We start from the raw sequence: 123,303 nt of genomic DNA, 5'->3' as shown, positions 1-123,303 counted from the left end.
TATGAGTCTCTGTGTGAGTCTGTGGGTCTCTGTGTGAGTCTGTGGGTCTCTGTGTGAGTCTGTGGGTCTCTGTGTGAGTCTGTGGGTCTCTGTGTGAGTCTGTGGGTCTCTGTGCGAGTCTATGGGTCTCTGTGCGAGCATATTGGTCTCTGTGTGAGACTGTGGGTCTCTATGTGAGCCTATGGGTCTCTGTGTGAGTCTATGGGTCTCTGTGTGAGACTGTGGGTCTCTGTGTGAGTTTGTGGGTCTCTGTGTGAGTCTATGGGTCTCTGTGTGAGTCTATGAGTCTCTGTGTGAGTCTGTGGGTCTCTGTGTGAGTCTGTGGGTCTCTGTGTGAGTCTGTGGGTCTCTGTGCGAGTCTATGGGTCTCTGTGTGAGCATATTGGTCTCTGTGTGAGACTGTGGGTCTCTATGTGAGCCTATGGGTCTCTGTGTGAGTCTATGGGTCTCTGTGTGAGCATATTGGACTCTGTGTGAGAATGTGGGTCTCTCTGTGAGCCTATGGGTCTCTGTGTGAGTCTGTGGGTATCTGTGTAAGTCTGTGGGTCTTTGTGTGAGTCTATGTATCTCTGTGTGAGTCTGTGGGTCTCTGTGTGAGTCTATGTATGTACGTATGTCTGTTGAACTTATTTTTAACCGTACGTAGCGAACCGTGCTACATCGAAGGTTACGTTACGGTGACTTTTTGGCAATCCACTGCTGGATGACGGCCTTCCCCACAGACACTTCACCGCGCTGGTCATTGCGGGTTGGTCAAGGTTGGTGGGGAGCCCTGCATCGGCTCAGGTGCCACGGATGTTAGCCGTGCAGGTACACCGCCCGCATGCTCCATAGCCGTGCCGCTGACTGAACCCCAGGGTAGCTTTAGTCCGGCTCTGCGAGCCTCTTGATTTAAATCGAGACCCTTTGGTCGCCTGAGTCGAGCTCTGTGAGCTCTGTTGAATTAGCACTGAACCCTAAAAGGAGGGCTTTGTCTGGCCCCCGTGAGCCAAAGTGATTAACACTGAATCCTTTCGTAATCTCAGTCTGGCTCTGTGAGCCGCAGTAATTATCCTTAGTCTGGCTCTGTGAGCCACGGTGATTAACACTGAACTCGGGGGGGGGGGGGGCGTGGTGCGGCTGGCATTTGGCCCTGGTGCAAGGAATTAATTTGGGCCCCCCCCCTCCCGTCCCGCCCCCCACCGTCTCCATGTGGCCTCTCTTGGCTCGTGGGCCCAGGTTGCAGTTGCACCGCCTGCACACCCGACTTCCACGCAGCCGTGCGGTTTTTTTTAAGACCGCGCGGAGGGGGGGGGTTCATCCGAATTGCTGGCTCGCTTGCTTGGCACGCTCTGCCTCTCACAATGCCCGCGTCTCACGCTTTGTCTCCACCGCATGAAAGTTTAATAACTCATAAATGTTTCACGTCCAAGGAGGCTCCCGGCTCTCTCGCTCGCTCGCTCGCGCCCCGCCGCCTCCCCCATCGCTCTTTACTTTTATCGAAATTTCTCGTCGTTTCCCTCCGGCTTTTATATTTTTTTCGTCTCGGTTTGCACGCACGCACGCGCGCGCGTCCTGGGCGCGTGGACCAGAGGGTGGGCGCCACGGTGGCTAGGAGATGTTAACTACCTCGCCTGGTACACAGGAGGTCGTGGGTTCGATCCCGACCCTGACGCCTGCTGCTGTGTATTTGGAGTTTGTGGGTTTCTCTCTCTCCCCGTGGCCGCGTGGAATTTTTAACCCGGGTCCTCCGGCTTTTCCCTCGACATTTAGAATTAATATTCCTTGGGTCTTTTGGTAAAGTCACGTAGATAGGTTCAAACAAAATAACCAAACAATTTACAAAAAGCGTTCGTCATTCTGATGACGAACACTTGTGTTGCGATCGAAACGTCGTAGTTTATTGTTAGTTTTTGTTATTTACTTTGAACCTATCTACGTGACTTTACCGAAAGACCCAAGGAATATGAATTCCTGCAGTCACGAAAGCTTAAAGTCAAGATGTAGAATCAACGTCCGCGCGTTTAGAGTATTTGGCTGCTATACATTTCCACGTGATGATGATAAACCATTTTGTTGAGCTATCATTTGTGGCGAGGTCGCTTCTGAAAAAGAGCTGTATATAGCTCAGTGGGCCTTACCTGGTAAAATCTATAAACTAAATATGAATTCTAGTTAGTTAAATAGTAACTCGGCACGCTTAGGAACCTGGTTTAATCACCTATGGATGCTGACACCTGGATTTGAACCCAGGGTCTCAGCGGTGCTGGCTTCGCGCTCTGACCTCTGACCTCTGAGCCATCCGCCCGCCTATCACCGTAACGGGTTCATTGCTCGCTTGTTTGGCCACAGATCTCCCTTGAAAACACGGCTTGCATCAAAGGGCTCGTAAGAACGAACAATAATGTACAGCCCCCCCCCCCCCTTGTTATAAGACACTATGCTCTGAAGGCCTTCCCACACCTGCTTGACCATACTTCACCACACACACTCCGGTCGGTGCAAGTTTGACGAATACGGAGGCGCCTGGGACCATTTCAGACATCGCCATTCGCCGCTTTATGCCAGGACCCTTGGCCCGGGAATCCAACTCAGGTAGCTGGGTTCCTTGCGCAGTGTGCACTATTGCACCCCTACCGGCCCTTTGCTCGAGTCACTACCTGGTCTCTTACCTGGCCCCTTACCTGGCCATACTGGGTGCCTACCCGTATGTACGGTGAACTTCTTTCGCACCGTACGTAGCCAGCCGTGCACTTCGGAGGTAGCGTTAAACGTATGGGGGGTGGACGGTCTCTGGTTCTCGCACCGCGCACGTGTGCGGCAACCCGTTTGTCACTCCACTGCTGGATGAGCGCCTCCCCACGCTGAATGGGGCTGTGTGACCATACTTCACCGCGGCTCGCGTAGGCGATGGAGCACAGAAGTACGGTACAACACCGGACTGCTCTCGTAGCTTCTGCAGCAGCAGCCTATAGCAGCCCTGTTTGTGTGCGTGGTGGTGGTTGCCCATCCATGAACTGGCCAGGTTCAAACCTGCTTAGCTTCACGAGATCCGACCAGTTCTGCTACCTTACTCGTGGTCTCGTGTCTGACCGGTTCTTGCCATGGGCACGTGGAATGCCCACCGCTGGTATCAGTGCCGTGCGAGCCATGATACTCGGGTCGTGTCAGAAGCAAGAATCGTGACGTTTCATTTCGAGTGCGGGAGGAGTGCGATGAGCTATGAAGCTTTTTCTTTCACAGATCTCCGGTAAGGGGCACACGGGGTAAGAACGTTACCAGAACAGCGCCAACACACGATCGGAGTGCAGTGTATAGGGAAGGTAAACCTAATCACTTAAATTTTTATTTACATTTTCTTGTTGTGGATTTCACACCTGATGATGATTGCTTGTGTTGCAGTCGAAACGTCGTGAGAATTTTTATTGTTTTATATTTATATAATTTTATTATTTCCCTTCTACGTGACTTTACCGAAAGAACCAAGAATATAAATCACTTAAAAAATATACTAAACTTTATATATATTTTACATCTTACCAGGTAAAGCTCGCTGAGCTATTAGCTTATTTTTAAATCCTTTATATTAAGTTAACTTGCTTGCTTGCTTGCGCGCTTACGACCGTGCAAATCTTTCGGTCGTTTTTTTAACCCACTTCCCGTGATCCAATCGAGCTGACATTTTGCACACAGACTCGTTGTGTGTGACAATTTATTTTCGTGAAAACATTTTTCCCATAACTTTACACTTTTTAGGATTTTTATTTATATTTAATTACCAATTGCTTAATGGTGGCAGGCAATCATCTGACCCATAGGTGGCAGCCATCTCAAGCCAGAGGACGAGAGGACTCTAGCCGCCACGCATATAAAGGATTTATAGTGAAAAACTTTGTTTTTACGGGTAAATTTTTATTTTTCAAAAGCCACCTGACCACAAATGACAGCTCGACGAAGCGGCTTACTGCGTGGACACGTGGAGCAGCATGACACTGTCGTGATCGGTGCGAGGTGCATTATGGTCGCAGCAGTGCGGAGGAGGAGGCCTTCATCCAGCAGCGGATAGAGACCGGCCGATGAGAGGCCGCGGCAACAGTCGTAGCAGTAGGGGCCTCGAAGCAGTCCCAGTATGTCGACTCAGCCTTAAACGGGTGCCTGGGTGCGATGGGGAGACAAAGGCGGTCGGGCGTGGTGTTGGTCACCTGATAACTTCGTGCGCCGTGGCGGCCTTCATTGGCACCCGCTCACAGCCACGTGCCCCAACAGTCTGTTAGAAGGCCATATATTGGGGGGTAGGAGAGGGGGGTGATCTTTGGCTTTGTCATTGAATGTGCGTCTAGGTGTGTGTGCGTGCGTAAAGAGAGAGGGCGTGAGGGGGCAGGAGAGCGAGAGTGGAGGCGGGAAGGGTGGTCGGGGCGGGGATGTGCGGGTGACGTGGTGGGGGTGGTGAGTGGGGGGGGGTAGAGGGAGAGAGAGAGAGGCAGGGAGGGAGAGAGTGAGAGGCAGGGGAGGGGGAGAGAGGCAGAGGAGGGAGAGAGAGACAGGGAGAGGCAGGGGAGGGAGGGAGAGAGAGACAGGGGAGGGAGAGAGAGGCAGGCAGGGAGGGAGAGGAATTGGCTGTGTGTGGAGAGAGAGAGACGTGAGACGACACACAGAGGAGGAGGCAGAGACAGATGGTAGTGGCTACGGAGCCGGGAAACCTCTTCCCGTCACCCTCACCGCACCAGCACACGCACACACACAGACGCACACACACACACAGACACGCACACACACACAGCGGGCAGCCGTAGTTAGGGGGCAGTGGTAGGGATTTCGACGCGCTCCGGATGGAATAACTCTCGACTCTTCCTCCCACGGCGGCGGCAGCAGCAGGCGAGCGCACGGCTCAGGTAACCCCCGTCCTGGAGCAGCATCGCATCGGTCAACTTCGTTCGTCACTTGACGATGGCTCGTTCGTTCGTTCGTCGTTCATCAATGCGTTGCGTTCGTTCGTCGTTCATCAATGCGTTGCGTTGCGTTCGTTCGCGCGCTGGTCCATTCGCCGTTCGATTCGAACGAACGCGCGCACGCACAGAGCCCGGCCGGTCCATCCTGAGTTGGAGCCCACCACTCGCACGACTCACATCAGTAGCGAGAGGAATCCTACCCCACCCCCCTCTTCCTCCTCCCCCCCACACACAATCCTCACTGACCCGGCGTGGTGAAGTATGGCCCACGGTCCGCCGCCGTGACTTTGGAACACTACGGGACAGGCATTATCATCCAGCAGTGGATCGATCAAGGGCTGGTACATTGTTGTTGTTGTTGTTGTGTTGCTGTGCGATGGGTTCGTTGTACGTCGCAAATGGCTTAATGTGCGCAATTGAATGAACGCTGACGGCGCCTTTGGGTTCGTATCGCCTTAGTCTGGCTCTGTGAGCCTCGCTGAATGAACAGGGAACACCCCCGGGTTCGCCTTTGGCTGCTACGCGGTGGTTACTGTATGCCCGTTGAACTTCTTTCGCACCGTACGTAGCCATGCGTGCTTATAATCGGAGGTTGCTGATTTTTTTTCGAAATCAAGGACTTAGATTGTGGGACGGGGGGTGGGGGAGACGACGACGTTTGGAGACGTTTCCATTTCGAACCGCGAGAGAGAGAGGGGAGTTTGGTCATATTGCGCGAAAGATGCCCACGAGAGAAAGAGCCCGCCGAGAAACACTCCACGCGGATGGATTCAAGAATCCATCGCCGGGTAACCGATTCGGTTCTTCACGAAACACCTGGAGGGGTTTGTACCCCAGTGCAGGTCTCACGGCCCCGGCACACAAATCGGTCACCGCGCACACAAAATCCTGCTGAGCTGCATCAGAGATTGGATGCGTTCGGGCTGTTGTGGTCTTGCGTAGGTGTCGTTGATAAATCAATCACATTAGATGTCGTTTTGTTGGTGTTATGCTCATCATCATCATCGCTGCTATACAGAGAAATGTCTTGTAGTCCGTCGACCTAGCAGACTTCCAGACTAATGCTAGCCCGGCCGCATCTATGTACGTTGTGTTGAACTTATTTCGCACCGTATGTATCAGACCCTGCTCAAACAGGCTTCGAGCGCTCTTCCCCCTCCAACCCAGCTTAAATATACGCTCCAAGCCTGGGGTGTTTCATTCAGACGCTGTCTTCCCGACAGACCTGTTATTCACCTGAGGACGGCTGCTTGCGTTGTGGCCGAAACGTCGTGAGAATTATTTTATTATGTTTTTATTTTATTATTTCATTATTTCCCTTCTACGTGACTTTACCGAAAGAACCAAGAAGATGAATCCCTGCAGTCACGAAATCTTTCAATCGAAATCATCAGCATAGCCCACGCGTGCTAAGCCGACACGTGCAGTTGGTTGGACGTTAATGATTGGGGGGAGGGGTGTTAGTGCTTACACTCGCTGCCTTATCTGTGCATATACCTGTAACGTTATACCTCTGCTCTGTTTCAACAAATAACGTCGCTGCTGCGTTCGCAGTGGCGCACAGGCACAGCCTAACAACTCGACCACGTTACAGATGTATAACGAGGCGACGTTTCGGGCAATGGGCCTCCTTCATAAGCACGCGAATAGAGAGCGGGCGAGAGAGAGAGATGTGGAGCGGATGGCAAGAGTCACTGATACTTTTTTTTGTTGGACACCCCTTAATTAAACACGCGTTCCTCTGCATCGATTAAGATCGAATCGTACCGAAGGTACAAACAAAAACAACAACAACAACAGCTTCGATTCGCGAGGTGGTCGTTCTTACGATATCCACCGTTTGTTGCGATTGGTGCAGATTTCATCGGGGCCAGGTGAATCTGCGGTTTTGCAGCGAGCGGTTTGCGATCTGCGGAATGCCCTCTCGAGTTCGAATCGTGGGCGATTGCTTGTCTCAGCTCATCATCACTTGCCATAGAGTGCTTGCTCTGTGGCAAGTGGTTCATCTTCTTCTTAACTGGGGGTGCACGATGCCCTTTCTGGGGGGAGGGGGGCGGGTAGCGAGACATGGACAGATTTTGTTTAAGAAGCTAAATTATCGCAAACACAAATTAAGCACGTCAGTAACAACTTTACTTTGTCTCATAAAACCCGACGTGTGTTTATTAACATTCTACATTTTTTTTACAATTGAGAACCAAAGGGGGACAATGCTCTGTGGGATAAACTCCGCCACCGCCATAGGAATGTGGAATTTCCACCTCTGAAGTGGGCTCATCATCATCACGTGGACATTGTATAGCGGCCAAAGACTCTAAAACGCGTGATGTTGATTCTAAACTTGGAGAGAAAAACCCGAGGACGCGGAGAGAAATCCACGCGAACACGGGGAGAGAGAGAGACGCAGACTCCAAATATACAGCAGCAGGCATCGTCAGGGTGGGGATCGAACCCACGACCTCCTGTACACCAGGCGAGGTAGTTAACATCTCCTAGCCATCGCGATGATGATGAGAGAGAGAGACACGCAGACTCCAAATATACAACAGCAGGCATCGTCAGGGTCGGGATCGAACCCACGACCTCCTGTACACCAGGCGAGGTAGTTAACATCTCCTAGCCACCGCGATGATGATGAGAGAGAGACACGCAGACTCCAAATATACAGCAGCAGCAGGCGTCAGGGTCGGGATCGAACCCACGACCTCCCGCGTACCAAGCGAGGCCATTAACATCTCATCACAGTGGCGGCCCCTGACACCAACATTAAAGGTTGCTTTTCTGTGACAGGGTTGCCTGCAACACCGTGACAGAACGCCTGGGGCAAGTGATCAGCCCCGACCGGGCGTCTGTGAAAAAGAGCTTCATAGCTCATCGGATTCCTCCTCCGGTCCGAAATAAAGATTCCGAATTCCCTACAGGGCGCGGGAGGTGTGGGGGTGGTGTTGTCAGCATCACTCCCTTGCCGCCTTTGTCTTTCCCAGCGCTAATGCTGAACAAGCACCGCACCGAGTCCTTATTCTTGAGGCTAAGTTAGCCTACAGGAGGCCCAGGGCCGATGCAGGTGATCGTGTGACCGATGTTAGCTACGCTAACCACTGTGCCACCGCTCCCCACGCATACACAAGACAAAGACCCCCCCGGGGTAGCCTGAACAGACTGTTGGGGCAAGTGCAGTTAGCGAGCTAAACGCACGTTTGGCTATGTTACCGGGATTGGTCGAATTTATCCCAAGTCTGAAAAATCGGCTGCAAATTGCTCGTTTGAGATCGCATATCAGCGGCAGCAGCAGCAGCATCGCTCCCTCCTACTGCAGAAGCCTGGCAGGACCCTCCTGAATACGAGTCTTGAGACTCGGTGAGGCTTTCCTCGGTGACCGATCACAACAACAACAACAACAATTATAACAAGTGGGTCCAGAAAAGCCTGAGTCCGGCCTGTTCTCGTTTTCAAGAGGATGTTTTCAAGAGGACATTAGCGACGATTTGGCCAATTGCAGTGAAGTGTTTGTGCCTTGATGTGGGAGGGTAAACGGATGGCTCCGAGAAACCCCACCGAGCATACCGATGACACACAGACAACACCCCTATTTGGGATGAGATGGGGGATCTTGGGGGATTGATCCTATTTGGGATGAGATGGGGGATCTTGGGGGATTGATCCTATTTGGGATGAGAGGGATATTGGGGGATTGATCCCATTTGGGATGAGAGGGATCTTGGGGGATTGATCCTATTTGTGGTGAGAGGGATCTTGGGGGATTGATCCTATTTGTGGTGAGAGGGATCTTGGGGGATTGATCCTATTTGGGATGAGAGGGATCTTGGGGGATTGATCCTATTTGTGGTGAGATGGAACCTGGTGGGATGGATCCTATTTGGGATGCGATGGATCTTGGAGGATTGATCCTATTTGGGATGAGATGGATATTGGGGGATGGATCCTATTTGGGATGAGAGGGATCTTGGGGGATGGATCCTATTTGGGATGAGATGGATCTTGGGGGATTGATCCTATTTGGGATGAGATGGATCTTGGGGGATTGATCCTATTTGGGATGAGAGGGATCTTGGGGGATTGATCCTATTTGGGATGAGATGGATCTTGGGGGATTGATCCTATCTGGGATGAGAGGGATCTTGGGGGATGGATCCTATTTGGGATGAGATGGATCTTGGGGGATTGATCCTATTCGGGATGAGAGGGATCTTGGGGGATTGATCCTATTTGGGATGAGATGGATCTTGGGGGATTGATCCTATTTGGGATGAGAGGGATCTTGGGGGATTGATCCTATTTGGGATGAGAGGGATCTTGGGGGATTGATCCTATTTGGGATGAGAGGGATCTTGGGGGATTGATCCTATTTGGGATGAGAGGGATCTTGGGGGATTGATCCTATTTGGGATGAGATGGATCTTGGGGGATTGATCCTATTTGGGATGAGAGGGATCTTGGGGGATTGATCCTATTCGGGGTGAGAGAGACCCTGGGGGGTGGATCCTATTAGGGATCAGATGAATCCTTGGGGGCAGAGTGAGACTCTATAGCGAGTGAGCGAGTGGGTTTTTGTTGGCCGGACGCGCTGCTAGAACGGACGACGGACTTTTGGTCGGGCACCTCACGAGAGGAGATGGAGCGGTGAAACTCCATCCAGAAGGCTTTGGGGAGGGAGGGGAGGCGGAGGGCTCCACCTAGCAGTGGGTAGACCCTGGCTGGTGTTGCTTGCTTGCTTGCTGCTGCTCCTGCTGATGATGATGATGATGCAAGTTTGACCGAGTGCCTTGATAATTCGTACAAGGTGGCGATGAGAGCGGCCGTGTAGATTTCTGCAATAAAAAAAATGTTTATAACAAAACGCGCCCAGCAATTAGATCGGAGCCAGAGGCACGCGCTAACTGCCTCCAGTCACCCGAAATTGTTTTCACGTTTTGTAAACACAGCATCACGCAACGCACGACGTGCCAAGCACAAACACGGGCATCTTCCATCAGCAGCACGCAGACTCGCCAAACGCGGTCCCACGGACTCACCCACGCACACACAGATTCACCAACACACACACACAGACTCACCAACACACCCACACAGACTCACCAACACACCCACACAGACTCACCAACACACCCACACAGACTCACCAACACACACATACAGACTCACCAACACACACACACACAGACTCACCAACACACACACACAGGCTCACCAACACACACACACAGACTCACCAACACACACACACACAGACTCACCAACACACTCACACAAACTCACCAACACACACAAAGACTCACCAACATACCCACACAGACTGACCAACACACACACAGACTAACCGACACACACTCACACACACAGACTCACCAACACACTCACACACACAGACTCACCAACACACCCACACAAGACTCACCAACACACTCACACACACAGACTCACCAACACACACACACAGACTCACCAACACACCCACACAGACTCACCAACACACTCACACACACAGACTCACAACACACTCACACACACAGACTCACCAACACACCCACACACACACAGACTCACCAACACACACACATATACTCACCAACACACCCACACAGACTCACCAACACACACGCACAGACTCACCAATACACACACACAGACGCGCACAGACAGACTGACCAACACACACGCACTGACTCGCCAACACACAGACAAAGATCCCCCCAAAAGTCTCAACAGACTGTTGGGGCAAGTGCTGCTAGCTGTAGCACCTATGAAGTCCGGCCACACGAGGGGGTGGGGTGGCCAGCACCACGCCCGGCCGCCTTTGTCTCCCCAGTGGCGATGTTTACACACCGCACCAGGTACTCATTTGAGGCTGAGTCAACCTCGGGGAGGCCCAGGACCGGTTCAGATAATCGTCACCAGTGTTGGCCGTGGGCGGGAATTGAATTCGGCACGCCGAGTTCAGAGTGCAGCGCACAGACACGCACACACACACACGCACACACACGTACACACACTCGCACACACACGCACACACACACACGCACACACACGTACACACACACGCACACACACGCACACACACTCGCACACACACTCGCACACACACGCACACACACGCACACAGACACACACACACACTCACACACGCACACACACTCACACACACGCACACACACTCACACACACACGCACACACGCACACACACGCACACACACGTACACACACTCACACACACTCGCACACACACGCACACACACACGCACACACACGCACACACACGCACACACACACGCACACACACGCACACACACGTACACACACTCACACACACTCGCACACACACGCACACACACACGCACACACACGTACACACACTCACACACACACACACGTACACACACTCACACGCACGCACACACACGTACACACACTCACACACGCACACACACACGCACGCACACACACTCACACACACTCACACACGCACACACACACTCACACACACACACACACGCACACGCACGCACGCACACACACACACAGACACGCACGCACGCACACACACACGTACACACATACACACGTACACACACTCACACACACACACACGCACACACACACGCACACACACACGCCAACACACACACACACACGCCAACACACGCACGCACACACACACGCACACACGCACGCGAACACACGCACAACAACACACGCACGCCAACACACATACCCAAACACGCCAACACATGCACAGACACGCCAACACACACGCGCAAACACGCACACACACAGACTCGCCAACACACACGCACGGACTCACCAACACCCACGCACACACACACACGCACACACACGCACAGACACGCCAACACACACGCACACGTACAGAGACGCACACGTACAGACACGCACACACACGTACAGACACGCGCACACACACGCACAGACACGTGCACACACGCACAGACTCACCAACACACACGCACGTGCGCAAATACAGTTCTGCGAATCGTTGAGACCGTGAATTTGCGATTCCACGCAACCCTGAATCGATGAATGGACCTGTGGATGCATGAATCTGTGAACAATCCTTGAATCTGTGGATCCGGGCTCCTCCGGGCTCTCTCCTAGAGAGGAGGAGGGGGAGGAGGTGGGAGAGGAGGGGGAGGGGGTGGAGGAGGGGGAGGTGGGAGAGGAGGGGGAGGAGGAGGGAGAGGGGAGGGGGTGGGAGAGGAGGGGTAGGGGGTGGGAGAGGAGGGGGAGGAGGTGGGAGAGGAGGGGGAGGAGTGGGACAGGAGGGGGAGGAGGTGGGACAGGAGGGGGAGGGGGTGGAGGGGGTGGGACAGGAGGAGGAGGGGGTGGAGGTGGGAGAGGAGGGGGAGGAGGTGGGAGAGGAGGGAGACGAGGGGGTGGGAGACGAGGGGGACGAGGTGGGGGGCTGTTGCTTTAGGGAAGAGGAGGAAGCGGAGCGTTTCCGAGTCGTGGCGGCGGGGAATGACAAAGCTGAGAAACTGCAGCGTCCGTCCGTGTCATGCGGCCAGCCTCGCTGTGCGACCCAGAGGGTTCACGGGGGGGGTGGGGGGTGAGGAAGGTGCCCCCCCCCGACCCTCCTCCCCCCCCCACCGCGACCCTCCTGCCCAGAAGTTTAAAAAATTGTCACGCTGTGTGTCATAACAAAATCAAGAGCTCCAACAAATTGATAACGCTGCTGCTGCTGCTGCTTCTCCTTGTTCGTGCGCGGGCTCTGGGAGTATTGTTACAGTGCGGGATCGCCAGAGCTGGCAGCGGCGGGTCTGGGGGAGAGAGAGAGGCTTGGAGGTGATGATGGTGGTGGTGGGGGAGCGGTGGTGAAGCGGTTAGCGCTACGCCGCGCTATGAACCCGGCGCAACGCCGGTGGCGATTATTTGAACAGGTTCTGGGCCTCCCATAGGTCGACTCGGCCTCAAATGAGTAGCTGGTGCGGTGTGTAAACATCGCCACTGGGGAGACAAAGGCGGTCGGGCGTGGTGCTGGCCACCCATCGCCTCGTGTGCCACAGTGCCGGCCTTCATAGGTGCTGCTCGCTACTCACAGCACTTGCCCCGACAGTCTGTTCAGGGCGACCTTTGCCCCGTGTATGTGTGGGCAGTGGTGGTTAGCAGTCGTTAGAAGTGGTTAGCAGTGGTGGTTAGCAGTGGTTAGCAGTGGTTAGCGGCGGTTAGTGGCGGTTAGAAGTGGTTAGTGGCGGTTAGAAGTGGTTAGTGGCGGTTAGCAGTGGTTAGTGGCGGTTAGAAGTGGTTAGTGGCGGTTAGAAGTGGTTAGCAGCGGTTAGAAGTGGTTAGTGGCGGTTAGAAGTGGTTAGTGGCGGTTAGAAGTGGTTAGCAGCGGTTAGAAGTGGTTAGTGGCGGTTAGAAGTGGTTAGTGGCGGTTAGCAGTGGTTAGTGGCGGTTAGAAGTGGTTAGCAGCGGTTAGAAGTGGTTAGTGGCGGTTAGAAGTGGTTAGCAGCGGTTAGAAGTGGTTAGTGGCGGTTAGAAGTGGTTAGCAGCGGTTAGCAGTGGTTAGTGGCGGTTAGCAGTGGTTAGTGGCGGTTAGAAGTGGTTAGTGGCGGTTAGAAGTGGTTAGCAGCGGTTAGCAGTGGTTAGTGGCGGTTAGAAGTGGTTAGTGGCGGTTAGCAGTGGTTAGTGGCGGTTAGAAGTGGTTAGCAGCGGTTAGAAGTGGTTAGTGGCGGTTAGCAGTGGTTAGTGGCGGTTAGCAGTGGTTAGCAGCGGTTAGAAGTGGTTAGTGGCGGTTAGAAGTGGTTAGTGGCGGTTAGCAGTGGTTAGTGGCGGTTAGAAGTGGTTAGCAGCGGTTAGCAGTGGTTAGTGGCGGTTAGAAGTGGTTAGTGGCGGTTAGCAGTGGTTAGTGGCGGTTAGAAGTGGTTAGTGGCGGTTAGAAGTGGTTAGTGGCGGTTAGAAGTGGTTAGTGGCGGTTAGAAGTGGTTAGTGGCGGTTAGAAGTGGTTAGTGGCGGTTAGAAGTGGTTAGTGGCGGTTAGCAGTGGTTAGCAGCGGTTAGCGCGCCGAACATCCGAATCGGTCCCGTGCCTTCCCTAGGTCGACCCAGGCTTAAATGGTCGTAGCGGCGTGTAAGCGTCAGCACTCGGGGGAGACTAAGGCGGAGCCGGGGCGTGGGTGTTGGCCACCCGACCCCGTTCGTGTCCTCCCGGCTCGCGTAACAGCACTTGCCCTCGACAGCCCGTGATGGGTGTGGGTGAGGTGGAGGGGGGGGTGAGGTGGGGAGGTGAGGTGGGGGTGTGGGTGAGGTGGGGGGGGTGGAACCTTTGTCTCCAGGTGCGGCGCTGCACATTCGTTTGTTTGCGTGCCTCGCGGCAGCTGTCGGGGCAGGTCACGTGCGGCAGGGCCCAGGTGTAACCACTACCACGTGGGTCGTTGCCGGCCTCGCGGACAGCGCACCTGTGCGGGGGTGGGGGAGGGGGGTTATTTGCAGGTTGGCCCAAAATAAAGGGGGGCGCACACCTAGCTTGGGGGGAGGGGTAGAGGGGGGAAGGAATCTCTGACACGAAGTCGTGGATGTCCAGTGGTGCGACCCTTAGGTGGGTGAGTGGGTGGGTGAGTGGGTGGGTGGGAGGGTGAGTGGGTGGGTGGGTGGGTGAGAGGGTGGGTGGGTGAGAGGGTGGGTGAGAGGGTGAGTGGATGGGTGAGGGAGAGGATGAGTGGGTGAGTGAGAGGGTGAGTGGGTGGGTGGGTGAGAGGGTGGGTGAGAGGGTGAGAGGGTGAGTGGGTCAGTGGGTGAGAAGGTGAGAGGGTGATTTGGTCAGTGAGAGGGTGAGTGGCTGGGTGAGAGTGTGGGTGAGAGTGTGGGTGAGAGGGTGAGTGGGTGAGTGAGTGGGTGAGAGGGTGAGTGGGTGGCTGAGTGAGTGGCTGAGTGAGTGGCTGAGTGAGTGGCTGAGTGAGTGGCTGAGTGGGTGGGTGGATGAGTGTTGTTGTGACCTGCAGTATGGTGAGTAGGTGAGTGGCTAACACGCTGCGCTACGAACCCGGCGACCCGAATTTTTTTTCACAATCCTCTTGCTGTCAGCTGCACAAGAAATAGTCAATTAGGTAAATGACCTGCAAAAAGGCGGGGGTCGTATAGTCACCGTGCCTTCACCTACTCTGAAAAAAAACCCATTTTGCAAGGCACTAGGCTAATGGATTATATATACAGGGACACCTCTACTTACGAACATTCGACTTACGAACTTTCAGAGATACGAACAAACCTGGTCTGTGTGTTCAATTGCCCGTTCAGACCGAGAGTCGTAAGTTCAACCTCCATGCAGTGGATTGCGGCGGTGGCATCTCCATCTGAAGAACGTGAAGAACCAGTGGCATCTACATCTATAGAACGTGAAGAACCAGTGGCATCTACATCTGTAGAACGTGAAGAACCAGTGGCATCTACATCTGCGGAATGTGAAGAACCAGTGGCATCTACATCTATAGGACGTGAAGAACAAGTGGCATCTACATCTGTAGAACGTGAAGAACCAGTGGCATCTACATCTGCAGAACGTGAAGAACCAGTGGCATCTACATCTGTAGAACGTGAAGAACCAGTGGCATCTACATCTGCAGAACGTGAAGGACCAGTGGCATCTACATCTGTAGAACGTGAAGAACCAGTGGCATCTACATCTGTAGAACGTGAAGAACCAGTGGCATCTACATCTGCGGAACGCAAAGAACCAGTGGCATCTACATCTGCGGAACGTGAAGAACCAGTGGCATCTACATCTATAGAACGTGAAAAACCAGTGGCATCTACATCTGTAGAACGTGAAGAACCAGTGGCATCTACATCTGCGGAACATGAAGAACCAGTGGCATCTACATCTGTAGAACGTGAAGAACCAGTGGCATCTACATCTGCAGAACGAGAAGAACCAGTGGCATCTACATCTGCAGAACGTGAAGAACTAGTGGCATCTACATCTGCGGAACGTGAAGAACCAGTGGCATCTACATCTGTAGAACGTGAAGAACCAGTGGCATCTACATCTGTAGAACGTGAAGAACCAGTGGCACCGACATCTGCAGAACGAGAAGAACCAGTGGCATCTACATCTGTGGATCGTGAAGAACCAGTGGCACCTACATCTGTAGAACGTGAAGCACCAGTGGCATCTACATATACAGAACGTGAAGCACCAGTGGCATCTACATCTGCAGAACGAGAAGAACCAGTGATATCTACATCTGTAGAACGTGAAGAACCAGTGGCATCTACATCTGCGGAACGTGAAGAACCAGTGGCATCTACATCTGCGGAACGTGAAGAACCAGTGGCATCTACATCTGCAGAACGTGAAGAACCAGTGGTATCTACATCTGTAGAACGTGAAGAACCAGTGGCACCGACATCTGCAGAACGAGAAGAACCAGTGGCATCTACATCTGCAGAACGTGAAGAACCAATGGCATCTACATCTGCAGAACGTGAAGGACCAGTGGCATCTACATCTGTAGAACGTGAAGAACCAGTGGCACCGACATCTGTAGAACGTGAAGAACCAGTGGCACCGACATCTGTAGAACGTGAAGAACCAGTGGCATCTACATCTGTAGAACGTGAAGAACCAGTGGCATCTACATCTGTAGAACGTGAAGCACCAGTGGCATCTACATCTGCAGAACGAGAAGAACCAGTGATATCTACATCTGTGAATCGTGAAGAACCAGTGGCATCTACATCTGCAGAACGTGAAGAACCAGTGGTATCTACATCTGTAGAACGTGAAGAAACAGTGGCATCTACATCTGTGGAACGTGAAGAACCAGTGGCATCTACATCTGCGGAACGTGAAGAACCAGTGGCATCTACATCTGCAGAACGTGAAGAACCAGTGGTATCTACATCTGTAGAACGTGAAGAACCAGTGGCACCGACATCTGCAGAACGAGAAGAACCAGTGGCATCTACATCTGCAGAACGTGAAGAACCAATGGCATCTACATCTGCAGAACGTGAAGGACCAGTGGCATCTACATCTGTAGAACGTGAAGAACCAGTGGCACCGACATCTGTAGAACGTGAAGAACCAGTGGCATCTACATCTGTAGAACGTGAAGAACCAGTGGCATCTACATCTGTAGAACGTGAAGAACCAGTGGCATCTACATCTGCAGAACGTGAAGGACCAGTGGCATCTACATCTGTAGAACGTGAAGAACCAGTGGCATCTACATCTGTAGAACGTGAAGAACCAGTGGCATCTACATCTGCGGAACGCAAAGAACCAGTGGCATCTACATCTGCGGAACGTGAAGAACCAGTGGCATCTACATCTATAGAACGTGAAAAACCAGTGGCATCTACATCTGTAGAACGTGAAGAACCAGTGGCATCTACATCTGCGGAACATGAAGAACCAGTGGCATCTACATCTGTAGAACGTGAAGAACCAGTGGCATCTACATCTGCAGAACGAGAAGAACCAGTGGCATCTACATCTGCAGAACGTGAAGAACTAGTGGCATCTACATCTGCGGAACGTGAAGAACCAGTGGCATCTACATCTGTAGAACGTGAAGAACCAGTGGCATCTACATCTGTAGAACGTGAAGAACCAGTGGCACCGACATCTGCAGAACGAGAAGAACCAGTGGCATCTACATCTGTGGATCGTGAAGAACCAGTGGCACCTACATCTGTAGAACGTGAAGCACCAGTGGCATCTACATCTACAGAACGTGAAGCACCAGTGGCATCTACATCTGCAGAACGAGAAGAACCAGTGATATCTACATCTGTGAATCGTGAAGAACCAGTGGCATCTACATCTGCAGAACGTGAAGAACCAGTGGTATCTACATCTGTAGAACGTGAAGAACCAGTGGCATCTACATCTGCGGAACGTGAAGAACCAGTGGCATCTACATCTGCGGAACGTGAAGAACCAGTGGCATCTACATCTGCAGAACGTGAAGAACCAGTGTTATCTACATCTGTAGAACGTGAAGAACCAGTGGCACCGACATCTGCAGAACGAGAAGAACCAGTGGCATCTACATCTGCAGAACGTGAAGAACCAATGGCATCTACATCTGCAGAACGTGAAGGACCAGTGGCATCTACATCTGTAGAACGTGAAGAACCAGTGGCACCGACATCTGTAGAACGTGAAGAACCAGTGGCATCTACATCTGTAGAACGTGAAGAACCAGTGGCATCTACATCTGTAGAACGTGAAGAACCAGTGGCATCTACATCTGCAGAACGTGAAGGACCAGTGGCATCTACATCTGTAGAACGTGAAGAACCAGTGGCATCTACATCTGTAGAACGTGAAGAACCAGTGGCATCTACATCTGCGGAACGCAAAGAACCAGTGGCATCTACATCTGCGGAACGTGAAGAACCAGTGGCATCTACATCTATAGAACGTGAAAAACCAGTGGCATCTACATCTGTAGAACGTGAAGAACCAGTGGCATCTACATCTGCGGAACATGAAGAACCAGTGGCATCTACATCTGTAGAACGTGAAGAACCAGTGGCATCTACATCTGCAGAACGAGAAGAACCATTGGCATCTACATCTGTAGAACGAGAAGAACCAGTGGCATCTACATCTGCAGAACGTGAAGAACTAGTGGCATCTACATCTGCGGAACGTGAAGAACCAGTGGCATCTACATCTGTAGAACGTGAAGAACCAGTGGCATCTACATCTGTAGAACGTGAAGAACCAGTGGCACCGACATCTGCAGAACGAGAAGAACCAGTGGCATCTACATCTGTAGAACGTGAAGAACCAGTGGCATCTACATCTGTAGAACGTGAAGAACCAGTGGCATCTACATCTGCGGAACGCAAAGAACCAGTGGCATCTACATCTGCGGAACGTGAAGAACCAGTGGCATCTACATCTATAGAACGTGAAAAACCAGTGGCATCTACATCTGTAGAACGTGAAGAACCAGTGGCATCTACATCTGCGGAACATGAAGAACCAGTGGCATCTACATCTGTAGAACGTGAAGAACCAGTGGCATCTACATCTGCAGAACGAGAAGAACCATTGGCATCTACATCTGTAGAACGAGAAGAACCAGTGGCATCTACATCTGCAGAACGTGAATAACTAGTGGCATCTACATCTGCGGAACGTGAAGAACCAGTGGCATCTACATCTGTAGAACGTGAAGAACCAGTGGCATCTACATCTGTAGAACGTGAAGAACCAGTGGCACCGACATCTGCAGAACGAGAAGAACCAGTGGCATCTACATCTGTAGAACGTGAAGAACCAGTGGCATCTACATCTGTAGAACGTGAAGAACCAGTGGCATCTACATCTGCGGAACGCAAAGAACCAGTGGCATCTACATCTGCGGAACGTGAAGAACCAGTGGCATCTACATCTATAGAACGTGAAAAACCAGTGGCATCTACATCTGTAGAACGTGAAGAACCAGTGGCATCTACATCTGCGGAACATGAAGAACCAGTGGCATCTACATCTGCAGAACGTGAAGAACTAGTGGCATCTACATCTGCGGAACGTGAAGAACCAGTGGCATCTACATCTGTAGAACGTGAAGAACCAGTGGCATCTACATCTGTAGAACGTGAAGAACCAGTGGCACCGACATCTGCAGAACGAGAAGAACCAGTGGCATCTACATCTGTAGAACGTGAAGAACCAGTGGCATCTACATCTGTAGAACGTGAAGAACCAGTGGCATCTACATCTGCGGAACGCAAAGAACCAGTGGCATCTACATCTGCGGAACGTGAAGAACCAGTGGCATCTACATCTGTAGAACGTGAAGAACCAGTGGCATCTACATCTGCGGAACATGAAGAACCAGTGGCATCTACATCTGTAGAACGTGAAGAACCAGTGGCATCTACATCTGCAGAACGAGAAGAACCATTGGCATCTACATCTGTAGAACGAGAAGAACCAGTGGCATCTACATCTGCAGAACGTGAATAACTAGTGGCATCTACATCTATAGAACGTGAAAAACCAGTGGCATCTACATCTGTAGAACGTGAAGAACCAGTGGCATCTACATCTGCGGAACATGAAGAACCAGTGGCATCTACATCTGTAGAACGTGAAGAACCAGTGGCATCTACATCTGCAGAACGAGAAGAACCATTGGCATCTACATCTGTAGAACGAGAAGAACCAGTGGCATCTACATCTGCAGAACGTGAATAACTAGTGGCATCTACATCTGCGGAACGTGAAGAACCAGTGGCATCTACATCTGTAGAACGTGAAGAACCAGTGGCATCTACATCTGTAGAACGTGAAGAACCAGTGGCACCGACATCTGCAGAACGAGAAGAACCAGTGGCATCTACATCTGTGGATCGTGAAGAACCAGTGGCATCTACATCTGCAGAACGTGAAGCACCAGTGGCATCTACATCTACAGAACGTGAAGCACCAGTGGCATCTACATCTGCAGAACGTGAAAACCAGTGGCATCCTCATCTACAGGAGATTATACAACTTTTAAAGCCATTCCCCGTGTTTAGTGTTTCCCTGTGCAACGTGTTTGGAATCGACAGGGCGGTCTCGCCGAAGCCACTCCGGTGCCCGAATATTCCTCGATCCATCGTTTCCTCCGGAGCCGCTGTTTTAGCCAAAGGTTGCTTTCGAGACCGGTCGGCCAGTTTGCCTCCGTTCTCCCGTTACCGCCAGCTGCCTTTTCGTGATGCGGAAGACTCGGCGTGGAATCAGCTGCGAGGTGTCTGGATTCTGGTGCAACAAACAAAAAAAGAAACCTCGTCGCTTTATTGCTTCCGTGTAATTCTTTTTTCGCGGTTGTCACGAGTGAGTTTTGTTGAACCTATCTGTGTGGATCTCTTGAGTGGTTCATTCCCTCCCCCCAATGTATTGTGGGGGTTTTCCCTGGGAATTGCGGTTTCCTCCCAAGATGAAAAAAAAACACTCCCGGAGTGATGGGCGTTGTTATTATTATAATACATTTTACGTTAATAGAACCAGGTGGACACACAGACACACTCATAATCAACGTTTTTGGGTTTAGATTGCGTTATTTATAAATGTGTCGTAACCCTCCACCACCCGACACGGCCAATCAGTAAAAAAGTGTCACGTTGACAAAAGACAAAATAGTTCACTGCTTTAGCCCACCGGTGTGTTGAAGCGTGAAACCACAACATTTACAATTTTTGAGTAGCACGACGTTTCGCTGGTAATTGCATCCAGCATCATCGGGCAATTCGCCAGAATGGTGAGGCTCTGCTCTGGCTCCCAGTCTTAAATAGAGCAGCAGTATAAATAACGCGATCTAAACCCCAAAAACGTTGATTATGAATAATATTGGTCGCGAAAGCCTACGTGTTAAACTGCCACAGATACACGCGCACGCACGCACACCTCTGCACGACGTTAGATGTGTCCACGGGGAATCAAACCACCTTGGTTAGTTAGCCAGGCGATGATAAATATAGTCGTCCGTGCGTCGGAATCAAGTCGAGGCTCGCGTGCTAGCAAGCGGGGAAGAGACGCACGTTGAAAATTGTGAACGCGGCTCGCGTATAATCACGCGACGTTTGCCCTGCGGGCAGAGGGGGAGAGAAAGAGGGCCTCACGGTGGCTGGGCTCGTCGTGCCCAAGCAAGCCCACGGCCGATCTACGCCACCGTCAAAGCCGTCGTCCGCCCATTGTGACCGACCGCATCCACACGGAATGCGCCGCCTGGCCTCGTCCCCGTCTCGGAAGGCAAAAATCGCGCCCAGGGGCTGTTGAGCCCGGAGCGGTGAAAACATTTTTTTGGGTACTTTTCTTTATTTAGGATATTATTAAACGACAACGTAGGCATTGCCCACCCCCCCCCCCCCCCCGTAGCAATGGACGGGAACAAACTTGGGTGGCCCCTAGACTCGACGCGACCGGTCTACATAAGACGGGGGGATTTAACCGTGGGTTTTAGGGAGGCGTTTGGGGGGGAGGTGGACGGGGGTGTTACATTTGAAAATATCACAGCATGCCCGGACCACCACATCCAGTATACACGTCTCTGTCTCTCGCTGTCTCTCTCGCTGTGGCTACTGAAGAGTCGTGTGTGTCACGTGTGTGTCGCCTGTGTGTCACGTGTGTCACGTGTGTCACCTGTGTGTCACGTGTGTTCACCTGTGTGTCACGTGTGTTCACCTGTGTGTCACCTGTGTGTCACGTGTGTGCCACCTGTGTGTCACGTGTGAGTCACGTGTGTGTCACCTGCTCCAGTCGCCTACCACGGGCCCGGGAAATACTGAGCGAGAAATTAGGCCTTGACTTGGAAGTATATAAATATCAATAAATGTCAGTTCAACACACGATCAATATCATCCGTAACAGAGGTTTTTTTCGGGTTAGATCGTGTAAATATATAAATGTGTCGTTAAACCCGCCACAGCCAACTAGTAAGGTTTGTCACGTAAACAGAACGTGGCCAATTCGTCACTAGTGCAGCATCACCGGTGTGTTGGAGAGCCAAAAAACCTCTATTATGGATGATATAAGTCACAACAGTGGCGGGTATAACAACACATTTATATATTTACGCGATCTAACCCAACGAACTGGGGTTGCAAAATATAAGTGTGGGCAGCAGATATCAATTGTTGTACTGAACTATGCTCGAACACTCCGATGTCTTATGTCCCCACCCGCACCGACCGGCGTGGTGAAGTATGGTCAAAGCGAACTTGCCGCGGCCCGCACGGCATGGGTGTCATCCAGCAGTGGATTTGTGACCGTGCACGTGACCTCTCGCAGCAGCAGAGGCGAGCGCTGGCGGAGGTTTGAGGGCGAAGGCGCAGGCCTGCAATTTCTCCGCGGTAGCCTCCGTCAGGATTTGTTTGGCTTTACACAACGCTGATCGCTCGCCGGGTGCGAATTAAATCGTCGATTCTTCCTGCACGCTGGTGGTGAGGCTGGTGGTGGAGGAGGAGGCTCGTCAAGGATGCTACTGGTCAGTTGGAGGCAGTCGCCCTCCAACAACAACAACAACAGCAGCAACAACGGAGGGAAGAGGAGCGACGCTCACAACAACGAGCGGAGGCGTCGGGCGGGTAAAATACAGCAAGTTGGCATAGTCGGGGGGCACACGTGGTGCATCTGACAGTTATATCTCAAGTCCGTCAACCCACGACACCTGGGTCTGTCCCGTGACCTCCTGCCAGCAGCGAGCCTTTGACACTTTCACGTGACAGCCTCAAAGTGCACCTGGCCTGGCACGGGTGCCGCGGTGACGTCACCGTCACTTCGAGGTGAATGGCGGGCATTGGTGCGGGTGAGCAGAGTGAGTGCCTCGTGGTGAGAGAGGGCTTGCCAAACCCGACGGTTCGTTCCCCGCCAGCAAAGCGGCGCAGCAGTTGATAGTCGCACATCGATGGAACCAACGCTGGGGGCTCCTGTGGAGATCCTGTGACATCGTTCGCAGGAGGAGGAGGAGGAGGTTGGTGTGCTCAAATGTCTCAACGTAGCAGGATCCCCCTTTCAAAACGAGTCTTGGCGAGGATCTCCTTTGCTGGATAAAGACGGTAACAAATACAAAAAATAAAAAAGAAACATTAAAAGCTGAAGGCGCAGCCCTGCAATTGCTCGCTCACGCCTCTGCTGCCGGAAACGGGGGGGGGGGGGGGGAGGGGCTCCGCCACTGACAGGAGGAGAGAGCCGCCATCATTGTAGGGGCGGTGTTTTTGGCCTACTCTTTCACGCTGGACAAACACGCCCTGGGAGAGATGGGAGTACCCACGCTTTAACCCCGCCGAACGCCACGACCTGCCGATTGACTAAACTGCGACGTTCCCAGCTCAAGCCGCTGGGAGCACGGAGGCGTGGGGCCAGAGGGGAGGGGGGGGGGTTCGGAATTTAAGAAAGTGACCCATCGCAAGGGATAATGATTACGTGAATATTGTGTGTGTGTGTGTTTTTACGATAGAGGAAACTGGAGTCCCCAGAGAAACCCCACTCACAGAGAGGTGTGTGGGGAGGGGAGGGAGGTGGGGGGGCAGATTACATTCACAGACGTGTGTATGTGTGTGTGTAACTTCTTTCGCCCCGTACGTAGCCAACCGTGCTAAATCGGAGGTGCGGGGGGGGGAATAGACAACAAAGAGCAGTTCTAAAGGAATGAGTTTGTCAATCTGGATGATGATTTAAAAGTGCACAGCTCCAGTGGCTTCCGAATATCGGATGGGAAGAGCGTTCCAGACGGCCGCAGAAGCGCAATCTGAAAGCGTCGCGCGATGACGCGATGACCACCACCGCCGACTTTGTTCGATGGCCAGCAGCCAAAAGCCGCTGCTGCTGCTGCTGCGGCTGCTGCGGCTGCGGCTGCTGCTGCTGCTGCAAGGATGACCACCGGAGTTTGCGTGATGATGGTTTTCATGCTCGGCGAGGTTCGTGTGCGATGAGTGCGACCTTGGAACGTATTCGGACACTCTCTGCACAGAGAGGCCAACAGGCAACCTAGCTGCTGTACTGCCCCCGCCACCGCAAGCAACTTGGCAGTCCATTGCAGGCAAGATCAATAAAACAAGAGATTAGGGTGCTGCTGCTGCTGCTGTGATGGGGACGGTGGTGGTGGTGGTGGCTGCACGTTTGCCACTCGCCCATAAATCCTGGAGAGAAAATGAACTCACCGGGCCGGTCAATCGCCAAACAAGAAGAGGCCGTCATTAAACAAACCCACATTTGAATAGCGATTGTGACCCGTTCACGAGCAGTCATCGTAATTATAACAACGGGCGCTCCAGTCTGGTGTGGGTGGCGGTGGGTGGGTGGAGAAGTGGCTTCGCAATGCTGGCACGATGCATGCGTAGCCGCCCTCCTCTTCCTCGCCGACCCCTAGTGACCGGCAGGGTCAAGTACGGCCGGACGACAACCCCGTGTGACCCCGTGACGGGCACGCCGCGGGCGAGCCTTCACTCAGCGGTGGCTTGGCGAGAGGGCCGCACGTTGTCGCGACGGCGGTCACAGTCCAGCCGCACACGCCGACGCGAGCAGGAGAACGGAGCGCGGTGCGAGAGGGAACGCCGCAACCCGCGGAGATGGAGCGGCGAATTTGGCTCGCTGGGGGGGGAGGGGGGGGGTCATTGACATCGCGAGAGATGGTGGCAGCTTGCGGGGTTAGGCTTTCATCCAGCGGTGGAGTGACCGTGGCTGATGACTGCCGAGCAAGCGCGCTCTCTCTCTCTCTCTCGTCTGTCTCCCTCCCCCAGTCTAGCCCAGCGCTTCCTCCAACTCGGCGCTCACCCCCCCCCTTCTCCCACCCGCCCCCCAACCCCCCATCAGTTTGTTTTGTGCTGCTGGTCCATCTGCGTGGCGTTGATAGTGCAATCTCTCCTGTACACGCGGCGAACATCACAATGGCACATTGTGATGCTCGGAGCTCCGTTATTCTGTCGGCTCCCGGGCTCTCCGCTCTCCCCCCTCCCCCCCCCCCCAACATCCCCCCCCCGGCCCCAACACCCACACACCCCGCCCTCATCACCCCCCGCGGCATGTCCCGTCCTCGCCATCGCCATCGTCATCGCGGATTTCACCACCGTGGTGGCCTCTGCCGCCCACAGCGATGTCAGTGGCATCAACCTGACCGCAGCATCACCACCAACGTCGCCGCGGCTACCGCCACCACTACCACCACCACTACCACCACCACCACTACCACCACCACCACTACCACCACCACTACCACCACCACTACCACCACCACCACCACTACCACGACCACTACCACCACCACCACTACCACGACCACTACCACCACCACCACTACCACCACCACTACCACCACTACCACCACCACCACTACCACCACCACCGCCACCACCACCACTACCACCACCACCACCACTACCACCACCACTACCACCACTACCACCACCACCACTACCACCACCACTACCACCACTACCACCACCACCACTACCACCACCACTACCACCACTACCACCACCACTACCACCACTACCACCACCACCACTACCACCACCACTACCACCACCACTACCACCACCACTACCACCACTACCACCACCACCACTACCACCACCACCACCACCACTACCACCACTACCACCACTACCACCACTACTACCACCACCACTACCACCACTACCACCACCACAACTACCACCACCACCACTACCACCACCACTACCACCACCACTACCACCACCACCACCACCACTTCTACCACCGCCACCACTACCGCGGTCACCCCTCTCAGCAGTGTTCAAGGCCTAAATCCTCACGGAATATTTGTTTCAGGATCGCTGGTAGGCTGGCGGGGTGGTGTGGCACGTGACTTAGCAGCAGCAGCAGCAACGGCGGCGGACACACCCCGTTGCGAGTGATATACTGGACGTTGTGTGCCGGGCACGGAAATATTTTTTTCCGGCTGAAATAAAAAAATTAATCCGTCTGATCCAGGCTCAACCTCTGCTGGGGCTTCCGCGATGAGACTAAAACTACTTTTATTTTACCAGGTAAAGCCCACTGGGCTATATAGTTCCTTTCTATAAGCGAAGTGGCTTATCAACGCGTGGACATGTAGCAAGCCAAATAATGAAAACGCGCGTTGTCTCTAAAAATCGGAGTGAAAAACCGGAGGGCAACCGGAGAAAAATCCACGCGACCACGGGGAGAGAGAGCGAGCGAGCGAGAGACGGAGACACATGCAAGCTCCAAATATACGATATTTGGGGGGGGTGGTGGTGGTGGTGTTGGTGGCGTCGGCGGTGGGGGCTTATTCTGGCCGATCTGTTTAGCGGCGCGAGAGATAACGCGTCTTCGTATCGACGCCGCGTCCGTCCTTACGGAATCCGCCGCCGCGTTATCGGCCCGCCAGTCCGGGTCCCTGCGACGGAGATAGCGAGATGCGGCCCAGCGATAGGCGGCTTGGCCGGAGGAGAGTTGAGATTCTTTTTTTTTATTTTATTTTTCTACGCCACGCCACGCCAAGCCACGCTCGTGGCGAGATAGCGGGCGGCAGAGATTGCAGAACCGCGATTCATCGACGGCGGAGGAGAGAAAACAACAAAACGAGAATCCTGACCGCTTATTTATTTACTCATTTTTTTATTTACTTCAACCCCCCACATACCCTCCGCTGTTGCTGGTTGCCTAACAGCAACGGGGCCTCCCTGAGCGCTCCCCCCTCGCTAGCCACAACAGCAGCGTTCACCCCCCCTATCCTCCCTCCCGCACACCAACCCACCGCCCACCAAGGGATGCCGGTCAATGCCACTCAACCCTCCACCGCAGTCGCCCGTGGGCTGGAGAAGGTGGCGCGCAGCCACAGTCATCGCGAGAGGTTACGATGGATGTGGTGTGCCGGGTGGCGGTGGTGGGGTGGAGGGAGGGGGGGTGTGGGGATATAGTTGAATAGTTTTCTCCGGGGTTCGCCGCACCTCCGATGAACACCGGATTGGCTACGTACGGTGCGAAAGAAGTTCAGCGCCCAGAGCTTCTCTAAGGTGTTGATGGAGCCAATTTCGAGACGTTTCAGGCAACGCTTCGTTTAGACCGGGGGGGGGGGGGGGGGGGGGAACTCGGGGGACCGGCGGTCTCGTCGCACTTTGCGAGGGCGACCCCGGGGGTCACCGACCACCACTGACCACCACCACCAACAAAGACAAAGATCCCCCATATAGCCTTAGCAAAGTGTTGGGGCAAGTGCTGTTAGCGAGCACCTATGAAGGAGGCCAGCACGGCACACGAGAGGGTGGGTGACTCCCCAGTGGCGATGTTTGCTACACACCGCACCAGGTACTCATTTGAGGCTGAGTCGACCTAGGGGGGAGGCTCAGGACCGGTTCAGATAATTGTCACCGGCGTTGTTGGCCTGAGCCCTGAATCGAACTCGGGTCGCCGGATTCGTAGCGTGGGGCAAACTGTAATCGCTGCACCACTGCGCCCCAACCACCAACACCACCACCACTACGTTTGTTGCAATGTGCCTGAAGGAGCCTGTTGTACTTATTCTCTGCGATACGGCGGCACGGATCTCCGGCGTGACAATATCCGCGGGCAAGCCGGCGACACGGGAACAAGTCGTCCGTCGCGCGTCCGTGTGACGAATTAAAAAAAGAAAAAAAAAGACTGGACGCTCAAAAATTGAAAGCTCGCCGCCACCGCTAACCACCACCGCTAATGTCAACGCGCAAGGCCACTGGTGAACATTCAGATGGGTTTAACCCGCAGGGACAAGGTTTACGCGCGTGCTTACGCGAGACAAGAGCGGGCGTAGGAATTCGGTGGCCGTGGCAAAAGCCGGGATCGGTGGTGGCCCCTGTACCTGTTGAAATAAAATAAATAGTTTTGTATTTATTTGTATATATATATTTTTGTAAGTTACTTCCTTACCTTTTCAACACTTGTTGCAACATTCTGACCCCGTGCCCCTACCGGGACATCTGTGGAAAAAGCGCTTCATAGCTCATCGGATTCTCTCCAGTATAAATAAATAATTCAAATTTTTGGGGGTGGAATGTGGGGGGGGGGGGGGCGTCAATAAAGCGACCTCCCCCACCCACCGAATGACAATACCGGGCGCGGCGCAGTGCAGCGCTGTCGGGAGTTGTCGATGCCTGTTGGTCTAAAATTTGTGAGATATGTTTTTGTTGTCTCTAACTTCTGTTCACCGCTGTGCTTGCGTCCTCGGCAACGAACGAGCAGCGGCGCGGGCGGGCGGTGCGGTGCGAGAAGCGGACGGAGAGCGCGGGATCACGGCGAGGCCCCCGGCTACGGCTTGCGGCGCTCGCTACGAGCAGGCAGGGATGAAGGGAAATGGAAAAGCGAGAGAGGGGAGGGAGGGAGGGACGGATGGAGAGAGTGAGCGAGAGAGTGGGCGAGAGAGTGAGCGAGAGAGTGGGCGAGAGAGTGGGCGAGAGAGTGAGCGAGAGAGTGAGCGAGAGAGTGAGCGAGAGAGTGACTGAGAGAGTGGGCGAGAGAGTGGGCGAGAGAGTTAGCGAGAGAGTGAGCGAGAGAGTGGGCGAGAGAGTGAGCGAGAGAGTGGGCGAGAGAGTGGGCGAGAGAGTGGGCGAGAGAGTGGGCGAGAGAGTGGGCGAGAGAGTGGGCGAGAGAGTGAGCGAGAGAGTTGGCGAGAGAGTGAGCGAGAGAGTTGGCGAGAGAGTGAGCGAGAGAGTGAGCGAGAGAGTGGGCGAGAGAGTTGGCGAGAAAGTGGGCGAGAGAGTGGGCGAGAGAGTGAGCGAGAGAGTGAGCGAGAGAGTGGGCGAGAGAGTGGGCGAGAGAGTGAGCGAGAGAGTGAGCGAGAGAGTGGGCGAGAGAGTGAGCGAGAGAGTGACTGAGAGAGTGGGCGAGAGAGTGGGCGAGAGAGTGGGCGAGAGAGTGGGCGAGAGAGTGAGCGAGAGAGTGGGCGAGAGAGTGAGCGAGAGAGTGGGCGAGAGAGTGGGCGAGAGAGTGGGCGAGAGAGTGAGCGAGAGAGTGGGCGAGAGAGTGAGCGAGAGAGTGGGCGAGAGAGTGGGCGAGAGAGTGAGCGAGAGAGTTGGCGAGAGAGTGAGCGAGAGAGTGGGCGAGAGTGTGAGCGAGAGAGTGGGCGAGAGAGTGAGCGAGAGAGTGGGCGAGAGAGTGGGCGAGAGAGTGAGCGAGAGAGTGAGCGAGAGAGTGGGCGAGAGAGTGGGCGAGAGAGTGGGCGAGAGAGTGAGCGAGAGAGTTGGCGAGAGAGTGAGCGAGAGAGTGGGCGAGAGAGTGGGCGAGAGAGTGAGCGAGAGAGTGGGCGAGAGAGTGGGCGAGAGTGTGAGCGAGAGAGTTGGCGAGAGAGTTGGCGAGAGAGTGAGCGAGAGAGTGGGCGAGAGTGTGAGCGAGAGAGTGAGCGAGAGAGTGGGCGAGAGAGTGGGCGAGAGAGTGGGCGAGAGAGTGGGCGAGAGAGTGGGCGAGAGTGTGGGCGAGAGAGTGGGCGAGAGAGTGGGCGAGAGAGTGGGCGAGAGAGAGGGCGAGAGAGTGGGCGAGAGAGTGGGCGAGAGAGTGGGCGAGAGGGGGGGGGTTACATAAAGCCAAGTTTTAAAAATGTAAATAAAAAAAATTACGAAATGATGAACGAAGCAAAGTGCCGAATACACCGAGCATCTTCTTGTTTCCACTGATCGTAAAAAAGAGAGGGACGGAGGGAGAAGGAAAGAGAGAGGGAAGAGCAATACGGGGAAAGGGAATCAAAACATTTTGTAACCACAAAATATTCACAAAACGTTGTTAACATTCTCTTTTGAGAAGGGCTACGCCGTTTCTCTGTTTCTGTCTCTCTCGCGCGTGGCATTTGGGCGCCGCGGTGGCTAGGAGATGTTAACTACCTCGCCTGGTATACAGGAGGTCATGGGTACGATTCCGACCCTGACGCCTGCTGCTGTATATTTGTAGTTTGCGTGTCTCTCTCTCTCTCATCATCATCACGGTGGCTAGGAGATGTTAGCTACCTCGCCTGGTATACAGGAGGTCATGGGTACGATTCCGACCCTGACGCCTGCTGCTGTATATTTGTAGTTTGCGTGTCTCTCTCTCTCTCATCATCATCACGGTGGCTAGGAGATGTTAGCTACCTCGCCTGGTATACAGGAGGTCATGGGTACGATTCCGACCCTGACGCCTGCTGCTGTATATTTGTAGTTTGCGGTGTCTCTCTCCCCTTGGTCGCGTGGATTTTTTTCTCCGTGTCTTCATCTTTTTCCCTCCACATTTATAATCAACGCCCACGCGTTCAGAGTATTTGGCTGCTACAAATTCCCACGTTATAAGTCACTTTGTTGAGCTATCATTTGCGTGTCCACGTGGCTTCTGATAAAAAGCTATACAGCTCAGTGGGCCTTACCTGGTAAAATAAAATAAAAAATTATTTTAATAGGAACCTGCTCGGCCGCTACAGCTGATGTACTATCTGGTGCGGGGGGACTTGTAGACTTATCGTCCGAGTGCAGTTCATGGTCCTGTCATTGAAAGCTGAGTGGACCTTAGGAGAGGCACTGGCCAGCACTTGCTGGCTTGCTTGCGTCGTGAAGGGCTGGAGCTGGGAGCTTGCGTACACGCGGGGAGCACAGAAGACCCGCTGCTACGATACAGCAGGGAGGCACCGTATCCAAGCTCAAACCCTGCTTAGCTTCCGAGGTCTGACCAGATCAGGTGCATCCTGAGTGATTTGGGCATCGGCGTGTCATACGTTTAGCGATAATATAATGTTCTTAGGTTTTTTCGGTAAAGTCACGTAGGTAAAACATCAAAATTAATGAAAATAAAATAAAAACAAAAATATTTTCATTAATTTTGATGTTTTACCTACGTGACTTTACCGAAAAAACCTAAGAATATGATTCCTTGCAGTCACGAAAGCTTCAAATCTAGCGATAATATAATGGTTATTATTTCAATTGCACGTACGCGCGCGTGTTTTTAATATAGTTTTTATTTTATTTAGCCGCGTGTGTGTTTTTTTTTTTGCCGGCGGGAAGGAATAGGGTGGTGGCGACTACGTCCGTTAAGGTTTTATCAGCGGCTCTGCAAACTCCGGAGAGCTCTTCCTTTCCCAACCTCGCAAAAAAACACCACGGGGAAGGGGGGAGGGCGGTGATGTGGGGGGCGCTGTCAGTGGTGGGAGGAGGTGGGGTGGGGGGTGAGAAAGTCATTACAAGCACGCCGTGCTACGCATTGCAGAGCGTACGTACGTTCCACACGTACAAACAGTGCGATGTTTGAATCGCACTTGCGCTCTGAACTCGGCCTGCGGTCGGCAGCGCATCGCTCCGCGCGCTGTGCCACATCGCCGCTCAGCCGCGCGGCTCAAGAAAGTAGTCCGTCGTCTAGATTTGAAGCTTTCGTGACTGCAAGGATTCATACTCTTAGTTCGTTCGGTAAAGTCACGTAGGAAAAAATGAAATTAAAATTAATAAAAATGAAACACGTTTCGGAGGCATCATATCTTGATGCAGCAAATCTGGCTGTGACGGTCCCACCTGATGACGGAGACTTGTGTTGCCCCCGGAAACGTCGTGATTTTATTGTTTTATTTTTATTAATTTTAATTTCATTTTTTTACCTACGTGACTTTACCGAAAGAACTAAGAGTATATAGTCCGTCGTCGACCCGCTCAGAATCCGCGTTATAGCAACGGTGCTCGTACCGCGTTATAACGGTGCGCGTTCCGCGTCGAGCGGAAAGTGTTCCCTCTTAGAAGAAGAACCGCGTTGGAGCGTGAACACCGCACGTGAAGCGACACCGTATTTTTGGGTCGCACCGCTCGCTACGGTCTGCCCGGCTCGATGTCCGACGTTTCGCCCCCAGGCTCTGGGAGCTTATTCAGCAGCCCAGTTACGTGCAGCAGGCTATGGGAACTGGCAGGGGGAAGGGACAGATGCCGAGATCCGGTGGCATCAATGGCATTGGTCGGAGTAGCCCCTTGACCTTTGATTGAGGTCAAAGATTTTGCGTTGAGAGGTCGGCAGAGAAGAGAGCGAGAGAGGAGGTCTGACGTCGTATTTTTTGTTTGGACGTGAACTGCAACGCTCGGTCTCTGAACCTGCTACGAGCCTCCACTAGGTCGACTCAGCCTGAAATTGGTATCAACTGGGAGCTTCTTGCCGGCCGTCTGTCCATCCGTCAAAATTAGCATGGCCCTTCCTCCCTGCCTGCCTCCCTCCCTCCTCCCCCTCCCCTCCCTGCCTCCCTCCCTCCTTCCCTCCTCCCCCTCCCCTCCCTGCCTCCCTCCCTCCTCCCCTCCCTGCGTCCCTCCCTCCTTCCCCTCCCCTCCCTGCCTCCCTCCCTCCTCCCCTCCCTCCTTCCCCTCCCCTCCCTGCCTCCCTCCCTCCTCCCCTCCCTGCGTCCCTCCCTCCTTCCCCTCCCCTCCCTGCCTCCCTCCCTCCTCCCCTCCCTGCGTCCCTCCCTCCTTCCCCTCCCCTCCCTGCCTCCCTCCCTCCTCCCCTCCCTCCTTCCCCTCCCCTCCCTGCCTCCCTCCCGCTGCGCTCAGCCACAAGGGATGACAACGTTCGATAGGCGCTGGGGTCGTGGATCGTAGCTGCTTGCGAGCGGAGAGAATGTCTACGATAAATCGAAAGCAAAACGCCGCGAATAATTTGGGGGAGCTTTAAACGAGGGGAGGAGAGGATGCAACGGTGCCGGTTTCAACAACAACAGCAGCTGTGCAACGTCTACTCGGAGGTCAGAGGTCAAGAGTTAGAGTCCCGATCTCTGGCACTGACTGTGATCAAACCGAGGTTTGCCCACGTGGAGCGATCGTTGGATGATGGCCTCAGGCCAGGAACCAACGAACGACTGGACCGCGCGCACGCGCACGCATACGTGAAAGGAACAAACAAAAAAACCCCATCGCGGTCATTAAAATTCTGAGTTCCGCTCGGAGAATTGAAATTGATTCAACATCGATTTACGTTTGCAATGTTTTGATGCTTTTGATTTCCTCGTGGAAGCGAACTGTTATACGTGTGCCGACCCATGCGCTGTGCGCGTGTGTGGGATCTTAGTGGTAGCTCTGGGATATCCGCTTTTTTCTGAGAGCTTGAACTCGGGGAAGATTTGCATTCCGTGGTCAGCAGGGAGAGAGGGAGAGAAGGTGAGAAAATTATCTGGCTGTTGCCTGATGATGTTGGTTGTAATTACAGGCGAAACGTCGTGCTCGATTCGTAATTGATGTGGGTTTGCGCTCCCAACACACCGGTGCACTGTACTAGTGACGAATTGGCATGTTTTGTCTTCGTGACGAAACTTGCTTATTGGCTGCGTCGGGTGATGGCGGGTTTAACGATACATTTATATTTACGCGATCTAACCCGAAAGCCTCCATTATGGATAATATTGGTCGCGAAAAGCCGACTACTACTACTACTACTACGTGTTAAACTGATTTTTAGTTTGTTTAGACAACAACTTGTGCCCTCATGTACTCAATCAGGTTTACACACAGCCAGCAATCGTAGCTTCGCTACCGTGCAAACTTGGCAGGACCCTCCCGAAAAACAATCCTGAGACTCGACGAGGCTTTCCCGGTTCAAAGGGGCTTCACGGTGGCTAGGATATGTTAACTACCTCGCCTGGTATACAGGAGGTCGTGGGTTTGATCCCGACCGTGATGCCTGCTTCTGTATATTTGGAGATTGCGCGTCTCTCCCTCATCATCATTACGGTGGCTAGGAGATGTTAACTACCTCGCCGGGTGTACAGGAGGTCGTTGGTTCAATCCCGACCGTGACGCCTGCTGCTGTATATTTGGAGTCTGCGTGTCTCTCCCTCATCATCATCACGGCGGCTAGGAGATGTTCACTACCTCGCCTCGTGTACAGGAGGTCGTGGGTTTGATCCCAACCCTGACCGCCTGCTGCTGCGTATTTGGAGTTTGCGTGTCTCTCTCTCATTATCATTACGGTGGCTAGGAGATGTTAACTACCTCACCTGGTATACAGGAGGTCGTGGGTTCGATCTCGACCGTGACGCCTGCTGCTGTATATTTGGAGTTTGCGTGTCTCTCTCTCCCCGTGGTCGTGTAAATTTTCTCCTCGTCCTCCTGTGTTGCCCTCCACATTTGGAAACACGCGTTTAGAGTATTTGGCTGCTGTACATTTCCACGTGATGATAAGCCACTTTGTTGAGCTATCATTTGTGGACAGGTCGCTTCTGAATAAGAGCTGCATATAGCTGAGTGTGGGCTTACTCGGTAAAATAATTAAAAAAAAGTTACGTTTTTGTTTAGTTTCAAACGAGCGGAATCATCATCACAACAATAATTATAAAATCCCGCTTCATGCCAAATGCAGTGAGTTGATGCTCTGAGCCCTGTCACCATTGACTTACAGTGACGACAACAATCAGAGGGCGTCAAACGAGATTTGCTTTTATTTCATTTGGTCAAAATCTCAGCAGTGTTCGTAAAAAAATAAACCAAGCAAATATGATGATAGGGTTTTCCCCTTTTATCTGGCAACAAAACAGCTGTGTTAAGATGTTAAAACAGCAAACTGAAACCTTTTACAAGCAAGCATGTCTACAAGGCCAGAGGATGCCTAACACCGTTAGAGACGAGGCTCAAAAGAAAGCTGTCTCTGGTGTGGACCAATCAGTTTCAAGGACAATGCAAATATTATCAGAGTATGTTTTTGTTTGCATTCTGACCACAAGCATTGTGGTTAATGCAGACATGATTCCTTGTAGAAGGTTTCAGTTTGGTGTTTAAACATCTTAACACAACTGTTTTGTTGCCAGAAAAAATTAACCCGTAAAAACAAAGTTTTTCACTATAAATCCTTTATATGCGTAGCGGCTAGAGTCCTCTCGTCCTCTGGCTTGAGATGGCTGCCACCTATGGGTCAGATGATTGCATGGCAGCATTAAGCAATTGGTAATTAAATATAATATTTTTGTCCTAAAAAGTGTAAAATTTTGGAAACAAAATTTCACGAACATTAATTGTCACGCACAACGAGTCTGTGTGCAAAATGTCAGCTCGATTGGATCACGGGAAGTGGGTTAAAAAACGACCGAAAGATTTGCACGGTCGTAAGCGCGCAAGCAAGCAAGCAAGTGAACTTAATATAAAGGATTTAATAAAAGGGGAAAAGCTGTCATCATATTTTGGGTACTGGCAAAGGAAGGGTCCCATGATGTAGATATCGGTCCATCTGCCCAGTGAGGAACATTTCTCCGTAGCAGAGGCGCGCGTGGGAGTGTCACGAAGGGCCCCTCGTGTGGATAAGCTGTCACCTGAAGGAGCTTGGGGTGGGGGGGGGGGGCGACGTCTCAGAAGTAGTTCTCTGATATCTGCTTCCTCCACGTGGGGGGGGAGGGGGGTGGGGGGGGGGCCCGTCGGTTTGTAACAAAACGGCGGGCGGCGTGCCTGCCGTGTGGGAATTCTGGACGCATCGTCGCCTCCGTGACGTGAGGACGAAGAGAACGACGGCGATCGCAACTTCTTGGAATGGAATCGAGGAAGAAGGCAAAAAATAAAGCCGAAAGGATGATCGTTTATTTTTGTTTAATAATCGCGCTTTTCGTCGTTTACCATCTGTGCTCCCATCCAGGTGGGTCCAAGGCGAGGAGGTCGCGAGGAGGTGACGAGGAGGTGACGAGAGATCATTGCGGACAGCTCAACATGTTCTCAGGTAAGCTTCACGGCACCCGGGCTGCGCTGCGCGCGCGTTGTCGCGGGACAAAGGCGCAGCCCTGCAATTGCTCGCTAGCGCCCCTGCCGACGGAAGGAGCCTGCAGCAGAGAAGACGCCCCAGAGAGCTGCCTGCGGCCGGACATTCTGGCCGACTCGCTCCTCGCTGGCCACCACCAAAGATAAAGATCCCCCGTATAGCCTTGACAGACTGTCGGGGCAAGTGCTGTTAGCGAGTAGCACCTATAAAGGCCCGGCACGACACCACGAGTGGGTGGGTGGCCAACACCACGCCCGGCCGCCTTTGTCTCCCTCGTGGCGATGTTTTACACATCGCACCTGGTACTCGTGTTGACGCTGAGTCGACCTAGGGGAGGCCCTGGACCGGTTCAGATAATCGTCACTGGTGTTGGCCGTGAGCGGGAATCGAACCCGGGCCCCCAGGTTCATAGCGCAGCGTGGCGCTAACCGCTACAAAGACAAAGATCCCCCGTATAGCCTTAACAGACTGTAGGGGCAAGTGCTGTTAACGAGCACCTATGAAGGCCGCTACACTACCTCTCCCACACACACACACACGTTCTGTTTACGTGACAAACCTTCCTAATTGGCTGTGTCGGGTGGTGGAGGGTTTAACGACACATTTATATTCACGCGATCTAACCCGAAAAAAACCCTTTATTATGGATCTCTTATTGTGGATAACATTGGTCAGGAAAGTCCACGTGTTAACCAACAACAACAACAACCGCCATTCGCCACTAAGTGGCGGTGACGTCACCACGACGCTTGTGCCAGGCCAAGTGCACCTTGAGGCCACGTGAAGTGTCGAACGCCCGCTGGCAGGAGGTCACAGGGCAGACCCTGCAGGTGCCACGGGTCGACTGACTGAGATGACCGAGATGACTGGCTGAGATGACTGTTAAACACACGCACACACACACACGTGTGTGCCGAGGCCTGTCCTTCAGGGCCTGGGGACAACCAACATGGTCGTCGGAGTCGAGGCTTAAATCTACGTCACCATCAGGCGTGGTCTATCTACTGCTGGATGAAAGTCCCCCCCCTCAACCCCCCCACCGAAGCCGCCCCGAGCTCTCGCCATCCCAGCCGCGTAGCGATCCGCCCAGCATGCGCTGGGATTTATGATTTCCTCGCTCCGTCTCCGTGGCGGACGGTTCCACCTCGGGGCGCCGTTTCCGTTTCGTCGGCTGTGACGCGTCGCTGCCCAAGGACCACACTTGCATCTGCTCGACAGGCGATGGGGTGGCGCGATGACGAAATAATTGAACGCTTTTTAAAAAGCGCTCGGCACCCAAGTGGAGATGCTCAAACACCACGTAGGCGGCTCTGACGAGGCATTGCGTCTGCGTTCACCATGCGAGCAAGTGCGCTTTGATGATGCACGCACTGTCCTTGGAACTGATTGACCTGCACCGGCGACAACCTTGCGGCGAGCACAATAAGGCGGACGGGACAAGGACAATGCCAGGGTGATTAGCTCTCGTCAGGCAGTTGTGTGCACGCGGTGCCGTAGGTGCGCGGCGATGGCTCTCGATTCGCTTTTGTCCTCTGATCCGCGCTGTTCTCCCTTTCTGTCCGTGACGACGCGATCCGCTCCGTCGTAAAACCGCCGCCGCCGTCGTGGCTTCTCGTGGCGCTGGTGAAATTTTAAATGAAATAAAAATAAAATAAAATAAACCTCTCGTTTCCCAGGGAGGCGCCCACTACGTGGCGACGGCAAGCGGCGGTCACCTTTGGGCCCCTTTTGTCCAAACGGGGAGAAACTTGGGCTGGCGACTTAACCTGCGAAAGTTGAACAAAGGGCTCATTTGAAATGTAAGAGACCCGGGCGATTCCAGGAATGTCTTTTGTGCCTCGGCTGGGAAGGCCCCCCTACAACATCTGTGGCGCAGGAGTTGCAGTCATGCTGAGCACGAATTTCAAAGGGCTCTTAATTGATTGGGGTTTAGGGAAAGCGTTTTTTTTGTCCATTCATTTATTCATTCGCTAATTCGCAACGAAGCATTCGGACTTCCCCCAACGCTTTCTCTCACCCCCCCCCTCCTCCACCCCTTGAAGGGGTTCCGTTTCAGGTTTTGCAAGCGCTTGGTCGGTACGGCACCGCTGCCTCCGTACAATGAGCCGAACTTTCCAGGTCGTGCTGCTGTGAAAGTGCAAGGGGCCCGGTCGCCTTCTTTCTTTCTTCCGTACGGCCGATGTAGACGCAGAGCAACAATCGTGGTACTAAGTCGAGGTGGTGGAGCCGGCTGATTGCGTCGGGAGAAGTGGAGCGGTGCATCGCTTCGCTGCGATGACGCCTCCTTTCGTATAGATCTCCGTGTGAGTCTGTGGGTCTCAGTAGGTCTCAGTCGGTCTCAGTGTTAAGCTATAGATCTTCGTATGGCAAGCGTTGTTGGATTGTAACAACTGTAATACTACATGGAGGTAGCGAGCTGGTTGCGTCCCGGAGAAGTTGAGCGGTGAATCGCCAGGATCGTGCCTCCTCCTCCGTATTTGTCAATGGGGGGGGAGGAGGGGGGGGCATTGAGTCGTTCGCTGTACGCCCAGCGGTGTGTTCTGAGTCTTCTTGTGTCGCTCGGCTGATGTAGACGCAGAGCGTCATCGACAATTTAACATTCCGGTGGATCAGGCCAGACAAGCCGCAGTGTCTCCTTCGCGTTTGTGGGTCGGTTATCGGATCGTTGTACGTAGGTGCGGTCCGTTCTGGATGTCAAAGGTCGCACGCTCCTGGAGAGATTTTAATTTTCCATTTGTGCATCAGGTAACCATGGTTTGTGCAGGGGCCATGAGCTCCGTGAAAGATCAAACCCCAGGCATCTACTGCGTTGGGTCTTTCACGCCAAGGCGTCTGTTTGAGAGATTCTTCGAACTCGCGTTCAGCTCTCCCAAGTTTCAGCGTCACCTGAAACGTTGCCGATTATCTTTCTTTCTCAAGGCAACGGCCCAGTGGTATTGTTGATGGACGTGTTAAGTTGTCGTCGTTGTTGTTGTTGTTGTCGTTGGTTGTGCTTGTGCACCACCGGCAGTGCGAGAACGGCAGCGGCGTCGCCAGGTGGATTTTCTCGGTGATGCGACCCGAGGGTTGGGTCCCTGTGGCTCACGGGGGGGGTCGGACACGCGGTGAGGCAGGCACCGCTCGGAGCCTGGGTTCGAAATCCGAGCTCGGCCACCAAAACGACGGCGACTGAACTGGGTCCTCGGGTGCAGCCGGTCGATCGTCTCGGCCCGTCACCGATGGCTGAAAGAAAACGGTTCCAATTCTCGGATTTACTACGTTCCACAATTTGCCCCGAATTTTCGTTCAATATTTCACCTGGGAATTCGCTCGAGATGGAACATCTCAGTTGCGAGGGTGCCCATTGTGTTTATTTTACACACGCATAGCAAAGACAAAGATCCCCCGTATTGCCCGAGCAGATCGTTGGGGCAAGTGCTGTTAACGAGCCCCTCTGAAGGCCGGCACGGCACACGAGGGGGTGGGTGGCCAGCGCCACGCCCGGCCGCCTTTGTCTCCCGAACGGCGACGTTCACACGTCGCACCGGGTACTCATTTGAGGCCGAGTCGACCTACGGAGAGGCCCGTGACCGGTTCCAACAATCGTCACCGACGTTGGCCGTGGGTTGTACTCGGGCCGCCGGGTTTGTGGTGCGATGCGCTAACCACCCCCCCACTCACTCAGAGAGACACGTAGCAAACCAGTAACGACGTTCGTACGGATGGTTTAAAGCCATCAAATTGTCCAGTGAATCTCGCAGCCGGTCAACACGTATCGTCCTGTGAGACGTGGTGGCGGCTTTCGGGGGTGGCCTTCGTCCAGCAGTGGATTGATCACGGCTGATGAAGGCTGGAACCGTCCGACCACAGCACCATACGGGCGGATGTATGGTGGTGAATATGAAAAAACTGTTTTCATTTAGAAAATCTCCAGTTATTTATTACGTAATATAAAAACAAATGTTTGCCTTTCTGGCGGAGTGGGGGTAGGTTTTGACTTGTTTGCAATTCAGCCAGACGAAGTGTGAGTGGTGTGCGTGGGTGTTCTTGTGCGCCTGTGTGAGCACACAATGAGTGTGTGTGTGAGCGGTAGTGTAGCGGGTACCGCGTCGCGCTAGGAACCCGGCAATCCCGAGTTCGATCCCCGCTCACGTTCACCACCAGTGACGATTATTTGAACCGGTACTGGTGTGTAAACATCGCTGCGAGGGAGACAAAGGCGGCCGGGCGTGGTGCTGGGCACCCACCCCCTTGTGTGCCGTGCCGGACTTCATAGGTGCTCGCTAACAGCACTTGCCCCAACAGTCTGTTAAGGCTGTACAGGGGGGATCTTTGTGTGTGTGTAGGGAGTGGTTGTGTAGTGGTTAGCACACTGACTGGAATTGTTTAGCGCACACCCTCTGCGCTCACCAATTCCCTCCTCACGATTAAAATCGGTACTGAATATCTGAACCGGTCCTGGGCCTCCACTAGGTCAACTCAGCATGATGCCGGTGTGTAAAACATCGCCACTGGGCAGATAACGGGGGCCGGGCAGGCGTGGTGGGGCTGGCCACCACGCCCTCTCGTATGCCAGGCCAGCCTTGACAGGTGCTTGCTGACAGAACTTGCGCCGGGCAGCCTGTTGAAGTATATATTCTTGTTTCTTTCGGTAAAGTCACGTGGATAGAAAACTTTACCGAAAGAACCAAGAATATTAATTCCTGCAGTCACGAAAGTTTTAAGTCCAAAGCCTGTCGAAGGCTATACGGGGGGAGGTGGGTGAGAAATCTTGGTCTGTGTGTGCACGTGCACAATTGCGAACGATTCGAATGTCGTTTCAGATGAATTCCGAATACAGGACGGTGACGTCACCCACACGACATCACCTTCCTCGCTTGCTTCCGTCAGGCGTGGAGTCACTTGAGATCGGCTGACGCCGTTATTGTCAGCATGCCCAATGGGTGGGCTCACCCCCTGCCATAGGAATGAGGAATTTCCACCGCAGACTCAAGGCCGTAGATGGGAGAGTAGCAACCACCGCTCCTTTGAGCGTAAAATCGCGTCGACTTTTTTGACCCGGTGTAAGTCGTACGTGAAACATCCGAAATCGCCCTTCAAACAATAAACGCGCAACTATCCCCCCCCCCCCCCGCAATGTTTAAAATTAAAAAAACTCCATCGCGAGCTCACGGCCATCGCTCCTCAATCCTCACTCAGCCTTCATGCCGCTTGAACGTCCGACCAAAGCACGCTTGCGCACGCTTTCCCTGTGCGATGTCAACGCCGTTTGTGGGGGGTGTCTCTCGGCACGACGCGACGCTGGGGCTTCGGCGCTCGGGGCCCCATCGACCCGTCGCCGCTTGGCGCGGGGTTTTTTTCTTTCGACTTCTTCTTGTTTTTGACGGAGAAATGACCGGGCCGTGTGCGTCGTGCGTGGCGGCGGCGACGCGCCGAGCTGCCACGGGAAAGAAAAAAAACAACCCCATTGTTCGCGGGACGCCGCGCCACCACGGACGGTGCCGCTTGCTGGCCCACTAGGGGAGGGTGGGGGGGGCCTTATTATTTTTGTTCAACGTATAAAAGCCTCGCGAGATGACGGAAGAGAAAATCCGCGGAGATGTGGGTTTGCGGTGAGCTCAGGGATCTGTCAACCAAAGTCCGGTCGGATTCAAAGGTGTGCTTCCTGTACGCGATTTATTTTACAGGCAGTGGTGGATTTGAGAACGAACGATGTCGTTTGTAGGGAGTTGACCCAGCCCATCCATCGCTCCGTCCGGGAGCCAGTAAAATCAGTACCGAAATTTAGTGTTTTTACCTTTCCACCGAGCAAAAAATGCTCAAGCAACAAACGTCTCCCGGCGTTTGTTTTGATTTGCGAGCAAAAGCGACGTTCCACCCCGGAGGCCCCTTCCGTGCGCGCGTGGCCGCTCACTCCGCTCTCGGCCAGGGGGCTTGGCGATTTTGCCGGCGTTTAAATTTTGCGGTCGGTGCAAACGTGCCGCTCGGTGCCGTCCCGCGTTTGCGCGGGGCGCTGGCGTCGGTAACGAGAGGCATCGTCATCTTCATTATCACACGACGACGGGGGGGGGAGTTGAGAGCAAATTCGCTCTTAATTTTCAAGGGCAGTGTGTCGACAGCGGGCAGTGTCCACAGCGGGCAGTGTCCACAGCGAGCAGTGTCCACAGCGGGCAGTGTCCACAGCGGGCAGTGTCCACAGCGGGCAGTGTCCACAGCGGGCAGTGGACACAGCGGGCAGTGGACACAGCGGGCAGTGTCCACAGCGGGCAGTGTCCACAGCGGGCAGTGTCCACAGCGGGCAGTGTCCACAGCGGGCAGTGTGTCCACAGCGAGCAGTGTCCACAGCGGGCAGTGTCCACAGCGGCAGTGTCCACAGCGAGCAGTGTCCACAGCGGGCAGTGTCCACAGCGGGCAGTGTCCACAGCGAGCAGTGGAGATGTTTCATGTCGCAGTCGTCTCTGTGACTCGGCCGTGGCGGTTACACGGGCCAGCGGTAGCGCGTTGACCACGCTCGTCGCAGCGGCTCGCGGTTCGTGCCCACTGGCCGACCCTGGTTAATGCTGTGGGTGTAACGACCAATCAAATGCCACGCGCCGTCTGCTTCCCAGTGGACGTTAAAAGATCCTGTGACGTCATTCGCAAGGAGCAGGCCATCGCCTCACGCCCCCCCGCCCCCTGTCAAGGTCCAAATTTTGCAATCATAGATATTCGTGATCTAGAGATACCGCCCTTTTGTAAAATGCTTGTGAGCATTTGCCACTCTGGCTGGTACCGTTCAACAACATTTTTTTTGGGCCGAGTAATTTTCTTTGCCTTCGGCACCCCGCGGCCTCCTCCGAAGTATCAAAGCCTTCGCCCTGAAGCGCGTCGCCTGCACTCCGCCCTCTGCTTTCAAGGCACCGTTATTGTGCCCGACCGCGCTGACCAGAGCGGCGAAGTACGGCCACTTGTCGCCAGCGGTGAAATCAGCCGCGCGGGACCCAGCCGGACGGATCGTCGACGGCTGATGGGTTGGAGGCCTTCATCCAGCAGTGGATAGATTGTGGCCGGACGATCCTTTTTATGATGTAACTGGGGGGGGGGGGGGGGGCCCTCTTGCACCGCGGTTAATTTCGCCATCTGGACGACCAAAACCGCCGGCGATATCTCCCCGAAACGCACGAGCCAGAAAACGCCGCCACCACCACCACCACCACCGCCGTCGTTACATTTGGCCAACGGCGCGAACATTATAAACACACGCACGCACAAACTCAAACATACACTACACACGTTCGTCGCCACGCAGGTACGGTTCTCGAGGGATCGGCTGCAGCTGCTGCCCGTGGTCAAACCGGCTTCCCAAGTGCGGCGAGTAGAAGGCCGCGTAACCGTGCAGGTCATGGCTTCTTTATTTTGAGAAGCAGAGGAAAGGAATTCAGTTTTTGTTGGAGGACAGGCAGGAGGAGGAGGAGGCCACTCGGGTTCGAAACCAGAAACACATGAATCATCGCAAGTATGCGTGTACGTATGTTGAACTTCTTTTCGCATCGTACGTAGCCAACCGTGCTCATCGGAGGTGCGGACAACAATCTCAATTCTAAAGAAACTCGTCTTCAATCTGGATGATTTAAAAGTGGCTTCCTAATATCGGAAGGAAGAGCGTTCCAGACGGCCGCAGCAGCGCACCTGAAAACGCCGCGATGCAGCGACCGTCTTTGTTCGATGGCTGAGCCAAAATGCCACTGGTGGGGAAAAATAACCCCCCCCCTCCCAATCTCGCACTGGACTCCCTAACGCAGTGGGGGGGCCCGGCCTGGCATGAAGGCTCCGACTCGCCCCCCTCTCTCAGGCTTCGGCCTGGTGCTGCTCACTTAACGTCGTCGCGCTGCGCGATGCGCGGCCGTACCCGTCCTGGAGGAAGAATCCCTGGCCCGGGGAGGGGAGAGGCAGCGGGGGATGATGCTGGCGACACCTGGAGGGGGGTACATTCGAAACGGCCACATTGACGGCATTGCTAGCGAGCGCCGCTGCTCACTACTACGACTAAGCACTGCTCGTTGTGGACATTGGCCGCGAGCGGACCGAGTTCAAGGTCGGCACGGCGGGAGGGCGCGGGATCACCGATCGCGTGCCCTGCTCGTGACGGCCTTTGCACCCCCCCCCCCACCTCGCCTGCCCACCCCCTCGTTTTTGGAGATTCGTCTAAGACTCTTAAGTGAACGAAACTGAACGAATCTGCCGATGGCTACGGCCTTCTCCCGAGCCCTGTATTGCCGCAAGCGACCTTGGCGTTTCTAATTTCTAGAGATGAATCGTGTCATCGTCATCGCCATCGGCCACGCTCACTCCACTGCTGTGCTAAGAAGGCCTTCCCAAACTGCTGCCACTTCTCGCGATCCTTTTTTTGTTTGTTTTTATTATTTTCAAATAAATTTTCTTTTTTTTTTCCCAAGAGCCCGGTGGAAAGCACGAACCGTAACAAAGGAAGGGGGCACAGAAATTCCGCGGAAGCCCGAACCTCGGTGCTTCCTGGCTTCGGGGAAGGGGAAAAGGTTGGGCTCGCTCGCTGCCCCACTCCTGCGTGATTTGTATTAATCGAATGTAGCGGCTTCAGCGAGAGTCCCGACTAGGAGAGAGGTTAAATTTCGATTTAAAGCTTTCGTGACTGCAGGGATTCATCTTCTTGGTTCTTTCGGTAAAGTCACGTAGAAGGGAAATAATAAAATAATAAACGGTGTATGAATGACTGTCTTTCCGACAGACCTGTTCTTCACCTGAGGACGGCTGCTTGTGTTGTGGCCGAAACGTCGTGAGAAATATTTAGTACGTTTTATTTGTATTATTTTATTATTTCCCTTCTACGTGACTTTACCGAAAGAACCAAGAAGATAGGAGAGAGGTGTTTTTGTTTTGCTGGTGAGGTAGCGCTTGAATTATAAAGCAAGCATGTAAAAAATTGCTTTCGGGGTGCCGCTTAGGGGGTGGAAAGGGGGGCTTGGACCTTGGCTAGGCCGAGGCTGGCGGGCCCCCTTAATCGTTCCGATCGGATTCCATCTCCGCGTCCACGTCCGTCTTTTTGCCGAGTTGCGGATACTTGCAGTGCTGAAGAGTTTGTGGCGAGCGCGTGAACTCTTGACTCGTGCGTGCGTGCGCGCAGTCTTGGCAAGGGACGCTCCCGGAGATTTCATGTCGCCGCTTTAATTGAACGCTCCGCTCAGACAGGATGCCCTAACACAATTCACATGCGGATTCGAACCAGCGACCAGCTCGCACGCCCACCCACCGATCTAGCCGCCGCAGCCACCAACGCGCCACCATCCGTGCCAACGAAATTTGTTGTTGTTGTTGTCCCTGTAAGTTTAAAAAAGGAAAATGCTAAAGTTTGACGTTTTTGTTGGGGGGGGGGGGGGGGTTTTGTTTCGTAAGCCGCAGCGCTGTGACCGTCGGCACGGTGAACTTGCAACCCCCGGCAGAGCGGGCGTTTTGTAATTTACCCCCCTCACTCTACGCCTCGGTCCACCACGCAGCAGAAATAGGTCCACTCGGCAGTTCGTCAATCGCCAGGTCGCCGTGTGGTGGCGGCGGCGGTGGGGTACATTTTTTGTCCTCTGCGCTGTCCTCCAAGACGTCTTGGCCAACGTGGCAGAGTAGGCCAAAATCTCGCGGGTGCTGCAACTTTACATTTCTTTGTCGTATCTTGATTAAGGCGCCACGGTGGCTAGGAGATGTGAACTACCTCGCCTCGTATGCAGGAGGTCGTGGGTTCAGTCCTGATCCTGACGCCTGCTGCTACATTTGGAGTTTGCGTGTTTTTCTCTCCCCGTGGTCGCGTGCAATTTTCTCGCCGGTTCTTCCGGCCTTTCCCTCCACATGTAGAAATCAACATCACATTTCCAAGCGAAAAGCCACATCGTTGAGCTATCAATTTTTGTGGCCAGGTCGCTTAAAAAAAAAAATAGCAATTTAAAACAAAGATAGTTTATGAAACATAAGAATAGATTATACCCTTTCTGGCAATAAAACAGGTGTTAAGATGTTCAAACACCAATTAGATATTTTTTTTTAATCAGGGAATGAAGTTTGCATCAGCCACACCTATTTGTGCTGAACATGCAAGTAAACGTGCTCTGATAATAATTGCACCGTCTTTGGAACTAATTGACAGGCTTTTTTTATGGCCTAGTCTCACCAGTGTCAGACCAGAGAACGCGCAAAAGCGAACAGCACCAAGACAATGCCACACATATCAGAGCATTTTATAGCTCGGGCTGAACAGCTACATCGTGGGATACATTTTTGGCAGTATCAAAGCATGAAAAATAGCTTGATTTGAAGCTTTCGTGGCTGCAGGAATCCATACTCTTTGGTTCTTTCGGTAAAGTCACGTGGGTATAAAATTAAATAAATCACGACGTTTCGGGCGCAACACAAGTGTGTGACTTTACCGAGAGAACCCAAGACTCTAAGAATAGCTTTCGATTTAAAGCTTTCGTGACTGCAGGGATTCATCTTCTTGGTTCTTTCGGTAAAGTCACGTAGAATGGAAATAATAAAATAATAAGAAAAAATAAAAATTATTTTATTTTATTACGTTTTTTATTTTATTTTATTATTTCCATTCTACGTGACTTTACCGAAAGAACCCAAGACTCAAAGAATAGCTTTTTATTTTTTCTGGTCCCATGATTACAAAAATAGTTTAGTAAAAATTTTTTTTTTTAAACATCGCGGAGTTTCTGGCGTCACTCGCAAACGCCGACTGCCGGACACGACGAATCAATTTCCACCGGACAGAGAGGAGGCGGAGAGAGAGAGGGGGGGGGGCAGAGGTCGTCTCGCGGACGCGCAAAACGGGAAATTGAAGATCGTGGAAACTTTCAGACGTCTGGTGGCAGGAATCGAACCTAAGTCTTGCCCGGACGTCTTGGCTTTGCCAGGGCTTTGGGTATTTAAAAAAAAAAATTGCTGCCGGTGGCGTTCACAGGTGGCGTCCAGGTGTCCGCTAGCGCTCGCTCGTTCGTTGGTTCTCGCACGTCGAGCTCGACTTCACGCGGTGCCGCAACGCCTCTGGCTCGCTGGCGACGGCCTCGCGAGCCCCTTCTCACGTGGCTGTGTCAACAAAGCGCGCACGTCGAGGGAGAGGGCCCCGGTGGCTCGGAGGTCAAGAGGGGGCGGTGAGCCGAGCGCCCGGGTTCGAGTCCGGGTTCCGGCCTGCGATTAAGACCGGCTTCTCGAGTACGGCGAGTTGGTGGTCTCAGCCGCGTCACCGATGACTGGACACACACGCGCACAGAAACAACCAACCATGTAGAATTAGTCTTCTTGGTTCTTTCGGTAAAGTCACGTAGAATGGAAATAATAAAAGAATAAAAATAAAACATAAAAAAAAATATTTTTATTATTTTATTATTTCCATTCTACGTGACTTTACCGAAAGAACCAAGAAGTTGAATCCCTGCAGTCACGAAAGCTTTAAATCGAAACATGTAGAATTAGATTTTGCACTTTATTTGGATCCACGTCTCCTCTGAGAATTCAGGTACGCTCGGTTCGTTGTCACGTGATGAGCGTTACTCGGAGCGGCACGGTGAGTGGTAAGGTGCTGCTCCCGCGGTGTTGATGAAAGGTGCTGCTCCCGCGGTGTTGATGAAAGGGTCAACCAGCAGTGGATAGATCGAGGCTCACGCTGGTGATGATTACGAAGGTTTGTGACGCATGGCAGCGGGCGGGGGCTATGACGGCCGCCGTAGTGGCCGTGCGAATTCCAGGGTACACTTTGAGAATCTGCGAAGATCCTGGGTGCCGATTGGGTACCCACCGTGAATGGGGAAAATGTGGAGGAGTTGGGGGGGGGGATGGGTGGGGGGGGCTGTGTGATTTCTTTAGGCAGAGTGGAGCACAGAGTGAGCCTGGACATCTCGTGGAATCGCAGCCAATGGCTTCCAGATGGTGGCACGGCAGGAAATAGCACACAACCGGGTCTGTGTGCGTGTGCGTGCGCGCGCGTGTGTGTGTTTGTGCGTGCGTGCGTGCGTGTGTGTGCGTTCGAGTTCCTGGTGCGGTGTGTAAAACATCGTCACGAGAGAGACACAGAAGGCCGGGCGTGTGGTGCTGGCCACCCGTGCCGGCCTTCACAGGTGCCACTCGCAAAACAGCACTTGCCCCAACAGTCTGTTCAGGCTACACGGGGGATCTTTGTACCTCTGTGTGCGTGCGTAGGTTTTGTTTTTAATTCGTCTCTCTCTCCACACTCGGGGTGGTGGTGGGGGGCTAAGCACCCCCCTCCCGTCCCCCCCCCCCCGCCCCTTCCAGCCCCCCCCCCCCCCGCTGCTAAATTATTGTAGTCAAGTAAAAGATGGTGATAGCGATGATGATGATGTGTTGATGATGATGTGATGATGAGGGGCGGGTATTTCGATTTAAAGCTTTCGTGACTGCAGGGATTCATCTTCTTGGTTCTTTCGGTAAAGTCACGTAGTAGGGAAATAATAAAATAATAAAAATTAAACATAATAAAATACAATTCTCACGACGTTTCGGCCACAACGCAAGCAGCAAATTCCTTTGTCAAGGCGCTCTCCTCCTCTAACCCAGCTTAAATATACGCTGCCAAGCTTGGTGGTGTTCATTCAGACGCTGTCTTTCCGACAGACCTGTTCTTCACCTGAGGACGGCTGCTTGCGTTGTGGCCGAAACGTCGTGAGAATTGTATTTTCTTTTTTTTCTTTTATTATTTCCCTTCTACGTGACTTTACCGAAAGCACCAAGAAAAAGGGGCGGGTATCTTGATGGTGACGGTTGTGATGTCCACCGATACGAGTCCGGCCTCGCGCGCCTTCACACGGGCCGATGTCACCGCCGGCAGCCCTCGCGAGCCAGACTCTTCATTCGTCCTCGGGGAATCCGATGTGCCACGAAGCTCTTTCTCGACCCAGACGCTCCTGCGACGCGATAATCCACATCGGCGCCGGCACGCGAGCCGGTTTCACCGCTCCGTCTCCGCGGTGGCGGATCCGTTCCTTCTCTCTGCCGGACGCGTTACACGCCCCCTCGCTAGCCTGGACCGCCGTCCACCATCCCTCCTGGCCGTGGACGCGGCTCGCCAGAGCCCCGCTCGCTTTCCTTCGTCGTCGGAGCGACGGCCGTTGACCTGCGTGTGCCCTCTCTCGTCCACGGTCTTCCGTTCCCCCTCTTGTCTCGCAGCGCGCGTCGCGCTGTGCTTGTTCGAGCGCTCTCCCGGTGTTTGTTCCGTTTTTTTGTTCGTCGTCATCGTCGTCGCGGTCGTCCATGTTTTTCGGGTCACGTCGTAGCGGGTCGCGCGCGCGTGCCGCTCGAACACCGTGCTGCTGCTGCTGCTGCTGCTGCTTCGCGTGGACAAGTTCAGTTTTGCCAGAGCACTCCACAGCCCACTCCGATCCGCGTCTTTATTCCATCGCTTTGAGCTCGGCCCTCGAGGTACACGTCCTCGTTCTTCATGAGCACCCCCAGAACGTTGGGCCGTCGGCTCCAACCACACGCCAACGCTGGGCCAACGTTGACTCAATGTTGGCCCAACGTTGGTCCAACAGCTCCAACCACATGCCAACATTTGGCCAACGTTGGCGTGTTCACTGTAACTATGATAACGCTGCCTTTGATTTACCCGCAAGAGCTGCCCATCCCCAAGTCTCTTTCAAGGGGGGGGGGGTCCTGCCACGCTCGGATATTTGGCCAATTCCATTCATCTGCTCGTTTGGCTTTCCTAGTGAGACGAAACTGGAGTGTAGCGGCGCGCTGTTTTAAACATTTCATAAATTCAGGAAATGATCCCCCGAGCCTCAACGGCCGTTTCCACGAGGACGTCCGCTCGCGTTGTTCGTCCCAAATTCCTGTTCGCAGTTCCGTAAAAAAAAAAAATTTGGGCCGAAAGATTTGACGCGGGAATTGCGCCCACGATCTCGTCAGGCGGTCCGTGGTCGCCCACTTTATCTGTTCTGTTTGTTTTACGCTCCCCCGCAGCAATGCCGGTGATTACGTCACGATAATAACAGTGATGTCACGCTCGTACAACCACCGCGGCGCGGTGTTCCCTCCCCGCTGTCGTAGAGAGAGATGGTGATTCAGAGGCGCCAGCAGCAACATCAGCAGGAGGAGGAACCGCGGACAAGGCGGTGAGCCGGCACCAACAATTGCCCAAGCTCTCAAGGTCCCTCTGCGAGGTGTTTCCGGTCAATTTGTTTCACGCGAGAGAGGACAGCTGAGCTGCTGCCATAGACAACGCACGCGAGCGTGCGATGGGGAAACGCGCTATCCCACATAGATGGAACAGATGGAGTCGGCGGTGTTGCCATGCTGCCTTTTTTCTGGCGAGCCACGGTATTTATCGGCAAAGGAGCAGCCCTTAAATTTCTATTGTTCGTGCCACTGCTGGTGGAAGGGGCCCTCCGCTGGAGGGAGCTCTAGAGAACCCCACCGGTGAAGGATTTGGGTTTTTTTGGGCCTAATCTTCCACGCTGGCTCAGACGTCTTGGAACAGGTGTGAGTCACCCACACTTTGCCCCACCGCACTTAGAACGCGCCACCAACCATCACATGGAGTTTCTCGATTGTGTTCATCGTTGTACGTTATTGTCAAGTCGGTCGGTCGGTTTATCTCGCGTAACATCTGCTGGCGACACGGCCAAGACGGTTCGCACGTGCGGCGAACCAACTCCGGTACTTTAGTAACCGTTTTTCTTTCTTTCTACCAACGTGCGTAGCGGCAATGTTAACGACGACCCTGCAGCCCCGTCCACGTCCCATCAGCGACGACAGCAGCCGTCGCCTGACGCGCACAAATCAAACTGTGCATGTGACTCGTCGTTTGGTTATTTGTTTCTTTGCTCCCGAATTTCGCCGTTGGTTCGATGGCTGTGCAGGATCGCCCGCTCCCCCCTCCCACGCTCCCCCCACCACGCTCCCCCCCCCATCACCGCCCGCATCTGCGAGCCATTTAGACGCAAACATCTCAATTGCCGGGCGCTACAGCAGCGGATCTGTGTGGCCCAGGGGAGCCTGGTGGTGTTTCCAGTTTAGGTTTCCTGGTAGTCGGGGAAAGAAACACAAAATCTTCCTTTTTTTTTCTCTCGAAATCCTCCTCCTCCTCCTCTCGCATTTTTTGTTTTTTTTTAGGGGTCTCGTTGCGCCCAAAAAATGTTGCCGTGAGACTTCGTCGCAAGTTTCAGTTTTTTTCAGTTTCATTCATGAGGTGTATAGCCCTGTGAACTATGCGGCTCTTGACTCGGGTGCAACCGCAACAAACACAAACATTGACAGAGAAACATCTTAAAGTGACTACGCGCAACAGAAAAATCCAGGAAAAAACTGCAAAGTCTTCCAGCGCCAATACACCGCATCTCAACGCTGTGTGCAGAAATCCCAGTGGGATGCAAGTCCGCGTGGGCTACGACGGGCGGGTCCGTCGAAGCGCCGATGTCGTAGCTTGCTCGTTTGCTCCGAGTTAAGAATCTCCGCAACAAGCCGGAGACCTGCGCCGTTTTCTTAGGACGTCGCTCCCGCCCCGGGGCCCCCGAGGGAATGTCCGTGCAACCCTCCCTCTCTGTCTCTCATTCCATCGTTCAGGGGAGGCGCTCAGCTGGATTGTCACCGGTCCCGGGAAACGTCGTTGCGTCTTACGGCGTCGTGATTTTCACGCTCTGCTGCTTAGCCTCATCGATCGATTGATTGATTTGACATTGAAAATCTCTGCGCGTATTCGACACGACTTGGAGCACGTGACGCAGGTTCGCCCTTGCAATGGAGGCCGTCCCATAGCAACCCGGCGCACGTGGCCAACCGTCCCATCCATGCGCCGTCCAAGCTCGACCCCTGCTTAGCTTAACCGCTCGATAATGGGGCGACGCCCGACCTTGACGGGTGCTCGCGAACAGCGGTTGCCCCGTGCGGCCCGCGTGGGCTAATAGGGGATTCTTTGTGAGCGCGCGTGCTCGCGTGCGCGTGCCCGCGTGCGCGTGCTCAGTGGCGACGCTGTGTCACGAGAGAGCGGCGGTGGGAGAGGGAGCGGTGTGGCCGACCCCGGCGTTAATGACGCGCCTCGCACACAGTCCCTCGCTCTGTGCCCGCGCGGCACTAATGAAGGCGCCGCGCGTACACACAACTGTGGGTTTATGCGCGGCGAGCGATTACGAGCGAGAAAAGCGTGTCGCGAGCGCGTGTGTGTGTGTGTTCGTGAGTGCGTGTGTCTCTGCGCGTGCGAGTGCGTGTCCCTTGTGTGGTGGGGAGCGGTGGTGCACCGGTTAGCGCGCCGCGCTACAAACCTGGCGACCGATTCCGGCTCACGGCCAACACCGGTGACGATGATGTTAACCGGTCCTGGGCCTCTCCTCGGTCGACTCACCCTAAAATGAGTACCTGGTGCGGTGTGTAAACTTCGCCACTGGGGAGACAAAGGCGGCCGGACGTGGTGCTGGCCACCCACCCCCTCGTGTGCCGTGCCGTCGTTCATAGGTGCTGCTCGCTGTTTGCCCCAGCTGTGGCGTTACTCCCTCTGTTCTGGAATGTAACTGCTCGCTCAGTTTCAGCGGAAGCGTCGGGAGATCTAATGTAACTGGTGAACAGCGTCAGTGGTGGAAGTTCCACGGTGGCGAGATGTTAACTACCTCGCCTGGTGTACGGGAGGTCGTGGGTTCGATCCGGACCCTGACGCCTGCTGCTGTATATTTGGAGTTTGCGTGTCTCTCTCTCATCATCATCACGGTGGCTAGGAGATGTTAACTGCCTCGCCTGGTATACGTGGGTTCGTGGGTTCGATCCCGACCCTGACGCCTGCTGCTGTATATTTTGAGTTTGCGTCTCTCTCTCTCTCTCTCCCCGTGGTCGCGTGGTGTTTTTCTCCGTGTCCTGCGGTTTTTCCCTCCCACATTTCGAATCAACGTGCGTTTAGAGTATTTGGCTGCAATGCATTTCCACGTAATAATACGGAACTTCGTTGAGCTATCATTTGTGTGGCCAGGTAGCTTCTGAGAAAGAGCCACATAGCTTCAGTGGACCTTACCTGGTAAAATTAAAATTGTAAAAAAAAAATAGTTTTAATAGGAACCCGCTGGACGACGAGAGTCGATGCCACCTTGGTCGGTGTCGACGATTGATGCACAATCTGGTGTGGGGGTTGGTGTACTCACCAGCCAAGGAGCAGTCATTGTTTTACTTTAATCCCAGTATTTCATCGAGGGCCGAGTGGACCTAGGAGAGGCGGTGCCCAGGACCGGCGGTGCTCTCCCACGGCGTGAGGCTTACTTGACCTGCGCCTGCTGGCAGGTCAAGTAAGCCACTTCGCCCGGGCGATCATTTGTGGCCGGGTCGCTTCCGATATTTAAGATTCGTGCAGCAGCTTCAGTGGGGGTTGTTACCTGGTGGAATGAGATGAGTCGTTTCGGTCGAATTAGCTCGGTGGCGTTGTTGGCCAGTCTCGCCGCGACAGCACAACCGCTCGCAACTCACGGTCCCGGAATGAAGCCCGCGACCTCGCGACCTCGTGAGGGTGCCGACGGGAGATTTCTACGTCGGTGACTTCCCCGGGAAACTCTCCTCGCTCGCAAACCCAACGTCGGGTCGGGGTCCACGCACGCGAAAGGCACGTGAGCTCGACGAACAATTGTCAACGCGACGCGTGGACCCGATTTGTGCAGAGGGGTATGCCCTCGCGGTGTCAGCATGGATCCGTGTGTGCCTGAAAATTGCGAACGTGAAGTGTCGCTTCCAGGTCAAAGATGTTGCCCTCTGATGCTCAATTAGTGCCCGCCAAGGTGCTGGGCTGTAATGGATGAATATTGATTCGGGGATATTTCAAAGTGGTGGAGAGATGTTGACTACCTCGCCTGGTATGCAGGAGGTCGTGGGTTCGATCACACCACTGACTCCTGCTGTATATTTGGAATTTGCGTGTCTCTCTCATCATCATCATCACGGTGGCTCGGAGATGTTAACTACCTCGCCTGGTATGCAGAAGGTCGTGGGTTCGATCCCACCACTGACTCCTGCTGTATATTTGGAGTTTGCGTGCCTCTCATCATCATCACCACGGTGGCTAGGAGATGTTAACTACCTCACCTGGTATGCAGGAGGTCGTGGGTTTGATCCCGACCCTGACGCCTGCTGCTGTATTTTTGGAGTTTGCGTGCGTCTCTCTCACCATCATCACGGTGGCTAGGAGATGTTAACTACCTCGCCTGGTGTACAGGAGGTCGTGGGTTCGATCTCACCACTGACTCTTGCTGTATATTTGGAGGGTTCTCCCCGTGGTCACGTGGGTATCTCTCCAGGTGCTCCGGTCCCCCCCCCACTCCACATTTAGAATCAACGTGCGGTTTCGAGAATGTGGCCGCTATTAATTTTCCACGCGGCAATCCACTTCGTTGAGCTATCGTTTGTGATGGCCAGGTGGCTTCTGGGAAAAAAAGACCTGGCTAGCTCAGTGGGGCCTTACCTGGTAAGAAATAATATTGATAAATAGTTTATTGTTTAAATGAAGTGGAGGGCAACTTGATATTAAATCGCGGGCCGGAGGTTCCTCACCTCTCTGCTTGAAACCAAACACGAAAGAATCGAATCGAGTGGCTTGCCGAAGGATTTTTTATTTTGTTTCATTTAAGCAAGAAGCGTTAAGCAACCAAGAAAAAAATCCCCCGTCGGCGAGTTGAACGATGGGGGAAATAAGTTTGACAGGAAATATTTTGGCTTTTGCGAGGGAGCTCGCACACCCGGGGCATTCCCCAAATCCCAGGCCGCAGCAGAATTCCAGCGCCGCTTGGCATTCCACTCCACCGTGGCGGCGGTGGCGGCGGTGGTGGCGGTGTTGTTGTTATCGCTCTCTTGCTCTCTCGCTCGCTCGCTCGTTCTCTCGCTCTCTCGCTCTCTCTTTTTTTTACGATCAGTGGAAACAAGAAGATGCTCGGTGTATTCGGCACTTTGTTTCGTTCATCATTTCGTAATTTTTTTTTTAACTGGGCTTTATGTCACCCTCGCTCGCTCGCTCTCTCTCTCACTCGCTCGCTCTCTCGCTCTCTCTCTCGCTCGCTCGCTCTCTCGTTCTCTCGCTCGCTCTTTTTTTTACGATCAGTGGAAACAAGAAGATGCTCGGTGTATTCGGCACTTTGTTTCGTTCATCATTTCGTAAAAATTTTTTTTTTAAACGGGGCTTTATGTAACCCTCGCTCGCTCGCTCTCTCTCTCGCTCGCTCTCTCGCTCTTGCTCTCTCGTTCTCTCGCTCTCTATCGTTCTCTCTGGAGCTGTCGAGAGAAATCAATCTTGTCGATGAAAACGTCGACCGGACGGAAACGGGTCGACGTGGATCGGCGAGTAACGCGAGCTCGCGGAACGCAGCAGATGGCGCCGCTCACCCGATAGAGAACCCTCGTCTCATCCCATACAGAACCCTCATCCCATACAGAACCCTCATCCCATACAGAACCCTCGTCCCATCCCATACAGAACCCTCGTGGTGATTGCGGTGGTCATGGTGGTGGTCGTGGTGGTGGTCGTGGTGGTGGTCATGGTGGTGGTCGTGGTGGTGGTCCTGGTGGCGACGGTGGTCGTGGTGGTGGTTGTGGTCGTGGTGGCAGTGGTCGTGGTCATAGTTTTACGCCAAAAATCTTGTCACAGCCCACAAGATTGTCACACGTCCACAAACACACAGATCGCACGCGTGTGCCGATGGATCCATCAAGTTCAGAGTTGCTCCCGCGGCGACGTTTCGCTACCACCACTCGGAGGAGATGGAGTGAGTTCTGCTGCGTCAGCAGATGAGCCTCCCTGACCAGTGACATACATCACTACAGCCTCCCTACTTGTGTCAACGCAGCACGCTGGGTGACTTGTCAGGCTTAAGGCACCGGTGTGTACGTGCGTGTACGTGTGTACGTGCGTGTACGTGTGTGCGTGCGCATGTGCGTGCGTTTAAAAGGCGTGTTTACTCGGCTGTCAGCGGCGGTAGCAGTGGCAGCAGCAGCAGTAGCAGTAGCGGCAGCAGCAGCTGTAGCAGCAGCTGTGTTTGGCGACGCGTGCGTCCGTGCGTGCGCGCCGACCCGCCAGGCGCCGTCTCCAGGATGGGAGCAAGCAACCGCCTGTTGTCGGCAAACACGAGCGGACAGAGCAATTAGCACGCGTGTGTGTACCTGTGTGTGTGTGTACCTGTGTGTGTGTGTACCTGTGTGTGTGTGTACCTGTGTACCTGTGTGTGTGTACCTGTGTGTGTGTGTGTACCTGTGTGTGTGTGTGTACCTGTGTGTGTGTACCTGTGTGTTTGTGTACCTGTGTACCTGTGTGTGTGTGTACCTGTGTGTGTGTGTACCTGTGTGTCTGTGTACCTGTGTGTGTGTGTGTACCTGTGTGTGTGTGTACGTGTGTGTACCTGTGTGTGTGTACGTGTGTGTGTGTGTGTACCTGTGTGTGTGTACCTGTGTGTGTGTACCTGTGTGTGTGTACCTGTGTGTGTGTGTACCTGTGTGTGTGTACCTGTGTGTGTGTGTGTGTAGCTGTGTGTGTGTGTACCTGTGTGTGTGTGTACCTGTGTGTGTGTGTACCTGTGTGTGTGTGTACCTGTGTGTGTGTGTACCTGTGTGTGTGTGTACCTGTGTGTGTGTACCTGTGTGTGTGTACCTGTGTGTGTGTACCTGTGTGTGTGTGTACCTGTGTGTGTGTGTACCTGTGTGTGTGTACCTGTGTGTGTGTGTACCTGTGTGTATGTACCTGTGTGTGTGTGTACCTGTGTGTATGTGTACCTGTGTGTGTGTGTACCTGTGTGTGTACCTGTGTGTGTGTGTACCTGTGTGTGTGTACCTGTGTGTGTGTGTACCTGTGTGTGTGTACCTGTGTGTGTGTACCTGTGTGTATGTACCTGTGTGTGTGTGTACCTGTGTGTGTGTGTACCTGTGTGTGTGTACCTGTGTGTGTTGTGGGAAGCGGTAGTGTAGTGGTTAGCGCGCTGCGCTACGAACCTGGCGACCCTGGTTCGATTCCCGCTCACGGTCAACATCCAGTGACGATTATCTGATACCGGTCCTGGGCCTTCCCTAGGTCGATTCAGCCTCAAATGAGTACCCGGTGCGGTGGGTAAACATCGCCACTGGGGAGACAAAGGCGGTCGGGCGTGGTGCTGGCCACCCATCCCCTCGTGTACCGTTCCGGATTTCATAGGTGCTCGCTAACAGCACTTGATGGAGAGGGGTCAAGCCTTGACGGATCTTTGCGTTCCTACTCGATGGGTGGCCCCTAAGGGTGCTTTGCCGACTGTGTTTGGCCTACTCTTCCACAGCAGCCACACGGAGACGAATGTGCCCGCGGCACGCGCCGTCAACCCCAGCCACACCCCGCCCCCCCCAAAAGACACAAAGACACGGCGGTTGTCTTTGTGTCTTTGTCTCCACGCCTCTCATTGTCCACCCCCCCTCCTCCTCCTCTCCCGCAGCCGCGAGCGTCGCCCCGGATGGACGCCGTGGAGGCCGCTCCACCCCGGCCTCGCCCGTCGACGTGAAGCCCTCCGCCCGGCTCGCCTCGCCGCCCCCCCCCGCCCTGCACGCGCCGCCCCCCACCACCGCGGCCCCCCAAACGGCGCTCGCAGCTCCCACGCCGGCGGCCGCCGCCCGCGCCTCCGCGGCCTTCCTGCCTCCTCCGGGTGCGGTGGTGCCGGCGGTGCTGATGATGATGTGCTGATGATGATGATGATGGTGTGGTGATGCTGATGTGGTGGTGCTGATGATGATATGGTGATGATTATGATGTGGTGATGCTGATGATGGCGGTGATGATGATGGCGGTGCCGATGATGATGTGGTGACGCTGATGATATGGTGATGATGATGATGTGGTGATGATGATGATGTGGTGATGATGATGATGATATGGTGATGATGATGATGATGTGGTGATGCTGATGATGATATGGTGATGATGATGTGGTGATGATGATGTGGTGATGCTGATGATGATATGGTGATGCTGATGATAATGTGGTGATGCTGATGATGATATGGTGATGCTGATGATGATATGGTGATGATGATGATGATATGGTGATGATGATGATATGGTGATGATGATGATGATGATGATATAGTGATGCTGCTGATGAAATGGTGATGATGATGATGTGGTGATGCTGATGATGATATGGTGATGCTGATTATGATGTGGTGATGCTGATGATGATATGGTGATGCTGATGATGATGTGGTGATGCTGATGATGAAATGGTGATGCTGATGATGATATGGTGATGATGATGTGGTGATGCTGATGATGATATGGTGATGATGATGATGATATGGTGATGATTATGATGATGATATGGTGATGATGATGATATGACCATGCTGATGATGATGATGATATGGTGATGCTGATGATGATGTGGTGATGCTGATGATGATATGATGATATGGTGATGCTGATGATGATATGGTGATACAGTGTTGCCGATGATGGTGATAACATGGCAATGGTAATGATGATGCTGATGATATGGTGATGCTGTTGATGCTGATTATATAGTGATGCTGATGATGATGTGGTGATGCCGATGATAATTGTGATGATATGGTGATGATGATGATGCTGATGGTGAAGATCGTGCTGATGACATTGGTGGTGTTAACGGGGTGGCTGCTGTAGTGTAACGGTCAGCACCGCTGGACTTGCAATCCGGGGGTCACCGGTTCAATCCGATCTCCCCCGGCGCTGCGGTTGAAACGACGCTGCAAGTTTCTGAAATCGTTCCACGGCCTCCGTCCACCCAGCGGGCATAAAGGGGCGAATCGATTGGCAGGTCGAGTGTGGTGGCGTGCGGTGTTGGGTCCTCCCAAATCTCACGAGGTGTATGGCCATCGTGCGGGGAGGGGTAGACGGGGCAGCCTGTATTGCGACAGAGCGATGATAAAATCATCAAATGGTCTTGATCAAGTCACGGCAACGATGATGACCACAATGATGACGACGATGAGAATTATGAAGAACGTCATTGATGACGATGGCAACGATGATGACCATCATAATCATCATCATCAAAATGACGACGACGACGATTGGCATCACAATGACGGCGATGACGACACGAATGATGACGATGATCATCACAATGACGATGACGATGACGTGGATGATGATGACGATGATCATCACAATGACGATGACGATGACGTGGATGATGACGATGATGTGGATGATGACGATGATCATCACAATGACGATGACAACGACGATGACGACACGGATGATGACGATGATCATCACAATGACGATGACAACGATGATGACGACACGGATGATGACGATGATCATCACAATGACGATGACAACGACGATGACGACACGGATGATGACGATGATCATCACAATGACGATGACAACGACGATGACGTGGATGATGACGATGATGTGGATGATGACGATGATCATCACAATGACGATGACAACGACGATGACGACACGGATGATGACGATGATCATCACAATGACGATGACGATGACGATGACGACGCGAATGATGACGATGATCATCACAATGACGATGACAACGACGATGACGACACGGATGATGACGATGATCATCACAATGACGATGACGACGACGATGACGACGCTGATGATGACGATGATCGTCACAATGACGACGACGACGACGACGACACGGATGATGACGATGATCATCACAATCACGATGACGACGACGATGACGACGCGGATGATGACGACGATGACGACGACTGCCATCGTTCAACAGGCCTGCTCCTGAACGGATCACGACACTCCCCGTCCGGCCCCAACGGAGCTTCGCCTTCAGCGGCGGCCGCCAGCGGCTCCTCCTCGCTCGTCCCCACGTCCCCGCTGGCGCCCGCCTTCATCACGGCCGGCCTCTCCTCCGCGTCGTCGCTCTCCTCCTCCTCCTCCTCGTCCTCCTCCTCCTCCTCCTCGTTGTCCACCTCTTCCTTCCCGTCGTCGCCGCCGCTCCACGCGCCGCAGCCAGGAGCAGCGTCGGTGCCGCCGCCGCCTGCGCCGCTGCTGCTGCCGGCGCCTCCGCAGCTGCCGGCAGCGTGCGGCGCGCGTCAGCTGAGCAAGCTGAAGCGCTTCCTCACGACGCTGCAGCAGTTCGGCTCGGACATCTCGGCCGAGATCGGGGAGCGCGTGCGAGCGCTCGTCCTGGCACTCGTGGTAACCGCAAACCTCGCCGCCCACCCGCCGCTCACCATGGCGCCGACGCTACCGCTTGCAACCGCTTGCAACCGCTTGCAACCGCCGCAACCGCTTGCAACCGCTGCAACCGCTTGCAACCGCCGCAACCGCTTGCAACCGCTTGCAACCGCTTGCAACCGCTGCAACCGCTTGCAACCGCTTGCAACCGCTGCAACCGCTTGCAACCGCTGCAACCGCTTGCAACCCCAACACTGCTGGCCACCGTCTCACTGCCTGCCACCTCACCAGCCCCACAGCCACCGCTCACCACGTCGCCTGCACACTATCCCACCCATCACTCACAACACAGCTCACCACATCACACCACAGCTCACCACCCACCAAACCACGTGCTACTGCCCGCCCCCCCCACCAAAATGCCCCCCCCCCCACTAACACCCCCCCCCCCCCCCCGTCGCGATAGACAGCGTTGTGGGTCCTTGCGCGCGAGCACGTTGGAAGGGCCGCTTATTGGGAGGAGGACGAGCGGGGGTCGGTTGAAAGTCGCTGCTGCTACTGCAGTCGAGGCACGGGGTCACAACAATAAACAAAACAAAAATCACGATAGGAGTGCAAAGTCCGGGGAAGGTAAAACAAATCGCTTTTTAAAACATATACACAAATAAAACTAAACTATTTTTTTTTATCTGACCACAAATTATAGCTCAGCAAAGTGGCTCATCACGTGGACATTTATAGCAGCCAAATAATCTAAACCAGGGGCCTGCAATCAAAATAACAAGAAGTGCCTTTTAAAAAAAAAAAAAATTGAGGTGTCGGTCCGGCCACCGCCGGTCCACATCTCTCCAACGCCGCAATAAAGAGCTTTGCACCTCATCGGATTCCTCCGGTCTAAGTCTAAGTCACTCTGATTCTGGTTAACCACGACCACCGCCTCTTGCGGCACAGGAGCCGATTTCGTCACTCCGTTTGCTCCCCATGAGTGTCCCCCCTTGGACACTCTCCATCCCTGTGGCGGCTGCCACTCCCCGCCCGGCCCTAGCGGAGCTTCGCCTTTTAGCGGCATGATCGATGGTCATTGCCCATCGTCATCATTGACCCTTTTGATCTTTTTCACCGTTGTCATCGTTGTAGTCGTCATTGTTTTATCGTAACCTGACCATCGTCTCGTCCGGCCGCAACGCGTCCCCTGGCCAACCCCACCGCCCCCCCCTCCCCACCCCACCCCCCACCACTTTTAACTTTTTTTAACTCTTTGAACGTCGGCACCATCAGCCCACGCGTGCGCGCTCTCTCATCATCGTCCTGTCTCGCAATCGTTCGTTTAACTTCTTCATTTGAACTTGGCTCTCGTTTCCGTGCGTTTGGCAGAACTCCACGATATCCATCGAAGACTTCCACTCGAAGCTGCAGGAGGCGACGAACTTTCCACTCAGACCGTTCGTGATTCCGTTCCTCAAAGTGAGTAGTTCCCTTTTTCCGCATTTTTTTGCAATTTTGCCGTTTTAGTTTTTTTTCAGCGCCAAAACTTTAAACTCTCTCTGTTTTTTTGTTTTTGTTCGTTCGTTGCGGCGGCGTTCGCCGCTCGTCGCAGAGCCTCGAGGTTTACGAAACCGGCGGCCGCACCGTGTTCACCGTTTAAGAAACAAAGAAATACCGCGGACAAATAATCGGCGACGTGGCGATCCACGTGCGCGCGACCGTCGTTAGAGGCGGCGACGGCTTGGGGGGGGGGGGAAAGGAGGCCTTCATCCAGCAGTGGATAGATCGTGGCCGATGATGACGACGATGACGACATCACGATGTGCTGCCCCGTTCGTGATGGACCGACGCTCGCGCGGAAAAGCGTAGAAAGGTCCCCGTCTCTTCGTGGGCGCTCGTTTGGCGAAATAATTTGACATCTGGTTTTTGTTTTTTTCGCCGAGGCCGCCGCCGCCACCGCTGCCGCCACCGCACTGCCCGGCTTGTAACTTCATTACGCAGGATTTGGGGGGGGGGGGGGGCTGCGGCTAGGGGGGAAGGGGTGGGGAAGAGGTAGAGATGGGGGCGACTCGCTACCGCTGATATTCCCAGCTCGCCGCCCCTAGCGTCTTTACGTACCCTCTGCTGTCTCCCACGACCTCATCGTGCATCCAGGCTCGCGCGTTTCTCATCTCCTCCACGACGCCGATGATCGCCTTTGTGTTGTGTTTCACGGAGTTTCGCGTTGAACTAGAGCCCGTGTCTAACGAACACATCATCATGAGGTCATGCTCGCTGCGCACAAGGAGTATATCGACCATCACGTGATCTCTGGTCAACCTCGCAGCAGCGGTTTTTGGCTACTGAACAAAGGCGGTGGTCACCGCAACGTCGCGCGGCGCTTTCAGATGCGCTTCTGCGGCCGTCTGGAACGCTCTTCCCTTCCGATATCAGGAAGCCACTGGAGCTGTGCACTTTTAAATCAAATTGATTGAAAACTAATTTGTTTAGGAACTACTTTTTGTGTGCTAGTTTGTTGTCCTTCCCCCGCACCTCCGATTAGCGCGGTTGACTACGTACGGTGCGAAAGAAGTTCAGCAAACATACTAACCGAGCGGGTCCTGGCAGTTCACCAGCAATGATTGAGTCCCCTGCTGACGAGACTCTGAATGTCGAGGCGGGCCCAGACTTTGGCTTGTGCTCAACCTCATGCTGCTGAAATCACGCACTCCCCCATGACGGCCGTGCAACTGATGTGATGTTTGTTTAAAAAAAAAAAGCCCCGACAACAATAACCTCGAATCACTCACGTGGAGGGATGGACTCGTGCAGGAAGACGTATCGCCTACCGATTACATGTTTGAACCACGTGTTTTTATTATTTACTTTAAGCCAATCGAATCGCGTTTAGGACGGTGCTCGCACGGCGACGCATTCCATCGCAAAAGCCAGACGTTGGGGAGGTGGGGGGGGGGTGATGTGGAGTGGGGGGGGCAAGTAGGTGGGGGTAATATGAGAGTGGTGCTCCACACAAGACCGGTTATTTGAGTTCAGTTATTTAAGGAAACCTTTTTACTCGTGTGGCTCACAAAGGCAGAGACGCTGCGGCGGCACCGCTGAGGACCCTGGGCGAGAATCCGTTGTTTCAGCCGTCGCGTGGAGATTTAGAGCAGCCGGTTTCTCCTAAAAGCGTGGCGTTGATTCCTAAATGCGCAAGGGGAAAAACCTAAAAACCCGGAGAAAAAGCCACGCCACCACCAGAAGAGTGACACACAAACTCAAAATATACAGCAGCAGGCGTCAGGGTCGGAGTCGAACCCACGACCTCCTGTATACCAGGCGAGGGAGTTAACATCTCTCCACTGCGGTGCTCAAATGCCACGCGCGAGAGACGGAGGGAGGGAGAAACGGTGCAGCCCGTTCTCGGGTTCTCAAGAGTAGCGGGTTGATGGTCCTTGACCGGTCACCAATGACTTACACAGAGACCCACAGACTTGCACAGAGACTCATAGAATCTCATAGAGATCCACAAACTCCCAAAGAGATCCCCAGACTCGCCTCGAATGAGTTGCGGTTAAGCCGAGTTCTCAGCGAGTGTATGGCCTCAGCCCGGTCACCAACGAGTACACAAAAAGACACACGCGTCGCATTACTTGGGAAACTCTTCAAGATAAAAATAAAAAAGTCTGAAGTGGTTTCCTGGCTCAAACGAGCATCGAGTGGGGGGGGAGTGGGATGGCAAAAGGTGCAACCTCCCCCTGGGGCTTCACACAGAAAGAGAAACCCTCACAAACAGAGGCTGTGTTTTTTGTTGCTATCGAATAACGGGGGGGGGGAGGGGGGGCGTGGGGGTGGGGGTGGGCCCTCAGGGAATTGTCCTCCATGCCTCCCTCCAGGAACCTCTGGGTGGCTCCGCTCCCAGAATTCGAGGTTGATGATGGACAACGGAGGCCTTTCCCGGAAAATGGTATCTTAGTCTGCTCGGCCAAGAGTTCTGACGTGGAATTCCGGGCCGCAGCCCGAGGAGGCGAAATCGTCTGGGATGAATTTGGGACACGTGCCGGAAGAACTTTTACCTTTAAACTTACGGTTTGCTGAGCCACGCCAGGCGGCCAGCGACAAACGGCGCCGTTGAAGAGTTGCGGTCGGAAATCGGCTGCCGACTTCGGGTTGGCCAAGTACGCCGCGGAAACGATGGGGGGGTGGGGGGGTGGAGGGGGGGGAGAGGACGACTACGGGTCGCGACGGTGGGTAGCGTCGGGGCGACGCCACGTGCGGGCAGGAGTTTGACAGATCGAGACAATTTTAGACGTCGCGTGGCCAGATTTGCGTCTCTCTGGAATCGATCGGTCTGGGGGGGGGGGGGGGCGGGGGGGGGGCTGGGGAGGGGTGAGAGGGAGTGGCGCTTGTCCCGATCCTTCATCAAGAAGAGACGGCGGGGGTGGCGGTAGAGGAGAAACGGCGATGTCTGTCGTCCGCTGCGGATGGCCGTCATCTGGTTTGAATGACGACAACGAAAATCGTCGGCGGAGCAAGGGCCCGGGCGGCCACCGCCGCCGCCACCGCCGCCATCTGCTTCTCATTCCGCCGCACAGCTCTCTCCGCCGGTGCCTCGCGCCCGACCGGCGTTGAGCGGCGGCCGCATCGGAGGGGAGACGCGGGAGAGCGAGCGCGGGGAGATGGGAGTTGGGGTTGTGGGCGGGGGGGGTGAGTGGGGGTGTCGGGTGGAATGGATTTGAGGGGGGCGCGCGCGGAGGATTGGGGCAAAGGGGACGAGGGTTACGTGGGGGTACGCGGCGGTACGCGGCGGTACGCGGGGGTACGCGGGGATACGTGGGGGTTCGCGAGGGTTCACTAGACAGGAAAGATGGTGTCGGCTCGGATGTCCCCTGTACCGTCCGAGTGTTTCTGCTCCTGAAATTGATCGTTGCGTTTTTTTTTAAGAATAGCTACAGGGTAAAAGCGCGGCCCTGCAATAGCTCGCTTGCCTCACTGCCGGCGGAAGGGCCGACCACCGGAGGGAGCTCTAGAGAACCCATCAGTGGCGGGGGAGGGGGGGGGTTGGGGGGGGAGGGGTAATTTGGTCTACTTTTCCACGCTGGCCGCACATCTTTTTTAAGAGGTGACGTGCCAACCGACTTACTGCGGCGCGCCCGGTTGATGACTCCGGACTAGACACAGCGGGCTCACCGTCGTTTGAACTGCCGCTCCGGGAGATAGCGCCGACCACCTCTCACCGTGTTACTCCGCGGCAATGGCAGCGGCAGCGGCATCCCATTCTTCAGGAGGGCTGAACAACGTTACAGGCGCCGACTTGACCAATGGAAATGGTTTTAAAGTGGGCATGCTGATGACGGTGCAAAGACAAAGGTCCTCCCCCGCCGCGTAGCCTGAACAGACTGTTGGGGCAAGTGCCGTTAGCGAGTGGCAGCACCTACGAAGGCCGGCACGTCACACGATGGGGTGGGTGACCAGCACCGTGCCCAGGGCCGCCTTTGTCTCCCCAGTGGCGATGTTTACTACACACCACACCACGTGCTCATTTGAGGCTGAGTCGACCGAGGGGATGACCCAGGACCCGTTCGGATATTTCTTAATGCACTCGTTAGAGCCGTCGTGGGGAATATAACACTTTAACCTATACATGTCATTGTTTGTCTGTGTGTCTGTCTGTGTACGGACGAAACTTGCGAAGGATTTGACTCTCGAACCGTGGGGTTTACATAAAAAAAAAATAGTCAGGTACCACGCCATAAGCCCCGTGCTGAGCCAGCGCTGTTCTGATTTCGCGTCCATCACATTTGAGGTAGTTTAATTAGCGATATAGTGCTAATTAATGTATTAGCTAGCGCGCGCTCCACCATACCAACTCACGCGTTCGGTGGGGGTGAGCGGTAAAATTTTCTTTCGCGTTAAAAATGCTATAAAAGTACACAAAACACTGAGGTAAATTCTTCACAGTGTGATGTCCCCCCCCCCCACCCCGATGCGTGCAGTTACTACTATAGAGTCGGTAGATGCTACGACTATAGGCCGAATATATTACTGCAGAGCGGGCGGGGGGGATCGTGGGTGGGGGGGGGTAGCAGCCCAGCCCCAGCCTGCCAAGGTGCCACCTCGGCTGGCTGGGAAATCAAGGCGAGGCGAGTTAGATTATCAGTTTATTTACATTTGACACCTTCGCTCGCCGCTATCTTTTTAAACAACAGGTTTGATTACAGCAGATGTACACTGCGTAACACGCTTTTGTCCCCTGCTGACAAAATTGCAAGGGTCTTCAAACTCAAAGTTAATGAACTCATTCAGCTTATTGCAACTAAGGAAGGCAGCATCTTTGGAAAGTCAAGATGTAACTTGCACACCATTGAGTGGCAAAAACGTGCTCTTCCTCATGCTCAAATTTTGCTATGAATGAGGGAAACAGTTCATGCAAGTGACATTGACACATTTGTCAGAGCTGAGCTACCTGACCCCCATCAAGACCCTGCCCTTGTTGATGTGGTCTGCAAGCAAATGGTCCATGGCCCATGTGTGCAGTTCAAACCCAAATTCGCGATGTATTTAAGACCGCAGGTGTACCAAGAAGTATCCATAAAACTTCTTGAAAGACACTCAGTCATGCCTATCATGGCTATCCTCTATATTGTCGCAGAAATACTGAGCATGGTGGATTTTGAACAACGCTCAGACCTGGCAACTAACTCTGAAATGAAGGTTGACAACCGGTGGATCGTTCCCTACTGCCCTCTTCTGTGCAAGATCTTCGAGGCCCACATTAATGTGGAAATCTGCAATTCTGTGAAAGCCATCAAATATGTTTGCAAATACATCAACAAAGGCTCTGACATGGCTGTCTTTGCCTTACCAAAAGAGGGCCAAAGTGTGGATGAGGTTAAACTTCTTGTCCAAGGAAGATACATCAGCAGCAATGAGGCCATTTGGAGAATTCTTGGCTTCCCCATCCATGACCGTTCCCCCACAGTCGTCCATTTGGCAGTTCACCTCGAAAATGCTCAACGCATCTACTTCATCATGGGACCTCCTTTGCCAGTACCAAAATATACTAATAGGGTTTTTCCCCTTTTTTTTGGCAACAAAACTGACACCTTTTGCAAGGAATCATGTTTACATTACTTGCAGTCAAATGCAAACAAAAAAACAATACTCTGATAATTTATGCATTGTCTTTGAAACTGATTGGTCCACACCAGAGACAGCTTTCTTTAGAGCCTAGTCTCATATGGTGTTCGACCAGATGACGCATCTACTTCACCGGCTCCACAAGATACCACCCTGATGGCGTTCTTTGTTTTGTGCCAAAGTGACCCATGTGCTGCTAACCTGCTCGGCCATTAAGTTCCCTCTTACTATACATGGACTGGTAAAAATAAATGGAAGCGACGTGCTGGTCACGATGAATCTGATGCCTTAGGAGGAGTCTACACAGTTCATCCCAACAATCAGGAGTGCTACTTTCTCCGAATGCTTCTCCATGTTGTCAAAGGGCCCAAATCTTTCATAGACCTTAAAACAGTGGAAGGAGTTGTCTGTCAAACATACAGAGAGGCTTGCAATGTTCAAGGACTTATTGAGGATTATCAGCATCTTGATAAAGCTATGACAGAAGCTTATGTTAGGGGACTGACTCCCCTTCTCAGCTGAGGTTGCTCTTCTGCATGATTCTTTAAGTTTGCAGCCCATCCAACCCCATGGGACTGGCGACAATACAAAGAGGGACATGCGTGAAGACATCCTCCACAGAGCTCTACGAGAAAATGCAAACTCCGACGCCACCTTTTCTGATGTCATCTTTAACCAGGACCTCATCCTCCTTGAAGACAAACTTCACTCCATTGGTGGAAAAGACCTCATGTCTATTGGACTACCAACGCCCTACAGAGACAACCTGCATGCCCTTGCTCAAGGACAATCTTTTGCAGTGGTGTGACTGATTTTGTAATCTCCGTGCTTTTCTCATGGCCAACTTTATGTTGGATGCTCTCGTGTAGACAATGACAAATATTTACATTACTTTGCACCAGCAGACAAGACCAGGAACATTGTTTACAAAGAGGCTCTTTGATAGAGGGGTGCGACTCAGCAATAAGTGGTAGTTTCGTTATTTTCGAGAGGCCCTATTTTGTGTTTCATTTCTTTGGAGAGGCTCTTTGCTTTGGTTGGGGGCACGACTCCCCTCCCAGGTGTGCTGCTTTACCCCACGCCTTACTGGGGGTCAGTTCGGCTGTCGGCGGGTGCTCGCTGAGCCGCGCTCACACCTCGCCGCCCTGTGCGGCCTTCACATCGCTTCCTTCCCGGGTCTCCTGCCTGCACCCGCGCCTGCCGGCCACCATTTTGGCGGCCTGGCTGCCAGCGACTGTTCGTGACAGCGCTCATGCAGCGCGGCTTCCTCGCCGTCGCACATCTCATCGCTCCATCCCCAAGTCTCCTGCCTGCCTCCTTGCCTGCCGAATGTCCTGTCGGCGGTCTGGGTGTCAGCGGTTGTTTGCTGCACCATCCACACACTGCTCTTATTTCGCTTTGGCCATTACCTTCCCTCCTTCCCTTCTCCCCATTCACCCCATTTATGCATTACAAATTATAAACCGTCTGTGCTTCCTCAAGCGCCTTACGACAGTACTATTTAAAACAACAGTAATAAAGACTACGGTACAAATACTTACGTTTTTTGATACCATTAACCATTTACTTATGACTCATAGCATCCAATACAAGACAAAGGCATATCATACAAGTTACGTATGACCTTCACCTTCGATTACAGTGTGCTGATTCTCAAAGGTGCATTAACAATTGTTTGCATTTTCCCTCTTCCTTGGTTATTTCCCTAACATGACATACAAAACGAATCTTTAAAAACTGAGTTAGCAAAGAGAAAAGTTCAAATATGTGTGTAAGTCGATGTCTGTGTAAGTCCATGTGTGTGTGTTAGTCAATATGTGTGTGTGTGTAAGGCCATATGCGTGTGCGTGTAGGTCAATGTGTGTGTGAGTCTATGTATGTGTGTGTGAGTCGATGTGTGTGTGTGTGTGGGTCGATGTGTTTGTGTGTGTGTGGGGCGGACAATACATCTCCTTCGCGTATCCGTCTCTCCGGATAAAAAACAATTAAAAGTATATTTATATCACAACCCAAAGGCCCTCTCCTGCGAAGTGCACGATTTTAGCAGCGTTGATTCAGAACGGAGAACACTCTGGACCGGTTTTCACACGCGGCGTCTCGCGAGCATCGTCAGGCTTGTTTGCGGCATCGATGCGGGTGAACTGCCAGGGGTTACGGGCAAGAGGCCACCCCGCTCTCTCTCTCAAATACGGGTCCTTGAGATACAGAGAGACACAGACGGCGCACGAATGGCCGTGGAAAGCGAGAGGTGCAGACAAGAGAGGGAGGTGCGGTGAGACGAGAGATGCAGATGACCTACTCCGGCATTGGCGATCGCTATCTCGGCCACGAGCCCCCACCACCCTCTCCCTGCCGGGGAACGTTTCCGGCACACGGTGTATCATCATCAGCGGCGGCGGCGGCGGCGGATTCTCGGCAAGCGATGCATCACCAACGTCGCCTTTTCCCGGCATGACGTCCGTCGCGTTTGCTCGGTTGCGTGCGCGTGTGCAGGCCAACCTGCCGCTGTTGCAGCGGGAGCTGATGCTCTGTGCACGCCTGGCCAAGCAAAGTCCGTCGCAGTACCTGGCGCAGCATGAGCGGCTGCTGCTGGAGGGGGTCCCGCACGGAGGCGGCGGCGGCGGCGGCGGGGAGAGCCACTCGCCGGTCGGCGCCGAGGCCACCGATGTCGCCGTCGGGGAGGTCAACCAGAACGGGAAGCGGCGCGCGATGGACAAGTATGAGCGGCGTGTCCGTGCGTCTGTCTGCGCGTCGTCCAGCGTGTGTGTTCTGTGCGCTGCGGTGGTGCAGCGGTTAGCGCACCACCGTGACGGGGAATCGACCCGAGTTCGATTCCCCGTCACGGCCAACGCCAGTGACGATTTTACGAACCGGTCCTGGGCCTCCCCTAGGTCAATTGAGCCTCAAATGAGTACCTGGTGCGGTGTGTAGTAAACATCGCCACTGGGGAGACAAAGGCGCTCGGGCGTGGTGCTGGCCCACCCACCCCCTCGTGTGCCACAGTGCCGCCTTCATAGGTGCTCGCTAACAGCACTTGCCCCCACAGTCCGTTACAAACTATACGGGGCATCTTTGTTTTGCTGCACTAGGAAACCAGCAACCCGAGTTCAATTCCCGCTCATAGTCACCAACAGCAGCAGTGACGATTATCTGAACCGGTTCTGGGCCTCCTCTAAGTCAGCACAGCCTCAAATGAGTGCCTGATGCGGTGTGTAAACATTGACACTGGGGAGACAAAGGCGGCCGGGCGTGGTGCTGGTCACCCACCCCCTCGTGTGCCGGTGCCGGCCTTCAGACGTGCTACTCGTTGACAGCACTTGCTCCGAAAGTCTATTAAGGCTTTACGGGGGATCTTTGTCTCGTGATGAAACCTGTCTTGTGTGAATGTGTTGTCTGTGATCAACTGTGTGTGTGAGTGATCAAACGTGTGAGTGTCTGTGCGTCTGTGGGCGAGCGGGTATTGGAATCGTAATGAGAAATGCAGGGGCGTAAAATGTGTGACACTTCGTGGAGATGCGTGTGACACTCGCTCGCTGCCACATGCTAACAGCAGCTATTGTCGTGAGTGTGCGCGTGTGTGTATGTGGGGAGCGGTGGTGCAGCGGTTAGCGCGCTGCGCTACGAACCTGGCGACCCGAGTTCGATTCCAGCTCACGGCCAACACCCAGTGGCGATTATCTGAACATGTCCTGGGCCTCCCCTAGGTTGACTCGGCCTCAAATGAGTAACTGGTGCGCTGTGTAAACATCGCCACTGGGGAGACAAAGGCGGCCGGGCGTGGTGTTGGCCACCCATCCCCCTCGTGTGCCGCGTCGGCCTTCATAGGTGCTCGCTAACAGCACTTGCCCCAACAGCCTGCTACAGGCTACACGGGGGGATCTTTGTCTTTGTTTACACGCTCACACGTGCGTGTGCTCCAAGCAAAGATTGTTGTTGTCTTTGTCATCGACATGCACACACACACGTGCACAGTATGGGTACAATCACGCACAGACACGCTCGCATGCATGCATACACATTGCGTCCGCACACTGACGCACACACGCACAAATGCGGACTTACACGCACGCACACGCACGCACACCGCACGCACACATCCAGCAGTGGATTTGACGAAGGGCTGTACATTTACACTATTCTCATTACGATATCACCCTGTTATCCGCGTATTCTTGCGGATAAGAGGAGCGACAGCAAATTCACCATTTTCTACTGCATTCATCTTCAGTGGCTGATAACAGGGCCCACCAATTGCGCAACCATCCCGATTATACACGATAAATCATCATCGTCACGTAATATTAAACCGCGCCTCCCTTGAAGTAGGGCCCCCCCCCTGGTGGCAGCTGCCCCTGTGCGGCACAAGACGACTGCAGCACAGGTCAGCATGTCGGCGTTCGGGCTGCCGGTAGTGGGGGGGGGGGGATGTTGCCCATGCAGCGTTCCAGTTCCCCAAAACGGTCATTTGCGAGCGTCCCCAAAAAATTTGAACCGAACGACCCGCGGGAGACGCGCGCGCAATCCCGCACGTCCCGCCCGCCCTTTGTCGAAATGACGTCACGTGACCATCCGACGCCTGCCGTGAAGCCGACGGCGCGGAGCGTATCCGTCCCGACCGGGGGCCGGCCGCGGGGTTTAGACCGCGACGAACCTCGGCGACGGGACGGCGAGCGCGCGACCGCCGGGCCCGTCGCTGCCGCCCTCACCGCCGCCCTCCCCACCGCCCTCCAGGATGAAGGGGGCGGCCCTGGAGGGGATCGTCGCTTCTCCTCCTGACGCGGCGGTGGCGGCGGTGGCGGCGAAGCGTGCCCGCGTGCTGAGCCCCATACTTCACCGATTCAGCCCCGGGGCCAACGGCCTCCCCGCCGGCGTCCGTACGCCGACCGGTGGGCTAGAGACGCCGGGCAGCGGCGGTGGCATCGGCGGCGGTAATCTCCTTCACCTGGGACACGTCTCAACGACCACCAATGGGGTTGCAGCTCCGAGCCACCACCACCACCACCAGCAGCAACAGCATCAGCATCATCATCATCCGCAGCAGCATTTGCAACAACAACAACAACAACAACTTCATCATCATCAGCAGCAGCAGCAGCATCAGCAGCAGCAGCATCACGTGACCTCGCCGGGCGTACCGGGGTCGCCGGCGACGGTGGGCCTGCGGTACGCGGCGGACGATGCGACGAGGGAGGGCTACGGCGCGCGGCATCACCACGTCGCCGACGGGAGGGAGAGCGGCTCCGAGAGACGGAGAGCGCTGATGGGTAAGGAGGAGGAGGAGGAGACCCCGGCAGCAGCAGCAACGTCAACGTTCGTAGCAGCGGCAGTTGCAGTAACGGGAGTAGCGGCAGGAGTAGTAGCAGTAACAGCAGCATCAGAACAATGTTATCACTTCCGTCATCATCATCATGATTGTCTGCCAGCCAAGTCGCCCTTGAAAAAGGGGTTCTAAAATAAACATTTGATTCTGATTACCATCATGACCACCACCATCATCGCTACCAATAGCATCATCACCCCCCACCACCATCATCATCACCAATACCACCACCATCCTCTCCCTGCTGTGGAAGGGCAGCACCGTGAACCCCGTGTGACCCCCATGTGACCCCCGTGTGACCCCGTGTGACCCCGTGTGACCCCCGTGTGAACCCCGTGTGACCCCGTGTGGCCCCCGTGTGACCCCGTGTGACCCCTGTGTGACCCCGTGTGACCCCCGTGTGACCCCGTGTGACCCCCGTGTGACTCCGTGTGTCCCCGTGTGACCCCCGTGTGACCCCCGTGTGACCCCCGTGTGACCCAGGTCTCCACGGAGCTAGGCCTCAGGACGTGGTCGACCACCGGCTGACGGATCGCGAGTGGTCCGAGGAGTGGAAACACCTGGACAATGTGAGAGCCTCTCTTCGTCGCGGACACCACCACCACAATTACAACCTTCATCACCACCACCACCACAATTACAACCTTCGTCACCACCACCACAATTACAACCTTCATCACCACCACCACAATTACAACCTTCGTCACCACCACCACAATTACAACCTTTGACACCGGCACCACAATTACAACCTTTGTCACCAGCACCACAATTACAACCTTCATCACCACCACCACAATTACAACCTTCATCACCACCAGCACCACAATTACAACCTTCGTCACCACCACCACAATTACAACCTTTGTCACCACCACCACAATTACAACCTTTGTCACCACCACCACAATTACAACCTTCGTCACCACCACCACAATTACAACCTTCATCACCACCAGCACCACAATTACAACCTTCATCACCACCACCACAATTACAACCTTCATCACCACCAGCACCACAATTACAACCTTCGTCACCACCAGCACCACAATTACAACCTTCGTCACCAGCACCACAATTACAACCTTCATCACCACCACCACCACAATTACAACCTTCATCACCACCACCACCACAATTACAACCTTCGTCACCAGCACCACAATTACAACCTTCATCACCACCACCACCACAATTACAACCTTCATCACCAGCACCACAATTACAACCTTCATCACCACCAGCACCACAATTACAACCTTCATCACCACCAGCACCACAATTACAACCTTCATCACCACCAGCACCACAATTACAACCTTCGTCACCACCAGCACAATTACAACCTTCATCACCACCACCACAATTACAACCTTCGTCACCACCAGCACAATTACAACCTTCATCACCACCACCACAATTACAACCTTCGTCACCACCAGCACCACAATTACAACCTTCGTCACCACCACCACCACAATTACAACCTTCATCACCACCAGCACCACAATTACAACCTTCGTCACCACCAGCACCACAATTACAACCTTCGTCACCACCAGCACAATTACAACCTTCATCACCACCACCACAATTACAACCTTCATCACCACCAGCACCACAATTACAACCTTCGTCACCACCACCACCACAATTACAACCTTCGTCACCACCACCACCACAATTACAACCTTCGTCACCACCAGCACCACAATTACAACCTTCGTCACCACCACCACCACAATTACAACCTTCGTCACCAGCACCACAATTACAACCTTCGTCACCAGCACCACAATTACAACCTTCATCACCACCACCACCACAATTACAACCTTCGTCACCAGCACCACAATTACAACCTTCGTCACCAGCACCACAATTACAACCTTCATCACCACCAGCACCACAATTACAACCTTCGTCACCAGCACCACAATTACAACCTTCATCACCACCACCACAATTACAACCTTCATCACCACCACCACCACAATTACAACCTTCGTCACCAGCACCACAATTACAACCTTCATCACCACCAGCACCACAATTACAACCTTCGTCACCAGCACCACAATTACAACCTTCGTCACCACCAGCACCACAATTACAACCTTCATCACCACCAGCACCACAATTACAACCTTCTTCACCGGCACCACAATTACAACCTTCATCACCACCAGCACCACAATTACAACCTTCTTCACCGGCACCACAATTACAACCTTCTTCACCAGCACCACAATTACAACCTTCGTCACCACCAGCACCACAATTACAACCTTCCTCACCACCACCACAATTACAACCTTCGTCACCACCAGCACCACAATTACAACCTTCATCACCAGCACCACAATTACAACCTTCGTCACCACCAGCACCACAATTACAACCTTCATCACCACCACTACAATTACAACCTTCATCACCACCACCACCACAATTACAACCTTCATCACCACCACCACAATTACAACCTTCGTCACCACCAGCACCACAATTACAACCTTCATCACCACCACCACCACAATTACAACCTTCATCACCACCAGCACCACAATTACAACCTTCGTCACCACCACCACCACCACAATTACAACCTTCATCACCAGCACCACAATTACAACCTTCGTCACCACCACCACAATTACAACCTTCGTCACCACCACCACCACCACAATTACAACCTTCGTCACCACCACCACCACAATTACAACCTTCATCACCACCAGCACCACAATTACAACCTTCGTCACCACCACCACCACAATTACAACCTTCGTCACCAGCACCACAATTACAACCTTCGTCACCACCACCACCACCACCACAATTACAACCTTCATCACCAGCACCACAATTACAACCTTCGTCACCAGCACCACAATTACAACCTTCGTCACCACCACCACCACAATTACAACCTTCATCACCAGCACCACAATTACAACCTTCATCACCACCACCACCACAATTACAACCTTCATCACCACCAGCACCACAATTACAACCTTCATCACCACCACCACAATTACAACCTTCTTGACCGGCACCACAATTACAACCTTCGTCACCACCAGCACCACAATTACAACCTTCGTCACCACCACCACAATTACAACCTTCTTCACCGGCACCACAATTACAACCTTCATCACCACCAGCACCACAATTACAACCTTCGTCACCACCACCACAATTACAACCTTCTTGACCGGCACCACAATTACAACCTTCATCACCACCAGCACCACAATTACAACCTTCTTCACCGGCACCACAATTACAACCTTCGTCACCACCACCACCACAATTACAACCTTCTTGACCGGCACCACAATTACAACCTTCATCACCACCAGCACCACAATTACAACCTTCATCACCACCACCACAATTACAACCTTCGTCACCACCAGCACCACAATTACAACCTTCTTCACCGGCACCACAATTACAACCTTCGTCACCACCACCACCACAATTACAACCTTCGTCACCAGCACCACAATTACAACCTTCATCACCACCAGCACCACAATTACAACCTTCTTGACCGGCACCACAATTACAACCTTCGTCACCACCAGCACCACAATTACAACCTTCGTCACCACCACCACAATTACAACCTTCTTCACCGGCACCACAATTACAACCTTCATCACCACCAGCACCACAATTACAACCTTCTTCACCGGCACCACAATTACAACCTTCGTCACCACCACCACCACAATTACAACCTTCGTCACCAGCACCACAATTACAACCTTCATCACCACCAGCACCACAATTACAACCTTCTTGACCGGCACCACAATTACAACCTTCGTCACCACCAGCACCACAATTACAACCTTCTTCACCGGCACCACAATTACAACCTTCGTCACCACCACCACAATTACAACCTTCGTCACCGGCACCACCAGCACAATTACAACCGTTGTCACGAGCACCACCGCGTCTACCCAAAGCACCACCACCACCACCACCACCATGGTGGCGAGATGTTGACTACCTCGCCTGGTATACAGGAGGTCGTGGGTTCGATTCCGACCCTGACGCCTGTTGCTGTATATTTAAAGTTTGCATGTCTCTCTCTCTCTCCCGTGGTCGTGTGGATTTTTCTCCGGGTCCTGCAGTTTCGCCCCACCGCATTTAGAATCAACATCACACGATTAGAGTATTTGTCTGCTATAAATTTCCACGTGATAAGCCACTTCGTTGGGCTATCACTTATGGCCAGGTCGCTTACAAAAAAGAGATATACAGCTCGATGGGTCTTACCTGGTAAAATAAAATAGTTTATAGTTTAGTTTAATTACAACCCTTATCACCCGCACCACTGCCTCCACCTCCACTACCACAATCACCACCATAATCACAATCACAACCACCACGCTCTTAACCACCGCCAGTACCACAATCACAACCTCCGTCGCCACTGGTACCACCGCTGCAATCGCTACAGGCCATTGTTTTATGGATGGGGCCTTCTCACGGCAGTTGTCACAGGTGCTCGCTAACGGAACTTGCCCCAACAACCTGATAGAGGCTACACTGGGTTGTTTATCTCTGTTTGTGCACGTGTGTGTGTGTGTCCTGGTGCGGTGTGTAAACATCGCCACTCAGGAGACAAAGTCGGTCGGGCGTGGTGCTGGCCACTCACCCCCTCGTGTGCCGTGCCGGCCTTCATAGGTGCTACTCGCTAACAGCACTTGCCGCAACAGTCTGTTACAGGCTATACGGGGGATCTTTTTATTTTTGTGTGTGTCCACCTACGCCTGTGTGTGTAAGCATCTCTTTGGGGAGCGGTAGTATCGTGGTTATCGCACCGCATGACAAACCTGGCGCGACCCGAGCCCGATTCCCGCTCATCGTCAACATCGGCGACGAATGTCTGAACCAGTCCTGACCCTGCCCTAGGTCGACTCGGCCTTAAATAAGTACCTGGTGCGGTGTGCAAACATCACCCCCCGTGCGCGAAGTGTCGTAGGCCTTCGTAGGCGCTACTCTCGCTGAGAGCACTTGCCCAGACAGTCTGTTGAGGCTACACGGGGGATCTCTGTCTCTGTCTGCGCATGTGCCGCAGCTGCTGAACTGCCTGCTGGACATGGTGGAGAAGACGCGGCGAGCGCTCACCGTCATGCGCCGCTGCCAGGAGTCGGACCGCGAGGAGTTGGCGCACTGGGCCCGGCGGTACGGGGACAGCGAGGAACTCCGCAAGGGTGAGCCGCCCGCCCGCTCGCTCGCCCGCCCGCCCGCTCGCTCGCCCGCTCGCCCGCCCGCTCGCCCGCTCGCCCGCCCGCTCGCTCGCCGGATCGCCTGATCGCTCGCTCATTCACTCACCGTCTCGCTCATCCATTCGCTCGCTCAACGCCCTCGTCCATTCTTTTACTCACTCATACCATTGCCCGCTCGCTCACTCAGTCACTCACCGTCTCGCTCATCCATTTACTCCCTCCACACGCTCGTCCATACCCTTACTCACTCATACCATTGCCCGCTCGCTCACTCATTCACTCACCGTCTCGCTCATCCATTCGCTCCGTCCACACGCTCGTTCATTCCCTTACTCATATCAGTGCTCGCTCGCTCACCCCTTCACTCAGTCACCCATTCACTCAGTCACCCATTCACTCACTCACTCGCCTGCTCACCGTTCTATTCACGCGCTCGCCTCGCTCGCCGAGGTTAGCCATGGCTGAGAATCGTACCCGGGTGGTTGGGCTTACAGCGCAGTGCGCTAACCACTGCGCCACCGCTCCACGGAACAAGCAACACCGATCGAACGTGACCAAAAACCACACACGCAAGCGATTTGGCACAAACGTCGCCATGGAGAATCGAGCCTTGGGTTCCATACGAGAGGGCGGCGGTCGGTGTCGGTTCCCCGGGGATCCTGGGAAATTGTTGCGCTTGCGAGGTTCGTTGTTCCGGCCCCGCGGCCATCCCGGTTACAACCTTGCGGTGCGATGCACCGCGCGGCGTTGCCACAGTCTCGTTTAAACGTAAGAGGGCAGCCAACGTGTGAGCCGGAGTCACGGCGCCCAAGTCCACCAGATGTGCAAATCTTAACGCCGCAAGATGCGCTCGGTTGGGAACAACCCCAGATGGTAATTTCGCGCCCCTCCCGTGAAAACCACTGCAGACCGTCGTGCGTGTGTGTGTGTGCGGAAACACAGCGGCTCCCTTCGCGATGACCGCCTTTGAGTGTCGCGAATAATAATACTACTACCAATGGTGATGATGATGATGAACAAATAATATATATAATTATTATTTGTTTTTCGATCGAACTTTGTACCCGGGGCTCCACGCCGCGGGAAGGGGAGTGGAGTGCGTTGAGGCAAGAGGGCAGCAGACAACGGGGGGGGGGGGGGGGGGGGGCTCATGGTGAGGAGCGGTGGGAGAGAGAAAGGAGCGGGGAGGGGAGACGGAGAAGGGATGACTGGGCCAAGATGTCGGGATGAAGAGTGGTGGTGACGATGGTGAGAGGGTGGTGGTGATGATGAGATGGGTGGTAGTAATCATAAGAGGGTGGTGATGATAATGATGATGAGAGGGTGGTGATGATGATGAGAGGGTGGTGGTGGTGATGATGATGAGAGGGTGGTGATGACGATGAGAGGGTGGTGATGATGATGAGAGGGTGGTGGTGGTGATGATGATGAGAGGGTGGTGGTGATGATGAGAGGGTGGTGATGGTGATGATGATGAGAGGGTGGTGATGATGATGATGATGAGAGGGTGGTGATGATGATAGGGTGGTGATGGTGATGATGATGATGATGGTGAGAGGGTGGTGATGATGATGAGAGGGTGGTGATGGTGATGATGATGAGAGGGTGGTGATGATGATGAGAGGGTGGTGGTGGTGATGATGATGAGAGGGTGGTGGTGATGATGAGAGGGTGGTGATGGTGATGATGATGAGAGGGTGGTGATGATGATGATGATGAGAGGGTGGTGATGACGATGAGAGGGTGGTGATGGTGATGATGATGTGGTGATGGTGATGATGAGAGGGTGGTGGTGATGATGATGATGAGAGGGTGGTGGTGATGATGAGAGGGTGGTGATGGTGATGATGATGAGAGGGTGGTGATGATGATGAGAGGGTGGTGGTGGTGATGATGATGAGAGGGTGGTGGTGATGATGAGAGGGTGGTGATGGTGATGATGATGAGAGGGTGGTGATGATGATGATGATGATGAGAGGGTGGTGATGATGATAGGGTGGTGATGGTGATGATGATGATGATGGTGAGAGGGTGGTGATGATGATGAGAGGGTGGTGATCATAATGACAGGGTGGTGATGATGATGATGATGATGAGAGGGTGGTGGCGACGATGAGAGGGAAAGAGGAGAGGGAGAAGAGACAAGGAAGGATGAGCGAGCAGCGAGTGAGCTGCACGGAGGAGCGGAGTCTGTTTTCGCAGGGGGCGGCGGTGGGGAGAGGGGGGAGGGGTTCAGAGTGGGAGTGGCCACACAGAAGCCACGTGGTTTACGGGAGGCTTGGGCCACTTTGGAGATAGAGCTCCTGTCACAAGAAGAGCAGATGTGCTGCTCACGATGCGACCGCTCGATTTGACCCCGACCTCATTATCTATTATATTACTCAGTCTTCGGTTTGCATCGTCATCGTTTTTCAACTTTTCAATCAAAAACCCACTCGCTGATTCGATCCACCGCGGGCCAGTTCGTTCGCGTGTTCGTTCATTCAACTGAAGCGATTCGCCCGCGCGTTCATTTGCTTGCTCGGTCACCAACAAGTTTGACGCTGACGTTCATCTCCGTCACTTCGTTTTGTCGGCCCAACAACGAACTCACGCCGTGAATTCGTTCGTTGGTCGACTCTGCCCCCCCCTCCCTCCCACATCCACCCCTCCCCACCCCCTCCCACCTCCACCCCTCCCCACCCCCCCGCGCATCGCCATCGCAGACGCGGGACGCGAACTCGGGGCCCCCCGGTCATCTCCCGCGTTCGTTCCGGACGAGATCTGGAGGAAAGCCGGTGAGCGAGACCTCCACCCCACCAAATCCCTCCCCCCACCCCCCATCCCCCCCAAAATTCCCCATCCCCCCCCACTCCCCCATCCCCCCCCATCCCCCCCCATCCCCCCCACCCCGGTGCCCCCTGCGACAGAGCCCCCCATGACAGAGCCTCCCACGATGGAGCCCCCCACAACAGAGCCCCCCCCACGATAGAGCCCCTCGCGATAGAGCCCCCCGCGACAGAGCCCCCCGCGACAGAGCCCTCCGCAGTCCCCTGCCATCCTCTTGTTTGTCCCCCATTCGATGGCAGCCCCTGTGAGCGGCTGCAGAGACTTTGAACCCCGTGACCCCTTGACTCCTTGACCCGTTCCGAGACGTCTGCAAGTCGCCGGGTGTGGGGGTCCCGGTCACCGCCGAATCTCGGAACGCGCGAGCGCTTCGGCGTTAATTCTGTTCAGGAAGGCGCATGTCGCGCCGCTGTTTGTGATGACGTTGCTGCACGGCACTCGCCGCAGAGAATCGTAGCGACGCGGCCACACTCCACGATAGCTGCCGCCAAACTGTGCCACACGCCTGCCCCCCCGCATGGCCTTGTGGGAGCCTCGGTACCGGTAACGTTATTTTATTTTATTCTTCAGATTACGTTCCGGTGACGTACACGGACCTCATCGGAATGGGAAAGGGTTAAGGTCAGAGTTGAAGAGGAGATCACGGATGATGGTGGTGATGTTCACGCCATCACATACCGACATTGCTTCCTTCCATCTGCCAGACCCACCCCCCCCCCCAATAGTTGGATATGGATGCCCCTCCCACCCATAAATATGCCGCCCCCCCTTCCTCCATACAAATTAATTTAGTAGATTCGCCACCATCTGGCCAAGGAGCTTTCCCTGGTTTGATAAAGTTGCACGCACGCTTGGGCTCACGCTGAGAGAGGCAGGGACAGGAGCGCACGCAGGCGTGTACGTACGTTGAACCTCTTTCGCACCATACGTAGCCAACCGGAGATGCGGGAAACGCGCGGAGAAGAGAGAGCGCGCGCGCGCGCGTCGACGCTCTCTCGCTCGCGACGTCGTGTGGACGTCATGTGGACGTCGTGTTGACTGTCAGGCGCGGTGAGTGGGGTCTCAGGCAGGATGCGCCGCGAGCTCCCGAGTGGATGGTCAACGATGGAGGTGCGGCGACTAAATCGACGGCTGTGCAGGCGCTGGAGATGGATGGTTGCATCACAAGACCGCGAGGGATAGTGACAATTCTAGATTTGAAGCTTTCGTGACTGCAAGGATTCATATTCTTTTTTTCGGTAAAGTCACGTAGGTAAAAAAAATTAAATTAATAAAAGTAAAATAAAAATAAAATAAAAATCACGACGTTTCGGAGGCAACACAAGCTTTATAGTGACAACTTGGATATCCGATAATTTGGGGCAATGTTAAGCGAACGTTAAGCTAACGTTACACGTTTACTGGGTAGGTCAAGGTGAACGACGATGATGATGACGTCGACTCAGTACAGTGGCAAATAATTTCAACGTTAAGAACCATTTCGGTCGGCATGTGTTCGACATCCAGAATTTTAGACGATGAATTAAAAAACACAATTGTCTGTTATTTTCTGACGGCGACGGTGGAAATCTCTGCCATCTTTTAACTGCGACAAAATAAATGGCAAACGAAACTCAAAACGATTTTTTTAAAATCTCTCCGACCGCCCAGAAAAGAGAAAAAACGAAAACAGCCCCCCCCCCACTGCCCCAGATGTCCGCGCCATCTGATGCGGGCGCTGTAATTTCAGCGCAATTGATTTAAAGTCGTTTGCGCCCACGTGTCTTTAATTGAGTCTGCGCGCGCGTAATGGGATTGCATTTGGGTTGGATTGTTAGTGGAGAGGGGGGGGGGTGGATAGTGGGGTGGTGGCGGGGGGGAAGTGTCTGGGGGGAAGGGGGGGAGGCACGGGCGGGGGGCACGCATCTGTCAACAACAACAGCTTACGCTTATAATTTACCCGTAACGTAAACAAACGCGTGAGAGCGCAGACAATACGGAGGAGGAAACGGGCCCGGGTAGGAGCGACGGAGAGTGAGCGAGAGAGTGAGCGAGAGAGTGACCGAGAGAGTGAGCGAGAGAGTGAGCGAGAAAGTGAGCGAGAGAGTGAGCGAGCGAGAGAGTGAGCGAGAGGTGGCGGTTTTACATAAAGCTTAGTTTAAAAATGTAAAAAAAAAATTACGAAATGATGAACGAAGCAAAGTGCCGAATACACCGAGCATCTTGTTTCCACTGATCGTAAAAAACAAGAGCAATCGTCCACCTCGCACCAGAGCGGAGAGTGGACGACTGACCCCGACCCCCCCCCCCCCCAGGCCCCCACCCCTGCTGGGCATCCGTGAAAAATAGAGCTTCATAGCTCATCGGATTCCTCCTGTGGTCCAAAATAAAAAATAAACGAATCTGATTCTGACCTGTGGGAAACGTGTTAAACTCGGCCACCATCGTGGCGAAGTACGGCAAAATACCCCGGCTCACGGCGGGTGCGGTAGGGCTGGGTGGTGCGTTCCTGAACGGTGCGACGGTGAACATCGAAACGACGGCGATGGATCGAAGCGATTTAACATGGGTAGTAGTAGCAGTAGTGGGTGGGTGGTGGTGGTAGTGGTGGTGGGTGGTGATGGTAGTGGTGGGTGGTGGTGGTGGTAGTAGTGGGTGGGTGGTGGTGGTAGTGGTGGGTGGTGGTGGTAGTGGGGTGGGTGGTGGTGGTAGTGGGTGGTGGTGGTGGTAGTGGTGGGTGGTGGTGGTGGTGGTAGTGGGTGGTGGTGGTGGTAGTAGTGGTGGTGGTAGTAGTGGGTGGTGGTGGTGGTAGTAGTGGGTGGTGGTGGTAGTAGTGGGTGGTGGTGGTGGTAGTAGTAGTAGTGGGTGGTGGTGGTGGTAGTAGTAGTAGTGGTAGTAGTAGTAGTGGGTGGTGGTGGTAGTGGTGGGTGGTGGTAGTAGTAGTGGTGGGTGGTGATGGTGGTGGCAGTAGTGGTGGTAGTAGTAGTGGTGGTGGTAGTGGTGATGATGGTGGTGGTAGTCGTGATGGGTGGTAGTGAAGGCTGAAAGTCGACGGAGAGCGAGTGGGGAACGGACGACGCTGCCGTCAGCGTCGTGAGCGTGTGCGGGTTGAGGCGACGCAGCTCAAGGCAGCGGAGGCGTTGGTAATAAAGCGACGACGAACTTGCGAAAACGACCTCAAAGGGGGAGACGTAAAATCGGGGTTATCAGTGTACGACTGGCAATGGCAACCAATCACTAGTCGCACCGTTGTACGTTCCTGTATGTGTGCGGCCAATGAGAGCGGGTCGCTTGATTAACCCCACTCATTTCTCACGGTTATCACGTAACCCACTGTGTTTTAAACTGACTAACGTGGCACAGTAGAATCTTTCTTCTTGGTTCTTTCGGTAAAGTCACGTAGAAGGGAAGTAATAAAATAATAAAAATAAAACATAATAAAATAAAATAATTCTCACGACGTTTTGGCCACAACGCAAGCAGCCGTCTTTCACCTGAAGACGGCTGCTTACGTTGTGGCCGAAACGTCGTGAGAATTATTTTATTTTATTATGTTTTATTTTTATTATTTTATTACTTCCCTTCTACGTGACTTTACCGAAAGAACCAAGAAGATGAATCCCTGCAGTCACGAAAGCTTTAAATCGAAGTAGAATCTTTGTCAATGTTTGTCTTTGTGTAGGGGAGTGTGCATGTGATGGGTATCCGTGGCGGGAGGAGGTCATCTGCATCTCTCGTCTCTCCACACCTCCCTCTCTTGACGACACCTCTCGCATTCCACGACCACTCCTGCGCCGTCTTTGTCTCTCTGTAGCTCAAAGGACACATATCTGAGAGAGAAAGAGGGGTGGCCTCTTGCCCGCTGAAGGCCACGGGGATGATGGGTTGTGAACGGAATTGGACATCTGCGAAACACTGGACACGCGTGAAAAAGAGCTTCAATGGCTCATCGGATTCCTCCAGTATAAATATTCTGATTCTGCAGGAACGCTTTTTTTTTAAATATATATTTCAACGCGGCGTGACGGATTTGTGAAAGGGACATTGCCCGCTCATCTGTTTAGTAGCCCTCTTCTCTCATCTCGTCTTCACACGGCTCTCGCTTCCTTTCTCTCTCTCTGTCTCTTTTGTGGTCGTACACCACTTCGCTCGGTCATCTCACTCAGGAGTTTAGAAATTGGCCGAGGGATTACTCAGCTACAGGGCAACCCCCCCCCCCCCCCAGCAGTTGATTCGGTGAGGTTGTGGGTAGTGGGGGGATGGGGGGGTAATGTGGTGCAGTGTAGCTAATTATGTAGATGTTTCTGTGTGTGTGTGTACTGGACAGTGGGGAGCGGTAGTGTAGCGGTTAGCGCGCTGCACTACGAACCTGGCGACCCGGGTTCGATTCTCGCTCACGGCAAACACCAGTGACGATTATCTGAACCGGTCCCGGGCCTCCCCTAGGTCGACTCAGCCTCAAATGACTACCTGGTGCGGTGTGTAAACATCACCGCTAGGGAGACAAAGGCGGTCGGGCGTGGTGCTGGCCACCCACCACCTCGTGTACCGTTCCGGCCTTCATAGGTGCTCGCTAACAGCACTTGCCCCTACAGTCTGTTAAGGCTATACGGGGGATCTTTATCTTTATGTACTGGACAATGCAGTTGTGGGGAGCGGTGGTGCGCTCCGAACCCGGCGACCCGGGTTCGATTCCCGCTCACGGCCAAACACCAGTGCCGATTATTTGAACCGGTCATGTGCCTCGCCCTAGGTCGACTCAGCCTCACATGAGTACCCGGTGTGTCAACATCGCCACTGGGGAGACAAAGGCGGCCGGGCGTGGTGTTGGCTACCCACCCCCTTCGTGTGTGCCGTGCCGGCCTTCATAGGTGCTGCACTCTAACAGCACTTGCCCCAACAGACTGTTAAGGCTACACGGGGGATCTTTGTGCACTGCAGTTCAGTCGAAGGCGGCGGTGGGGCGGGGGATCTATTGCCACCCCCCTCCCTCCCCCCCAGCTTGGCAGACCGGCGCAGCGGCACAGCCGGCGGCTCGCGAGCGAATTTCATGATACAGGTTGAGGGATGACTCGGCCCATCATCCCTTCGGGGTCGATAAAGTGAGTAGTGTACCACATTGGTGGGGAAGTCGACAGGGGGGTGGTCTTACGGATAGACTCACGCCCCGCCATGGAGATGTGGAATTTCCACCGCTGGCTTTTGCCTCAATGCTCATTTGAGGCAGGAAATCACTTTGTTGGTTTTTAGCTGCCTGGAGGCAAACAGAATTCAAACCTTGACTGCTCTTTCTGTTTGTTCCTCGCCCATCGTCAACATCATCACCATCGTCCTCACCATTGTCATCATCGTTACCGGCGTTAATCATTGTCACCGTCATCTTCGTCGCCATGGCCACCACCATCGTCACCATCGTCGTCGTCGTCGTCGTCATCGCGTGAAGAGGAGGCTGTGAACGAGGTAAAGCGCCAGGCGGTGACGGAGCTGCAGAGAGCCATGGCGGACTCGGAGCGCAAGGCGCACGAGCTGATCGTGACGGAGCGCGCCAAGATGGAGCGGGTGCTCGCCGACGCCAAGAGGCAGGCGCTTGAGGACGCCGCCATGATTGTCCTGCAACAGGACGACTCGACCGAGGTGCGGCGCTCGCTCGCCCGTTCGTTCGCCCGTTCGTTCGCTCGCCCGGATGCTCGCTTGTCCACTCGGCCGCTTGCTCACCCATTTGGCTCGCTCACTAGCCGGCTCGCCCACCCGCTCACCCACTTGCCCGCTCCCTCTCGTGCTGAGCTAAGTCACCTTGTGCCTTATCGCTCAACCGCTCGCTCGCTCGCTTACCCGCTCGCCCACCCGCTCGCGTGCTCACCCACTTGCCCGCTCACCCACTTGCCCACTCCCTCGTGTGCTGAACTAAGCCACCTTGTCCCTTATCCCCTGGGCTACAGCTCCCTGCGAGCATCCCCTCTGCCCCTCTTAATTCATTTGTTCATTCTCGTTATTTCACGTTTCAATCCGCTCATTCAACCAAGTCGATATTTCGTTGGCTTGTTTGTTCACGCGTTCATTCATTCACGAATTAAATCCCTTGTTGGTCCATTCACGAATGCATTAATTTGCTCGTTCGCTTATTCGTCCATTCACTCATCTCTTCGTGAGAATGTCTCGCTCCGATTTCCTCCCACATGTCAACACTCGTTAAATTGGCCGAAAACTTCTCGGTATGTATGCTACCGTAGAGCTTGGGCAATTGGTGGCACCAGCTCACGCGCCAGTCTGCCTTCTCGCTTGTCTGTGGCTCCTCGCCTCTCCGTGTCGTTCTCTCTCTCCGAGAGTGAGCGAATGCCGTTGTGCGCATTACAAGTTGAAATAATGATTATTATTATTACAGAGCCCATGCATGTACGTGATTAGTTTCTTTATTCCCCCGTTTTTTGCCCCCGCCGTTTGTTTCGCCGCAGAGCTGCTGGAACTGCGGGCGCAAGGCGAGCGAGACCTGCAGCGGCTGCAACTCGGCGCGCTACTGCGGCGCGTTCTGCCAGCACAAGGACTGGGAGCGCCACCACCACGTGTGCGGTATGGCGCAGCACAAGAAGCTGTCCCAACAGCAGCAGCACCACCAGCAGCAGCAGCAACAGCCGCAGCAGCATATTCCCGAGGCGATGTCTGCGGAACCGCCATCCCCAAGTATCTCGCCAGGCCCTGGAGGAGGGTCACCTGCAAGCGTGGTCAAGATTCAGTCGGGCACCCCGAGACCAGCCACTCCGGACGGCTCGGTCGTGGTCGAGCCAGGGTCCTGCTAAGTTGCCCATGGAAACTGTTGCCTTCTTTTAAGGCCTTGCATTTTTTTTTGTCAAATTTTTTTTTGTCAATTTTTTTTTTTAGTTTTACGACGGTGGATCGAATGTTACAGAAGCTTTGCAGTTTTACCCGCTCGCCCTCCCGTCCCTTTGGCGGTTCGCGATTACTTTACAAACTGATCATTTTATAATCTGATTCTTTTATACATTTGATGAGGCTCACATCCGCTAAACGCTACGCAGTAAAACAACAATGACACGTGCGTGATTCGAGCCGTCGCCCGCCGCTTATAAAGTATGCGCGACACTCGATTGAAATCGATGAAAAGCATTTTTTTTTAATTAAAGCAAATTTTTTTTGTTACATTTATTGTGGCGTCCAACGGATTTCTGATTTTTAAAAAAAGGGGGATGGCTGGGGAAGTATTATTTTGATATTCATAACAAAAATTAATTCGTGCAGAAATCCACCAACCAGGTGGGGGAGGGGTTCAGAAAAAAAACTGAAAGATTTCTGCTGTTTCCGTTTGGACGTCTTCCACAAAACGGTGGTGAAATGGTGACAACAGCAGCAACAACAACAACAACGACAAAACCCCAACGTCGAAAGCAACGAAGGTGTTAATGGTGGGTTTTTTTTTACTTAAAAAATATACGAACGAACGAGATGGCTTCACCGCAGGGACGCGCGTTTTGCGTTCAATGGGAGCGGGGGCTTGATGGCTTATTTCAACCTTTCTACCCGTGGGACGGCAGCAAAGCGATGGAGACGGGGGGGGGAGGGGGAAGCATTGAACTGGACCGACGATCGATGGTCGCTTCAGATTGTGGAACTGGCGGAAACAATTTGGATTTTGGTCAAGAGCACAAAAGATCAGACGTGGGGAGGAGGTGGCGGGCGGGCGGGCGGGCGGGTGGGTGGCATTGACCGCTCGGATGACTCTCCGGCCATTCTCTTCGTACAAAAGCCGACGGGAAATCGTTTCCTCGCGTTATTACTTTTTAAACGGCATCTTAATTTCGCGAGTTATTTGTAAGAAGCGCGATGTTCTGCTGGTCGCGGTGGAATTTAAGTGTGGCGGCGGAGGTGCTCGTGTTTATTTAAAGGCCGGCGATGAGCGGTTTTTGCCGAGGTTTGCTTTCCATAAATGTATATTCGGTTATGTTTTAAAACACGTTTCGACGAACTGCACGTTCACGTGAATGGTATTGATGGCGCGTGATTTCACGCGTCGTTTTATCTTTAAGCTTTGTTCACTTGGAGCGCGCGGCTTTTGATTTTTTTGGTTTTCCGTTGTCAACGGCAAAAGCAAGAGACAAACAACGGACGATGATGGATGTCGTTCAAATGTTCTAAATGCACGCACACGCGAAAATCTTACGGGTTTTTACTCCCGAACAGCTCGACGGGACAGACATTACAATGTGCTACCTGCTCGATTGTTGCAAGACTGCTCTCGGACTTTCCTCAATCTGCTTGTTGGAAGGACGCGAACCTCTGTCCCGGACGTGCGCTGCTGGATGCCTCGGAAGGAAGGCAACTGATGTTTTCGGCGTTCTCTCCGGTGCGTTGTCGTGGGGTTGTACTGCGAGCGATGTTTGGCGCGGTGTCCGAATCGAGTTTGCCGAACAGGCTCCCGCCGGCATGCGCCGCGAAATGTCAAGACAGCGGTGCCGAACAGCGCGTAGCGGTACAACCCGAAAGCACGTCGCGAAAGAGATCTGCAGCACAAGACGCGAAAACCTACGTCGGTCATGCGTCGTTTGAGCATTTTCCCACGGACCTACACCTAATAAGGCCATCCTCTCAACATGCACAACTTACGAATGCTATCTGACATCTAAACTGAACGTTTTTATTTTACCAGGTAAGGCCCGATGATAGCTCTTTGTCAGAAGTGACCTGGCAACAAATGATAGCTCGAGGAAGTGGCTTATCAGGTGCAAATTTATAGCAGCGAAATACTCTAAATGCGCGATTCCAAATGTGAAGGGAAAACCCGGAGGACGAGGAGAAAAATCCACGCGACCACAGGGAGAGAGACGTACAAACTCCGAAGATGCAGGCGTCACGGTTGGGATCGAACCCACGACCTCCTGTACACCAGGCGATGTAATCAACATCTCGCCACCGACATGCAAGGAAGACGCTTCTTGCCTGAGCGAAATAACTTGGAAGAAGTGATGTCTATGTTACTGCACTGCTGTGAACTTGCTACATTGTGAAGGAAAAAAACATTTTCAGTGGGAACCTGTTACATCTAGATATTTTTGCTTTCATTTTACCCTCGTAACCGGGACGACGACGGCAGCGGCGGCGGTGGACGTGCATGATCGTTTGGACAATGATGTTTTATTCCAGGCGATAAAAATAAAAAAAACACATCAAGCGGTAGTCAGCACAGATTTCACAGGTTCAATCTCGACCTCAAAATCCATTCCGACCTCACCGTGGGGCTGTTACGCTCTGCGTTTAGGCTCGAGACCCCAAACGTCCCGGCGTTGGGAAAGTGCGGCGCCAATTCCAGAGGGCCTCGCTGCGGCGTTCCCGCGCGTGGCTCCTCCGTTTGCGATGAATTACGTCGGCCGTATTTAGCCCGAGTGCTCTTTGACGATCGCGGACCTCAGTATACGAGCAGGGTTGATCCGTGTGCCAAACATGGCAAATCGACGACGATGAATTCAGAATCTTGGCCTATGAGCAGCTTTTTTCGATTTAAAGCTTTCGTGACCGCAGGGATTCATCTTCTTGGTTCTTTCGGTAAAGTCACGTAGAAGGAAAATAATAAAATAATAAAAATAAAACATAATAAAATAATTCTCAGACTCTGCCTTCTTGACAGACCTGTTCTCCACCTGAAGACGGCTGCTTGCGTTGTGGCCGAAACGTCGTGAGAATTATTTTATTATGTTTTATTTTTATTATTTTATTATTTTCCTTCTACGTGACTTTACCGAAAGAACCAAGAAGATGAACTATGAGCAGCTGTTTATTTTTCTTTTAACTGGTGATGTTACCTATTCGGTGTTCTATCATTTTCTGTATGTGTGTGCGTGTGCGTGCGTGACTGCTTGTAAATTGGAGGGAGAAAAAAATAATCTGGAAAGCTGGCCACAACTAAGTAAAGGTGTCTACTGTCGACTAAACGCAGGTAAAGGCCGTGAATGTGGGCAGATGGTGAGAAACAAAATGTCAAGAAGATTGAATTACAGTAAAATTCACGGGTGAACTTTTGTTGTTGTTGTTGATAGTTGCAGAGGTGAAATGCACAACCAATAATTTTGAAGAACTCTCTGAAAGATAACAGTACCTCTTCTTCAGCTGCCGTGCAGATTTTCGCGAAACGCTCTTGGCTCTGGTTTTATATGGTGACCGTTCAGTGCTGTGTTACGTGATTGTGTGTGCGTGTGTTACCGGGTGTAAGTCCAATGCTATTTTACGTGTGCGATAACATAAAGTACCTCCTGGAAGAGACGGAATTTTAAAAACAAACTTTGCATTTCCGGTAGGCCGCCAGTTTTCGATCTGGTCATAATCGTCCGCAGATTTTTTTGACGCAGGTTTTTTTTTTACCTTTCAGAATCGCGAAGTAATCTTCAGTTTTTAAATAGTTGCGGAAATTCCTTTACGCCTCAACACACGCGCGTGGCCCGATTGTCTTGTTGGGGAAATGTTAGTTTCCCGGCTGATTTTAGGTGGGAATGTGCCCCAATGTCTCCGCGATTATCGCCTACGATGAGGCAGTTGCCAAAGCGAGCCGATGTGTATTTTTTATTGCTAATTTCGGCAAATATTTGAAAATGGTCAATCTGTAAAAAAAAAATAACTAAACATTCTAACTCTACTTAGCTGTGTAAATGTACGTTTTTTTCTATGTCAACCGAAGATACGGACAAGAAGAATAATATGTAAACGTCTATAAGTCCTCATTAGGGATACTGTTTACCATTAATTGGCCATGATTGAATATCTGCCTAGTTTCTAATTAAGATATTGGCATTAATGTTGTCGGCTAGATTGCGCTCAAGATTGTTTTACGAAGGAAATTGATTATTGCGTCGTACAAACGTGTACTCGTGGTTGATTTCAGTTTTTCAATTCTGGGCCACTGATTTACCTCGATGGGGCGTACATCGGCACCTGTCCACACAGATAGGTAGCGAGAGAGAGGGGGGGGGCTTTAATTCCAACCGGTTCTGCCCGAGGTCGGTAACCCTTTCAACGCTCAGCACACAACGTGGCCCCTATTTCCTCTTGCTATGACCGTGGCCAGCAGATAAGGGGCCGTCCATAAATGACGTCACGCACCTAGGGGGGGGAGGGGTCAGACATTTGTGACGATGTGTGACGAGCGGGGGGGGGGGTTTGAGAAAGGTGACGTCACATCAAAATGCGCAACTTTAAATAAATATAGACAACACGTTCTACTTAATTAAATATACTTTTTGATAAATGTTTTCTCCTACAACATCAGAGTGCAGCGCCACATTAAATACGCACTACAACGACGATAGTTTAAAGCGATTTGAAGCATGTTTTATTTTCAAAATGGAAATATGGTTGGGGGGGGGGGCAAGGCTTTGTGACGTCATATTTGAGGGGGGGGTCTGACTTTTTGTGACGCCGTGTGACGAGGGGGGGGGGGTCAAAAATCGTCCAAAATCGCGTGACGTCATTTATGGCCGGCCCCTACAAGGCGACTACAATCCACCAGCATGGCCCAGAAAATACTTGCCGAGAAATTCCTCCATGGGCGTAGACTTCGTTCTGAAGTTCCCTGCGTGTCAGAGTTGACCGTGACCTGCACCACAATCGGTATGCTAAGTAGCCTAAGTGGTTGATAAACAACCCACCGAACATGCCAGCATCGGGCCGAGCTAAGTGATCTTACACCGTAGCGTTTGTGCCAGGCTAGGTGCACTTCAAGGCCACGTTGTTTTAAAATTAAAAAACATACAAACGCACAGGCAGGGAAACGTTCCTGTACAAATAGAGCAACTACAATCGTCCAAGTTTGTGAGAATGTCGGTGAACTCTCACATGGTTAAATAAAGGACACGAATCATAACCTTGGTGCTGGATGTTAAACCTGCGACGAACATTCCCCAGTAAACGTGCAAACCGTTGGCCTAATGTTCCATGTTTTCTGGCAGGGACGTGCGGTCAGGGGAGGCAGGGGAGGCAGAGTCTTACCTGTCATACTCCAATGAAAATAGCTTGTTACTAAAAAAATAAAATAAAATCAAATAAATATAAAGATTTTTCCACTGATCTGTGTTAGAAATGTCAATTCTGTACGATTCCAATAATTTTTATCGTGAAAATCGCCAAATTTTCGGAGCTCCGCTTCAAATACAGGAAGAGACGAGAGGTGAGGCAGCGACGAGCTCAGCCTCCCCTCTGATTGCGCAACCCCTCAGTAACTGGATGGAGCGCGGGCAATAAGCGCGTGCCTGTTACTATCTCAGTATGTCACCAATGTAATATTTGTAGAGCCCTTCATTTCATGTCCTCGCCTTCCATACTCCAGGTAACTTATTTCACGGAGGTGTATAAAGATCGAGTTAAAGTTTTCGTGACTGCAGGGATTCATCTTCTTGGTTATTTCGGTAAAGTCACGTAGAAGGGAAATAATAAAATAATAAAAAATAAAACATAATAAAATAATTCTCTGAGGACGGCTGCTTGCGTTGTGGTCGAAACGTCGTGAGAATTATTTTATAATGTTTTATTTTTATTATTTTATCATTTCCCTTCTACGTGACTTTACCGAAAGAACCAAGAAGGTGTATAAAGATTTGTAGGCTCGCTGGTCTCGTTATAAAACTGCAATGAAAAAGCACCAGGGGAGGCAACTATCACATCTGCCTCACCGAGGGGGGCGTGTCAGACACGTGTAAGACATGCCCCTCCCCCTTAGTGAGGACACGCCCCCCTCAGTGTGTGAATCTGGCTCTGATAATAGCCAGTGCCTCCCCAGCCAATGACCTCACCTCACTGTTTTCTGGGTATAGTTAAAGTATGCCTACCTCTGACAGTTCGCGTTTCTGCTAAATTGGTTAACTGAAAACAATTAACTTTAGTCGCCTGTAAACATACACACGCAGTTTTTAGTCGTACACAATACAAAAAAATACTGTCACTTGCTTAGCTTTAAGACGTAATGCGTTATCGGCGTTGGGACCCCCTCCCCCCCCACAAGAAAATAAGCTGGTATTAATTCTAGATTTGAAGCTTTCTTGACTGCAAGGATTCATATTCTTAGGTTTTTTCGGTAAAGTCACGTAGGTAATTATTTAAAAATAAAAGTAAAATAAAAATGAAATAAAAATCACGACGTTTCGGAGGCAACACAAGCTTCCGTCTTCAGGTGGAACCGTCACAGCACGATAAGCTGTATCAAGTGATACGTCGTGATTTTTATTTTATTTCTTATTTTACTTTTATTAATTTTTATTTTTTTACCTACGTGACTTTACCGAAAAAACCTAAGAATATAAGCTGGTATAATAAACACAAATGAGGTTATCAAATGCCACTTTTCACGGAATGATTCATTTACAGAATCGTTCGTGAAGTGAAACCAGCCTCGGTCCAAGAGGGTTCTAATAATCGTGATAGCTTTGACAGGCGTTTGTCGATCCACTACTGGTTGACACCCGTGTAGGTCCGTCGTGGGGGGTTCACCGACCATACTTCACCACGCCAGTCACGGTGCGCTTTGGCGAAGTGGTGCAGGGAAAACCCCGAGGCTGAGAATCGAACTTAGTTTTTCGCAGTGCGCTAACCGCGGCGCCACCGCTCCCCCCCCCCCACTCACCGCAAAAACCCCACCCCCCGCCCAAAATTGGACCAATAATAATGTTTTTACTGTTAATAAAATATTGATTATTTCAATTCATGTTGTGATTGTATATACTATGAGATAAAAGACCGCACGACTGAGCATATGTATACATACATTGAGAGAGAGTGCAATACAGAGTTTGCGTTTTTCGGAGCGTTCATTATACACATCCGAGGTATTTTGCTTCACGTTTGTTATTTGTTGACGTGCTTTTGCAACTGCGTTTGAATTGTCCTCCGCGTTTTGAGGGAAAACGTCGGCGGGAGGGAGTTTGTTTGTTTTTTTTGCGTCGAAATTTTGCGGAATAAAACGACCGGATCACGCATTTTTGTTTTAAAAACTTTTCCCGTTTTGCCGTCAAACCTTCGACGGAAACGGCCTTTCCCGCCAACCATAAACACGCCGTGAGGAGTGCGCCGCCAAGTTTTCACACTAACGCCCTCATTGGCGGGTTGTTTTCATTAAAAAAATCAATTAGTTCTTCAATCATTTGTGTTCGGCACTGAGTTCATCTAATTGTCTAACCCCCCCTCCCTGGCGGCTCTATAGTGAGAGATGGTTTGGTCCAAGCCCCTCCCCCTTCTCACCTCCCCCGTCCAGGTTGATGCACGTTTCGGGGTGTACCATTACGTCACTTGGAGTGGGGGGGGGCGGAATTGCATAACATCCCAATGATTCCAGATTTGAAGCTTTCGTGACTGCAAGGATTTCATACTCTATGGTTTTTTTCTTCGGTAAAGTCATGTACGTGACTTTACCGAAGGAAAAAAACACATAGAGTGACGTCCCAATGGTTTGTAATTATAACGGCCGCTCTCTGCATTATAAATGAACGCAACACATATCCTCGCGAAGATTGTTCAGGTATTGATCGATTAATTGTACAGGGGGTTCTAACTGTTAATGAAATAAAACGTTCTAAAAAGGAGTATGGTCCAGGCGTCGACTTTATTGCAACGGTGTGGAATGGACGTTATCTCTTTAATCCGTGTGTATCGGGTCTATTTGTTCAAGTTTTATGGTGTTTATATGTTTCGATTTAAAGCTTTCGTGACTGCAGGGATTCATATTCTTGTTTCTTTGGGTAAAGTCACGTAGAATGGAAATAATAAAATAATAAAACATAATAAAATATTTCTCACGACGTTTCGGCCACAACGCAGGAAGAGCGCCTTGACAAAAGAATTTGCATATCAAGAGGAATTTTAGCATATTTATGTAATATTACACTATGTAATATTCTACCCACCCTACTGCACACCACACTGCTGCGTTGTGGCCGAAACGTCGTGAGAATTATTTTATTATGTTTTATTTTTATTATTTTATTATTTCCATTCTACGTGACTTTACCGAAAGAACCAAGAAGATGTTTATATGTTATATGTAACCTCGTGAGGCTTCAAGCCACCATCATTGACGATATCACGGCTAACATGAGTGGCGACTGACAACATAAACCACTCCTGGGGCATCTACATCGACTCAGCCCTCAAGTCGTCAATGCTTCAGAATCCGAACATTTATACTTTGGAAGAATCCGATGAGCTATGAAGCTCTTTTTTAACAAATATATTTTTTGTTGTCACAACAACAACGAAGAATACAAAAACGCGAAAGTACAAGAAAGGTTAACAAATCACCCAAACACACAAAATAAAACTAAACCATCCCAAATCCGACCAGGCAAAGGCCCCTCTGAGCTATTGACTTATTGTTCAGAAGCCACCTGGCCGCCACAAATGATTGTAGCTCAACAGAGTGACCCATCACTTGAATATTTATAACACCAAAATACTCTAAATAGTCTAAACGCACGTTTCTAAACGTGGAGGTGAAAAACTGGAGGACCTTTGAGAGAAAAAATTCACACGACCACGGGGAGAGAGACATACAAACTCCAAATATACAGCAGCAGGCGTCAGGGTCGGGATCGAACTCACGACCTCCTGTATACCAGGAAAGGTAGTTAACATCTCCTAGCCACCGTGATGATGATGAGAGAGAGACACGCAAACTTCAAATATACAGCAGCAGGCGTCAGTATCGGTTTCGAACTCACGACCTCCTGTATACCGGGCGAGGTAGTTAACATCTCCTAGCCACCGTGATGATGATGATGAGAGAGAGAGACACGCAAACTTCAAATATACAGCAGCAGGCGTCAGTATCGGTATCCAACCCACGACCTCCTGTATATCAGGCGAGGTAGTTAACATCACGCACCACCGCGTGATGTGTTGGATGTGTGCACATCGGCCTTTGGGGAGACAAAGGTGGTCGGGCGTGGTAATACCTGTCACCCCCTTATCGGTGCCCACCTTATTACAGACCGATTCAGACCTCATCGGTCACCGTCTGCCCCTTAAACATCTCAACGTTCATCCCACAAAGTCCCATCGCATCGCAAGGGAGAAACACACACAAACAAAAATCATTGATTCGTGTTGTCCGTATCGAAACAGCTGCACGCCGTATGGACCTGAAAACGCAATGTCCCTGTACGTGAACACGGGGTGAACCGTGATGGGCTGTGACAAAGATGCCGTGGTGTTGGCCATGTGCCGTGCCGTTCCTCGTTAGGTGCCACTCGCGCGCAGCATTTGCCCCCCACCCCCGACCGCCCAACGGTGTTGTTAAAGGCTATACGGGGGGTCTTTGTCTTTGTGTGTGTGTGTGCACGCCACGTGTTGTTCCGTGGGAGGCCCCATCACCTGCGGGACCCGGAGCCGTGCCACCTGCGGCACCTGTGTGGCGCAGATGTGAAAACAAAGCAGCTGTGTTTGGGGTGGCGGGCGTGGTGGTGGGGGTGGAGACGCGGGCTGCGTGGAGGGAGATCGTGAGTGTGTGAGTGTGTGTGAGTTGTGGGTGTGTGTGTGTGAGTGTGTGCGTGAGTGAGTGTGTGTGTGAGTGTGTGAGTGTGTGTTTGGGGTGGCGGGCGTGGTGGTGGTGGTGGAGACGCGGGCTGCGTGGGGGGAGATCGTGAGTGTGTGAGTGTGTGTGAGTTGTGGGTGTGTGTGTGTGAGTGAGTGTGTGTGTGAGTGAGTGTGTGTTTGGGGTGGCGGGCGTGGTGGTGGGGGTGGAGACGCGGGCTGCGTGGGGGGAGATCGTGAGTGTGTGAGTGTGTGTGAGTTGTGGGTGTGTGTGAGTGAGTTTGTGTGAGTGTGTGTGAGGGTGTGTGTGAGTGAGTGTGTGTTTGGGGTGGCAGGCTGTGTGGTGGGGGTGGAGACGCGGGATGCGTGGAGGGAGATCGTGAGTGTGTGAGTGTGTGTGAGTTGTGGGTGTGTGAGTGTGTGATTGTGTGTGAGAGTGTGTGAGTGTGTGTGTGAGAGTGAGTGTGTGTGTGAGAGTGTGTGAGTGTGTGTGTGAGTGTGTGAGTGAGTGTGTGTGAGGGTGTGTGTGTGAGTGTGTGTGTGAGTGTGTGTGAGTGTGTTTGTGAGTGTGTGTGTGAGTGTGTGAGTGAGTGTGTGTGTGAGTGAGTGTGAGTTGTGTGTGTGAGTTGTGAGTGTGTGTGAGGGTGTGTGTGTGAGTGTGCGAGTGAGTGTGTGAGTGTGCGAGTGAGTGTGTGAGAGTGTGTGTGAGTGTGTGTGAGTGAGTGTGTGAGTGTGTGTGAGTGTGTGAGAGTGTGTGAGTGTGTGTGAGTGAGTGTGTGTGTGAGATTGTGTGTGTGAGTTGTGAGTGTGTGAGTGTGTGTGAGTTGTGAGTGTGTGAGTGTGTGTGAATGTGTGAGTGAGTGAGTGTGTGAGTGAGTGTGTGTGTGAGTGAGAGTGTGTGAGTGAGTGTGTGTGTATGAGTGTGTGTGAGTGAGTGTGTGTGTGAGTGTGTGTGAGTTGTGAGTGTGTGTGAGTGTGAGGGTGTGTGTGAGTGTGTGTGTGTGAGTGAGTCTGTGAGTGTGTGAGTGAATGTGTGAGTGTGTGAGAGTGTGTGAGTGTGTGAGTGAGTGTGTGAGAGTGTGTGAGTGTGTGTGAGTGAGTGTGTGTGAGATTGTGTGTGTGAGTGTGTGTGAGTTGTGAGTGTGTGTGAGTGTGTGAGTGAGTGTGTGTGTGAGTGAGAGTGTGTGAGTGTGCGTGTGAGTGTGTGTGAGTGTGTGTGTGAGAGTGTGTGTGACGATTATCTGAACCGGTCCTGGGCCTCCCCTAGTTCGACTCAGCCTCGAATAAGTACTTGGCGCGGTGTGTAAACATCGCCACTGGGAAGACAAAGGCGGCCGGGCGTGGTATTGGCAACCCACCTCCTCGTGTGCCGTGCCGGCCTTCATAGGCGCTCGCTAACAGCACTTGCCCCAACAGTCTGTTAAGGCTATATGGGGGGCTTGTCTTTGTGGGGAGCGGTGGTGTAGCGGTTAGCGCACTGCCCTACGAATCCGGCCACCCGAGTTCGATTCCCGCTCGCTGCCATCAACACCGGTGACGATTATCTGAACCAGTCCTGGACCTCCCCTAGGTCGTCTCGGCCTCAAAATGAGTACCTGGTGTGGTGTGTAAACATCGCCACTTAAGGCGGTGCTCGCCCACACATGCCCACGCGTGGCCAAGCCAGCCCAAATACAGTAGTATGTCTAGGCTATACGGGCATCTTTGTCTTTGTATGTAAGTGGGATGGAGAAGGCTATTACCGAACACAGTTGCGTTAAGTAATCAATTTAGTAGGCGACTCACCTGCATACAGAGTCGCCAGGTGCCGTTTTTTTTAACAAGCAGGTGGCTTCCCCGTATAAAAGACAATCTTTGTCTCGATATTAAACAAATTATCCGATGACACTCCATCGGGCATTGGCACACGTGCTCCAATAAAACTACCGTACGTTAAAGTCGTTCGTCAATAACACCGTTGTCTTGAGAGGAAAACAAATATATAGCGGCCAACGTTTCGGACGACGGCCCTTCTTCATAGCACACGTGCTGAGGGCCCTGGAAGCGGGACGCTTGATCTCGGAACCTGGGGCATGAGGCCTAAACAGAGCACGAGCCCTCCGGATCTGCCCCGTGGGGGTGAGGCTCAGTACGCTGTACGTAGAATAAAAAAAGTGAAAAATACCACAGACGTTGTTTTTATTCACGCGAAGAAGAAAAACAACGTCGACGTGTGAACCGATGTCGTTATTGGCCCGAAAGAGTTGGCCATATTTTCATGGTTTTATTTTGAAATGTCACGGGTAAAATGTACCCTTAAACAGTTGTGACCAAACTACGGAGGCAGATTTCTGACAGGTACATTTTGCCGGACCAACTCTTGATGCCTGACTGAGGCAAGCAGGCTGGTTTCAACCAGATCTGGCCAGAATGATCTACACCTGTGCGAACAACGGGCTGGGGGAGGAAGGGCCGTGGCACCGAATTGGTGAAATACATTTCTGAAGGTGGTTCACAGCAGAGGTCGCAACCGGGTACCCGATACCCGTACCCTACCCGATACCCGGCTAACCGTACCAGGCCGGGTACGGGTACCCGTTTGCGACCCTGGTGCGGCCGGGTACGGGTAAGGAATCAAAACCCGTTTGCGACCTCTGGTTCACAGCTAGAGAGCCAGCAAGCAACAACTTCTCCCAGCTCATCCAACGACACCATCAGCAGCAGTGAACTGAACAGCCGACCTCGCTCGCTCCAGGAGAGCAAAGACAACGCCTAGAGCAGTGGATTGTGGGGGCCGAATGGAGCAGGCGAGAGCACGGAGGATCCCGGCCCAGGCCTTTCAACCCCCATCCTCGTGGTGACTGCCAACCTGACGGACTCGGTGCTGAGTTCCCAGCTAAATCCGTGCGACGCTCAATCTGATGTCTGTGGCTGCGATGCTGAGGTTGTGCAGGCTGTAATGTGCAATGCAAGTCGTGGCCACTTCTCACTGCACTTCAGTCTCGATGAGAGGAGCTCGTGGGTTCGATCCCCGACAATGAAGACACAAAGAGTATGAATAAATATGGAGTTTGCATATTTTCCCCGTGGTCGCGTGGATTTTTTTTAAATCCAGGGTCCTCCGGTTTCCCCCTCCACATTTCAGAATCAACATGCGTTGAGAGTATTTGGCTGTAAAAAAAAATGTGCACCAGATAAGCCGCTTCGTTGAGTTATACTTTGTGGCCAGGTCACTTCTGAAAAAGAGCTACAAAAGTTCAGTGGGCCTTACCTGGTCAAATTAAAAACATCGTTTGAATTTTGCGTCGATGGTTCATGCGGGATTTAATGGTACGTGTCGCAGAGGTGGTTGTAAGAGTTCACCTGTCGATAGATTGCAACTACCTGAACACTGCCGTGATTATTGTCGGGATCACGTCAGACTTTAGGCGTGACCGGGTTTTCAATGTAAAACTTTCCGCTAGCAGCCTACTCGTCGCGTCCATGAGGAAGTGTGGCGTCTCTCATGTCCCGCTCACATCTGCCCCAGCGCGCGCGCGTGTGTGTGTGTGATCTAATGATAACTTCTCCCACCCCTAACAAAGCCTCGACTCCTCTGGCTTGCTGCACGCGTGCCATTCTGCCGATTGGATCCCGCCTTTGTAATGAATCTTCAGACTCGGATAGGGTTGCCCTCCGATAAAAGAAAACATTTACTGCTTGGAATGCGTGACCCGTACGAAACCACAATCCGTGGCTTTGACCCCTTGGCTAATCTCGCTCCACGCTGCAGCAGATGAACACGAGATTTCACTCTAAAGGCCGGTCACATGAGCTCACAATCTCTCACCCGTGCATTGCCTTAATCGAATGTGGCGTTATCCACCGCTGCTGGGTGGATAGATGTACAGATGTATGTAGATATGTTGAACTTCTTTCGCGCCGTACATAGCCAACCGTGCCAATCGGAGGTGCGCGCGGAAAGGACAACAAGCCTGTCACTTGTTTCAACTGCCAAGTTCAATGTGCGAACCATTACACACGACTGTGGCAGCATTCCCCTTATAAATTCTATTTCAAAAGATCCAAGTGATTCAAATGAGCATTGAGGCCTTGCTCATTTGCTTTTTGCATCCCCCCCGAACCAGTGGTGGAAATTACACATTCCCACGGCAGGGACGTGGGAATTGTGTTGACTTCCCCGCAAAGCCCCCCCACCTCCTCCAGTTTATTATCAACAACCCCCAGAGGCACGATCGGCCAAATGACACCCCGAAACCAGGATTTGAACTCGCAGCCTTTTCGCTTGCGAATCGCTCGCTCGACCGCTGAGACACCTGGTCGAAAATAAAAACTGAATTATATTTCGGGACTACTGTACATGTGTTCTGTGTTGTTTGCCCCCCACCTTCTTTCCACCTCCCCCCCCCCATTATTGTCGGCTAATGGAAAGCTTGCTCCATGTGTCAAACAAATACAATCCAAGGGGAATGAAAGATGCGTGTCGCGTGACATTTAATTTGAAAAGCAACGGGTCGCTGGGTTCTCAAAAGGCCCTTTTTGCCGGGGCGGTCGATTGGATGTTGGGAGCAGAAAGGAATTGAAGGGGTTATTTTATATATTTTTTTTCGTGCCACAAATGGGACCGATTGCAAGCCAATCGATAGCAATAAAGTCAGGGGGGATGAGCTTCTCTGTAGAGAGACCCAACCCTTTCGGAAGCCCTGTTCTGCTTCTGGCACCGGGGATGGAACGGCGAGCGTGCTGCACTTGCAATGCAGAGTTTTGGCTGTTTCGATTCGATCTCCAGGCGTGGCTGTTGAAATAATCCCTCTGTCCATCTCAGCAGGATCCCCCGTGTAGCCTTAACAGACTGTTGGGGCCAAGTGCTGTTAGCGAGCAGCAACCTATGAAGGCCGGCACGGCACGCTAGGGGGTGGGTGGCCAGCACCACGCCCGGGCGTCTTTGCCTCTCTCGTGACGAGCTTTACACACCACATCAGGCACAGTGCTACTTTGAGGCTGAGTCGACCTAAGGGAGGCCCAGGACCTGTTCGGATAAGCGTCACTGGTGGTTGTCGTGACCGGAAATCGAACCCGTGTCGTCAGGTTCGTAGCGCAGAGTGCCAACCACTACACTGCCGCAGTACAAACTAGGCCTTAATAGACTGTTGGGGCAATTGCTGTTAGCGAGCACCTATGAAGGCCGACATGGCATATACTACCGCAGTAGAACATGGCACACACACACACACCCTGTACTGTTGTGGCTTCGATCGATCAAGGTCGCGTGTGATGGGGTAAAGTGGTGGGTTCTCTCTCCACCTCTTCCAAGATGTCTGAAACCAGCGTGGAAGTATCAGAATCAGAATATTTATTGATACTCGAGGAATCCGATGAGCTATCAAGCTCAGTTTTCACAGACGTCCAGTCGCGGGGTCAGAACGTTACAACAAGGAACAGAACAAAAACACGATACCAGCAGTGCAAAGTTAGATCGCGTAAATATATGAATGTTGTGTCGTTAAAACTCGCCACCACCCGACACAGCCAACTAGTAAGGGTTGTCACGTAAACAGAACGTGGCCAATTCGTCACTAGTACAGCACTAGTGTGTAGTGTATAGTGTAGTGTATAGTAGTGTAGTGTATAGTTTAGTGTTTTGTGTAGTGTATAGTGTAGTGTATAATAGTGTAGTGTATAGTAGTGTAGTGCATAGTGTAGTGTATTGTGTAGTGTAGTGTATTGTGTAGTGTATTGTGTAGTGTATTGTTTAGTGTATAGTATAGTAGTGTGTAGTGTATAGTGTAGTGTATAGTAGTGTAGTGTATAGTGTAGTGTATTGTGTAGTGTATAGTGTAGTGTATTGTGTAGTGTATAGTGTAGTGTATAGTAGTGTCGTGTATAGTGTATTGTATTGTGTAGTGTATAGTGTAGTGCATAGTAGTGTAGTGTACTAGTACAGCATCACCGGTGTGTTGGAGAGCCAAGCCACAACATTTACAATCCGACAACGATGTTTCGCCAGTAATTACAACCAGCTTCATCAGGCGACAGTCAGATTTGTGGAGAAGTCCACCGGTTTCGTTCTATTACGGATGATATTGGTCGCGAAAACCTACGTGTTAAGCGTGAGGGTATGTTTGTTAACTTAAATGTATTTACACAAACCCGTTATTTCACAACTGCCGCGCCCGGAAAAAGTGATCGAACCGGCGAACATCTGGATCGCACAATCTCACCGTGCTTAGACTGCGCCAGAGCATTAAGGAAAAAGCTCAGATTGTTGTTGCCCACGTTTTGTTTTGCCACGGCTGTGGTGCCATCTGCTGACTTGTCTGCAGATTTGCGTGTTATGTCTGTGTTTGGTGAAAGCGGTGGTGCAGCGGTTAGCGCTACGCTGCGCTACAAACCCAGAGTTCGATTCCTGCTTACGGACAAACACCGGTGACGATTATCTAAGCCGCTTCTGGGCCTCCCCTAGGTCGACTCAGCCTCAAATGAGTACCTAGTGCGGTGTGTTGCAAACATCGTCGCTAGGGAGACAAAGGCGGCCGGGCGTGGTGCTGGCCACCCACCCTCTCGTGTGCCGTGCCGGCCTTCATAGGTGCTCGCTAACAGCACTTGATCCTACAGTCTGTGAACGCTATACGAGGGATATTTTGTATGTATGTTGAATTCTTTCGCACCGTACGTAGCCAACCGTGCGAGTCGGAGCTGCGGGGGAAGGCCAACAAACTCAACACAAAAAGCAGTTAAAATGGTTTTCAATCGGGATGATGATTTCGGAGGGGAAGAGCGTTCCAGACGGCCGCGGAAGCCGTAGTTAACAAGTGTGAACTGTTAAGGCCGTTTAATAAACAGCGTGCCTCCTACTCTGAGTGTCTCTGAGCCAGCCACTACACCATGAAGACTTGAGTTAGAGAGAGCGAGAGAGAGGCGAGCTTGGATGCAATACCGACACAAGACGTAGAAGCGACGATGGGTCGGGGGCGGAGTGGGGGGGGGTCGAGACTAACGACGGAGTGGCATCTTCTTGGTTCTTTCGGTAAAGTCACGTAGAATGGAAATAATAAAATAATAAAAATAAAATATAATAAAATAATTCTGAATTCAGACTCTGTCTTATCGACAGACCTGTTCTTCACCTGAGGACGGCTGCGTGCGTTGTGGCCGAAACGTCGTGAGAATAATTGTATGTTTTATTTTTATTATTTTGTTATTTCCATTCTACGTGACTTTACCGAAAGAACCAAGAAGATGAATCCCTGCAGTCACGAAAACTTTAAATCGAGACGGAGTGGCAGTCAAAGGAAGGATGGGGGGGTGGGGGGGATTTCCACTGCGGAGATGGAGCGACTAAGATGGGGTTCGCGCGGAGGACACGGGGTGAATCTTTGGCGGCGTCGGAGGACCGCGAGGGACGGATGTGTGTGCGACAGCACGGGGAGGAGGAGGCCATCTCCATCCAGCATTGTGTGTGTGTGTAGAATTGCTGATATTACACGAAAGTAAGGCGAGAACGTGTTCACATTAATTCACAGCAACGTCAGAAAATGTTTTCAGAGAAGTGTATGGCAGGGACAATTTGATGAACAACACCAACCGGAGCTAAGGCAACAACCAGGCAGGTGAGGAGCCGGTGATACAGTACCAACGATTTCCTCGAGCTTTGCAGTCCTCTACATATACAGATGTTTTCAGACAATTAACGATGAGTGTTTACACACGTGGGGAAGGAAGCCGGAGCGCCCGGAGAAGAGGCACTGCGGAAGCGAGGGGGCAACACGCTATCCCCACACAGACTGGGACAGTTGACGTTGGTCCGCACTTTGCCGTGACGCCTTCTCTAAGGTCACAGCTCCTCCTCCTGGACACCCCCACGGCATTTGTGCTGCCATCCAACGACACTCGCTACTTGCCTCCACAGCGTTGGATTCCAGGCCAGGACATCTTTATATGTAGGATAATTTTTGTTAAAATTTTAAATCGCTACAACAGTGGGGCTCAGATTTGAGCCAAACTAAAGGGTTAGTAGGCTTAGGGGCCGTCCATAAATGACGTCATGCACCTGGGGGGGGGTCAGATATTTGTGACGATGTGTGACGAGGGGGGGGGGGGGGGTGAGAAATGTGACGTCACATCAAAATGCGCAACTTTAAATAAATATAGACAACACGTTCTACTAAATTAAATAGACTTTTTAATAAATGTTTTCTCCTACAACATCAGAGTGCAGCGGCACATTAAATACGCACTACAATGACAATAGTTTAAAGCGATTTGAAGCATGTTTCATATTTGGGGTTGGGGGGGGCAAAGCTTTGTGACGTCATATTTGAGGGGGGGGGGTCTGACATTTTGTGACGCCGTGTGACGATGGGGGGGGGGGTCAAAAATAGTCCAACATCGCGTGACGTCATTTATGGACGGCCCCTTAGGGTACAATTACAACGACGTGGCGGCTAGAGTCTTCTCGTCCTCTGGCTTGAGATGGCTGCCACCTATGGGTCAGATGATTGTCTGCCAGTATTAAGCAATTGGTAATTAAATATTTAATTTGCTTTCCCTAAACAGTGTAAAATTTTGGGAATTTTTTTTCACGAATATTAATTGTCTCGCACAACGAGTCTGTGTGGAAAATATTCTTAGGTTGTTTCGGTAAAGTCACGTAGGTAAAACATCAAAATTAATAAAAATAAAATAAAATAAAGATCACGACGTTTCGGAGGCAACACAAGTCTCCGTCATCAGGTGGGACCGTCACAGCCAGATTAGCTGCATCAACTGAGGCAATGATTCAAGATGTAATCCCTTAAAAGCGAGTTGAGGGGGGAGGAGAGGGGGGGGGGAGCTCATCAGAATGTGGTAGCCAATGAATGGAACGTATCGGGAGGGAGGGGGGCGGGGCCAAAAGGGTGGGTGACGGCGTGGAAGCGATTGTGCGCAAGCGACAAACTGCTGCACACGCCAACGCATTGGACAGAGAGGGGGGAGGGGGAGGCCTGATACACGTGATAGAAAAGAACGAAAATGCCCATGTTTATACCAATGCTGGCTGAACAATGAAGAGATTACTGTTAAACACTGGGGATGTTAACACTCGGTAAAGTAAAGTAAAATAGTGCCTGTCAGATAAGATGGGTGTGGTAAAGTAAAGTAAAATAGTGCCTGTCAGATAAGATGGGTGTGGAAAATGTCAGCTCGATTGGATCACGGGAAGTGGGTTAAAAAACGACCGAAAGATTTGCACGGTCGTAAGCAAGCAAGCACGCAAGCAAGCAAGCACGCAAGCAAGCACGCAAGCAAGCAAGCACGCAAGCAAGCACGCAAGCAAGCAAGCACGCAAGCAAGCAAGCAAGCACGCAAGCAAGCAAGCACGCAAGCAAGCACGCAAGCAAGCAAGCAAGCACGCAAGCAAGCAAGCACGCAAGCAAGCAAGCACGCAAGCAAGCACGCAAGCAAGCAAGCGAACTTAATATAAATGATTTAAAAATATATTCGCCTGTGGAGGACGCAGGGATCGATCCCGCGACCTTTGGCATGGGAAGCGAGGGCGCTGTGGAGGGGTTACGCTCTGGGCTCTTACACTCTGACGTTCAGCCAAAGCCATGAATGCGTTCTATTTGAATATATGTAAAATACATTTTTTTGCCCTAAAAAGTGTAACATTTTGGGAATTTTTTTTCACGAACAATAATTGGCTGGCACAACGAGTCTGTGTGGAAAATGTCAGCTCGATTGGATCACGGGAAGTGGGTTAAAAAAACGACCGAAAGATTTGCACGGTCCTAAGCAAGTAAGCAAGCACGCAAGCAAGCACGCGAACTTAATATAAAGGATTAAAAAAAACACTTGGAGGACATTTTCATCGACGGGACTCAACATGCAACATCGTTTTGCCGAACTAACGGCAGAGGGCGCCTATGGCAAGGTCAGGTCCAAACACTTCGAAGGGGTATCCGAGTTGCGGTGTGTAAACATCGCCACTGGGGAGACAAAGGCGGCCGGGCGTGGTGCTGGCCACCCACCCCCTCGTGTGCCGTGCCGGCCTTCACAGGTGCTACTCGCCAACAGCACTTGCCTCACACAGTCTGTTAAGGGAGCGGGGGGTGGGGGTCTATGTCTTTGATGTAAGGTCTGTCCGTGTTCTTAAAAGGCGTAGTAAGATTTAAAGCTTTCGTGACTGCAGGGATTCATCTTCTTGGTTCTTTCGGTAAAGTCACGTAGAAGGGAAATAATAAAATAAAGTAATAAAAATAAAACATTTAAAATATTTATTTTACTGTGTTTATTTTTATTATTTTATTATTTCCCTAAATAAAATAATAAAAATAAAACGTATAAAATAATTATTTTATTATGTTTTATTTTTATAATTTTATTATTTCCCTTCTACGTGACTTTACCGAAAGAACCAAGAAGAGGCGTAGTAAGGTGTAAAAAAATATGACACAAACAGAGAACACAACGTACATCCCAAAACAAGACGGTCATAGCGAATTAAATAGAGCCGACTCTAAGCCTGTATCGAGAGACATGCAAGCACACCAACATCACTGGCGAGCCATGGGCAGATCGGAACCGCGGTTCCTCAAACACAACCGCGACTTTTCACCAACCCTGCGCTGATCAGCGTGGTGAAGTATGGTTAAAAAAAAAGAATAATCCACTCACGACCGGAAACGGCGTGGGGGAAGCCATGACACGGCAGGAGGGGGCATCAGAGGTATGAGAGTTGGCTCAGAGTCACGTCTACGACACATCTCCATATATATAAAAGGCAAAGATGTGATTATGTGTCTGTTCGAAATGTTTAGCGTACTTCCCGACATGCAACAAACTTGAAATTTGCCATGTGGGTACTTTCCAGACTGTACACCATGCACAAATTATAAAAATACACTTTATTATATATTTTTTGGGGGGGAGCTCAATAATGCATTTATTTTTTGCACGGCAAGTGAGCTGTGACGTCACATCTGTCACGTGACCCGCGCACGTGGAAGCGTCACGCATTGTAGTGTAGTGGTTAGCGCTACGCTGCGCTACGAACCCGGCGACCCGAGTTCGATTCCCGCTCACGGCCACCACCGGTGACGATTATTTGAACCGCTCCTGGGCCCTCCCCTAGGTCGACTCAGCCTCAAACGAGTAACTGGTGTGTGAACATCGCCACTGGGGAGACAAAGGCGGCCGGGTGTGGTGAATCCAAGTCCCGGGCGAAGCCGGGTAGTACAGCTAGTTCAACACGAAACTAAAATCCATTTTCGCCTCGCTTGGACGAGGCGACGTGGATTTTGATGCTGCTGACGATGGAACCTTCACCACGCTGTCGTGCTCACACGTCTGCACTATGTGTAGGACTTCTTTCGCACCGTACGTAGTCAAACGTGCTAATCGGAGGTGCCAGGAGTGCCACGTGACCAGCAGTGATCGAGATTGTATTCAATTATAGTACAAACTAAACTCTGAACTTGTTTGTATTTAACCAGTTAAGGCCCACTGGGCTACTGCAGCTTTTTTCTCAGAAGCGACTTGGCCACAAATGAAAGCTCAACGAAGTGGCTTATCATCATCACGTGGGAATGTAAAACAGCTAAAAACTCTAAACGCGCGATGTTGATTCTAAATGCGGAGGGGAAACCCGGAGGACCCGGAGAAAAATCCACGCGACCCCGGGGAGAACATGCAGACTCCAAATATACAGCAGCAGGCGTCAAGGTCTGGATCGAACTCACGACCTCCTGTACACCAGGCGAGGTAGTGAACATCTCCTAGCCACAGTGGTGATGATGAGAGAGAGACACGCAAACTCCAAATATACAGCAGCAGGCGTCAAGGTCTGGATCGAACTCACGACCTCCTGTACACCAGGCGAGGTAGTGAACATCTCCTAGCCACAGTGGTGATGATGAGAGAGAGACACGCAAACTCCAAATATACAGCAGCAGGCGTCAAGGTCGGGATCGAACCCACGACCTCCTGTGTACCAGGCGATGGCGTTAACATCTCATCGCCACCGCGGCGCCAGTACAAACCGAAAACGTCTTAATGATACACAGAGGACCGCGGAGCTTGGGAAAGTGTTGATAGAGCCGGCGAAATTATTATTTGTAACACAACCCACCGGCCCAACCAACAAAACCCCATCAACATAATCCACCACGTGGAGAGGCGAGATACCTTACGGAAGGATCAATATCGCCCTCAGTACCTCGCTCGCTATCGAGCAGCGGATGATGGGCAAAGCGGTGCTGGCAACAATTGTCATCCAGCGGGGGCCGTACCGGTTTGGTTGAACTTGTGGCTTCGGTCGGCATCGCTGGCGACCGCCACCAACGTTGGTGGGAGGAGCAAACCCATCATCCTCCTCCTCTCGCCCTTCCCATCCGATGTTGTGGGCGGTTGCCACCAACCCCACTCGGACCCCACTCCCACCCCCCCACCTCCTGCCTGCCTCCGCCGGCTCTTTACTCGCGAAAAGAACTTTCAACCCACAGGGTCTCTCACCCCTCGCGCGCTCTCCCGGCTCCCTTGGGAGCCACCGGACGAGGGGCGAGCGACTTGCGCGGGTCATCACACGAGGAGGGAAGGGAGTGGGAGGGGTCGGTGGTTTAAAAAAGAAGAATCTTTCTTGTGTTAGATCACTGGCGCATTGAATGTTGCATTTGTGTTGTTGTTGGAGGGGGAGAAGTCGCGCTGGAGTGACAGGGCATGACCAGGACAGGAACTGCAGACGGACTGTCCATGAATTCAAGGTAATGTCATGATCATCATCATCATCCTCGTCGTCATCGCGATGATGTCTCTCCACTGCTGGATTTGACGGGGGGGAGGGGGGTGCACGTGTCTCTCACGCGGTCTTGCAATGCGACCATCCGTCTAGCCATCTGAAGCATCGTCATCGGCCGTGATTGATCCACTGCTGGATGACAGCCTCGTTTTTCCAAGCCGTCACCATCTCTCTCTCCCTCTCTCTTCGACGCTTTTAATTAACCTGGCACTCTGCGCGCATTCTCTGATTTCATCATCGTTGCTCCATCTAGGGCTGGTTTCCCCTGCCTCATTTGGCCCGACGTGGGGTGTCTATGAGATGTTAACTACCTCGCCTGGTGTACAGGAGGTCGTGGGTTCGACCCCGACCCTGACGCCTGCTGCTGTATATTTGGAGTTTGCGTGTCTCTCTCTCTCATCATCATCATCACCACGGTGGCTAGGAGATGTTAACTCCCTCGCCCGGTCTACAGGAGATCGTGGGTTCGATCCCGACCCTGACGCCTGCTGCTGCGTATTTGAAGTTTGCGTGTCTCTCTCTCATCATCATCACGGTGGCTAGGAGATGTTAACTACCTCGCTTGGTATAGAGGAGGTCGTGGGTTAGACCCCGACCCTGACGCCTGCTGTTGTATATTTGGAGTTTGCGTGTCTCTCTCTCATCATCATCACGGTGGCTAGGAGATGTTAACTACCTCGCCTGGTGTACAGGAGGTCGTGTGTTCGACCCCGACCCTGACGCCTGCTGCTGTATATTTGGAGTTTGCGGTGTCTCTCCCCGGTTTTCCACTCCACGTTCATAATCACCGTCGCGTTAAGAGTGTTTGGCTTGCAGTGCACTGCCACGTGATGAGAAGCCCACCTCGTTGAGCCGATCATTTATGGCAGCCAGGTCGCATCTGAAAAAAACACAGCTACTGTATATATAGTTCAGAGGGCCCTTACCTGGTAAAATAAAATAAAAATAGTTCATAGTTTAGGTGCCTCCGATCACCCTTACCCAGCTTTAGCGACGTGTCGTGCCCCCCCACCTACACCACAGAGCCCCCCCCTCCTGTTACAAGTTCGAGGGCTTCTTAGTGATTGTTAAGACACGCGAAAGGGCTGGAGCCAGTGGCACTCCGTGGGACGATGTCACGTTCCACGGGCATCACTTTTGAGCAGATCGGACACGATCGAGTGATTCGTACGAAGCTAACGTTTCGTGTTACGGGTCCTTCATCGGAGCCGGCAGTTAGTTGTGTATGATCTTGATAAGTGGTTAATTGTCTTCAGTTGTTGTTGTTGTTGTTTGGAAGTGTCATTTGAAGCTGAGCAAGTTGGACGGACTGCTAGACGACACTGGGACCTTACACACACACAGAGACAACGAACAGACTGTTGGGGCAATTGCTGTTAGCGAGGTAGCATCTAATGAAGGCCGGCACGGCACACGAGGGGGTGGGGGGGGGGGTGAACCGAGTGTAATTATTAACACACCGCACCACGTACACATTTGAGGCTGAGCAGACCTAAAGGGAGACCGGTTCAGATAATCGTCGCCGGTGTTGATTTGCCGTGAACGGGAGTCGATCTCGGGGTCACCGGCTTCGTAGCGCGGTGCACTAACACTCATCGCCATCTCTACACACACAGACACGCACACGTGTTGTCCTGTAACAGCCCTTCCTCCACTCCACTGCTGGATGAGCGTGGCGGGTTTACCGTGACCGTACCGCGCCATACGCTTGACACACGCGCTAATTCACGTTTCGCGCACGTCGGCAACAATCTCGCATTTGTACAATACCGGACAGGAGTTGAAACATTCATACACACACACATCATCATCATCATTCATAATAGAGGGCTTTTTCGGGGGGGGGGGGGGTCGATCGCGAAAATGTATAAATGTGTCGTTAAAACCCGCCACCACCCGACACAGCCAACTAGTAAGGGTTGTCGCGTAAACAGACCGTGGCCAATTCGTCACTAGTACAGCACTAGTGTGTAGTGTAGTGTATAGTTGTGTAGTGTATAGTTGTGTAGTGTATAGTGTAGTGTATTGTGTAGTGTATAGTAGTGTATAGTGTAGTATAGTGTAGTGTAGTCTATAGTGTAGTGTATTGTGTAGTGTATAGTAGTGTAGTGTATAGTGTAGTATAGTATAGTGTATAGTGTAGTGTATTGTGTAGTGTATAGTAGTGTAGTGTATAGTGTAGTATAGTGTAGTGTAGTCTATAGTGTAGTGTATTGTGTAGTGTATAGTAGTGTAGTGTATAGAAGTGTAGTGTATAGTAGTGTAGTGTATAGTAGTGTAGTGTATAGTGTAGTGTATTGTGTAGTGTATAGTGTAGTGTATAGTAGTGTAGTGTATAATAGTGTAGTGTATAGTGTAGTGTACAGTGTAGTGTATAGTGTAGTGTATTGTGTAGTGTATTGTGTAGTGTACAGTGTAGTGTATAGTGTAGTGTATAGTAGTGTAGTGTATAGTAGTGTAGTGTATAGTGTAATGCATTGTGTAGTGTATAGTGTAGTATAGTGTAGTGTAGTCTATAGTGTAGTGTATTGTGTAGTGTATAGTAGTGTAGTGTATAGTGTAGTATAGTATAGTGTATAGTGTAGTGTATTGTGTAGTGTATAGTAGTGTAGTGTATAGTGTAGTATAGTGTAGTGTAGTCTATAGTGTAGTGTATTGTGTAGTGTATAGTAGTGTAGTGTATAGAAGTGTAGTGTATAGTAGTGTAGTGTATAGTAGTGTAGTGTATAGTGTAGTGTATTGTGTAGTGTATAGTGTAGTGTATAGTAGTGTAGTGTATAATAGTGTAGTGTATAGTGTAGTGTACAGTGTAGTGTATAGTGTAGTGTATTGTGTAGTGTATTGTGTAGTGTACAGTGTAGTGTATAGTGTAGTGTATAGTAGTGTAGTGTATAGTAGTGTAGTGTATAGTGTAATGCATTGTGTAGTGTATAGTGTAGTGTAAAGTAGTGTAGTGTATAGTAGTGTAGTGTATAGTAGTATAGTGTATAGTAGTGTAGTATATAATAGTGTAGTGTATAGTAGTGTAGTGTATAGTGTAATGTATAGTAGTGTAGTGTATAGTGTAGTGTATAGTAGTGTAGTGTATAGTGTAGTGTATAGTAGTGTAGTGTATAGTAGTGTAGTGTATAGTAGTGTAGTGTATAGTGTAGTGTATAGTAGTGTAGTGTATAGTGTAGTGTATAGTAGTGTATTGTGTAGTGTATTGTGTAGTGTATAGTAGTGTAATGTATTGTGTAATGTATTGTGTAGTGTATAGTGTAGTGTATAGTAGTGTAGTGTACTAGTACAGCATCACCGGTGTGTTGGAGAGCCAAGCCACAACATTTACAATCCGAGTACGACGTTTCGCCAGTAATTACAACCAGCTTCATCAGGCGACAGCCAGATTTGTGGAGAAGTGCACCTGTTTCGTTCCTGATATAGATGCGTAGACGTGGTGACCACGCTTCATCCTCATCATCATCGTCGTCGTCACACAGTCGGTCGGACTTTACACTTCCACAGCAGCGGCCGTCGTTCGCAACTCAGCGGCGGCGACGCTCAACACCGGCGCTTTGTGCCAGGCTGGGTGCACCTTGAGGGCCCACACGTGAAGTGTCGAAGGCTCGCTGCTGACAGGAGGTCACGTGTCGGGCCCCCAGGTGGTTTGTGCCATGGGGCTGACTGCCCCAGGCGACCGGCAAATTGCGTCTCTGCGTTTTAATCTCCCCGGCGCTCCGCTCGTTGTTGTGAGCGTCGCTCCTCCGTCCGTTGCTGGAGGGCGACTTGGCCCAGGAGGGGGTCTCCTTAAACGAGCCGCTCCTCATCCTCCCCTTCCACAGAGGCCGATCTTGTGACACCGCTGGTAACGTTACCGTGTCCACCGGCACATTTGTAAAAGCCACACAGTGCACGGAAATTGCTGTTGGGCAAATATCTCAATGCGCGTTTGAGTAATCGCCTGCAACATCGTCCCCGACTGCGACAAAACACCCGGCAGGACCCTCCTGTAAAGCGAGTCTTGAGACTTTAGTGTTTTAGTAGAACACAGATCAAACTGGCAAGGAAGGTCCCATGATGTAGATGCTCAAACCCCGAGCTCTCAATGTCCTCATAGTGGCATTGCCCTTGTGCCTGTCGCCTTTTGGCGGCGTCCTCTGGTCTCACACTGCTTGAGACGAGGCTCTAAGGAAAGCTGTCTCTGGTGTGGACCAATCAGCTTCAAAGACAATGCCATCATAGACAATCAGAGCGTGTTTTTGTGTTCGCATGTTCACCACAATTATATGTGGTTAATGCAGTCAGGATTAGTTGAAAAAGGGATTCAGTCCGGTGTTTTAACATCTTAACACAAATATCTCCCCGTAGAGCCTGCAAACAAACCGTTGTGGCAAGTGCTGTTAGCAAGTTAGCACACGAGGGGGTGGGTGGCCAGCACCACGCCCGGCCGCCTATGTCTCCCCTCTACACACCGCACCGGGTACTCGTTCGAGGCCGAGTCGACCTAGGGGAGGCCCAGCACCGGTTCAAGATACAGTAATCGTTCGTTGCTGGTGTTGGTGGCTGTGAGCGAGAATCGAACTCGGGTGGATGGGTTCGTCGCGCAGTGCGCTAACCGCTGCGCCACCGCTCCCCCATGTTTACACACAGACAAATACAAAGATCCCCCGTGTAGCCTTAACAGACTGTTGGGGCAAGTGCTGTTAGCGAGCACACACACACACACGCGTTACTTTACACACTCAAAAACATTTACACACTCACATTTACACCTATTCACACACACATCCACACGTGGATTTTTACATGCAAACATTTACACACTCTGCACACCCATTCACACCACGGTAATTAACGACATGTACTCTCACACACACAAAAGCTACTATTTTACACACACACACTCTCAGTCACAATCATTCAGACATGTGTATATAATACATACACGTTAATTTACACACACACACACACACGTTGACACAATCCCACACACACGTTGACACAATCCCACACACACACGTTGACACAACCTCACACACACGTTGACACAATCCCACACACACACGTTGACACAACCTCACACACACGTTGACACAATCCCACACACACACACGTTGACACAATCACACACACACACGTTGACACAATCCCACACACACACACGTTGACACAACCTCACACACACACGTTGACACAATCACACACACACACGTTGACACAACCTCACACACACGTTGACACAATCCCACACACACACACGTTGACACAATCACACACACACACGTTGACACAATCTCACACACACGTTGACACAATCCCACACACACACGTTGACACAATCACACACACACACGTTGACACAACCTCACACACACGTTGACACAATCCCACACACACACACGTTGACACAATCACACACACACACGTTGACACAACCTCACACACACGTTGACACAATCACACACACACGTTGACACAATCACACACACACACGTTGACACAATCACACACACACACACGTTGACACAATCACACACACACACGTTGACACAACCTCACACACACGTTGACACAATCTCACACACACACACGTTGACACAATCACACACACACGTTGACACAATCACACACACACGTTGACACAATCTCACACACACACACGTTGACACAATCCCACACACACACGTTGACACAATCCCACACACACACGTTGACACAACCTCACACACACAAGTTGACACAATCACACACACACACGTTGACACAAACTCACACACACACACGTTGACACAATCACACACACACACGTTGACACAATCCCACACACACACGTTGACACAATCCCACACACACACGTTGACACAATCACACACACACACGTTGACACAATCCCACACACACACGTTGACACAACCTCACACACACACGTTGACACAATCCCACACACACGTTGACACAATCCCACACACACACGTTGACACAACCTCACACACACACGTTGACACAATCCCACACACACGTTGACACAATCCCACACACACACGTTGACACAACCTCACACACACACGTTGACACAATCCCACACACACGTTGACACAATCCCACACACACACGTTGACACAAACTCACACACACACGTTGACACAAACTCACACACACACGTTGACACAATCCCACACACACACGTTGACACAATCACACACACACGTTGACACAATCACACACACACACGTGGACACAATCCCACACACACACGTTGACACAATCACACACACACGTTGACACAATCACACACACACACGTGGACACAATCCCACACACACACACGTTGACACAATCTCACACACACACGTTGACACAATCCCACACACACACGTTGACACAATCCCACACACACACGTTGACACAATCCCACACACACACGTTGACACAATCCCACACACACACGTTGACACAATCTCACACACACACGTTGACACAATCCCACACACACACGTTGACACAAACTCACACACACACACGTTGACACAATCACACACACACGTGGACACAATCCCACACACACACACGTTGACACAAACTCACACACACACGTTGACACAATCCCACACACACACGTTGACACAATCCCACACACACACGTTGACACAACCTCACACACACAAGTTGACACAATCACACACACACACGTGGACACAATCTCACACACACACGTTGACACAATCCCACACACACACACGTTGACACAATCTCACACACACACGTTGACACAATCACACACACACACGTTGACACAATCACACACACACACACGTTGACACAATCCCACACACACACACGTTGACACAATCTCACACACACGTTGACACAATCCCACACACACACGTTGACACAATCCCACACACACACACGTTGACACAATCCCACACACACACGTTGACACAATCCCACACACACACGTTGACACAATCCCACACACACACGTTGACACAATCTCACACACACACAGGGTACAGTGCACAAACAATCCTCCTCCTGCTGCCCGTGTGTACGGTCGCCTTGAGAACCAGGGAGAGAGAGAGAGTCCTGTTGGCTCACACACACACACCCTCTCCAACACACTCACCCACACTCTTACCCACACACGCACACTCTCACACTCGCACATACACACTCACGCTCTCATACACACACACACTCTTACCCACACACTCTCACGCTTTCATACACACACACTCACCCACACACTCTCACACTCTCACCCACACACTCACACTCTCACCCACACACTCACGCTCTCTAAACACACTCACCGACACTGTCACCCACACTCTCACGCTCTCACATACACTCACTCACCCACACACTCACCCACACACCCACACACTCACCCACACACCCACACTCTCACCCACACACTCACGCTCTCACCCACACACACACTCACTCACCCACACACTCACCCACACACCCACACTCTCACACTCTCACACTCTCACCCACACACTCACGCTCTCACCCACACACACACTCACTCACCCACACACTCACCCACACACCCACACTCTCACACTCTCACCCACACTCTCACGTTCTCTAAACACACTCATCCACACTTTCACCCACACACTCACCCACACACACACTCACACTCTCACCCACACACTCATCCACACTTTCACCCACACACTCACCCACACACACACTCACACTCTCACCCACACACTCATCCACACTTTCACCCACACACTCACCCACACTCACACTCTCACCCACACACACACACTCTCACCCACACACTCACGCTCTCTAAATACACTCACTCACGCTCTCACACTCACACCCACACACTCACGCTTTCACCCACACACACACCCTCTCACACTCTCACCCACACACTCTCACCCACGCCCTCACACTCTCACACTCACCCACACACACACCCACACACCCACACTCTCACACTCTCACACTCACCCACACTCACCCACACTCTCACACTCACCCACCCTCTTACACTCACACACACTCTCACGTTCTCACACACACACACACTAACCCACACGCACACTCACACACACACTCTCACCCACGCCCTCACACTCTTACACTCACACACACTCTCACGTTCTCACACACACACTAACCCACACACACACCCACACTCACACACACACTCTCACACACACACTCTCACACACACACTCTCACACTCACACACACACTAACCCACACCCACACTCACACACACACACACACTCTCACACACACACTCTCACACACACACTCTCACACACACACTCTCACACTCACACACACACTCTCACACACACACTCTCACACACACACTCTCACACTCACACACACACTAACCCACACTCACACACACACTCTCACACACACACTCTCACACACACACTCTCACACTCACACACACACTAACCCACACACACACTCTCACACACACACTCTCACACACACACTCTCACACACACACTCTCACAATCACACACACACTCTCACACACACACTCTCACACACACACTGTCACCGACACTCTCACGCTCTCACACACACTCTCACACTCCTCACCCACCACTCGCCCACCACTCACCGCACACCACTCACCCACCACTCACCCACCACTCACCGCACACCACTCACCCACCACTCACCGCACACCACTCACCCACCACTCACCCACCCCTCACCCACCCCTCACCCACCACTCACCCACCACTCACCCACCACTCACCGCACACCACTCACCCACCACTCACCCACCACTCACCCACCACAGCTGACACCAGACAAGCCATCCTTACTCAGTAAGGTGAGACACACACGCCTCTCTGTTCCTTTCCTATAGTTTTGGGGTATTCACACTCACACACATACATACACACACATATACACACTCACACACATACACATACATACACACATATACATACACACATATACACACATATACATACACACACATATACACACACATATGCATACACATATACATACACATATACATACACACATTTACACACACACACACATAAACACACATATACACACACATTTACATACACACATATACACAAAGACAAAGATCCCCCGTATAGCCTTAACAGACTGTAGGGGCAAGTGCTGTTAGCGAGCACCTATGAAGGCCGGAACGGTACACGAGGGGGTGGGTGGCCAACACCGCGCCCGGCCGCCTTTGTCTCCCTAGTGGCGATGTTTACACACCGCACCAGGTACTCATTTGAGGCTGAGTCAACCAAGGGGAGGCCCAGGACCGGTTCAGATAATCGCCACCTGCGTTGGCCGTGAGCGGGAATCGAACCCGGGTCGCCGGGTTCGTAGCGCAGCATAGCGCTGACCGGTACACCGCCGCTCCAAAGACAAATATGTACAACTCACGGATACTCACACGGGCAGGACAGAACAAATTCCTGCTTCCCAGGTTAATACCCCGCGTACACGTCGTGGTGTCTGCGTCGGATCGATGTCGTTTAGACGCGCAGGTAGGCAGGCAGGTAGCTCGGTGAGTGGGTATGAAGGTAGGTTGGTAGGCGGGTAGATAGGTCGGTAAGTGGGTATGAAGGTAGGTTGGTAGGCGGGCAGATAGGTCGGTGAGTGGGTATTAAGGTAGATGGGTAGGCGGGCAGATAGGTCGGTAAGTGGGTATGAAGGTAGGTTGGTAGGCGGGTAGTTTGTTTGGTAAGTGGGTATGAAGTTAGGTTGGTAGGCAGGCAGATAGGTCGGCGAGTGGGTATGAAGGTAGGTTGGTAGGCAGGCAGATAGGTCGGTAAGTGGGTATAAAGGTAGGTTGGTAGGCGGGCAGATAGGTCGGTAAGTGGGTATGAAGGTAGGTTGGTAGGCGGGCAGATAGGTCGGTAAGTGGGTATAAAGGTAGGTTGGTAGGCAGGCAGATAGGTCGGTAAGTGGGTATAAAGGTAGGTTGGTAGGCAGGCAGATAGGTCGGTAAGTGGGTATAAAGGTAGGTTGGTAGGCGGGCAGATAGGTCGGTAAGTGGGTATAAAGGTAGGTTGGTAGGCGGGCAGATAGGTCGGTAAGTGGGTATGAAGGTAGGTTGGTAGGCGGGCAGATAGGTCGGTGAGTGGGTATGAAGTTAGGTTGGTAGGCAGGCAGATAGGTCGGTGAGTGGGTATTAAGGTAGATGGGTAGGCGGGCAGATAGGTCGGTAAGTGGGTATGAAGGTAGGTTGGTAGGCGGGCAGATAGGTCGGTGAGTGGGTATGAAGTTAGGTTGGTAGGCAGGCAGATAGGTCGGTGAGTGGGTATTAAGGTAGATGGGTAGGCGGGCAGATAGGTCGGTAAGTGGGTATAAAGGTAGGTTGGTAGGCGGGTAGTTTGGTTGATAAGTGGGTATGAAGGTAGGTTGGTAGGCGGGCAGATAGGTCGGTGAGTGGGTATGAAGGTAGGTTGGTAGGCGGGCAGATAGGTCGGTGAGTGGGTATAAAGGTAGGTTGGTAGGCAGGCAGATAGGTCGGTGAGTGGGTATAAAGGTAGGTTGGTAGGCGGGCAGATAGGTCGGTAAGTGGGTATAAAGGTAGGTTGGTAGGCAGGCAGATAGGTCGGTAAGTGGGTATGAAGGTAGGTTGGTAGGCAGGCAGATAGGTCGGTGAGTGGGTATGAAGGTAGGTTGGTAGGTGGGCAGATAGGTCGGTGAGTGGGTATAAAGGTAGGTTGGTAGGCAGGCAGATAGGTCGGTGAGTGGGTATGAAGGTAGGTTGGTAGGCAGGCAGATAGGTCGGTGAGTAGGTATAAAGGTAGGTTGGTAGGCAGGCAGATAGGTCGGTGAGTGGGTATGAAGGTAGGTTGGTAGGCGGGCAGATAGGTCGGTGAGTGGGTATGAAGGTAGGTTGGTAGGTGGGCAGATAGGTCGGTGAGTAGGTATAAAGGTAGGTTGGTAGGCAGGCAGATAGGTCGGTGAGTGGGTATGAAGGTAGGTTGGTAGGCGGGCAGATAGGTCGGTGAGTGGGTATAAAGGTAGGTTGGTAGGCAGGCAGGTAAATATATTAATTGGTAGAAAGGTGAATTCGTTGGTTGGGAGACATGCAGACAGATTGGTTGGAAGACAAGTGGAGAGGTTGTTAAGTTGTTGGACGAGGAGATATGTTGGTAGGTAGATAAATATTGCAGAGCGCTTTGTATTGTTTAATATGAATTCCTCTTGTTGTTTCAGCGTCACGAGGTGAGCTCGTCAACACCTTAAAGCGTCCGCTCCGTCTTCGTACAAGCCGAGATGAAGATCAGCCAGGACAAGGGCAGAGAGCTAGTTGGGGAGCTGTTCCTCGCCGACTGAGACGCCAGCTACAGATGTCCACCCGGGTACGGGAGCAGATCTACAACATTTAGTATCAAACGGTGTTTGAGAGACGACTCTTGGATTGAGTTGCTGCGGATAAATGAAAATACTTTTGTCAAGATAATCTCCATTGCTTCGTCCATCGTCTTTCTGAAGACCTGGTGGGCAGACGCCAAGATTTGGCATTCCATCCTCTTGCGTTAATTACAAAGCTCCCAAGAGCCTCCTTCCTGCTAACAAATGGAGTGAACGCCACGTCCCCTCCTCACGCCAGGAATCGTACGTTCCTATCTGATCTCAACGCGTTCCGTTTCCTCGTCAAGGAGCGTAGACCGTCAACACGAACTCCGGTCGTCCTCGCAAGCGGCTTTCGGCTCGCCGTCGGACAAAGACGGTCGCCGCATCGCACGGCGCTTTCGGATGCGCTTCTGCGGCCGTCTGGAACGCTCTTCCGATATAAGGAAGCTGCCGGAGCCGTGCACTTTCAAATCGAGATTGAAAACTCATGTCCTTAAAGTAGATTTTTCGTGCTTAGTTCGTCGTCCTTCCCCCGGAACCTCCGATTGGCGCCGCCGGCCACGTACGGCGTGAAAGAAGCAGCTCAACGTGCATACGTGCATTCAGTTACCACGACGGCCAGGTCTCCTCCCGCGAGCAGAAACCCCCCGCGGCCGGGCGATGTGCCAGGGATGAGTTGCGGGGCGAGGGGCCCGGCCGAGGATACGAAGGAGAAGCCGGGGTGGGCGCAATGGGCTGCGGCAACAGCAAAGTCCTTCCCGAGCATCCGCGGGGAGAGGGCGCCGAGCACGCTGTCAAGACGGTGGAGTACACCGGCGTGTCCAAGCACGGCGGCGGCGACCTCCACGCGGTCAAGAACGGCGGCGGGCCCAAGGGTCAGACGGACCGCGTCTCGGCCGCCTCGTCGGGCGGTCAGCGGAGGAACAAGGTGGCCAAGTACCGCGCCAAGTTCGACGGCCGCGTCACCGCCAAGTACGACGTGAAGGCGCTCATCGGCCGCGGCAGCTTCAGCCGCGTGGTGCGCGTGGAGCACCGGGCGACGAGGCAGCCGTACGCCATCAAGATGATCGAGACGAAGGCGCGGGAGGGCCGCGAGGTGTGCGAGTCGGAGCTGGGCGTGCTGCGGCGGGTGCGCCATGGCAACATCGTGCAGCTCATCGAGGTGTTCGAGACGCCCGAGCGGGTCTACATGGTGATGGAGCTGGCCACGGGCGGCGAGCTCTTCGACAGGATCATCAACAAGGGCTCGTTCACCGAGGCGGACGCCACGCGCGCCCTGCAGATGATCTTGGACGGCGTGCGCTACCTGCACAGCCTGGGCATCACGCACCGCGACCTCAAGCCCGAGAACCTGCTGTACTACCACCCGGGGGTGGACTCGAAGATTCTCATCACGGACTTTGGGCTGGCGAGCTCGCGGCGCAAGGGGGACGACTGCACCATGCGCACCACGTGCGGCACGCCCGAGTACATCGCGCCCGAGGTGCTGCTCAGGAAGCCGTACACGAACGCCGTGGATATGTGGGCGCTCGGCGTCATCTCGTACATCCTGCTGAGCGGGGCCATGCCCTTCGAGGACGAGAACAGGACGAGGCTGTACCGGCTCATCCTGCGAGGGCAGTACAGCTACGCTGGGGAGGTGAGTCGCTCCGTCCGTCCGTCCGTGTGTGTGTCCGTGCGTCCAGCCGTTCATTCAGTCATTCGTATATATCCTGCGTTTGTTCAGCGCGGGGGATACCCTCTCGGCCCGCGACTTCGTTTCGCAGTCCAGTACCGGCTTCCCCGAACCGCCCGTGCAAGCGACATTTGTGTGTCCGTGTCTCTGTGTGAACAAAGCACCGTAGCGCGCGTTCATCGGGTTGACGAGAGCGGTGGGTGGGTGGAGTGGGGTGGCCGGTGGTGTTTTCGAGCTGGCAAAAACCCCGCGTTCGTAACGTTGACACGGTGGCTTTGACTGTCACTTGCGCGGGAGGCATCGTCGCGGTGACAGATGTGACTGGGATGGGCAGGGAGGGTG

The 123,303-nt window shown here is 52.5% G+C and overlaps 2 protein-coding genes across 4 annotated transcripts in view; both read left to right on the top strand.

Moving 5' to 3' along the window:
- The first annotated feature begins 4,549 nt into the window (after positions 1–4,549).
- On the top strand, positions 4,550–87,844 carry LOC144735170 (protein CBFA2T1-like). 3 transcript variants are annotated; one of them, XM_078617617.1, is made up of 12 exons: positions 4,550–4,871; positions 35,959–36,039; positions 57,483–57,689; positions 59,793–60,220; positions 61,574–61,663; positions 69,797–70,020; positions 72,035–72,567; positions 73,107–73,192; positions 77,734–77,869; positions 80,590–80,661; positions 86,133–86,323; positions 87,142–87,844. In XM_078617617.1, exons 2-12 carry the CDS (start codon positions 36,030–36,032, stop codon positions 87,481–87,483), a joined length of 2,319 nt encoding a protein of 772 aa, XP_078473743.1. In that variant the 5' UTR covers positions 4,550–4,871; positions 35,959–36,029; the 3' UTR covers positions 87,484–87,844. The 3 variants fall into 3 exon arrangements, with proteins under 3 accessions (XP_078473743.1, XP_078473741.1, XP_078473742.1); XM_078617615.1 differs by lacking the exon at positions 4,550–4,871 and adding an exon at positions 26,662–27,241; XM_078617616.1 differs by lacking the exons at positions 4,550–4,871; positions 80,590–80,661 and adding an exon at positions 26,662–27,241.
- Positions 87,845–109,617: 21,773 nt separating this feature from the next.
- PSKH1 (protein serine kinase H1) overlaps positions 109,618–123,303 on the top strand; it is a 52,992-nt gene continuing 39,306 nt past the window's right edge. The window contains exons 1-2 of the mRNA XM_078617436.1: positions 109,618–109,920; positions 121,146–122,925. Of these exons, the coding sequence (XP_078473562.1) occupies positions 122,017–122,925 (909 nt within the window). The 5' untranslated portion in view covers positions 109,618–109,920; positions 121,146–122,016. The remainder of the gene's footprint in view (positions 109,921–121,145; positions 122,926–123,303) is intronic.

Source organism: Lampetra planeri, chromosome 54, assembly GCF_965212315.1.
Source record: "Lampetra planeri chromosome 54, kcLamPlan1.2.h2, whole genome shotgun sequence".
Lineage (NCBI taxonomy): Eukaryota > Metazoa > Chordata > Hyperoartia > Petromyzontiformes > Petromyzontidae > Lampetra > Lampetra planeri.
Note: the sequence above shows the minus strand (reverse complement) of the source record. Positions and strands in the feature narration are given on the sequence as shown.

Excerpts from the sequence above, each read along its gene's own strand:
- LOC144735170 (XM_078617615.1), top strand. The coding sequence starts at position 27,169 with ATGCCACTCAACCCTCCACCGCAGTCGCCCGTGGGCTGGAGAAGGTGG. Across the intron at positions 57,690-59,792 it reads GGCCTTCCTGCCTCCTCCGG|GCCTGCTCCTGAACGGATCA; the intron begins GTGCGGTGGTGC and ends ATCGTTCAACAG. Across the intron at positions 60,221-61,573 it reads CGCTCGTCCTGGCACTCGTG|AACTCCACGATATCCATCGA; the intron begins GTAACCGCAAAC and ends TGCGTTTGGCAG.